Genomic DNA, 136946 nt, shown 5'->3' with positions numbered 1-136946 from the left:
TCGCATGCCCATTGGGGGCCAGGCCCCTGGGTGGTCAGGCTCAGAGAGGAGTGGAGTAACACCAGTGGCTGCTCCAGCTGTGGAACATTGGTGAGATTTGGTGGCAAAGGCAAGAACTCTGAGAGGGAGAAAGCAAACTTTTTTAGGTCGCCCAAATGGTCATGCTGCCTGCTCTTCTGGGAACCCCATTTCATCTTTGGACCGGGCATGAGCATACAGACAGTGATTCAGGAATAAAACTTGGGAGAAACACCAGAGATGATGAATGGTTAGTTAGTGCTAATGATAATACTCAATCACACATTGTTGTTCTTCAGCAACGCCCCCACTCGTACTCCTATGGCCAAGCAGTGTGTGGCTCACATAGCTCTGTACTCTGCTATCAAGAACGTTTGGTTAAGCATGGTTAAAAGCAGCCACCAAATAGGTAAATGCTTAATATAAGTTAGGAGATTGCACAGAGGTGGCTCACCTGTCACCTGGATGAGTACTGCTGGGAACAGAGGGACAATAGGGCTGACGAGTAGGACATCAGGCCCCAGTGTGGAGCCGGCAAGCTGTGTCCACACACCGCTGTGAATCAATAACGGGTGTGCTGCAGACACTGTGCCAAATTTCAAGGTGAACAAGGCTCAGAATCTATGGCCAGTTGCCTCTGTGGCCAGCGTGTTTGATCTGGCGGGACCAGGGCGGGAGCAGCAGGCATCCCGTGATAATAACTCATAGCTGTGCTATTGACAGTGCCTGAGAATGGGGACATCTGCGAATGACAGCACTTGGGAAGGTGGGTGAACTGCCATCCAATTACCTTTGTGAGAACCTAAATCTAGCCTGACTAATCACAAGGCATTGTGGGCCGGTGTTCTCTCCTCCAAACTCAGTGGGTACAGTCATTTCATGTGTAATGCTTCAGCCCTGAGGAAAAAGATAAAGATATCTATAAATATAAACCTTTGCTTGCCTACTCTTTGGTCAGCCTGAGATTAAGTTTATGTAAGAAATGAAGGATATGTGACTGAATCTTTCTCTTTATTGATAGGCCACTGTCACCTTCAATATTGGCCTAGTTGAAACACTCCACCCTGATACTTTACCATTGTATTTGGTCACCATTATATTTGTATGTCTCCCAGACTTAACTGTGAGGTTCCTTTTTTGGTCTTTCACTTGTGAACATTTTAATGAATTTCCCTCCATGTAGCTTCAAGCTACCAGGACACAGGCCCCACCAACACCCTTCATCTTCTCCTCAGCTCTTCTGCTGAAGAATTTGGCCTTCACAATGACAGGCTGCTTTGGGAGCCCTTCCTTCCCCAGAATTTTGTAGTAGCTTAATCGTACCACATCAATGATAGGAGCAGCTACAGTCTTGTTTTCTGTAGCACTTACCCATGGCTGCTTACTGACCAAGATCCACAGTTTGTCAACGTTGACAGTTGTACAAAAGCTCTGGTTCCTCCTTAAGTGGTAATGCCTCACAGCAACTTTCCCAAAGTAACCTGGGTAATATTTATCTAGTTGATCATGTGATGATCCAAGCCAACAGCATTACCTCAGCCACCCCAGGTGCTTCCTGTGTTTGCCTGTGCAGCCGTGGCCGTGGATTATGTGGCCCCAAAGTTCCCGGGTCTGCTTCAGCCTGGATGGCATGTCAGTGGCCAAGATACAAGAGCTGTGAGCTTCTTGAGGGCAAGGGTAGTATCTATCATCCCCAGAGCCATATAATTGATATGACAGTCAAGATTGTTTGTTGAATGAGTGAATTACTGTATTCTGGTCCAGGATTTTCTTTCTCTCTATTTTTTTTTAAATCACAGCTATTTTATTTATTTATTAATTATTATTGTTTTTTAATCCTCATCTGAATATATGTTTATTGACTTTAGAGAGAGAGGAAGGGAGGAAGGGAAGACAAGAGAGAGAAACATTAATTGGTTACCTACTTCGATTTGGGAGATCGAACCCAAAACCTAGGTATGTGCCCTGACTGGAATCGAACTTGCAGCATTATTGGTGTACAGGCATCAAGCCTGGCTGGAGTGACTCAGTGATTGAGTGTTGACCCAAGAACCACGGTTCAATTCCAGGTCAGGGCACATGCCCGAGTTGCGGGTTCAGTCCCTAGTAGGGGGTGTGCAGGAGGCAGGCAATAGATGTTTCTCTCTAATCAATGATGTTTCTATCTCTCTTTCCCCCTTCCTTCCTCTCTATAAAAACATATTTAAAATGAAATAAAAAGTCTAACTTATGTCAAGTTGGAGGGACTTATGAGACTAAATGTGTGAACACTGTCATGCACACAGTGCTATCCTGGGATGCCATATTGATGACAAGAGCCTGAAAATGCTAACCTTCGTCTATGCTGAAATCAATGCTATGCAGAGAGGCAGGGTCCCTGGAAGGCAAGAGGGGGAAGACCTGTAACCTAAGACATAGTTTTAGAAGAGCCCTCCTCCATCATCTGATGGTTGTTAGCAAAAGGTACCTGACCAGTGAAAACACTGAGGAGTTCTGTGCCTTGGGCCCTATGCTATTTTCATTGCATCTATCCCATAAGCGCTAAATATGTGTCCCCACCTACCTGAGGGAACAGAATTCCAAAAGATCAAAGTTCTGCCAAGGAGCTACCAATTTTCTAAAAACATATAAAATGAACACTGTATGTTCCCGAGTATGAAATCATAGTGCCTAGCAGGTCAGTCATAGCCTAGGCATTTAAAATATTTGTTAAAGAATTGGCCCTAGCCAGTGTGGCTCAGTTGATTGAAGCATTACCCAGTATACCAAAAGGTTCCGGGTTTGATCCCCTTTCATGGTAAGTACAGGAGGCAATAGATCAATATTTGTCTCTCATCTCTCTCTCTCTTTCTCTTCTCTCTTTCTCCATTCCCCTCTCTCTGAAATCAATAAGCATGTTCTTGGGTGAGGATTAAAAAATAACCTATATATATAAAAGGCTAATATGCTAAATCTCTGACCATCTGACCAGTTGGTATGATGTGCACTGACCACCAGGGGGCAAATGCTCAATGCAGGAGCTGCTGTGTTGCACACAGAGAAAAGGCACCACAGACCTGGTGCCCACAAAGCAACACTCAGCTTCCCCCAAGTGGGACACAGGCCCCGCCACCACCCTAGAGTGACACCCCACCAAATCGCAGCCAATGCTGCCAAGACCCCAAGACACAAAACGCTGCCCACAGCCCAGCCCAGCCCAGAAATGGTTGCTGTGTGAGCTGGGTGATGACGTCATGTAGCAATGCCCAGCTTCCTCTCCCTAACAACTAGCCTCCTTGGAGTTTCTTCAGCCCAGGAACACAACTTGCTTTATAGCCAGGTGCAAACATTTCACACTTTGACCAAATGTCTGTGAAGCATTTTCCCATGCCTCATCTCATTCGATCCCCACAGAAGTCCTGGAGTAGGTAGATAGGAGACTCCATGGAATCCTATTTTCTTTTCCTATTAGCCAGAAAAACAGATTTAGAAAGTTTAGAAACTTGAGCTGACTGAAAAGAAGTAAGAAATGGTGGACCTTGAAAATGACTTCATGTTTTCTTACTGCGCAGAATATAGTCAAATACTGCTGCAGTTAAATATTTTACCCTTTGTTCTCCCTGCATGATCTACAATAATAATCTGTTTCATGTTGATATTTACTGCTGTGTTGCTGACAATTACCTGAAAGAGAAGTTGGGGTGCTTCACTGGGCTAGAAAAAGTTTAGCTAAATCAGAAAGCAGGTCTAACTAAGCAAGTTTATTCTATAAATATAAAAGGCTAAGTTGACTCGCACATGCTCAATACATATAAAGCTCTCACTAGCGCCAATCACACGCATGTGTTTTGATTTGTCATTGTCGATCATGAATTTGCTTGATACTCCTATTATAGAGAAAGGGCAAATAGCGATATTAAAATATTTCTTCTAATTGATATATTTTCAATGTGCGAGAATTCATGCATTGGGTCACTAGTAATAAAATAAAATGTTTTTTGAAGAATTGCATAAATGTATGATACAAGTGGAAAACACTGAATCAGTTCACATGTATCCAACCCAATTGTATGCTAGATCACAAGGGCAATAGCAACTTTTCTGTTGTTAATTTTATTTATTTATTTATCTATTTACATTGTAGTAGTTCATATAATATCATGGTTTCTAATTCAAAAGACACAAAAGATGACATTTAAAAGTCTGTCTCCTGGTTGCACATATCTGTCAATATATTAAAAACAGTCAAAGTGTACACTTTAAATAGGTGAATTGTATGGTATGTAAATTATTTCTCTTTGAAGCTGCTCAAAAAGGAAAAAGCGTTCCTTCTATCTTCCCATGTAGATATAGAACTATGTATTTTCCCCTCACTTTTAATACAGAATCCTAGGGCAGAGTTCTAAAAGCATTATGGGCCATAGCCTAGAGAGGGTCTTGGTCCACGGCCAAGCCCATGTGCTCACAGGACAGAGGAGCAGGCAGTGAGTGAGGTTGGGGCTATGTTGGAGTCAGGAAGAGAAATGCCACAAATCAGAGACTGCAAGGAAACCTAGGGCTTATTTTTGACACACAGATCTCTGGTCTATTGTACCACAAAAGATGACAAGCATAGCCCCGTTTTCCCAGGACTTGCTCTGCTTTAAAACAGAAAGTCCCAAGTCACAGAAGTCTTTCAATTCCAGATTTGTTACGTCATCTTGGTGGGTTGACCCATTATTTTTCCTTTTTTTCTTAGGAGATAGTGAGTTTTATTTTATCTTGTCTAGATAGAGGTTTCATTTGCTCTCAAATGTTCCAGGGTAGAGAGAAACTAAGGGAAAGCAGGGGGTGTAGAGGTCAATTCAGTGTAACCTTCTCCCTCAGTTCTATCTTCACCATAATGGAGAGAGCCACATACTTGTCTGCAGAACTGAAACTTGAGGCTGGATTTTCTTTAGGTTTCTTTGGCTCAGGTACAGATCAAGAGTCTTGATTTTTTTATGTCATCTTTTCTATCTGACTCCTTCCAATGGTCTGCTTCCTCCATCTTCAGGACTATGACTGGAGTTTTTCCTTTGGCCTTAAGAGACATTCACCTCACCCACTCTATTTTTATTTTTCCTTGCTGGTCCTTCCTAGATGGTTGCGCTAAAAATACTTCCCCTGCCTGTAACACCCCCCCCCCCCACACACACACACACATCTTGTAGGGGATTGCTGCTCTGTCTGAACTCCAAGATGAAGCAGGATGGTGAGAACTCTACTTCACCCAAGCATTCTTCTTAAAAAAAAATTTTTTTGTGTGTTTTTCTTTTTAATTTTTTAAAAGGGGGAAGGAGAGAGATAGAAACATCAATGATGAGAGAGAATCATTGATCCACTGCCTACTGATTGCCCCCTACTGGGGATGAGCCTGCAACCCAGGCATGTGCCCTGACCAGGAATAGAACCATGACCTCCTGGTTAATAGATGGGTGCTCAACCACTGAGCATACCAGCCAGGCTTTATTTTTATTGTTGAGAGTATTAGAGATGTCCCCCATTTTCTCCCCTTTGCCCCCTCTACCCATTCCCACCCCATACCAGGCCTTCACCTCACTATTATCTGTGTTCATAAATTATATATATATATGCATATAAATTCTTTGGTTATTCTCTGCCCTCATGCCTTCCTCCTTCCCTCTGAGATCTGTCAGTCTGTGTCATGCTTCCATGTCTCTTGTTCTATTTTGTTCATTAGATTCCACATATAAGTGGGATCATGTGATATTTGTCTTTCTCTGACTGGCTTATTGCACTTAGCATAATACTCTCCAGGTCCATCCATGCTGTGGCAAAGGTTAAGAGTACCCTCTTTTTTTTCTTTACAGCTGAATATTATTCCATTATGCAAATATATCACAACTTTTTTATCCACTCATCTACTAATGGGCACTTGGGCTGTTTCCAGGTCCATTGCCCACTTTTTATTTTTATTTATTTTTTTTTAATTTTTTTTTAATTTTTTTTAAAATATATTTTATTGATTTTTTACAGAGAGGAAGGGAGAGAGATAGAGAGTTAGAAACATCGATGAGAGAGAAACATCGATCAGCCGCCTCCTGCACATATACTGGAGATGTGCCCGCAACCCAGGTACATGCCCTTGACCGGAATCGAACCTGGGACCTTTCAGTCTGCAGGCCGACGCTCTATCCACTGAGCCAAACCGGTTTTGGCCATTGCCCACTTTTTAATTGGATTGTTTGTCTTCCTCTAGTTGAATTGTATGAGTTTTTTATATATTTTGGAGATTAACCCCTTATCAGATGTATCATTGGCCAACATGTTCTCCCATAAGGTGGGTTCCCTTTGCATTTGAAGATGGTTTCTTTTTCTATGCAGAAGCATTTTAGTTTGATGTAGTTCCATTTCTTTATTTTTCCCTTTGTTTTTCTTGCCCTAGGAAATGTATTGGCAAAAATTCTAGTACCTAAGATATCTGAGATTTTATTGCCTATGTTTTCTTCTAGGAATTTTATGGTTTCACAACTTACATTTTTAAGTCTCTTATCCTTTTGAGTTTATTTTTGTGTGTGGTGTAAGTTGGTAGTCTAGTTGCATTTTTTTGCATGTACCTGTCCAATTTTCCCAACACCACTTATTAAAGAGACTATCTTTACTCTATTGTATACTCTTCCCTCCTTTGTTAAATATTAATTGAGCATAACGGCTTGGGTCGCTTCTAGGCTCTCTGTTTTATTGAGCTACATGTCTGTTCTTGTGCCAGTACTAGGCTGTTTTGATGACAATGGCCTTGTAGTATAGTTTGATATTCTGTATTGTGATCCCTCCAACTTCATTCTTCTTCTCGAGATTGCTGCAGCTATTCAGGGTATTTTTTGGGGGGATTCAATATACATTATTGGAATATTTGTTCTAGATCTGTGGAAATATGCCAGTGGTATTTTAATAGAAATTACATTGAATCTATAGATTGCTTCAGGCTCTATGGCTATTTTAATGTTATTTTTTCAATCCATGAACATGGCATATGTTTCCATTTGTTTGTATCTTTCTCTATTTCTTTCTTTTTTTAAAAAAAATGATAAATGAGAATCTATATTTCATTATTTTCCATAGACTTACTGCTGGTACATCAAGAAAATAATTAGTTTTGGTATATTTTGTATATGGTTATATTGTTGAACTCTCCTATTCATTCTTTTTAAAAAATTTTATCTTTGCCCAGCTGGTGTGGCTCAGTGGTTGAGCGTTGACCTATGAACCAGGAGGTCATGATTTAATTCCCAGTCAGGACACATGCCTGGGTTTTGGGCTGGATCTCTAGTTGGGATGTGCAGGAGGCAGCCGATCAATGATTTTCTCTCATCATTGATGTTTCTATCTCTCTCTCTTCTTCTCCACCAAGAAACCCCCCCACCCCAGCCCTCACCACACTATTTTTAAAAAAATACATTTTATTGATTCTTTACAGACAGGAAAGGAGAGGGATAGAGAGTTAGAAACATCGATGAGAGAGAAATATCGATTAGCTGCCTTCTGCACACCTCTTACTGGGGATGTGCCCGCAACCAAGGAACATGCCCTTGACCAGAATTGAACCTGGGACCTTTAAGTTTGCAGGCTGATGCTCTATCCACTGAGCCAAACCAGTCAGGGCCTCACCACACTATTGTCTGTGTTCATGGGTTATGCATATCTTATATAATAAAAAGCTAATATGCAAATTGACTGAACAGTGGAATGACTGGTCACTATGATGCGCACTGACCACCAGGGGCCAGATGCTCAACACAGGGGCTGCCCCTGTGGTCGGTGCACTCCCACAGGGGGAGCACCATTCAGCCAGAAGCCAGGCTCATGGCTGGCAGCGGCAGTGACGGGAGCCTCTCCCACCTCTGTGGCAGCACTAAAGATGTCCAACTGAAGGCTTAGGCCCGTTCCCTGGACACCCCCTGAGGGTTCCCAGACTGTGAGAGGGCGCAGGCCAGGCTGAGAGACTCTCACAAGTACACAAATTTCATGCACCGGGCCTCTAGTATGCATATAAGTTCCCTAGTTATTTCCTCACTTCCCAGCCTTCCCTCTGAGATTTGTCAGTCTATCAGAAAGAGAGTCTTTATTATGGAAAAGCAACGTTATAGAGGGAAGTTACACACTGATTTCTTTCTAATAAAATGATAAGGCAGCAGAAACCGGTTTGGCTCAGTGGATGGAGCGTCGGCCTGCGGACTGAAAGGTCCCAGGTTCGATTCCGGTCAAGGGCATGTACCTGGGTTGCGGGCATATCCCCAGTGGAAGATGTGCAGGAGGCAGCTGATCGATCTTTCTCTCTCATTGATGTTTCTGACTCTCTATCTCTCTCCCTTCCTCTCTGTAAAAAATCAATAAAATATATTTTAAAAAAATGATAAGGCAAATTTCTTAAATAATTTACAGAGGGCAGAAATTGCTACCAGAGCAATGCTACTCCTCCCTGACACCCACAGTGCCAGGAGCTGGGAACATAAATAGGTACTCATGGGCCTGGAGTCTCAGAGCCTGGAAATCTCTCCCACCCTTTCCTTTGGAGCAGGCACAGGAGCTGGTTCCCAATAGCCTGGGCACTGGCAACACAGGAGGTGACTCCTAGCCCACCCTGCTCCTGGGTGCACAGCTCAGAACTCTCAAATACCTTCTGAAGCCTGCACTTCACATTGCAAAAAAGGCAACCACAAGGCTCAAGTGTGGAGTGCATTTCAAACCCAAAAGGGGAGTAGGATGAATAATCTCCCTCCACTCCCAGGTGTCCCGGAGTCACTCTTGGGCTGTGGCGGGTGGTCTCTGCCAGGCTCAGATGTGGCCAGAGCAGGAGTAGAAGCCACAAGCAGCCCCCACTTGGGCCTTGTTAGTCAGGTCCTTGTTAGCAGTGGCCCAGGGGCACTGCCAACTCCTCAAGGATTTCCTTCCAGGAACTGGAGGGGAGGCACAGATCCCAGGTTTGGGGGCATGGCGGTCAAATATGGCTCACTTCCTGTGGGACAGAGCTCCCTTCGTGCCCCTCACTGCGCTCCAGACAGGGGGAGCGAGGACACCAGAGCCTTTCCCCAGAAGCCGAGAAGCTGAAAGGTGGTGGGTCAGTGCAGTCAGCAGCTCAGGTCCAAGCTGGTAGGAAGATGGCAGGCTTCCCACCCTGCTGGGCATCAGCCGTGTGGGTGTCTCCAAATACACACATGAAGGAGGAGGAGAGGAGGAAGAAGAGGATGCTGGGACAGGTGCTCAGGATGGAAGACGCTTGGGAGGAGAGCGTGACCTGAAGGGCACTGTCCTCAGCCTTGAAGGAGATAAACAGTCATGTTAGCACTCTCATCAGCTGCATGGCCCCCTTCCGTTCTTGGGACAGTTTCTGGAGACACTGGATTCCTGCCCCCACAGGCTCTAGGTCACTGTCAGATTCACTGGGGAGCAGAGGGGCTCTGTAGAGAAGTAGGGGCCCCGGAAGGCGGCCTCCCTCCTGGACCTCCACAAGGGGCCATGTGGAGTGGTGGTGACGCTCTCTCTCCCAGGGGCCCAGAGTTGAGCCGGCAGGGGCGGTTCCAGAAAGTCAGGTGCTCCTCTGGCTCAGGCTGCGAGCTGGGGGGCTACTGCCCCTCTATGTCTCTCTCTTCCTCCTCCTGGCTTTCACCTGGGTTTCCACCTGCCACTTGGTGCCACTTTGGCAGGACTCCTGGATTCTCTGGGACCCAAGGTGTTCTTATCTGAGCCAGCTGCAGCCTGGAGGCTCTGCTGCCCGGGCTCTGGGGTTTCTAGGTGTTTCCAGGAGGGGCCTAGGTTGAGGCTGACTGCTCTCAGGGGCAGCCTCCTTTGGAGCTGTCTCCAGATGAAGGCCAGGGCAATGTTGGAGGTCTCCAGATGGCCAACTGCAGGCTGCAGCACCTCCTTCTCCTCCAGCTGCTCCTGGTCTGGAGAGATCACCTGTGCATGGAGGTGCTCACCCCGGGCACCTCCTTGGTTCAGTTCATTCCTAGGTATCATTGTTTTGCTGCAATAGTAAATAGGATTTTTTTTTAAGTTTCTTTTTCTGAGAGTTCATTGTATAAAAATGTCATTGATTTTTGGATGCTAATTTTGTATCCTGCTACTTTACTGAATTCATTTATTAGTTCTAGCAGTTTTTTGGCAGAATCTTTAGGGTTTTCTATGTACAATATCATGTCATCTGTGAATAATGACAGTTTTACTTCTTCCTTTCCAATTTGGATGCCTTTTTTTCTTCTTCTTCTTGTCTGACTGCAGGGCCTAGGACTTCCAGTACTATGTTGAATAAGAATGGTGAAGCCCTAGCCAGTTTAGCTCAGTGAATAGAGTGTTGGCCTGCAGACTGAAGAGTCCCGGGTTAGATTTCAGTCAAGGACACATGCCCAGGTTGCAAGCTCGATCCTCAGTACAGGTTGTGCAGGAGGTAGCCAATCAATTATTCTCTCTCATCATTGATGTTTCTATCTCTCCCCCGCAACCCCCTTTCTCTCTGAAATAAATTTTTTAAAAAAGAGTGGTGAAAGCCGACATCCCTGTCTTGTTCCTGTTCTTAAGAGAAACATTGTTAGTTTTTTGTCCATTGAGTATCATGTTGGCTGCAGGTTTGTCATATATGCCCTTTATTATGTGGAGGTATATTCCCTCTATTCCCACTTTGCTGAGAGTTTTTGTTTTGTTGTGTTTTTTTTTTAATAAAAAATGAGTGCTAGGAGAAACCAAGATGGCGGCACAGGTAAACACCGGAAATTGCTGCCTCACACAACCAATTCAAAAATACAACTAAAAGACAAAATGGACATCATCCAGAACCACAGGAAGGCTGGCTGAGTGGAAATTCTACTAGAAGGAAAGAGAAAAGTACTAGAAGGAAAGAGAAAAGCACACTGAGACTCAGAGGAGGTGCGGAAGTAAAGTACAGAGGTATGGAGGCGCACGTGGAAAGGGCTGGCAACTGAGGACACAGTTGTCTTTTTCAATCAGGAGGGAGTCTCAAGCTCCTGACTGCTCTGAACTCCAGTTCGGGCGAGTCTTTGGGGACCCAGACTCATACGGGGAGAAACTGGACTGTCTGGCATCAGTTGGAACTTGAGGGCAGCTTTCTCTCAGAGGTGCTTGCAGTGATTACCGGGACACTGAGACCCAGGGCCTCTTAGGGTAGGGCTGAGGATCAGCCATAGCTGTCTGCTTCGCCCTGTTGATCCCCTGAGACCCTGCCCCACCCAAGCTGTGGGCAGAGGCTTTTGCATATGAAAGGCCTAGACCTTTGCAATCTGAAAATTACCTAACAAACTGCAGCTGGGTCAGAGAGACCCAGAACTTCCAAAAGAAGGCACAAGGCCCCATAGCAGCTTGCATTGCTTCACAGCTGGGCCTCATCTGGGCACCTCATCTTGGTTTCTTCTGAGTGCTAGATTTCTAAGTGTTCTCCTTTGGTGAGGGGGATAGCATTGTAGTATAGTTTGATATTCAGTATTGTGATCCCTCCAACTTTGTTCTTCTTCCCCAAGATTGCTGCAGCCATTCAGGGTGGAGGGACTAGCATTACCTTCAGAGGCTGTTCAGTTCAGGTTTTGGAGACTTAGAAGTTGGAGAGTGACAGTCTTCCTCCTAAGTGAGTGTTTCATTTTCCAGAGACTTTTCACTCTCTCTCCTTCCTGCATTTTTGCCAGATATGACTGAGGTCCAGTCTGTGGTGACTCACTTCCTGTTTTCTATCATCCAGTTGGTTCCTGAGTTCCTTCACTTTGCCAGCGTGGGTGTCTCTCTGAGGCTGATGTTCTAGTTTGACGCATCCAGCTCATACTGCACTGTCTCCTGTCCTTCCATAGCTGCTCCTCTGCTTCTTGTTCTCTAGTAGCTGTGTCAACAGGCTTTGTCCCTCCACAGAGAGAGGCTGACTGATGGATTGTGAGGTGCTAGCAGAAGAATCATCTTCCTTATGAATACTCTGAGGCCTTGGAGTCAGTTTGGGTCTTTGGGATGAACCTCTGTCACATCTATAATCATCTCTGTTTGTCATATCTCTGTTTGTCTTCATAGCGTTCCCCGCTCCTCTGTAGTCACCATCCCTACAGTGCCCCCTACCAAATGCTCCTCTGCCACTGTCTGTCCTAGAATCATAGCCTCTGTCATAGTCTCTGCTGCCTCAGTTGTCATAGTGATCTCAGCCCCCATGTCAACCCACATCCTTGTGTGGGCTGTCATGATACTCATCTCAATACCCATCATGATGTGGGTCTGGATCATAATGATCTCAACACTTGTCTCCAAAGATATCAAACTTCTTCTGGGTGGATGGTCATAAAAGCTGTCTGGGGCAGCATGGGCCCTCCAATCACTATCTGTTTCATCAGAATCCTGATTTCTATCTCAGCCAAAAGAACCATCATTTCTGTCTTTGATCAGCAATGTCCACTCAAAATTCTCCTGTTACCTGGAGAGATTACCTAGAGATGTTCCACATCATATGTCAAGAGGGAAAAGCAAATTAAACCAACAATAAGATACCACTGCACCCCTATTAGAACAGCTAAAATCCAAAAACACTGACAACACCAAATGCTGACAAGGATGTGGAGCAACAGAAAACTCTCATTCGTTGCTGGTGGAAATGTGAAATGGTACAGCCACTTTAGAAGACAGTTTGCTGGTTTCTTACAAAACTCCAACATATGCTTACCAAAAGGCTCAGCAATTATGCTCCTTGATATTATCTAAAGCAGTTTTGAATGCATATGCAAAAATCTGTTTGTGGATGTTTACAATAGCTTTATTTCTAATTGTCAAAACTTGGAAGCAACCAAGATGTCCTGCAGTAGGTAAATAAATAGACTGTGGTCCATTCAGACAATGGACTATTTTTCAGTGCTAAAAGGACATGAACTAGGGAGAGAAAGCTGAGCATTGCTGTATGACGTCATTACCCAGCTCACACAGCAACTGTTTCCAGACTGTGCTGGGCTGTGCTGTGGCCCCATATTGCGCCATGGCAGCATTGGCTGAGATTTGGTGGGGTGTCACTCCGGGGTGGTGGCGGGGCTTGTGTCCCACTTGGGGGAAGCTGAGCATTGCTTTGTTGGCGTCAGGTCTGCATTGCACTTTCTGTATAAATGACCAGTGTGTGTCTTGGCAGCTCCTGCATTGAGTATCTGCCCCCTGGTGGTCAGTGCGCGTCATAGTGACAGGTCCATTGGGTGGAGGTACACTTAACATATTAGCCTCTTATATATATAAACTACAGGCCCTGTGCAGGGAATGCATGCATGGGAAGGGTCCCTAGGTCTGGCCAGCGATTAGGGCTGATCAGGGCCTTCTGGCTGTCGGCTGGGGCCTTCATTCTGTGCCACCCCCTGGTGGTCAGCACACATCACAGTGAGTGATCGAACTCCCAGTCTCCCAGTCAAACTCCCTAGGGACACTTTACATATTAGCCTCTTATATATATACTAGAGGCCTGGTGCACAAAAATTTGTGCACTCGGGGGGGAGGGGGTGTCCCTCAGCCTGGCCTGTGCCCTCTTGCAGTCTGGGACCCCTCGGGAGATAACGACCTGCTGGCTTAGGCCTGCTCCTGGGTGGCAGAGGGCAGGCCCAATCCCTAGGTGCAGCCCCTGGTTGGGCTCAGAGCAGGGTTGATTGGGGAGTTGGGGCGCCGCCCCTGTCATGCACAGAGCAGGGTGGATGGGGAGGTTGTGATGTCACCCTCAGTCACACTCAGGGTAGGGTCGATTTGGGGGTTGGGGCACCACCCCCTGTCACACTGAAGGCAGGGTCGATGGGGAGGTTGCAGCGCCACCCCCTGTCACGCACAGAGCAGGGTTAATCGGGGTTGGAGCGCTGCCCCCTGTCACTCACAGAGCAGGGCCCATCAGGGGGGTTGTGGAGCTCCCCCTGTCACGCACAGAGCAGGGCCCATCAGGGGGTTGAGGAGCTCCTCCCTGTCACTCACAGAGTAGGGCCAATAGGAGAGTTGGGGCACCGCCCCCTGCCACACACAGAGCAGGGTGGATCAGGGGGTTGGGGCGCCGCACCCTGTCACACTCAGGGCAGGGCCGATGGGGAGGTTATGGCTCTACCCCGTCACACCCAGAGTAGGGCCCGTGGAGGGCGATTGGGGCACCACCCTCTGACACCCACAGAGCAGGGCCGATTAGGGGGTTGGGGCGCTGCCACTGTCACACTCAGGGCAGGGCCGATGGGGAGGTTATGGCTCTACCCTGTCACACACAGAGCAGGGCCTGTGGCAGGGGGGTGGGGGTGGGGGTTGGGGCACAGCACCCTGTCACACTCAGGGCAGGGCCGATGGGGAGGTTATGGCTCTACCCCGTCACACCCAGAGTAGGGCCCGTGGAGGGCGATTGGGGCACCACCCTCTGACACCCACAGAGCAGGGCCGATTAGGGGGTTGGGGCGCTGCCACTGTCACACTCAGGGCAGGGCCGATGGGGAGGTTATGGCTCTACCCTGTCACACACAGAGCAGGGCCTGTGGCAGGGGGGTGGGGGTGGGGGTTGGGGCACAGCACCCTGTCACACACAGAGCCGCAGGGCAATCAGGGGGTTGGGGAGCTCCCCCCTATTAGGCACAGGGCAGGGCTGATCAGGGGGTTGGGGCGCCTTCCCCTGTCACGAACAGAGCAGGGCAGATAGGGAGGTTGTGGCCCCACACCCTGTCACACACGGAGCCGCAGGGCGATCAGGGGGTTTGGGCGCTGCCCCCTGTCATGCTGATCCCGGTGCTGGGAGGCATATTACCCTTTTACTATATAGGATAGAGACCTGGTGCACGGGTGGGGCCCGGCTGGTTTGCCCTGAAGGGTGTACTGGATTAGGGTGGGGGTCCCCACTGGGGTGCCTGGCCAGCTGGGTGAGGGGATGATGGCTGTTTGCAGCTGGTCACACACCCTTCAGGGTGGGGGTCCCCACTGGGGTGCCTGGCCAGTCTGGGTGAGGGGCTGAAGGCTGTTTTCAGGCTGGCGGGTGACTGAAGCTCCCAACCGCTCCTATTTTTCTTTTCTCATTCTGGGCCAGCTTTAGCTCTGAGGCTTGGCTCCAGCTCTTAGGCCTCCGCTGCTGAAAGCAGGTATCTGGTTTGATTGGGTCCTATAATCGAAACACTGTTTCAACTCCAGCTCTGAGATCCCGGCTCACTGAAAGCAGGTTTCTGGAGTTTTGTTTAGCTTCTATATTTGTAACAATGTTTCTAACTGCAAGCTCAGAGGACAGCAAGGCATGTGGGGAATGTTGGAGTCCTCCGTCACTGAAGCAAGCAAGCCTCATGTTCCCTTCAAGCTGCCTGGCTGCCGGCCACCATCTTGGCTGGCAGTTAATTTGCATATCGCCCTGATTAGCCAATGGGAAGGGTAGCGGAGGTACAGCTAATTACCATGTTTCTCTTTTATTAGATAGGATAGAATATATATATCTATAGATATAGATATATAGATATATAAATAGATAGATGAGATGAAGACTGAGAATTGTTGTTTGAATGAGCAATGGAGGCCTCAGCAAGAGCAATCTGGTGGATTCTGGGCATGAAAGCCTGACTCACGTGTTGAGAAAAAACTGAAGGCAAGTTGTTTAGAACAACTTGTAAGTTTTGCTGTACTTGTAGGAGCAAGAAAATGTGGTGGGAGATGGAGGGGGGAGTGGGCTTTTTTAGGTTTTGTTTTTGGATGTTAAAAAATTACAGCATGTTTATGCCAGTATCTTTAAAAAATCTTCAGTTTTCTTTTTTTTATTGATCAAGGTATTACATATGTGTCCTTATCCCCTATTGCCCTCTTCACAGGATTTTGATGGGGCAATAGCTTCCCAGGTACTCTCCTCATCTTTGATGCCATTCTTTTGAATACACTGCTGACTAAACCACAACTCTCATCCTTTCACGCCTCTGCTCAAAAATCTTCAGGGTGTCCTTAACTGCTGCATGAGGTTCCAATTCCTTAGCTGAACAGTCAAATCTTCTCCAGTTTTGACTTTTGCAGTTTTCTCTTTCTTCTCCAAAGTCCGATGCCACAGCAGGGTCAGAAGGCTCAGGTTAAAGTTGCGATTCTGCTCCGTGACGTTGGACCGGAGGGGAGGGGCGTGTGGAGTAGACAGGATCACCTGTTAGATCGCAGGCATCTCTAAGAAGCCTTACATCTCAGCGCCCTAGGGACTGCACACAATATGGTGTTCTAAAACGGCTTCATCCCTTTCACTTCTAACCACACGAACTGTGCAGTCACTTATGTTTCCCGCCTCGCTTTTGACTTTCCAAACACACCAGGCTTTAGAAGAGCCACTGTGGCAGCTCCTTTAAGGGCTTCCGCCTCGAAGCACCCACCCCTCGCTTCCAACTCTTCCTGTCACTAGGGACTGACCTCTCCACAGTCAGAATTGGCCACGTATTAAGTGCCGCTTCCAGCCAATCAGGAAGAAGTTATCTCAGAGCTTTGAGGGGCATCCGCTTCCACCAATGAACTTCAAGTCTTCTCTGGCTAAGCGCTTCCGGAACAGGGCCGGGCCTCGGAGGGGACAGTACGATTTGATTGGCAGGCGTGATGTTGACAACCGGGGAAAGCCCACCTTCTGCAACAGGACCAGCTTGGATTCCCGGAGTGGCAGTGACCGCAGCCAATCGGAGAGTAGACGCGCGTAAAGTTTGCTCAATGGGTGATGTCCGAGGGAGACTGTCACTCAAGTAGCGGTAGCTGAGAGCGAGGTGAGACGTGGCGGGAGGACTGGGCTGGCTGTCAGGCCGTTGGGATCCGCAGCTCATCCCCGGCTGCTGGGTGGCTCAGGCCGGCAGGAAAGCGGGCGCCGGCGACTTCACCTCCATGCGCGCGCCCAGGGCCGGCCGCTGATGGAACGCGCTGCCCACTCGGGGCGGCTCGCGCTGGCGCCGCCGTCGCTGCTGCTGCTGCTGCTGCTGCTGCTGGGGCTTGCGGCGCCGACGGAAGCTGCGGGGCGCGCCCGCGACCTACCCGCGCCAGCGGCGGAGGCGGCGTTCGGCCTGGGGGCCGCCGCGGCTCCTACCTGGGCCCTGCGGGTGCCGGCGGCTGGGGCCTTGACGGCGGCTGAGGTGACGGTGGAGGACGCCGAGGCGTTGCCGGCGGCCGCGGGCGAGCAGGAGCCGCGGGAGCCCGAGCCCGACCAAGAGCCAGAGCTGCGGCCGCATGGCAGGTGAGGGGCGCCCACTCGGGGAAGCGGCTGGTTGGCGTGCGCGCGCCGCGAGGGTTCGGGGGCCGGGGTCCCCTCGGCTGCGGCCTCTCGCCGGCGGAGGACTGGCGGCGGCTGGGCGAGCGCGGGCCGCCTTCCCGTCGGTCCTGGCAGGTGTCTTAGGATGATCTCGGAAGAGCGCAGAGATGGGAAAGAAACGTTCCTTTCCCTCGATTGTTTTGGGCTTTTTTCTTACTCCAAGGAACTTTCAGCCCCCACCCCACCCCACCCCACCCTCTTTTCTTTCTTTCGTGAATCACCAGTTATCTGTGCTGGTGTGACAGCTGTTTTGGGAGAGGACTTTACGGAGAGATTTCTACATTCCTGTTTTTATTTTTTTTAAAATATATATTTTATTGATTTCAGAGAGGAAGGTAGTAGGAGAGAGAGTTAGAAACATCAATGATGAGAGAGAATCACTGCTCGGCTGTCTCCTGTATGCCCACACTGGGGATGGAGCCCACCACCGCGCATATGCCCGTACTGAGGGTCGAACCCGTGACCTCCTGGTTTATAGGGCCACGCTCACCACTGAGCTGTGCCAGCCGGGCTCTACATTCCCTTTTAAACAGAACCCTGCCGCGCCCCGGAGCAGGGGTAATGTCAGTGCTTCTCAGATTGAGATCTGGGGAAACCTGCGTCAGAATGCCTGGGGATGCTAGTAAACTCCACCCCAGAGCCACGGAGTCAGACTTTTTCTGGGTAAGAACCTCGAATCTGCAAATTTAACAAGCAAACCAGACAATTTTTGAACACACTAGACAAAGTTTAAGAGCTATGGGTAGGTTCTTGAATTTTGGCAGTTTTGATATGTAGAGAATTTACCATATAAACATTTAATATAGGCCTGTCTTGGTTGAGTTGGTTAACCTCCTTAAAAATGATACTTAAAGACACATGTTTTAAAGCACTTTTCCAAGTCTGGACACAAATGTGAGGCATTTTAATGGTAAAGTATTTTGCAGACAGCTGTCTGAACACACCTGGGGAGAAAGTGATGTCCCATTTAGCAAATGGGATGATAAAAGCAGTGTTAGGTAAATTAAACCAGGGAGGGCTACAATTGTAGGTCACAAAGTATTGTAGGTTTATAACATACTGATTACTAGATCATAACAAATAGGTTTAATTTTCAGTTAATTATTGGAACCTTGATCTACGTACCTGCAAACTATAAATAGGATAAGTAATAAAAGTCTCACCACTTGAATGTTTATATGTAGATTTTTTTTTTTTTAAATAGCAAATGTTTGACAATTTTCATAGGCTTTGCTAATTAATTAACTTTCCTGGAAGAGTTTTATCTTGAAACTTCTGAAGTGCCTGCTCAAAGTAAGTTCTATGAATTAATATGTTTCATTTTTCTTAGATTACAAATCCACTGCAGCAGGTACTTGTGGGCACTTACAAAGGCCTGCACAATGCTCTGGGGTTCCAGAGGATGGGCAGATCCAGCCCTCCTGGAGGAGTGTAGAGTCTCGCCGCTAGGATTATGTGAGATGACCCGTGACATAGAGCAGAAGCAGTGCAAATTAAGTGCCACCAGTGTCTGGAGGTTTTTGTGGTTTTCAGGAGGTTGGGTATAGGCAATGAGGTAGATGAGAAGATAAGCAAAAGCTGAGGCAGAATGAGGTGGTTCCTAAAAAGTGGTTAGAATTGTGATGGGCAGGATTTGAGGAAACAGCAAAGAGGCACAAAAGCTGGAAAATACATTTAGGGAAACTTTTTAAAAAATATATTTTTTATTGATTTCAGAGAGGAAGGGAAAGGGAGAGACAGAAACATCAGTGGATGAGAGAAAGTCATCGATCTGCTGCCTCCCGCATGCCCCCCACTGGGGATCTAGCCTGAAACCTGGGCATGTGCCCCTGACCTGAAATCGAACTGTGACCTCCTGGTTCATAGGTCATTGCTCAACTACCGAGCCACACCCCACATCGGCTGGGCTAGAGAATTTTTCATTCATATACATCTTTGTGTGAGACCTATGTGTAGGTGAGTGATTAGACAGACATATGGGAGTGCTGGGCAAGGTGGAGAAAAAATGAGACTAGAAAAATAGCTGGGGCCATATTGTATAGATCTAGCTTCACACTAGCAGTACAGTAGGAAGTGTGTTAGAAGTCCGGAATCAGACACCTTTCAGACCCACTGAGGAAGTATCTGTGTTTTAACAAGATTACAGTGCGCTTCGCATGCACATTACAGTTGGATAAGTGATGTGTGAAGTATCTCAAGTGCCAGTCCTGATTAAAGTTTGTGCTTAAGAAATATTTCTCCAGCAATACCATGTACTGAAAGCTTGAGGTGAGGATACCACAAGGACAGTGTTGTAACAGTTCAGAGGAGAGGTTCGCTGTTAAGTGGATGTAGAACAGATGTTTGAGGTAGAACCTTGGTTCCTAGCAAATGAATCAGTTCTACCTACCTTGGTACTCCCATGCAAAGACTGAGACTGGGTGGCCAGAAAGTGAGAGGATTTTAGGGGAGCAGGGAAGAAAAGAGAAGGGGTTTGGTGATGGACATGGTGACTTGTAGGTCCAGGCAGGACTCTAGAGACTCTAGAGCAGTGATTCCCAAAGTAGGCGCTGCAGCGATCCAGGGGGGCGGTGATGGCCACAGGTGCATTTGTTTTAACTTTTTTTGTATTACCTTTCTATTCTGAGTTCAATAAATAGTTTCATAATTTCAAACTTCAATGTTTCTAATTTACACCTTTCTTTACTATATTTTACGAAAAAGGTAGAAACATTAATACATACATCTTTCTGTTTAATTGCTATTAAAATTTAAAAAAAATTAATTTCCAGGGGGCGCTGAGTAATATTTTTTCTGGAAAGGGGGCGGTAGGCCAAATAAGTTTGGGAACCACTGCTCTAGAGTCTAGAGCAGCGGTTCTCAACCTGTGGGTCGCGACCCTTTCACAGGGGTCGCCTAAGACCATCGGAAAACATATATAATTACATATTGTTTTTGTGATTAACCACTATGCTTTAATTATGTTCAATTTGTAACAATGAAAATACATCCTGCACATCAAATATTTACATTACAATTCATAACAGTAGCAACAAAAATAATTTTATGGTTGGGGGTCGCCACAACATGAGGAACTGTATTAAAGGGTCGCGGCATTAGGGAGGTTGAGAACTACTGGTCTAGAGGGAGATATTTGGTAGGCAGGTGGAAATGAGTGACTGAAGTTGGAGAGCAGTCAGGATAAATAGTTGAAGCTATGAGAAAATGAAGCTCATGATAAATCCTCAGGAAATGCCTTATATTTTAAAGACATGAAAGCAAAGGAGACAGCTACCACTGGCTAGGTTGGTGGTATAGAGTAAGGACCGAGAAGAACGAGGGATTTGGTGATGAGTGCACTTAAAGAGTTTATGTAAAGCAAGAGTACTCAGCAAGAGGGAGGTTAAGGATTCCCCCTTTTCATTCCCAGCCCCTTTTTCCCTCACAGTTAAACCTGATAGGAGGCAAATTTTAGGAACAGGGACCTCTGATCTTAATTACACACACAGAGGAGAGAGCCTATTTGCATAGGTTGATAAAGAAGATTGGAGGAGGAGGTGAAGGTAGTTGGGGAGGATCTACTTGGCAAGCAGGAGATTCACTTTTCTCAGAAACAAGGTGAAAATAGAGGAATTTTGCCTGGCAGAATGTAAGTGACTTTTGGCAAACAATTCTCTAGGAAGACAGGCCCAGATTCAGGGGTCTACCTGGTAGCTCAAGATAACGTGGGAAGTTTGAGAGCAGGGCCCATCAGGGGGTTGGGGAGCTCCCCCCTGTCACGCACAGAGCAGGGCCCATCAGGGGGTTGAGGAGCTCCCGCCTGTCACTCACAGAATAGGGCCGATAGGGGAGTTGGGGTGCCGCACCCTGTCACACTTAGGGCAGGGCTGATGGGGAGGTTTGGCTCTACCTCCTCACACACAGAGTAGGGCCCGTGGGGGGCGGTTGGGGCGCCGCCCTCTATCACCCACAGAGCAGGGCCGATCAGGGGGTTGGGCACCGCCACTGTCACATTCAGGGCAGGGCGATGGGGTGGTTATGGCTCTACCCCGTCACACACAGAGCAGGGCCCGTGGGGGGGGTGGGGTTGGGGCGCTGCACCCTGTCACACACGGAGCCACAGGGTGATCAGGGGGTTGGGGAACTCCCCCTATCAGGCACAGCGCAGGGCTGATCAGGGGGTTTGGGCGCTGCCCCCTGTCACGCTGATCCCGGTGCCGGGAGGCCTCGAGGCTCCGCTGATCCTGGTGCTGGGAGGCATATTACCCTTTTACTATATAGGATAGAGGCCTGGTGCATGGGTGGGGCCCGGCTGGTTTGCCCTGAAGGGTGTACTGGATCAGGGTGGGGGTCCCCACTGGGGTGCTTGGCCAGCCTGGGTGAGGGGCTGAGGGCTGTTTTCAGACTGGTGGGTGACTGAAGCTTCCAACCGCTCCTTTTTTTCTTTTCTCATTCTGGGCCAGCTTTAGCTCTGAGGCTTGGCTCCAGCTCTTAGGCCTCCGCTGCTGAAAGCAGGTATCTGGTTTGATTGGGTCCTATAATCGAAACACTGTTTCAACTCCAGCTCTGAGATCCCAGCTCACTGAAAGCAGGTTTCTGGAGTTTTCTTTAGCTTCTATATTTGTAACAATGTTTCTAACTGCAAGCTCAGAGGCCAGCAGCGGCATGTGGGGAATGTTGGAGTCCTCCGTCACTGAAGCAAGCAAGCCTCATGTTCCCTTCAAGCTGCCTGGCTGCCGGCTGCCATCTTGGCTGGCAGTTAATTTGCATATTGCCCTGATTAGCCCATGGAAAGGGTAGCGGATGTACGGCTAATTACCATGTTTCTCTTTTATTAGATAGGATAAGATATATCATGCCAGTCCCTTCTGGCCTACAAAATTTCTTTTGAGAAATCAGCTGACAGTCATATGGGAGCTCCCTTGTAGGTAACTAATTGCTTTTCTCTTGCTGCTTTAAAGATTCTCTCTTTGTCTTTAATCTTTGGCATTTTAATTAACAAGAGGTGTGGGCCTCTTTGGAATCACCTTGTTTGGGACTCTCTGTGCTTCCCGGACTTGTAAGTCTATTTCTTTCACCAGGTAGGGGAAGTTTTCTGTCATTATTTCTTCAAATGTGTTTTCAATATCTCTCTCTCTTCTCTTTGTAGCCCCCCCATAATGCAAATGTTGGCACACTTGAATTTTTCCCAGAGGCTCCTTATACTGTCTCCATATTTTTGGATTCTTTTTTTCTTTTTGCTCCTCTGATTGGGTGTTTTTTGCTTTCTCATATTTCAGATTATTGATTTGATTCTCAAAATCCTCTACTGTTGAATTCCTGTGTATTATTCTTTATTTCAGTCAGTGTATGCTTAATTTCTGACTAGTCCATTTTTATGTTTTCTAGTTTTATTTCTATATTTCCTATCTTTTTAAAAAATATTTTTATTGATTTTTACAGAGTGGGGTTTGGGGAGAGAGAAAGAGAGAGAAACGTGGATATGAGTGCCTCCTGCATGCTCCTCACAGGATCGAGCCTACAACCTGCTCTTGTGCTGCAACTAGGAATCGAACCAGCAACCTTTCAATGCATGGGACAGTGACCAACCAACTGAACCATAATGGCCAGGGCTGTTTCCTGTCTTTTTTGTTTATTTGTTTTGTTTCTGTTAATCCTCACTGGAGAATATTTTTTCCATTTGCTTTTCAGAGAGTGCAGGGGAGTGAGGGACAGGGAAAGAGAGAAATATCAATGTGAGAGAGCCACATTGATTGGTTGCCTCCCACAGTGGGGGCTGGGAGTGAACCCCCAACCCAGCTAAGTGCTTTTGACTGGGAATCAAAATCATGACCCTTGGGTGTGATGGACAAAGCTCTAACCATTGAGAAACACCAGCCAGGGCTGTTTCTTATCTCTTTTTTTTTTTTAAATATATTTTATTGATTTTTTACAGAGAGGAAGGGAGAGGGATAGAGAGTTAGAAACATCGATGAGAGAGAAACATCGATCAGCTGCCTCCTGCGCATCTCCTGCTGGGGATGTGCCCGCAACCCAGGTACATGCCCTTGACCGGAATCGAACCTGGGACCTTTCAGTCCACAGGCCGACGCTCTATCCACTGAGCCAAACCGGTTTTGGCTGTTTCTTATCTCTTTATTGACATATTCACTGAGATCATTGAGGATCCTTGTAACCAGTGTTTTGAGCTTTGCATCTGGTCAATTGCTTGTCTCCATTTTGTGTAGTTCTTTTTCTGGAGTTCTGTTCTTTCATTAGGAACATGTTTCTTTGTTTTCTCATTTTGGCAGCCTCCTTACGTTGGTATTCACGTGTTAGGTGGAGCTTCCACATCTACCAGACTTGGTAGAGTGGCCTTACGTATTCGGTGTCTTGTAGGGCCCAGTGGCACAGCCTCTCCAGTCACCCAAACTGGGAGCTCCAGGTGCAACCCCCCCTTCTCCCACAACTGTGGGCTATGTATACCCTTGTGGTGTAATTGAGCCTTGATTGTTGTTGGCACATCAGTGAGAGGGATTTACCCTCAGGCGAAAAGGCTACAAGATGGACTCCTACCATCCAGGAGGTTCAGCTGTGCAGGGGCCAACCCCACAGAGCAGGCCTTCCTTCAGCAGGGCCCTGGTGTCTGCTAAGTCTGCTCTTTGAGTGTCATTTGTAGAGGTGGTTGAGTGGTGCTTTGATGTGGTCTGAAGCTGCCACTGGGTGCACTGACTCTAGGGCAGGGGTGGGCAAACTTTTTGACTCGAGGGCCACAATGGGTTCTTAAACTGGACCGGAGGGCCGGAACAAAAGCATGGATGGAGTGTTTGTGTGAACTAATATAAATTCAAAGTAAACATCATTACATAAAAGGGTACGGTCTTTTATTTCAATAGTTTTATTCATTTCAAACTGGCCGGATCCGGCCCGCGGGCCGTAGTTTGCCCACGGCTGCTCTAGGGCCTCCTGGGAGGTACAGGACAAGGTCAGCTGCCACCTGAGTTCTGCCTGGGGCCACCTGCCCTGCCATGAATTACAAGTGATCTGCAGATGTCTGCTACTTTTGCTGGCTCAGAGGTGCCCAGGAGAGGTCAAGCTGTGAATCAAGACCAGCTACTTCTAGTGTCAGGCCTGGGACCACTAGCGAGAGGTATGGGGCAGGCTGGGGCTAGGTGCTGCTTGTTTGAGAGATTTTAGGAAAGTCTGAAACATAAGCCAAGTCAGGCCATTTATATGGAAACTAGTGGCCCAGTGCATGAAATTCGTGCATGGGGGCGTGGGTGTTCCTCAGCCTGGCCTGCTCCCTCTCCAATCTGGGACCCCTGGAAGGATGTCCTACTGCCAGTTTACAGGGATCAGGCCTAAACCGGCAGTCGGACATCCCTCTCGCAATCTGGGACTGCTGGCTCCTAAACGCTCGCCTGCCTGCCTGATTGCCCCTAACCACTCTGCCTGCTGGCCTGCTTGCCCCCAAATACCACCCCCACCGGCCTGATCACCCCCAACTGCCCCCCCCTGCCAGTATGCTCACCCCCAACTGTCCCCCACTGCCAGCTTGCTCACCCCCAAATGCCCCCCCGCTAGCCTGATCACCCCCAACTGCCCCCCATGCCAGTGTGCTCGCCCCCAACTACCCCCCTTGCTGGCCTGCTTGCCCCCAACTTCCCCACCCCTGCTGGCCTGCTTTCCCCCACCTCCCCTCCCCACTGACCTGCTTGTCCCCAATGGCCCCCCTGCTGGCCTGCTCACTCCAAACTGCCCCCTCTACAGTCCTGATCGCCCACAACTGACCCCCACTGATGGCCTGCTCGCCCCCAACTGCCCCCCCCGTTGGCCTTGTCACCCCCAACGGCCCTCCCACCAGCCTGATCACCCACAACTGCCCTCCCCTCTTGACCTCTAACCGCCTGTACCTCAGCCCTGCCACCATGGCTTTGTCCAAAAGAATGTCTCCTGGAAGGTCTCCCAGTCTAATTAGCATATTACCCTTTTATTAGTATAGAGGCCTGGGGCATGGGTGGGGACCGGCTGGTTTGCTCTGAAGGGTGTCCCGGATCAGGGTGGGGGTTCCCTTGGGGTGTGGGGTGGCCTGGGTGAGGAGCTGAGGGCTGTTTTCAAGCTGGCCCCACCCCCTTCAGGGTGGGGGTCCCCGCTGGGGTGCCTGGCCAGCCTGGGTGAGGGGCTGATGGCTGTTTGCAGGCTGGCCATGCCCCCCAGCGGAACTCTTACACCATGGGGGTGTGGTCAGCCTGGGTAAGGGGCTGAGAGCCATTTTCAGGCTGGCCACAGCCCCTTCAGGGTGGCCATGCCCTCCCCCTTCCCCCCCCCCTTCCCCCCTGCAACCCAGGCCCTCAGCCCCTCCTTGAGCGGCTGCCAGGGGGGGCTGGAAGCTTGGCTTCCTCCATCACCAGGGACAACCCAAGCCTCCAGCTTTGTGGCTTCCGCCATCTTTGTTGGGTTAATTTGCATACTCGCCCTGATTGGCTGGTGGGCATAGTGGTGCCTGCGTATGCACTCCAGCCAGGCGGGAGCTTCCCTGGCATCTGTGCATGCAAGTGGCCATGGGGCAGCAACTTCCCCACCATCACCATGCAGCCCCTGGACCAGAAGCGAAAACCAAGAGTGCGGGGAGCACCAGGAATTCTGGGAATTGTAGTTCTGGTGGCAGACACGTTGTGGGATCGCCTAGACCAGTGGTTCTCAACCTGTGGGTCGCGACCCCTTTGGCGGTTGAACAACCCTTTCACAGGGTTGCCTAAGACCATCCTGCATATCAGATATTTACATTACAATTCATAACAGTAGCAACATTACAGTTATGAAGTAGCAACAAAAATAATTTTATGGTTGGGTCACAACATGAGGAACTGTATTTAAAGGGCCAGAAGGTTGAGAACCACTGTCCTAGACACTAGAGCAAAGTGAGCCTGGAACAAGTTACTCTTGCGGGTGGGGGATGGAGGGAAAGCAAAGGTGAGAGACATAAGTAAAGTCAGAGTGTCAAGGAAAAATTAAAAGGAGGATATCCTGCAACTTCTAGGAAATCTCCACCAATGGACTAAAGGGAAAAAAAAGACCTCTCTGTTCTGTGAGCACAAAACCAAACTGGGTTGGGGTCTCAGACAATTCGCTCATATGATTGCGAAGACAGACAGAAACTCCCGGATTGGAGAGGGCTTCCCTGAGGGCTCCCAGTTTGGAGAGGGTGCAGGTCAGGCTGAGGGACCCACCCCACCGTGCATGAATCTTTGTGCACCAGGCCCCTCGTTCATTTAGAAAGGAGAGTCTTGGCTACATCAAAAAAAGATTTAACCAAATCACTTAAAAAATTGTTTTTTCTTTTTGTTTTTCAAATCACATTTTTAACTTTGTGGATTTTTTCCCCTTCCCCCCAAAAGGAAATATGAACCTTTAAAATAAGCAGTTGTTAATGTAGAAATTATCAAATCAACATAATGTTCTTGTGTCACATGCCTGGCCATTGCATGGGAAATTTCTGCAGATAAAATTATTGTACTGAAGGAATTCAGCATGTACTTATCAGACTCTGATAAACTGAATTTAAATAGGCAGGTGTTCTGGGTAATTTAAGTCAAAGCAAACAGTTTTTAAAAAAATATATTTTATTGATTTTTTTACGGAGAGGAAGGGAGAGAGAGAGTTAGAAACATTGATGAGTGAGAATCATCTATCAGCTGCCTCCTGCACACCCCCTACAGGGGATGTGCCTGCAACCAAGGTACATGCCCTTGACCGGAATCGAACCTGAGACCCTTCAGTCCACAGGCCGTCGCTCTATCCATTGAGCCAAACCAGTTAGGGTGCAAACAGTTTTTTTTTTTTTAATTGGGTGTTCATTTTGGAATAAGGTCAGTTTTGCTTAGTTGAGGGCATTAATCTTAACAATAACAGGATAAATGGCATCTTCATGAGATGTCTGGAGGAAATAAAAGCTGCACATTATAGTGTGATAGTAGTTGCCACGTATATAAACTTACAGTTAACAGCATAATAGAATTATTGTTAGAAAACCTAAATTTACACTTTAAAATTCTGTTCAGAACCTCTTATTTGATGCGTGACCTTAGACAAGCTAAAACTTTTCATATTTTTCCCAGCTTTCTTCTTGTTTTTGTTTAATGAGAATACTAGTAATAGTATCTGCCTTATCAAGATTTGTTGATTCAACAAACATTAATTGCATTTTTATTTATTTATTTATTTTATTAGGGGCTAGGCCAGGGGTGGGCAAACTTTTTGACTTGAGGGCCACAATGGGTTCTTAAACTGGACCGGAGGGCTGGAACAAAAGCATGGATGGAGTGTTTGTGTGAACTAATATAAATTCAAAGTAAACATCATTACATAAAAGGGTACGGTCTTTTTTTTTTTAGTTTTATTCATTTCAAACAGGCCGGATCCAGCCCGCGGGCCGTAGTTTGCCCACGGCTGGGCTAGGCACTGTTAGGTGCTGAGGGTAAAAAACAAGGACCACTGGGCTTGTCCTGAACTCTCAGTCTGACAGAGAATGCATGTTAAACAACTAACTATAATGAATGGAAAATAGTGACATAGAGCAGTATGAGAGTGAAAAGAATGGAAGTGTCAAGTTAGTGAGTTCTTGACTGTGATGCTCAGGACACTCTAGGTAGCAGGGGGGATGAAAGTGAGGGCACAGAGCAGTGGTTCCCAAGCCGGGGCTTCTGGACCTCTATGGATCTGCCAAAGTAAAAACGGGGATCTGTGGGAGATCAGTATTTTTAAAATAACCTGATGGAAATTGGACATTCATTGAGGAGAAGACTAATTAAAAAGTCAAGTTTCCACAAATTTGGTAGTCACAAAATAGTCATGGGATGTAAAGTATAGCATAGAGAATATACTCAATAATCTATCCTATCTAATAAAGAGGGAATATGCTAATTGACCCTCATGCTATCGCAAAGATGGTGGTGCCCACAGCCAATAAGGAAGGAATATGCTAATTGACTGTCACACCCTCAAAGATGGCGGTGCCCATAGCCAATAAGGAGGTTATATGCTAATTGACTGCCCTGCCCTCAAAGATGGCAGTGCCCACAGACAATAAGGAGGGAATATGCTAACTGACTGCCATACCATCAAAGATGGCAGAGCCCACAGCCACAAGATGGCTAGCAGGGGAGGGCAGTTGTAGGCAATCAGGCCAGCAGGGCAGGGCAGTTAGGGGCGACCAGGCCTGCAGGGGAGGGCAGTTGAGGGGGACCAGGCCAGCAGGGGAGGGCAGTTAGGGGTGACCAGGCCAGCAGGGGAGGGCAGTTGGGGGTGACCAGGCCAGCAGGGGAGGGTAGTTAGGGGAGACTGGGCCGGCAGGGGAGGGCAGTTGGGGGGACCAGGCCGACAGGGGAGGGCAGTTAGGGGTGACCAGGCCAGCAGGGGAGGGCAGTTGGGGGTGATCGGGCAGGTAGGGCAGCACTTAGGCGTCAATCAGACTGGCAGGGGAGTGGTTAGGGGGTGATTAGGCTGGCAGGCAGAAGTGGTTAGGGGCAATCAGGCAGGCAAGCAGTTGGGAGCCAACACTCCTGGATTGTCAGAGGTGGCGTTTGGGCTAGCAGTCAGACATCCCCTAAGGGGTCCCAGATTGGAGAAGGTGTAGGCTGGGCTGAGGAACACTCCCCCTCCACCCCCCAGTGCATGAATTTCGTGCACCGGGCCTCTAGTATGTATGTATGTATGTGTGTGTGTGCGCGTGCGTGTGTGTTTGTGTGTGTATCCTATCTAATAAAAGAGAAACATGGTAATTAGCGTATGACTGCTACCCTTCCCATTGGCTAATCAGGGTGATATGCAAATTAACTGCCAGCCAAGATGGCGGTCGGCAGCCAGGCAGCTTGAAACTAACATGAGGCTTGCTTGCTTCAGTGATGGAGGAAACCAACGTTCCCCGCCTGCTTTGCAGGCCGCTGAGCCTGCAGTTTGAAACATTGTAATAAATATAGAAGCTAAACAAAACCCCAGAAACCTGCTTTCAGCAAGCTGGGATCTCAGAGCTGGAGTTATACATTGTTTCGATTATAGAACCCAAACAAACCAGATACTTGCTTTCAGCAGCAGAGAGAGGCCTCAGAGCTGGAGCCAGAGCTAAAGCTGGCCCAGAATAAAAAAAGAAAAAGAAAAAAAGGAGCAGTTGGGAGCTTCAGTCACCCGCGAGCCTGAAAACAGCCCTCAGCCCCTCACCCAGACTGGCCAGGCACCCCAATGGGGACCCCCACCCTGAAGGGTGTGTGACCGGCTGCAAACAGCCATCATCCCCTCATCCAGGCTGGCCAATCACCCCAGTGGGGACCCCCACCCTGAAGGGTGTGTGACCAGCTGCAAACAGCCATCATCCCCTCACCCAGACTGGCCAGGCACCCCAGTGGGGACCCCCACCCTGGTCCAGGACACCCTTCAGGGCAAACCAGCCAGCCCCACCCATGCACCAGGCCTCTATCCTATATAGTAAAAGGGTAATATGCCTCCCAGCACCAGGATCAGCGGAGCCGCGAGGCCTCCCAGCACCGGGATCAGTGGAGCCAAGAGGCCTCCCTGCACCGGGATCAGCGTGACAGGGGGCAGCGCCCAAACCCCCTGATCGCCCTGCTGCTCTGTGTGTGACAGGGGCCGGGGCCACAACCTCCCTATCCTCCCTGCTCTGTTCGTGACAGGGGAAGGAGCCCAAACCTCCTGATCAGCCCTGCTCTGTGCCTGATATGGGGGAGCTCCCCAACTCCCTGATCACCCTGCGGCTCTGTGTGTGACAGGGTGCGGCGCCCCAACCCCCTGATCGGCCCTGCTCTGTGTGTTACAGGGTGCGGCGCCCCAACCCCCTCACTCCTACGGGCCCTGCTCTGTGTGTGACTGGGTAGAGCCATAACCTCCCCATCGGCCCTGCCCTGAGTGTGACAGTGGTGGCGCTCCAACCCCCTGATCCGCCCTGCTCTGTGTGTGACAGTGTGTGGTGCCCCAACTCCCCTATTGGCCCTACTCTGTGAGTGACGGGGGAGCTCCTCAACCCCCTGATGGGCCCTGCTCTGTGCGTGACAGGGGGGAGCTCCCTAACCCCCTGATGGGTCCTGCTTTGTGCGTGACAGGGGGGAGCTCCTCAACCCCCTGATGGGCCCTGCTTTGTGCGTGACAGGGGGGAGCTCCCCAACCCCCTGATCGACCCTGCTCTGTGCGTGACAGGGGGCAGCGCGCCAACCCCCTGATTGGCCCTGCTCTGTGCGTGACAGGGGGTGGCGCCGCAACCTTCCCATCGATGCTCCCTTGAGTCTGGCAGGGGGCGGTGCCCCAACCCCCCAATCGGCCCTACCCTGAGCGTCACTGAGGGTGGCATTGCAACCTCCCAATCCGCCCTGCTCTGTGAATGACAGGGCGCGGCACCCCAACTCCCCAATATGCCCTGCTCTGAGCCTGACCACGGGCTGAACGTAGGGATTGGGCCTGCCCTCTGCCACCCGGGAGCAGGCCTAAGCCAGCAGGTTGTTATCTCCCGAGGGGTCCCAGACTGCCAGAGGGCACAGGCCAGGCTGAGGCACCCCCCCTTCCCCCCCGAGTGCACAAATTTTTGTGCACCGGGCCTCTGGAGTATATATAAAAGACTAGGTGTCCATCCATCTGACCAGTAGCTATGACATGCACTGACCACCAGGGGGCAGATGCTTAATGCAGGAGCAGCCATGATGCACAGTGGTCATTTAAAAATAAACAGCACCACAGACCTGGCGCTAACAAACCAACATTAGGCTTTCCCCAAGTGGAACACAGGCCCTGCCACCACCCCGGAGCAACACCCCACCAAATCACAGCCAATGCTGCCAAGAACCCATGGTGCAAAATGGGGCCCACAGTACAGCTGGAAAATGGTCCCTGTGGGTGCCAGGTAATGACGTCATGTAGCAATGCCTGGTTTTCTCTCCTTAGCAATTAGCCTCCTTAGAGTTTCTTCAGCCCAGGAACCCCACTTGCTTTATAGCCAGGTGCAAACATTTCACACTTTAACCAAATGTCTGTGAAGCGTTTTCACTTGCCTCATCTCATTTGATCCTCACAGAAGTCCTGGAGTATGTAGATAGGAGACTCGATGGAATCCTATTTTCTTTTCATTAGCAAGAAAACGGAGATTTAGAAAGCTTAGAAACTTGACCTGACTGAAAAGAAGTAAGAAATGGTGGACCTTGAAAATGACTTCAGGTTTTCTCACTGCGCAGAATATAGTCACACACTGCTGCAGTTAAATATTTTACCCTTTATTCTCCCTGCATGATCTACAATAATAATCTGCTTTGTGTTGATATTTACTGCTGTGTTGCTGACAATTACCTGAAAGAGAAGTTGGGGTGCTTCACTGGGCTGGAAAAAGTTTAGCTAAATCAGAAAGCAGGTCTAATTAAGCAAGTTTATTCTATAAATATAAAAGGCTAAGTTGACTTGTACATGCTCAATACATATAAAGCTCTCACTGGCACCAGTCACATGAGTGTGTTTCGATCTGTCATTGTCGATCATAAATTTGGTTGTCACTTCTATTAAAGAGAAAGGATGAATAATGACATTATAATATTTCTTTTAGTTAATTTCCTGTCAGTGTGCACAAATCCGTGCACTGGGACACTAGTATTGTAATAAGTATGTATGGTAGGTACTGAAAATATCGGGGGAGCACTTTGTGAAGTATATGACTGTCCACTACGCTGAACAGCTGAAACTAATACAAAATAATATTGAATGTGAACTGTAATTAAAAATAAAATTTTTAATTTAATTTTGTTTTTTTAATCCTCACCCGAGGATTTTTCCATTAATTTTTGTTTTGTTTTTTAGAGAGAGTGGGAGAGGGAAAGACAGAGAGAAACATATATCTGAGAGAAACAGAGTGGTTGCCTCCTGCATGAACCCTAACCAGCAGGGCCCAGGGCAGGGAGGAGCCTGTAACCAAGATATGTGCCCTTGACCATAATTGCACCTGAGACCCTTTGGTCTGCAGGCTGACGCTCTATCCACTGAGCCAAACCAGCTAGGGCTAAAAATAAAATTTAAAAAATATATATCACCAGGAAAAAAATTAAAAGTCAATGTTTCTTTGCTTTGAGCTGAATTATATCAAACTTAATATAGTAATTTTAGCTACTTCTTTCCAGAAATCTTGAATATTTTGTTTGGTACTTATATATTTCCCGTAAAGATGTGGGAATTCAATAGAAGTGGTGTTTATTGGGCAAATGAAATCATTTAAGACTTGAGACAAAATAAATTAACAAAGGAACTTTGTTGAAAAGGTTAGAAACATGTCTGTGTTGGGGTGAGGTGTGGGGAGGGGGCAGGCAGAGCTGTGGGCCATACCTAGGCATGTGGACTTTATTTAAAGGGCAGATGGAGCATCAGAAGTTTACATGGTTTCTTTTGTGGAAACAAAACTGTTGGAAGAGCAGAAGGGAACGAGAATATGTCAGAAAGGCTTTTAAAGGTATTCTAATGATTAATGAGACTCTGTTCCAGGGCAAGGGCAGTGGTAATGAACAAGAAGGGAAAGATTTAGAAGAAGCTAAAGTAGTAGAATCAAGAGTACATGATTGTTGTTTAAATGTAGAGTGTGAGGGAGCAGGTAGAGTTGATGTAAATGCCAAAGCAGGGTTGGGAGAGAGAGGAGCTGTAAATTCTGTGTGGGAGCTGTCATGTAATAGGTGAAGCTGTGGGCGTTGGAGAAACCTATAACTCCATGCCTGCTTGTTCATGATTGAGAGCAGGAATGCGAGTGAGGATGGGTGCAGGGGCTGGTGCTGTGGAATCCAGGGAAAGAGGAATGCCCAGAATGAGGAGCCGCACATTGTCACCTGCTGCCACAGGGACACATCTTACTGGGAGAATGGATCTGGCCATTGGGAGAGGAGGTCGCTGATGACCTTTCTGGAGAGGACCTAACAGTGCTTATTGTTCAGTCATCCAAACACTGCCTTAGGAAAATAAAGCAAGGTTAGGTGAGAGAGAGAGTTTACTGACAGAGTTGATCAATATGCCTTCTTCATTCAGGTAATAATAATATTAATTTCACTCTAAGAAAATAGTCCTTTCAGCTAAATCATGTTTGCCAAACAGGCCTTAATATGAGACTCACCTGGGGTACTTGTTAAGATCCTGTGGGTCTGGAACCTTTACTGGTTTGTACAGGCACTCCGCCTGACTTTTATGATCAGGGGTATTTGCCTTCCTCTAAGCTAGGTGAGCTACCCATACAGGCAGACCTGGGAGATTTTACAGGTTTAGTTCTAGACCACTGCAATAAAGTGAGTAACACAGTAAGCAAGTCATAATCAGGTGAATATGGTGTTCTGGAAACCGAGCTAAGAGTGTGTTTGATGGTGGGCAGGAGGAGTAGCTGATCAGAGGTCAAGTGAACTGAGACTTGACCACGGAGTTTTCAATGTGAAGGTGATAGGTGACTCCGGCAAAAACCTTTTCAGTGGAGTGGTAGAGACAAAAACTTGATTAGAAATAGTTGGATTTGGAGACAGAGTATATAACAACTCTTTCAAAAAATTTGCTCCAAAATGGGCAAGGAATGAATTGGAAGCTAGAGGGGGAGAGTGGTTGTTTGTGTGTAATCTGGGTTGGTTTTTATGTTGGAAGAAATCGTAGCAGATTGGACTACTGAGAGGAAAGGTCTGGTAGAGGAGAATAATTGATCTGGGGGCAAGAGGAGAGATTTGCAGGTGTGAGTCCTCATGTATGCATGAGGGAGAGATGTCTTGCCTAGGTGGAAATGGTGGCGGGGTGTGGGAGTGTGGACTGTTTCCCACAGTAACGGGAGGAGAATACTTGGGTCCAGGTACAGATAAATGGATAGATGTGATGGTGGGAAACAGTCTTATTGGATTATTTCTGTTTTTCTCTGAAAAATAGGTAGCATAGTCCCTGAAATGCATGAGCTTGCAAGAGCAGGTGTCAGAAATTTGAGGAAAAATGAGAAATTTAATAGTCAACCTAGGACAGTGGGCAAGTGGATAGACTAGGGAAATGTCATATGATTGTTGAGCATCAGTAATAGCCCCTTTGAGGTTTGGTGATCATGATTAAAGTGAGACCAGTCAGCATGGTTATGTGTTTCTTTAGCCACATCCAACTGCACAGATGCAAGAATGAAAAAAGGCAAAAAGTTAAATTTAATGAGGGTTGGAGTTCTGCCAGTCAAGTGTGACATGCAGGAGAGGAATAGCGGTTGAAGGTGTAAGAAAGGAAGTGCTTAAAATGAAGGACTGTGGAATTTCAACTGGGTAAGAAAGAAGTGAAAGCATAATGGTAGTGAAGGTAGGTAATAGGATCAATATGATTTGTAGGTTTGGTGCGGTCAGTGGTTTGTAGGAGTCAGGAAAGTAGGAGGTGAGCTGGAAAGGGGTTGTTGGCTCGGGATGTGATGCTTGAAATTTCATTGGGACAGGAAGTTGTGTTTGGCAATGATAAGGACAAGGGTCTGAACTTGGGAGTGACTGAGGCAAGGTAGACAGTTCATGAAACTGAAAGAATTTGTTAATAGTGACAGTAAACCAGGACCTAAAATCCTCATGGAATGGGGCTAGTGACCTGAGGGTCAGTAAACAATTGCTAGAGGGGTAATAGTTGGAATAGTCTGATCCTGAGGATTTTTAGAGAGGAGAGAAAGAAAGTAGTCTGGGGACGGTGGCAAGGTGCAAGGAATACACCTACCCTACCACTAGAAGCAGCGGTCAAGGGTGTGGAGAAAACAGTTATTGCTTCCAAAGCAGTGTTCTCAGGGAAAGCCAGATTTCATTAGAGCAAGAAGGAAAGTGAGCATTCAGGGAAGACTTCAGGATTGGGGAAGATAGAAGAGAACAGAGCAGAGAATGTTGAGTTTCATATGGGGATTACAGTGTGGGAATGAGGGGTTCCCTAGTAGTTTGAGACTTTTCATAAGTGATGTAAACAGATAAATGACACAGTGCAATTGTCTTGGAGGCTAAAGGCAGATAGTAGTGGCAGAACAGTAAGTGATATGAGGAGGTGGGCCTTGCTTCTCTCCTGCAAGTAGAAGCCTGGGAGGGGCTGGTTTTCTTTCAAGTGTGTGAAGTAGGGGCTCAATATCTTAGATATCTTTTAAACTTTTTCCCATTAATTTTTAAACTTACAGATCATTAGTGATTATCAGCACTTTAGATGGGCGAATTGCTGCCTTGGATCCAGAGAATCATGGTAAAAAGCAATGGGATTTGGACGTGGGATCTGGCTCCTTGGTTTCATCCAGCCTTAGCAAACCAGAGGTAAGAATTTTCATTTAACAGAAAAACTCAGTTGTAATGAGCAATTGCTGATATTAATACTATTTATTTGCTTTTAGAATTGGGGCTCAGGGCCCCATTGCTTAGGTGTGAGGCCTGTATGCCTCTTACTATGTCCCCTTGGGGCAATTACTTTTTTGTTCCTCAGTTCCCCTGTTGTAATGAGGTAGATGATATTGATCACCTACTTCTTAGGGTTGTTTTGGACATTAAATGAATTAATCATATAAATGAATAACTAAGGATACTATCTGCTATATCAGTATAGCTCATTATTTGAGCTGTAACATGCTCATTTGTTATTCTCACATAGTCCCTAAATAATAAAATAAATATAAGTAACTTAACTGTGCTTTAATAGTTAGAAATATGAGGGTGGAACAAAAGTAGGTTTACAGTTGTAAGTATGCAAAACAGTTTCTTCTTCTTTTTTTTTAAACATTGGTGTATATTGATTGGTTGCCTCTCACGTGTGCCCTCATCAGGAGTTTGAACCTGCAGTCCAGGTGGGTGCCCTTGACTGGGAATCAAACCCAAGACCCTTCAGGGCATGGGCTGATGCCCTAACCACTTAGACACATTGGCCAGGGCCAGAGTTTATTCTTCATTATTTTCTGTCTGAACAACTGTAAACCTACTTTTGCCTCACCCTATACATGCTGCAAAACCTCATAAGTGATTCTTTCTGTACATTTTCCCTCCAGTGTGCATCCTTATTGTAAGCATAATTCATCTGAAATTTTCTTGGAATGTAATTTTAGACAAATTTGGTTATTCCCAAAAAGAGGTTTGCTTCCAGAACTACTCTGCCACGTGACTCTAAGACTTGGGTAGGTGGCTTAGCCCCCCAGAGTGTTAGTGTCCTCATCATGAAAGTTAGTACATTGCCTGCCTTGGGGAGGTTAGGGGAATGCATAAATGAGGCAAGTATTTTCTCATGTTTAGTCTTGACTCTGATGGATTAGTCTCTCTTTTTTGGAGCTTTATTCTCCTGTTTAAATTATTTAAAACTAGAGGCCTGGTGCACAAAATTTGTGCATGGGAGGGGTGTCCCTTAGCCTGGCCTGCACCCTCTCCAATCTGGGATCCCTCTCACAATCCAGGACCGCTGGCTCCTAACTGCTCTCCTGCCTGCTTGCCCCTAACCGCTTCTGCCTGCCAGCCTGATCGCTCCCAACTGCCCTCCCCTGCTGGCCCGATTTCCCACAACTGCCCTCCCCTGCTGTGACCTGCCTTCTCCACGCGAGGTGGTGGAGACGCTGGGACCGGCCTCCTTCATGCCATGTGGAGCCACGGGACCCCTAGGCCTCACCACACAGAGCTGCTGCCTGGCCCCGCTTCTGCTGTGCACATGGCCATCTTGTGACGGCCATCTTATGGTGGCCATCTTGTGATGACATCGCTCGCAAGGGCACAAGGACCACCTAGGCCCGTGGTCAGCAAACTGCAGCTCACGAGCCACATGTGGCTCTCTGGCCTCTTGAGTGTGGCTCTTCCTAAGCCTTAGGAGTACCCTAATTAAGTTAATAACAATGTACCTACCTATATAGTTTAAGTTTAAAAAATTTGGCTCTCAAAAGAAATTTCAGTCGTTGTACTGTTGATATTTGGCTCTGTTGACTAATGAGTTTGCCGACCACTGGTCTAGGGCAATGTAATAACCATTTTGACAAGTGTGACGTGGTATCTCACTGTGGTTTTGATTTGCATTTTATGATGATTAGTGATGTTGAGCATCTTTTCATATATCTGTTGACCCTGTGTATGTCTTCTTTGTAGAAATGTTTCTTCATGTCTCCTGCCTACTTTTTGATCAAATTGTGTATTTTTTTATTGAATTGTATGAGTTTCTTATATATTTTGGATATCAACCCCTTATTGGATATATAAGATGTCCCAAAAAATGTATACACACACTTTGAATAATTAAATACATCTCATTGAAAAAATTGGTCTATCAGCTATTAAAGTATATATACATTTTTTGGGACACCCTGTAGTATTTGAAAATATATTCTCCCATTCACTAGGTTGTCTTTTTGTTATGTTGATCATTTTCTTTGCTCTGCAGAAAGCTTTTTAGTTTGATGAAGTCCCATTTGTCTATTCTTGCTTTTGTTTCCCCGATTTCAAGTAGGTTATTACCTATGTTTTATTCTAGGAGTTTTGTGATTTTAGGGCTTACATTTAAGTCTTTAATCTATTTTGAGTTTATTTTTGTGTATGGTGTAAGACAAGCATGTCAAACTCCCGGCCTGCGGCCTGCATGTGGCCCACAATAGATATATTTGTGGCCCAGCCAATATAACTTAATTTTTACAATATCCTGTTATACATAATTATTAATAACTAGAACTACAACATTCGCTAATGACTGATTACTATAATCATGTTGCATTCATTTCCCCAATGCACAGGCATACCATGTCTCTTCACTAATCCTAGCAGCGAATATTTTAGCAAAAAGCTCACTGGCTACCTTCCATGCAGAATAATCCCAAGATCTCTTTGTATTATCGAGACTTAAACTTTCTACCTCACAGAAAAGAAAAAAGAAAATCTAAAATTATTTAACCATTTGTGATAGCATGATGGGTTTACTACATTTTACTGCTGCCGTGAGTTTGTGGAAGCATTTCTTGAGACTGTGTTTACTGTGTAGACATGTTGATGACAACAGCATTGTTCCCAGCAGTGTAATATAACCTGATGTACTGTACAGGTTCAGTAGTGTGATCCTTACAGGGATTTTCCTGAGGTGGGTGTTGTGGGTCTCATTTTGTAGAAGAGGAACGTGGAGAAATTAATTGCTTGGAGTCGCAAACAGATTAGGTGATAAAACTGGGATTGAACGTAGGCTTGCCTGACTGCATCCCATTCTGCCTGCTCTGGAGCCTTTTCCCTTCCCTATCTTGTCTGTACCTCCTTGCATAATCTTAGGCTGTTCATCTCGTACAGCGGATCTCAAACTTTATGGTTTCCCTTTACATTCTTAGAAATCATCGAGGGGTCCAAAGAGCTTTTTATCCCCTAGATTATATCTGTCTGTACTTAAACCATCTTAAAAATTAAAACATAAATTTTAAAAAGACTCACTTATTAATTCATTAAAAAGACCGTGGGCCCATTGTATGACAGCATAAACAGCATATTTTTATGGAAAAAAACCCTATATTTTCCAATACAAAAAATTTATTGAAAAAAGTGGCGCATTGTTTTACATTTTTGCAAATCAGTTTAATTTTCGGTTTAGCAGAAGAAAATTGGATTTTTGTGTCTGCTTCTGCATTTACTGTGTTGCATTGTTGTTTTGGTTGAACTATATGAGGAAGAAAATCCAGACACATCCTATATATTAAAAGGCTAATATGCAAATTGTCCCATCGACCAGGAATTTGACTGGAAGTTCAACCAGGGGATGGGGATTGTGGCCAATCACCCACGGCCCCTCCCTCCAGCCGCCCCCACCTCCGAGAGGCTCCCCATCAGAGGCAGGGCCGGCCAGACCCTACCTGTGCACAAATTTCAGGCACTGGGCCTCTAGTAAATATACACTGAGTGGCCAGATTATTATGACCACCTGACGTTTGTAGGCAAATTAGCCATACACTGCATTGTATGGGATATGGAAGCCGAAGGCCTGTTTGAACACCTTTGCTGTCTGCAGTTACCAAGATAAAACATCTCCAATTTGCATAGGAACACCAGGATTGGACAGTTGAGCATTGGAAAAAAGTCTTGTGGTCCAATGAATCACATTTCCAGTTGTATCATGCAGATGGTAGAGTGGGAATTTGGCAGAAACAGCATGAAAGCATGCACCCCACATGCATGAGTATAACCCTTCAAGCTGGTGGGGCAGTGTTATGGTTTGGGTCATGTTTTCCTGGCATGATTTGGGCCCTTTAATTCATGTGGAACAACGTCTGAATATCACAACATACTTAAGTATCGTTGCTGATCAAGTTCATCCTATCATGTTGATGGTGTATCCCAATGGAGATGGCTTCTTCCAACAAGACAATGTGCCATGCCACGGTGCTCGTATTGTGCAGGAGTGGAGACTGTACCTTGCTTAGGTGGCCCCCACAATCACCAGATCTCAATCCAATTGAGCATTTGTGGGACGAAGTTAAAAGAGCCATCAGGCAGCTGGTTCCACAACCATCAATCTCACAGAACTGGACAGTGCTATTCATCAGGCATGATGTCAGATTCCTCGCATCACCTTTCAACATGTCGTCAAGTCAATGCCAAGCAGAATCACTGCAGTATTGAAGGCAAAAGGTGGCCCAATGAAGCACTGATGGGGTGGTCATAATAATCTGGCCACTCAGTTTATGTATATATCCCACATTCAAAGGCTGTTAAATCGCGTTGTTTACCCATATCTTCAGAAAAAAATTATTTCTGTCATGGTAAACAACTTGCCTCCCTATTTATAATGGTCTGGCCCTCTAAGAACTTCAGTGTGAAATTATAGCTAATTTGCCTACAAACATCAGGTGGTCATAATAATCTGACCACTCAGTGTGTGTGTGTGTGTGTGTGTGTGTGTGTGTATACACTAGAGGCCTGGTGCATGAATTCGTGCACGGGGGGTGGGTCCCCTAAGCCCAGCCTGCACCCTCTCCAATATGGGACCCTTTGGGGGATGTCTGACTGCTGGTTTAGGCCCTATCCCATGGATCGGGCCTAAATCAGCAGTCGGACATCCCTTTTACAATCCTGGACTGCTGGCTCCTAATCGCTCACCTGCCTGCCTGCCTGGTCACCCCTAACTGCCCCCCGCCCCCCACCGGCCTTATCGCCCCTCACTGCCTCTGCATTCCGGCCTGGTTGCCCCTAACTGCCCCCCTGCTGCTGGCCTCGTTGCTCCAAACTGCCCCTCCCCCACTGGCCTGGTTGCCCCACGCAGCCTGCTGTTCAGTCGTTTGGTCGTCCCTCACTAACCCCCCTGCTGGCCTGGTCGTAGGAAGCCATCTTGTGAAGGTGTGAGGGTTAATTTGCATATTGCCTCTTCATGATATAGGAGGATGTAGGAGTTGGAAAAAGAAGGAGTATTTTTTGTACCCTTTTCAGATGATTTTGGTCATTTTTTTGATACTATATAAAAATAAGTGAAAGTTTCTTAAAGGTTAGTTGCACTATGGAATCTCAAACTGTATTGTACATTTTGTACTCTGTTGCATTAACATCCTTTGGTCTGTCTTGCTTTTTCCTCTTGCATGGTTTTCTACCATCTCATAGAATATTTTAAAAAGCAGATTTATTACTCTCACCCCTGATCTCATCAAAAAAATCTTTTAAGTACTGGGAAGCTGTCAAGCTCACATTGGTGGATACAGGTTTTTTAAAAATTCTAGTTTTGCCAAAACCGGTTTGGCTCAGTGGATAGAGCGTCGGCCTGCGGACTGAAAGGTCCCAGGTTCGATTCCGGTCAAGGGCATGTACCTGGGTTGCGCGCATATCCCCAGTAGGAGATGTGCAGGAGGCAGCTGATCGATGTTTCTCTCTCATCGATGTTTCTAACTCTCTATCTCTCTCCCTTCCTCTCTGTAAAAAATCAATAAAATATATTTAAAAAAAAAAATTCTAGTTTTTGTTAAAACTTGAATTTTATCATAAATGGTTTTGAAGTGAGACATTCACTTTATTTTTGAGAAAATGTCTGGGAAAAGTCAGTCTTATAACCATAGCTTTTCTCTCCAATGTCCAAGTGAAAATGGAGCTCCATGCTTTCCTCATATCTGCTTGAGTGTGTGGCCCACACTTTCTCATTAGTCAGCGGAAGGGTGAAATGTGTGTTCAGGTCACAATTTAATGAAATTGCTAACTGTTATTTCTTTGTAAGAACATTGTGAGCTAAACTGTCTTTTGTCTTCGTTTTTTGCTGTGTGTGCATGGAACACCAGGACTACTAGTTGGTGCTGGATCGAGTCGGGGCGCCAACAGTTTACTAGGTGTACCGGGTAATAATAGCGGATTTTGTAATCAAAGAAAACATGATAATTTCAAGAGAAACATCAAAAGTGCTTTATTCAAAGTAATGTCCATCACTAGCTACACATTTCCCGCATCTTTCAGGTAACTTGTGGATACTGTCCCAATAGAAAGAACTTTCCTTGTTTTGAGGCAAACCATTCAGAGACCCAATTTTCCACTTCTTCGTATGTTTTGAAGTGCTGCTCAAAGTGTGTGTGCCATCCATCAGAACAAGTGGTAATCTGAAGGAGCACAGTCTGGTGAATACAGCGGGTGGGTTAATACTTCCCAGACAAGATCTTGTAGCATGTCTTTAACTGGTTTTGAAGTGTGTGATGGTGCGTCATCATGAAGCAAAATTACTTTGCTGTGTCTTTTGGCATATTCTGGTCGTTTCATGATCAAAGTGTGGTTCAAATTGATTATTTGTTGTCGGTAGCGGTCAGTATTAACGGTTTCACCTGGTTTTAGAAGCTCATAATATACCACACTTTCCTGATCCCACCAAACACAGAGCATTGTCTTCTTTCCGAAGAGATTTGGCCTTGCAGTCAATGTTGACCTGGATCAATCCATGATTTTGTGCATATGGGATTCTCAAAATAAATCCACTTTTCATCGCCAGTCACAATTTGATGCAAAAAAGACTTCCATGCTTTTGAAGCAACATTTTACTGATGACTTTGTGGTTTTCTATTTGTCTTTCGTTCAGTTGATGTGGCACCCATTTTCCTTCCTTTAAAATCTTTCCCATTGCTTGTAAACGATCAGAAGTTGTTTGCTGAGCAACATTTAATCTTCTGCAAGTTGTTTTTGAGTTTGACACGCATCTTCATCCAATAATGCTTGTGATTGTTGGTCTTCAAACTTTTTCGGTTGACCTGGATGTCTTTGTCTTTCATTTTAAAGCGTTTAACCAGCATTCACAAGTATCTGGAGATGGAGCATGTTCACCATAAGCTTCCCGAAGTATTCAGCAGAACTTTTCTTCAAAATAAAGTAATAAATTAAAACTTCCCGCAAATGCTCTTTTTCTGGCACGAAATTCGACATTTTTAAGTGTAAAAATATCTATGATGTTAACACCTTCAGCAGATTTGACATATGAAGTTTTGAAGCTTGTCAATACAACAAAATAGCATACATATCAAATCGCATATATATCAATATATGTGTAACTCCATCTATTGAAAAAAATCCGCATTATTAACCAATACATCTAGTAGTCACCATTGCTTTCACTCTATACAGATGTCACCACAGTGAAAAGGCAAATGACAGCGTATTAAAACTATTTTACCTGTAAAAAAAATAAAATAAAATAAACCCCTATTTTACCTCTGCATCTCTTAAAGTGTCCACAGACCACACTATAATAATTGCCAACTAGTATATAATCTACACTAATAATAGACAAATATGTAAATTGACCATACCTTCACGACACCCCAAGCCAATCAGGAGTGAGTATGCAAATTAACCCGACAAAGATGACGGGGCTGTGGGCAGTGCGCATGCATGCAGGCACCAAGTGGCCTGGGGGCGGGGTGATGACGCAGGCGTTCCACACCACCCCAGCCTTTCCAGGCCTCTGGGCAACGTGGGAAGGCGGAAAGGTGACTCTGGGCTGGAGCAAAGGCAGAAAGGTGTCTCCGGCCAGAGAGACGGTGGTGCCGGCAGCCAGGGGAAGGAAGGCCCATTCTTGCACGAATCTTTGTGCATCGGGCCTCTTGTAGAAATGATAAAAAGATTTGTAATATTATGAACATGTTAACAGGAGAGGAATGTATTGTGAACTTGAGTTATCTGTTATTCAGCAATGTGTGTGCTGCTCAGCATCTAGAAGTTGTGTTCAGAAGTTCGACAAAATACCACAAAGAGAGGATCAAAAGCTACTTTGGATGTATAGAGTAATAACTTTCTAAATGCATCTGATAAAATATTTTAGGAAGGTCTCTAAATTTTTGTGAGAAATGGTTAAGGGGTTGACTTTGTCTTTCTGAAGCCCAGCATTTGGTAGGAAAGGGTGGTGTAAGAAGGAGGGCTAATTGCAGCAGGCAGAAGGAACTGGTGCGGGGATATAAAGGGGCTACCCAGGTGACAGTAAGTAGACCCTTGGCTTCATGTGGAGACTCTTGTATTAGAATGTCAGTTCCTCAAGAGTGGTATGAAGATAAAACTGATCAAACTCAAAGATGTATTCTCTGTGCAGTTACTAACTTAATGAGAAGCTGAAGGGTGAAGAATTTTATAGCCTGCAGCATGATTTCCAGCCCTCAGTGATAGAGGAATTGGTTATGGATTGCTTGCACTTTTGCAGAATTAACAGTCAAAGCAGTGCAGGAACTTTTTAGGTAGGAGTGACTAGAACTCAGGAGCTTGAGTTCCAGTGCGATTCTTCCTCTAACTGGCTTATGACCTGTCTAAATTATTCTTTAATTTCCTCATCTGTAAAATTATGGGATTGGGCTAATTCTCTAAAGATTGTTCTAACTTCAGAAATCAGCTGTCATCAAATACAGGAACACCCAAATAAATTATCTAGAGGGATTTTAGAACTTCCCTTTTTAGTACATTTAGGATTCTTTAAAAAGTAAAGTACAAATTCATTAGAAATTACCCTTAGGTGCACATCTTACTGCCTCATGGCCTACTCTGTTGTTGTCCATAACCTTTTCTGATCCAAAGGGCATGTGAAAATAGTATATCATGTTACTTTAGTGGTTATTTTGCTTATGTTAATAAAGAGTTCCCAGAGATTGACAGAGATTGACAATTCTATTAAAAACAAGTATTTTACATTATATTTAGAATGAATTGTGTACTGTAGGAAGTTTGAGATGCCTTAGGACACAGCTCTGAGTTTCCATTTTTTCCTCTTAAGTAGGTATTTGCAAACTTCCTCAAAAGAATACTGGTATAAACTAAGCTAAACTGTGTGTGTGTGTGTGTGTGTGTGTGTGTGTGTGTGTGTGTGTATTAGAATAAATGCTGAACCTAAGGCAGTGATTTTTAACCAGTGTGCCGCAAAAATTTTTTAAGCATGAATACCTGACTATTTAGTCAGAAACATTGACCTTTTTTCTCTTAGGTTGTCAAATAGGAAAATGACAACAGCCAATAGAACAATAGCCATCTGGTGTGAATAAATCAAAATTATATCTATTTTTCTGTCAGATTGGCAAAAATATATATATTTTTGGTGTGCTGCAGATTTTAGTAATTAGTTTGTGTGCCTTAAGAGGAAAAGGTTGAAAATTGCTGACCTAGGGTGTATTCTTATTAGCATTTACAGATGTTCCCTAGTTTCTAGGCCTAGTACAGTGGGCCTTAACTTACGAGTGTCCCGACTAACGAGTTTTTTGAGATACCAGCTGTCTCTCAGCTGACTTTTTGCATTGAGTTGACAGAGTAATTTGAGTTAATGAGCTCCTTAACGAGCTCAGTCTCAGAACGAATTAAACTCGTAAGTCAAGGCCCCACTGTACTTTAGATAGTAGCTAAGAATTTTGTTTTTAATTTTCAGAAGGACCACCTGAGATGAAACCTGATTATCTTTCCTCTGGTAATTTATATGTAGATTCAACCTTCAAAAAACATTTAGATTTGGCTGTGGTCTTAAATTTTATTTTGTTTTGTAACATATCAGCATAGTTTTTCTTTAGGTCTCTGGGTGGCATTTGGACCACACTTTACCAAATCTGAGTAGGTACAATCTCCTTGAACTGTTTACTTCTCTATATCTTGGAACACATTCATAAATACAAAGACCTTTCTTATATTTACTTAGAATGCATATTATAATTATGTGTATATAACAAGTTTTTCCTTAGATGACTATCTTTATCTTTTCCTTTATGTAGAGATATATTTGTTTTTTGTTTCAGTTTTCTGTTAAATTGCCTGTCTCCCCTCCCCCCCTCTTAAAAAGAACAAACAACTCTAAGTCTATAGTTAGAGTTTGGGGGTTTGTTTTATTTTAGACTTGTTCCTCCCCAAGGGACTCTGTGTTTCTGTTTCAGACAGGTGCAGAAACAGATAACCATGAAGCTGGAGCTCTCCAGCCTCCCCACCCACTCAGACTGCATTCATTAAGGGTCTTCCTGGGTGGGGGAGCCTTTGGAAAGAACACACTTTTTATGGTTACTGATTCATGGTTCACAAAAGAGTCCATTTAGTAAACCCTTTTGAGTATTGCTTTATTAAAATAAGTTTTTAAAGATTCTCAAATTTATGCCCTGGCCAGTGTGGCTCAGTTGGTAGGGCATCGCCTCATGCACTGAAAGATTACTGGTTTGATTCCCAGTTAGCACACAGGCCTGGTTTCAGGCTCAATCTCTGGGAGGGGCGTGCAGGAGACAGCCGATTGATCTTCTGCTCTCATATTAATGTTTCTCTCTCTCCCTCTCCCTTTATCTCTCTGTAAAAATCAATAAAAAAATCTTTAAAAAGAATGATTCTCAAACTTATACTGAAAGATGCCAGGTCATTTTACAGTTTTTATTTGTACATTAACTAGCATATATTCAGCCTGGCTATGTTATGTATGTGGTGGTTTATTGTGAAAAGTCAATGTCAATCATGTAGCAAGCCCATATTTAAATAATTGCTTCAGTTAATTTCTTTTTTTTTTATTATAGGAATGAAGCATTGCTTTGATTCAGTTTTGTTTTATTAATCCCTTAGTGTGGCTGAAAGCAATGCTGTGAACCAAACCAATTTATTCAAGCTATAACCAAGTGAAAAATTGATTTGATCTAATTTTTTAAGAAATTGACTTCTCATGTACATTGCTTTTGTACTTCATAAATGTATATTAGTATAAGTAAAGGCAGAGATAGTTTCTAAAATCTGAATGTGAAAAGTATGCTTAAGAAATTAGTCTGGTAATTTTCCTTGGGGATTTTGTTTTGTAGGTTAAGTATAGGTTAAGGAAAGAAAGAATGAAACAATTACTTACTTGGTATTTCACTGCTAATGGGCATTAATTAACAATTTTTGAAGATAATAAATACTAAATCACTTAGTAGTTTGTTTTTTTCTTCTCCATTTACTTCTATTTGAAATTTACATTTCCTTTTAGGCATATCACATAGGGTGACTTCTTGCAGCTAATATTCAGATCTGCTAAAAGCTCTCATAAACCCGAATATTAGATCATCTTCCTTAGTCTTTGAGGTATGATTTCCCAGGAACACTGTTCTTTTAGCAGATAAACCTCCCTTACTCTCCCCATCATGGTAATTTAAATGTTTTCAGGGAAATAAAAAAAGTATTTTGTCAACACAATAATGTTGGGACTTTTTTAAAATCACAGATAGTTAATTCTGGCATCTAGTAGTCTGGTCAGTTGCTCATTTTGATTTATTAAGAGTTACCATTTTATGTTGTATTCATTGTACATCATTTTTGAAGAATTGAAATATACAAAAATATGCCTGTTAATTTTCTTTCATATTGCTTACTTTTATGATAAAGTACTTTATGATCCAGCAGGATATCTATATTATAATCAAAGGAGAATATTAGAGCTGATAGAGATTTCTGGTAAATCAAAGACTGGTAAAAATTTGATAGATTTGATTTTTTAAAATTGATTTGAGACAAAGAGAGAGAGAAACATTGATTAGAATCATCGATTTGTTGTCCCATGTATTTATGCATTCACTGGTTGATTCTTGTATGTGCCCTGACTGGCAGTTGAACCCTCAATCTTGGTGTATCGGGACGATGCTCACCAAATGAGCTACCCAGCCAGGGCCTGATATATTGAATTCTTACATTGAATTCATCTTTGTTTAGTTTTGAGTTTTTGTTTTTAAATGGATGTTGTGGATTCAGGGTTGGGAAAGAAATAATCGACATGGCATAGTTAAGCTTTCTACACCTTGAATTTACTTTTGGAGCAGCTATTTGAATTCTACAAGCTTCTTTTGAAATGTTTGAAATTTGGTGTTAAGGAACCATAGTTATTTTCTGAAGTTTTCTTATAGGAAATAAAAGAAGCCTCGTGATGAATTTATATATTTTTGTTTTAATACTTTTGCTTAATAAGTATACATATACTGTATATGTATATCCCACGTTCAAAGACTGTTAAATCGCGTTGTTTACCCATATCTTCAGAAAAAAATCACTTCTACTGTCATGGTAAACAACCTGCTTCCCTATTTATAATGGTCTGGCCCTCTAGCAACTTCAGCACAAAATTATAGCTAATTTGCCTACAAACATCAGGTGGTCATAATAATCTGGCCACTCAGTGTATATATCATGTATATATATATATGTGTATATATATATATATATATGGTATACACACACATACACACATATATGAAGTACAGTAGAGGTTCAAAATAACAGCCCTGGCCCTAACTGGTTTGGCTCAGTGGATAAAGCGTTGGCCTGCAGACCGAAAGGTCCCAGGTTCGATTCCGGTCAAGGGCATGTACCTTGGTTGCGGGCACATCCCCAGTGGGGGGTGTGCAGGAGGCAGCTGATCGATGTTTCTCATCGATGTTTCTAGCTCTCTATCCCTCTCCCTTCTTCTCTGTAAAAAAAAACAAACAATAAAATATGTTAAAAAAAGATAACAGCCCTGGATTATTAAATGACATAACAACTATTGTTTGATTAGCACGTTATAGTTTGCTGAGTGATAGCAAACCATTCTTATTTAATCCTTAACATATCCTTATAAAATGTTCTTATTAACTCCCATTTTTTCAGAAAATTAGTCTCAAAATGGTTCAGAAATTTTTCTGATGGAGTAAAGGTGAGATAATGCTGGTGGGTGTTTCTCGGCATCTAGAAGGGTTCAGGAATCTGGAGAAGGTGCTGTGTGTAAATTAATCAAGAATCCAGAGACAAAACATAATTTTGGAAGGCATTTTGGGGAGCCAGAGAAGACTTAGCTAAAGGAACTAAGTTCTTCTGTCTCCTGGACCTCTTGCTTTTTATTAACACAATTTGTCCTAAGGCAATGGTTGGCAAACCGCGGCTCGCGAGCCACATGCGGCTCTTTGGCCCCTTGAGTGTGGCTCTTCCACAAAATACCACGTGCGGGTGCGCACGTACAGAGAACGTTGTGGAGTGAAAGAAGATGTAGTGTCGAGGATTGAGAAAGGTATGTTGAGATGGTTTGGACATAAAGAGAGCATGAACGAAAGGAGATAGACGAAACAAGTATACAAGACGAGTGTGGATGGGAGAGTTGGAAGGTGTCGACCTCACCGAACGTACCTCAATCAGATTGAGGACGTTTTTAGCAAAGGCAGCTTAAGAGTACCCTAATTAAGTTAATAACAATGTACCTACCTATATAGTTTAAGTTTAAAAAATTTGGCTCAGAAGAAATTTCAATCGTTGTACTGTTGATATTTGGCTCTGTTGACTAATGAGTTTGCCGACCACTGTCCTAAGGCAAGGTAGATAGATATACACATCAAAGACCAGGGTTTAGTATACAGAATCCATTGTCAGATTGGAGGAACTGCCTATGGCTGTTCAGGTGTTTGGCCAGTAGGAGGCAATAACATGTAGATTGAAATGCCCTCAGCTGTCTGGCAGCAAACAATCATTTATACATCCTTTTCAGGTTTGGGGAAATCCCTTAGCCATTTCCAACAGGCAATAACATATATGATTCAGCCCTTGCTGAGTCCCCAAGTTCCATCAACCTTTTGATGAAACTCTTGCATTTATGACATGCTGGAATTAACTTCTGGCAGTGAGATTCATTGGACTTATTGATCTTTGGACTTACTTCTTATTTTCTTTACAATATTTTATTTTTTTGAAATATCTCAATACTTACCAATGTATTTGTGTTTCCTGTATTAATAATTATAATTCTTAATGTACTTTATCAAGAATAATTTCTCAGATACATCACATAGATAGCATGTTGGTGTGTGAATACTTTATAAATACTTATAAATACAAATACTTCCACAATTAGAAATAACTGGCTTATAATGCAAATGCCTCACTGAAACTACCCTTTGATTCATCCATCTGTCTCATTGAAAGTTTCACAGTAAAAGAGAATATCAAAAACCCTGTCTGTTGTTTGTGTGTGTGTGTGTGTGTGTGTGTGTGTGTGTGTCTTTTTTTTTAAATTTCAGAGAGGAAGAAAAAGGAGAGAGAGATAGAAATATCAATGATGAGAGAGAATCATTGATCGGCTACCTCCTGCAGGCCTCCCACTGGCCCACTGGGGATCAAGCCTGAAACCTGGGCACGTGACCCTAATTGAACCCTGGACCCTTCAGTCCTCAGTCGACACTCAATCCATTGAGCCAAACCAGCTAGGGCTGTTTTGACTGTGGAGGTGTTGGGGGAGCAGGAAAAGGAGTGTGGGAAAAGCAGCAGGCCAACATATCACCAAAGTGGCAGAAACATTAATCAGTAATTTGGGGACCAAAAGACATAACCTTTTAAAAAAGTTGTAGAGACTGATTTTGAGGATTAAGTACAGTAAATTAATGTGAAGAATTTTGTAAAACGGTCAAGTGTTAGTTTTATTCCAAGGTTACATAGTGGCTGACAGAGTCAAGGAGGGGATCCAGGAGTGGGGTGGGAGGGAGAGGTCTGTGGGGTGATCATCTCGCTGTGGACATGTCTCCATTTCATATGTTGGATGCCTGCTGTTGCCTCACCACCTCGATTTGCAAAACCTTTTAACTCTTACTGCTTCTTGGCTTATACTTGGGATTTGGCTTTTATAACCATCAGCAGAGTGCATTCCTTTACCCTCCTTCTTGGTTAGGGAAGACACTGGATACAACTTGTTGGATTTCAGAATGTTTAATGTTTGAGTCACTATTTGAGAAAATGCAAATCCAGCTTCCAAAGTGGAATGAGGAAAAGTTCTTTATAGAAAAATTCTAGCTAATAAATGTAGAAAGGATGATAGAATTAAAAATCATTACTTTATCCCCTTTATTGAACTAGTAATCATCAATTGATACTAAAATGGTGAAAAGTTGATGGGACACTTTAAAAGAGGGAGCAGACTGACTCCCCTGAACCCATTGATTAACAGTAACAAATATGACCTAACACAGGGGTTGGCAAACTTTTCTGTAAAGGGCTAGATAGTAAACATCTTGGGCTTTGTGGGCCACATGATCTCTGTAGGTGTAGAATAGTCATAGACATAAATGGGTGACTGTGTGCCAATGAAACTATTTACCAAAACACACAGTTGATTTTGGTCCATGAGCTATAGTTTGCTGACCTCTAATAATAGTAGGAAGTTTACAGCACCATGTATGAAGTAGTCTTGTCAAAAAAATTGAACCTGCATCAGATCAAAGCTCCAGGGCGGATCTCACTTTTCAGCAAATACTGGGATAAAGGAACCAGTTAAATTACATGCAAAATCTAGACTGTGGGACATTCTAGAGGAGGACTAAATATCTTTTCTCAAGTAAATCAGTGCACAAAAAAGGGAGTGGAAAGTGCTCTTAAGAGGAAAAAATTAATGTTAATTCTATTATATGTAATGTTGGTATGATAGTTATTTCTCGGAGTGGAAAGTGCTCTTAAGAGGAAAAAATTAATGTTAATTCTATTATATGTAATGTTGGTATGATAGTTATTTCTCAGCAATGAAGTATGTATAGGAGAAATAACATGATGTCTGTAACTTTAAATAAAATAACCTAGTAAACAAGTATATGGAGTGGCTAGGTGGAGAATAATTGAAATAATTAGCAAAATGTTGATAATTGTTGAAACTGGGTGATAGATACATAGGGGTTTATTATATTGTTATTTGTATTAAAATATTATGCCTTATCTGGTGTGGCTCAGCTGGTAGGAGTGTAGTTCCATACACCAAAAGGTCATGGGTTTGATTCCCGGTACCAGTCCTGGTGCTTGCCAGAGGCAGTCGATTTATGTTTCTTGGAGTCTCTCTCTCTCCCTCCCTTTCCCTCTCCCTAAAAATCAATGAAAATATGTCCTTGGGTAAGGAAAATAAATGAATAAAATATGTATTTTATATTTTATATGTTTAAAATTTTTTATATAAGTTAACATGAAGTTGCATATACCCTGAAAAATGTATGTGTGGATGGTATGTGGGCGGGAGGTGGTGGGTTGCATGGTTAAAGGAATTTTTGTTTTTATTGCTGGTTATATTCATTTTAGTACTAGTACTTTCTCTATTTTCTCAGTTGAAGTTCCTTCTGCCACTTGAAAATAAGCGTTATTTTCACATTCTGATTTCAAATAGTAGTCCCTGGTTACATGTGCCACTGATATTCATTGTGCCATGTAGATCTTGTTCAGAAACAAATTTAGTTTCTTTACCAAGTTGATTTGTGATTGCATGAAGATCTTGTCAGACCTTTTGGTACTAGTTTGCTAGCCAATGTGACAAACCTCTTTAAAATTATGAACAGAAAAAACAAATGGGAAAAACACACAGAAAACAAGAATTTATGTTTATAAAATCGTTGACTGGGGAAGCAAGTTGCACAATTAGTTTGAGATGCAGAGCAGCAAATCAGAGCAAATAGCTGCTTACAGGGACCAGTCTGTGGAATGTGAAAATGCATCAGGGTAACCTACATTTTGTTCCACCAAGGGATTTGCAGCTGACTATCTGGGTGACTCATTCCTATGCTGGGAGAGTGAGGTAATGCTCTTGTGAGGGGTGATGTCATCTCTCCACCTGAACTGAATTCATGTACTGCTTCCTGTGGCTCTCAAGGAAAAGCACCATCTGCTTTCACATATGTAGCCTGCAAAATTCACACAGATTGGTGCAAAGGTTAGCATACGTGTGTATAACTTATAAGTGGCCAATTAGTGAAGAGCGGTGCTTTAAGGGTGAACTTTTAAAATCATAACCCAGATATACATGATGAATCAGCATTGAATCATAATGCTTTTTTGTTGTTGGTTTGGGTTTTCTACTTTTCTCATTGATTTAACTTTTCAAATAAGCCAGTTTTTCACAATATGGTTTATCATATAAAATATCTTGGTGTTGCTTGGCTGGCGTGGCTCTGTGGTTGAGTGTCAACCTATGAACCAGGAGGTCACGGTTGGATTCCCAGTTAGGGCACATGCCCGGGTTGTGGGCTCAATCCTCAGTGTGGGGTGTGCAGGAGGCAGCCAATAAATAATTCTCTCTCATCACTGATGTTTCTATCTCTTTCTCCCTCTCCCTTCCTCTCTGAAATAAAAAAATATATATTTTAAAATCTTGGTTCTTTAAACCATATTTTTAATTGTAGATAAGTTTTCTTTTATATTAGGAGGTATATAGATCATCCTTAAAGCAATGATGAATTTTAGTCCATATTATTAGCTTGACTAGTAGCCTGGTGCACGAAATTCATGCACATTAAAAGGGAATTAATTAGCGGAAATATTTTAATATTGCTATTTGCCCTTTCTCTATAATAGAAGTGTGAGAGATGAGAGGAAATTAGTAGAATGTATATGAAAATAATATATAAATTTATTAATAAACACTAACAAAAGGATATAACAACAGAGGCATGATATAAAATCAACGAAAACATGATATGAAAACAACAAAAACATGATATAAAAACAATAAAAACATGATATAAAAACAACAGTGATGCAAAAAATGACTGATAAAGTGATTAAACTTATTCTAATACTAGTAGCCCGGTGCACAAAATTAGTGCACATTAAAAGGGAATTAATTAGCGGAGATATTTTAATATTGCTATTTGCCCTTTCTCTATAATAGAAGTGTGAGAGATGAAAGAAAATTAGTAAAATGATATGAAAATAATATAAATTTATTAATAAACAGTAACAAAAGGATAAAACAACAAAAACATATAAAAACAACAGTGATGCAAACAATGACTGATAAAGTAATTAAACTTATTCTAATAACTCCCTATACACCACATTAAGAGTGAAAACACTTTCAGAGTGTTTGACTAATTTCCCTTGTGATGAAGTATTTAGAACTTTAACATCACATGCTCTTCGAACTCAAGAGAAAGCAACATACAGTGTCCCTTCTAACGAGTTTTTCGAGATACGAGCCGTTTCTCGGCCGATCTTTTGCTTTGAGTTGCGAGCTAAAATTCGGGTTATGAGCCAGCTTCAGATACCCCACCGCTAGTTGGCGCAATGAGCGTCACAGTGAATGCCACAACATCAGCCCAGCATCACGGGTCTCACTCGTTCACTGTTAATTTGACATACGAGTAATTTGAGTTATGAGCTCCGTCACGGAACGAATTAAACTCGTAAGTCAAGGCCCCACTGTATAACTGACCATGTGCGAAAACGGGTTCAGGTAGGAATATGCCTAATCTGTGGTTCTCAACCTCTGGCCCTTTAAATACAGTTTCTCATGTTGTGACCCCCACCCATAAAATTATTTTCGTTGCTACTTCATAACTGTAATGTTGCTACTGTTATGAATCATAATCTAAATTTCTGATATGCAGGATGGTCTTAGGCGACCCCTGTGAAAGGGTCGTTCGACCCCCAGAGGGGTCACGACCCACAGGTTGAGAACCACTGGCTAGAGTTTGTCCTTGTGATTTATTAATAGTCATCACAAAAGCTGTCATCATGGGAAACCGTCATCTAATCAATTTAAATGGGAGCCCAGTGTCAGATGGGGACAAGTTAATTCTTGGAATCAGAACAACCTCTCCCTCTGCAGATCCTGTTAGTACTTCAGCTTTGATAATGTTAGGTCGTAATCTTTTGATAATAAATCTGGTACCATTACAAAGACCCCATTTATTATTGAAATTTCTCAATAGCATGATGATTGCACCCACTTTCAATTTTAATTTATGACACGGCATTCCCAAGGAGTAATACTATTAAGAAATTCGATGGGAAAATTTTCCTTTTCAGCATCATCTGTGGAATCAATGGAATCATCACTCAAATATATGTGAAAATCTCCATCGAGTAAATCCAAAATTTCATTTACTTTTTTAATGTGCTCATTTTTTGGACAAAGAATTGCATGTTTAGATATATTTTTAATATTATCTATAGATACAGTATTTCCAAAGGTAGCTTCAATAATAGATCCATTACAAATCATTTCACAGGGGATTTCAGTAATATCCATTCCTAAATGAAAACTGCTATCAAGTTTGCCATCTCCAAGTTTTACTAACCATCCACTATAAGCAGAATCCTCTGATCTCATATTTGTTGTAAGACACAACTTTCTGAAACATCCCCAAACGTTGCAGTACTTTAAACTCGTTTGTACTATGGCCGATCACATAGCATGCGGTACAATCCTGAGACATTGTCGAAAATCTCCTCCAAGAAGGAGAACTTTCCCACCAAATACAACATTCAAATTCATAATTTCTCTTAGTAATCTGTCTATGGCGTTTATAGCATGACTGGATGCCATGGTGCATTCATCAATAATGAGAAGTTGGGCCTTTTTAATAGTTTTAGCAACTTCACTGTTTATATGTAGTCTAGAAATTGAAGTTTCATTTAGTGGAATGGGTAATTCATATTGGGAATGAAAGGTGCTTCCACCGAGAAGTAAATTTCAGCAATTCCTGTAGACCCTGTGGGTAAAACAGTACCACCACGACCTCTAATATAATGTATTAAAACTTTATAAAGCTATATGCCTCCACGCTCTGAGGGCTGGTTCCTGCCTCAAACCTCGCCTTTACCGGAAACAGTTCGGTAAGGGCACAGCTCTTGGCAACGTGACCCAGGACTCAGTTTGGCCAGGCTCCGAGGGCGGGTTCCTGCCTGAAACCTCACCGCCCTCGTAGAAAACAGCTTGGGGAGGGTGCAGCCATTTCCAAGACGACACCTGCAGGATTGACTTCCTTCTGGTTGATTGAGCGTCAGTCGTGACGTTACACCCAGGGTTTTTATATAAATAGAAGATAGTTTTGTTTTATTTTGGAATTAGGAGCCATTGTGTTCCCTAAGGACCTGCTACTGCCTTAGGGGAAAAGAAGTTAATGGAAAAGGAAATAAGTCCAAACAAATGTTACCTTTGTACTATAGACCTATTCACTCCTCTTTTTTTTAGAGATACACATCTACTTTTCCTGTTTGTACTTGACTAGTACTACTGTCCACAGGGCTGGACAACCTGAAATGCCTATTCTTTTAACTTTATCATAATTTGAATTTACTATTCTGGTAAATACAATATAGAATACCTAACATAATATGGAAGGTAGAGACAATAAATACTTGATTTTCTAACATATGTAACTCAAAATGGGAGGTCATATTTGCTAAATACTACAGATTGTTATCATAGTGTTAACATAAGAAACATTCAAACCTGTGAAGAATTTTTGTGAGTTTTTTTGAGCCAAATTGTCGACAAATGCTATGAAGCAGAATCTCAACACATTGAGATAATGCTCTGGAGAAGTGCAGTTTTTCACTTACTTTATACATTAAAAACAAAAGAGGAGATGTAAGTGGGTTACTTGAAATCCATTGGTGATTGGTTAGGGATGTGGGAGAAGGCAAAGTGGGGAAACCTCTGGGATTGGGTAAAAAGTAAAGTGATAGTACATCTTTTACTTAGGTGGGCACAGGATAGTTAACAGTCAACAATTAACTCAATAAGAATGAGGGGATTTGCAGTCTCTGCAGAGGTGTATCTATGCTTTGAGAGTCCAGAAAAAGAAAAATTACTCTGATATTCCAACAATAAATTATCGTAGATGCAAAATGAGAATAGACAGATTCAGTTAAGGTAAAGATTGACCTTTGTCAGGGAAGATACCGGCCAAGGACATGACTACCCACCATAAATTGTTTTTTAGTTAACTTCAGACCATCCTTTGTGGTTACTTTAGGTCTCTGAGTTTGCAAGGCTGCCAGACAGGCCCTGAGCTTGTCAGGTTAGCATGTGGCCCCTTTTTGTCCACAATAGAGTATGTATACTTTGATCTATATCTGTATTTTTTTTTTTTTAGAAATTTTTCTTTATTGTTGAAAGTATTACAGATGTTTCTTTTTTCCCCCCCTCACATTGACCCCCTCAACCCCTCTTCCTCACAGGCCTTCACTGCACTATTGTCTGTGTTCATAGGTTATGCATATCCTATACAATAAAAGACTAATATGTAAATTGTTCCCTTGACCCAGAGTTTGACCAGAGGGCAGGGCCGGCCAGCCAACCACTCGAAGGCCCTCCCCCTGGCCAGCTCAGCTTGATCTGCCCAATTGGGGCAAGCCAGCTGGACTCCACCCATGCACAAATTCATGCACCGGGCCTCTAGTATGCATAGAAATTCTTTGGTTAATCTCTGCCCATCCCTTCCTTCCCCCATATCTGTTCGTAGTGGCAACTTCAAGTTGAACAGTCGACAACAGACACAAAGAAAAGTTGCAATATTTTGAAAATAAAATCTGTTATCTTGTTATCAAGAAATATGAAAAAGTAAATATAAATAGGTAAATAAGTAATAACTGTAGATCTTTAGCCAGTGTTATGATGAACTTTGATTCAATGGCATAGCCTTCTGGCTTTAATTACAGAGCTCCTTGCAAGGCTCCTGAGTGTCTTTGTTGTTAACCTTTTATTTGGAAATAATTTCAAACTACAAAAATTGCTCAAATAAAAATGGTCTCTCCCCAACCCTTATACACCCAAATTTACGTACTGAAACCTCCTGCTTGCTTTATCATCTGAGTACTTCTTTCTCTCCTTCCCTTCCCCTCACCCCTCATACATACTTTTTTCTTGAAACATTTAAAAATATATTAGATCTCCATCATGGTCCTTTACCATTAAATACTTTCTAATAGAGACATTCTCTTACATAATCACAGTATAGTTATCAACTTCATAAATTTATATTGATATTTTAATCTACCATTCATATTCTTATTTAATCAGTTGACCTAATAATGTCTTTTGTAGCATCTTCCATCTCAGTACATCTTGTCATCCAGACTTTGTCTTTTATGATGTTGACATTTTTGAAGAATACAGTCTCTCTGCCCTTTTATTTAAGAACTAGAGGCCCAGTACACAAAATTTGTGCACTCGGGTGGGGGGGGGGTCCCTCAGCACGGCCTGTGCCCTCTCACAGTCTGGGAGCCCTTGGAGAATGTCCAACTGATGACTTAGGCCTGCTTCCCATAGGAGTGCCGTGGAGGTGGGAGAGGCTCCCATTACCACCACTGCGCTTGCCAGCCAAGAGCCCAGCTTCTAGCTGAGTGGCGCTCCCCCTGTGGGCGCTTCCCAGGCTTCTAGCTGAGTAGCACTCCTCCTGCATTGAGCGTCTGCCCCCTGGTAGTCAGTGCACATCATAGAGACTGGTCATTCCACCGCTGGGCCGAAACCGGCTCTCCGACATCCCCCGAGGGGTCCCAGATTGCGAGAGGGTGCAGGCCAGGCCGAGGGACCCTACCATTGCACGATCAGGGCCGGGGAGGGACGCAGGAGGTTGGCCAGCCAGGGAGGGATCGTGAGAGGGCTCCAGGGTGTGTCTGGCCTGTATCGTTCAGTCCTGATGGCCCGGACTCCAGCAAGCTAACCTATCAGTCAGAGCGTCTGCCCCCTGGTGGTCAGTGCCCGTCATAGCAAGCAGTTGAGTGGCCTTAGCATATCATTAGCATATTATGCTTTGATGGGTTGAATGGCCAACTGGATGACTGGACACTTAGCATATTAGGCTTTTATTATATAGGACTAGAGGCCCGGTGCACAAATTTTGTGCACTAAGGGGGGTGGGAGGGGTCCCTCAGCCTGGCCTGTGCCCTCTCGCAGTCTGGGACCCCTCAGGAGATAACGACCTGCTGGCTTAGGCCTGCTCCCGGGTGGCAGAGGGCAGGCCCAGTCCCTACGTGCAGCCCCTGGTCGGGCTCAGAGCAGGGCCGATTGGGGAGTTGGGGCGCCGCCCCCTGTCATGCACAGAGCAGGGCAGATTGGGAGGTTGCGATGCCACCCTCAGTCACGCTCAGGGTAGGGCCGATTGTGGGGTTGGGGCACCGCCCCCTGTCACACTCAAGGCAGGGTCGATGGGGAGGTTGCGGCGCCACCCCCTGTCACGCACAGAGCAGGGCCAATCAGGGGGTTGGGGCGCTGCCCCCTGTCACGCACAGAGCAGGGTCGATCAGGGGGTTGGGGAGCTCCCCCCTGTCACGCACAGAGCAGAGCCCATCAGGGGGTTGGGGAGCTCCCCCCTGTCACTCACAGAGTAGGGCCGATAGGGGAGTTGGGGCACCGCCCCCTGTCACACACAGAGCAGGGCAGATCAGGGGGCTGGGGCGCCGCCCTCTATCACCCACAGAGCAGGGCCGATCAGGGGTTTGGGGCGCCGCCACTGTCACACTCAGGGCAGGGCTGATGGGGAGGTTACGGCTCTACCCCATCACACACAGAGCAGGGCCCGTGGAGGGTGGGGGGGTTGGGGCGCCGCACCGTCACACACAGAGCAGGGCCGATCAGGGGGTTGGGGAGCTGCACCCTGTCACACACAGAGCCGCAGGGTGATCAGGGGGTTGGGGAGCTCCCCTGTATCAGGCACAGAGCAGGGCTGATCAGGAGGTTTGGGCGCCTTCCCCTGTCACGAACAGAGCAGGGCAGATAGGGAGGTTGTGGCCCCGCCCCCTGTCACACATAGAGACATAGGGCGATCAGGGAGTTGGGGAGCTCCCCCTTGTCACGCTGATCCCGGTGCTGGGAGGCCTCTCGGCTCCGCTGATCCCAGTGCTGGGAGGCATATTACCCTTTTACTATATAGGATAGAGGCCTGGTGCACGGGTGGGCCTGGATGGTTTGCCCTGAAGGGTGTCCTGGATCAGGCTGGGGGTCCCCACTGGGGTGCCTGGCCAGCCTAGGTGAGGGGATGATGACTGTTTGCAGCCGGTCACACACCCTTCAGGGTGGGGGTCCCCACTGGGGTGCCTGGCCAGTCTAGGTGAGGGGCTGAGGGCTGTTTTCAGGCTGGCGGGTGACAGAAGCTCCCAACCGCTCCTTTTTTTCTTTTCTTTTTTTTTTATTCTGGGCCAGCTTTAGCTCTGAGGCTCCAGCTCTTAGGCCTCCACTCCTGAAAGCAGGTATCTGTTTTGTTTCGATTCTATAATCGAAACAATGTATAAAAATCCAGCTCTGAGATCCCGGCTCCCTGAAAGCAGGTTTCTGGGGTTTTGTTTAGCTTCTATATTTGTTACAATGTTTCTTAAACTGCAGGTTCAGAGGACGGCAAGGCAGGCGGGAAACGTTGGAGTCCTCCGTCACTGAAGAAAGCAAGCCTCATGTTAGTTTCAAGCTGCCTGGCTGCCAGCCGCCATCTTGGCTGGCAGTTAATTTGCATATCTTGCTGATTAGCCAATGGGAAGGGTAGTGGTCCTACGCCAATTACCATGTTTCTCTTTTATTAGATAGGATAGGATTGAAATTTCCTCCTTCTGTGCTTGTCTGGTGTTTCTTGTGCTCAGATGCAGCTTGTGTATACTTGGTGAGGATTCTGCATAGGTGATGTGTCCTCCCCTTAGAACAGTGGTTGGCAAACTGCGGCTCACGAGCCAAATGTGGCTCTTTGGCCTTTTGAGTGTGGTTCTTCCACAAAATAACACATGTGGGTGCGCACATACAGTGCGATTGAAACTTCATGGCCCATGTGCAGAAGCCAGTATTTTGTGTAAGAGCCACATTCAAGGGGCCAAAGATCTGCATGTGGCTCGCGAGCTGCAGTTTGCCGACGACTGCCTTAGGGCATCAGGGATGTTATTAATTTTGGTCACTAGTCAAGGTATTGTCTGAACTCTTCCCTATATAATTACTGTTTATGAAATTCTTGTAAATAATAAGCAGTGTGTGGGGAATACTTTAAGACCATTCAGATATCCTGCTTCTCATCAAAATTTTCACCTAGATTTAATTCCATTGCTGATTTTTGACCTGATTCAATCTTTACTATGATGATACAAAATGCTAATTTTTTCCAGCTGCAGCCCTCCTTTCATATTTACCAGTAGAAACTTGGCATTTTATTGCAATAAGAGTCTTCCCTTTCCCCCATATATTATTTATTTTATCTATTATCAGTATGGGCTTGTGAATTCCTCTTTTTCCCTAATGATTTATAATTTAGTAGTTAATTATTTTGGTATTTAAACTCTTCCAAATGTTGCTGGTGGCATGCTCCCATCCTTTTTTTTTTTTTTTTTTTTAGTTAAATTACATTTGTTCTTTCTAGAATAATCCGATGTTAAAGGCTGATCTTTTATCTACCCAGTCCTGGTATCAATCACTTGTGTGAGAAGCCTTGGTTCCTTTGGTGGGGATTGGAATTAGATAACAAAATCTGGGCACTAGATTTGAGTGCATTATTTTTACAGCCACTTTATAAACAAATGTAAGAACATAAGCATACCTGGTAAATATTTCTTGGAAGTACAATAAGCACTTTTTGAGGATGTAATGGTGTCTCAGTTTGTATAGTACAGCAATAAGTTAAATACAGTTCGCTTTCCTTATGATGGGCACTTTCACCTTAAGTCCTTCGTGGTAAAGGGTGTGCCCCAGGAATAAGCATGGTTAACTTTCAGGTTTAGGTTTTGCTCAAATATTGCATTCTCAGCAGGGTCTACCCTTAACTCCTCACTGACTGGCTCTTCCCCCTCCCACATGCACATTTTCCAGTCCCCTTTATCTTATTCTATTTTTTCCTTGTGGCATTTATCACCTAAATTACCTTATAATTATTCATTACTTTGTCTGCCGACACTAGAGTTTGAGCTCCAGAATGGCAGAGATTGTTTTTATTTTATTATTATTTATTTTGCTCATTGGTGTCTTCTGTCATAAGCAACAGAATAGTATCTGGCACATAGTAGGCCCTCAGTAAACATTGTTAAAGAGGAAGAACAACTGAGAACATAAACTCAGTAAGTTACCAGTTGGTTTCCAGGCTTCTAGCACACAGCTGACTTGAGAAAGTAAGTACAAAAAAGGATGGGCTACTGCGTGAATCAACTTGTGTTCTTGGATCTGAGCCTATGACTGCAATTGGCCTGGATAAAATAGGCCTGGAAAGTACTGCATATGCTGTCCCCTCGCTAGAAAATCTACATTAGCATGTCAATCACTATAAGAACCCCTGTAGTAACCTCTTCTTGAACTCACTTGATCACAGAACTCTCTTGGGTAACTCACATATCATAAGGACACTCCTGGCAAACAGTTGGAGAAAAAGCATACTGGAGAACTGCATGGAGGCCCCTGGAGAGGTGGCAGTTCTTTTTAGTTGCTTCTGTTTGTTGGTGAGCCGTGCTGCTTGAGAAGGAAGCTAGAGTCCCTCTCGCTCGTAGTTACTCCTCTTATAGTGAAGGTCTTTTTCAAATGTAACTTTTATTTTAGGTTTTCGGGAATAAGATGATCATTCCTTCCCTGGATGGAGACCTCTTCCAGTGGGACCGAGACCGTGAGAGCATGGAAACAGTTCCTTTTACAGTTGAATCACTTCTTGAATCTTCTTACAAATTTGGAGATGATGTTGTTTTGGTTGGAGGGAAGTCTCTCACTACCTATGGACTCAGTGCATGTACTGGAAAGGTGAGTGAAAATACTGAATTTACTTGGGGAGAAATCAGAATAAATTGTAATAGAAGTAGTTTCTTAAACTATACTATTACTATTTGAGGTTTATTAAAATTTCCCCCAAGGTTATCATTTGGTGTAATAAAAGAACTATATATAAAGTGGAACGGGGAAATATTATTAAGAGAAACTAGCTTTATCCAAGATAACAGAATGCAGAGCAGAGCCAGGACAGCAGAAGCAAGACAACAGGTTCTTCTATGTGGTGGTGCACTTATTGCACATTATTTTGAAATCCTCACAGTATTCCTAAGGGTTACATATTTTTGTTTCCATTTGGATGGATGAAGAACCCTCCAAAGATTAATAACAATCATAATAAGAATAATGTACCACTTATTTCTTTATCTAGTTTGATCCTATAATAAGAGGATCCAAGAAGAAAATTGTACTTATGTTAAAGTTGAGAAAACTGAGACTTTAAAAGGGTCAGAAACTTTCAAGGTCAGATTTGACTTGATCTGTCTGGTGACAGTCATGCTGATAAGCCCTAGACTTTGTCCGTTATTAGCTCTTAAGATGTAATCATAATCTCCTTCTAAAATTGCATCTTGCGCCCTAGCTGGTTTGACTCAGTGATAGAGCATCAGCCTGCAGACTGAAGTGTCCCAGGTTCGATTCCCATCAAGGGCACATGCCCGGTTGCGGGCTTGATCCCCAGTAGGGGGCATGCAGGAGGCAGCCGATCAGTGATTCTCTCTCATCAGTGATGTTTCTATCTCTCTGTTCCTCTCCCTTCCTATCTGAAATAAAAAATATATATATTAAAAAAATAAAAAATAAATAAAATTGTGTCTTGCAATTAAAATCCATTATTAGGAATGACCAATTAAAAGCATCTTTTTTAGAAAGGTAAAATCTTTTTTTAATCCCTAACACCTTGGTATGTGACTGTCTTATATATAGACTTAAGATTAAAACAAGGAAAAATCGAAAAATTATCTTTTGACCCTTGAGTTTTCCACACTTGAGCGATTCCCTGTGTAAGTGTTAGGTCCGTAGTACTTGCTGCAGATGCTTTCTACTTCACCTCCTGATACTGCAGTGCATTGAGAAGGCCTTGAGTCCTCTGTGTATTTCAGTGTTCCCTGTAAACACTGCCATGAACCAGATCCTCAGGTCTCTGATTTGATGTGCTTTCGCAAAATTCTGGTATTCTGGTAGGTATGATTTTTTCTGTTAGGATTTTAGTTTGGTTCATACTAAGATTTTTCCTTTTTCTTTTAATGAAGATTTGAAGGAAGTACTTTGAAATACTGCAGCTATTAGAAGAGGTTCAAATTTTTAAAAACCAACTACTTCTGTAATATGGAAACTCTGAGGTGGATATTTTCTAATTCATCTGAAATTGTATTGATGTTGTTAAGATATCAAAACTGGTTACTCATTTCTTTTTTTTTAATTTCTTTTTTATTATTTATTTATTTATTTATTTATTTATTTATTTATTTTACCCATTTCTTTTTGTATATTCCATGGAATGCTCCAAGTAAGACTAAAATTATCTAAGTCCTTAAAATCATTCCCTGGAATATTCATTGCTGCTTTTATGATTCTAAATAACTAATTTTAGGAGTTGGTAATCTACGATGCTTCTTAATATTTGGGTGCTTCTTCCATACTTTTCTTTTTAAAAAAACATAAATTAGAGATTCCTTTAATGGCTCTGGCCTCCTGTAACTTGTATTATTTTTTTAAAAAATATATTTTATTGAGTTTTTACAGAGAGGAAGGGAGAGAGATAGAGTTAGAAACATCGATGAGAGAGAAACATCGATCAGCTGCCTCTTGCACATCCCCTACTGGGGATGTGCCCGCAACCCAGGTACATGCCCTTGACCGGAATTGAACCTGGGACCCTTCAGTCCGCAGGCCGATGCTCTATCCACTGAGCCAAACCGGTTTCGGCTGTAACTTGTATTTTTTAAAACTAATTTAAAAAATATTTTTATTGATTTCAGAGAGGAAGGGAGAGGGAGAGAGAGATAGAAACAGCAGTGATGAGAGAGAATCATTGATCGGCTGCTTCCTGCATGCCCTCACTGGGGATTGAACCCACAACCTGGGCATTTGCCCTTTACTGGATTCAAACCCAAGACACTCCAGTCCACAGGCCGACACTGTATCCACTGAGCCAAACCAGCTAGGGCTAAACTAATTTTATATGTTTTTTCAGGTGAGGTACATCTGTTCAGCATTGGGTTGTCGCCGATGGGATAATGATGAAATGGAACAAGAAGACATCCTGCTTCTGCAGCGTACCCAGAAAACTGTTAGAGCCGTCGGGCCTCGCAGTGGCAATGAGAAGTGAGTATTCAGATCCTATAGCTGCTAGTGTTATTTAGAACCACACCGAGACTAAACCTACTTGAAGATTTTTTTGAACTCTTTGGGTTCCCTAGAAGCATACTATTCTTTTAAGAAAAATGTGAGCCCTAAATTAAAAATGGCCTCATGATTATTAACAAATTCTGTACTGGGCTTCTCTCCATATGCTTAAGGATATGGTAACTAGAAGGAGTCTCATACGATGATGATATATGAGTTTAGTTTTAGGTTAATGATAATTTTCAGAGCAAGCTTACTGATCAACATTTTTTCAATGCAAAAGTCTCAAGAGAAAGTTAATGTGCTTTATTTCAGCCCTGACCATTTTCACTCTGAGTTCTTTCTGTTATGTAGTAGTTTCATAGTTTTTCCAATTACCCTGATTTTAAAATAATATTTTAGTCTATTTTCTTCTTAAAGTATGAAGATATAATTTATTTGGTAAAAAAAAAAAATTTTTTTCAAATAATGAATTCCTTATATAATTTTTACTTTTAAATATGTGATTAAAAATAAGATGGTTGGATAAGTTATGCTATTCTTAAATTACATATATGTGTGATTTTTAAAAACCTAATATTTATTTTTTAATATTTTTTTATTGATTTCAGAGAGGAAGGGAGAGATAGAAACATCAGTGATAAGAGAGAATCATTGATTGACTGCCTCCTGCACACCCCCCACTGGGGATTGAGCCCACAACCTGGGCATGTGCCCTTGACTGGAATTAAACCTGGGACCCTTTGATCCGCAGGCCAACACTATATCCACTGAGCCAAACCAACTAGGGCTAATCCAGACTTTCAAATTTATATATGATGCAGTACAATTCATTTTCCTTTCCTGAAAGTTGTTTTCTCTAACTCATTTAAGAGTGCATTTTTAAACATTTTATTTTCTTATATTCACTGGACTGTGAGAAACGTTTTATATCTGCTGGCAACCTAACCTTTTGTATTCTTGATAGGATTTTGCTTTATTATTATTTTTTTTAAGTGCTCGAGTGCTTGCCGGTTGCTCAGCTACCATAGGAACAGATGTTCAAATTAATTAGAATTTTGAGTCAATATAAAGGAAGAGCCTGGGGGTCTAAGACCTATGTTCCTTAAGTATATATTTTTTAGTAGATGTAATTTTAAGGCCATTTTATATGTAAGTGACAAGATATTTTACTGTTAATAGTTAAATGATTTTTCTGTAAATTAAATATAGAGGGAATATTATTATTATCACTTTATGGATAAGGACATTGAAACTCAGGAAAGGGTAAGTGACTTGCCAGCTCTCAGTCAATAGAGATTGGAGGTAAGGTGTGTGACCTTCAGGTATACTTGGTCACATTGCCTTTCAGGACATGTTTTCACATAAATTTAAAATTGATGTATTCATCTTGCCTTTTACATTGGCTTATTGGGAGATACTAATTTCTCTACACTTGAATGAAATGTGTCCAGACTTGAATTAAGAACTAAGTTCGACTGCATGCTGCTATCCTATTTTAAGATGACTTTGATGTGTTTTAAGAAAATCATCCTGATTTGGAATTGTGAACATTTGTTAATTTTTGAGAGAAAATCTGTCCCATAGCTGATGTCAGCTCACAACTTTCCAAACCCTGACAAAGTTATGCCCTCTTGTGGCATAAATTAGCAGCGCTTCTTTCCTGAAGATTGTGTTGAGTTCTTTTTCTCATCACCAAATCTTAATGTTTGCTATTTCCCTGTAGAAAAGTTATTTATTTGGCTCCCTCTTTTCAAGTGTAAATTTCTAAAACATGCATTTGTAAATTTAAGGTGGAATTTCAGTGTTGGCCACTTTGAACTTCGGTATATTCCAGACATGGAAACTAGAGCCGGATTTATTGAAAGCACTGTAAAACCCAGTCAGAACAAAGAGTCTGAAATTATCTCAGATGTGGAAGAACAGGAAGCTGCCATAGTGGACACAGTGATAAAAGTCTCTGTTGCGGATTGGAAGGTTATGGCCTTTAGCAAGAAGGGAGGACATCTAGAATGGGAATATCAGGTAACTAAAATCACTGAGAATTTATGAACTGTTTCTTCCTTTTTCAGTTTGACCAAACATATTGGGTAATGGGAAACGATGCCAATTTGGATTTTATCTTGTTCTCTGTGCATTAAGAAATTTGTGGTTTTATACCTGTTAGAATGGCTATTATGAAAAAGACAAAAGAAAGTTATTGGTGAATGGTGTATAACAGTGTATCTATGTGCACTGTTGGTGAGAATGTAAATTGGTGCAGCCACTGTGGAAAACAGTATGTAACTTCCTCAAAAATAGACCTGCCATATGATCCAGCAATCCCACTTCTGGGTATATTACCAAAGGAAGTGAAAGCAATATCTCAAGGAAATATTTGCACTCTCATGTTCACTATAGCATTATTCACAGTAGCCCAGATATAGAATCAGTCTAAGTGTCCATTATTGGATGGATGGATAAAGGAAATGTGGTGTGTATTTTTACAGTGGAATATTATCCAGCCTTAATAAAGGGAATCCTGTCATTTGCAACATTAACACGTTAAGTGCCCAGCCTGTTTTGTCTTCCAGATGGAAAGTATAGTGCAGTGGTTCCCAAACTTATTTGGCCTACCACCCCCTTTCCAGAAAAAATATTACTCAGCGCCCCCTGGAAATTAATTTTTTTTAAATTTAATAGCAATTAAACAGAAAGATGTATGTATTAATGTTTCTACCTTTTTCGTAAAATATAGTAAAGAAAGGTGTAAATTAGAAACATTGAAGTTTGAAATTATGAAACTATTTATTGAACTCAGAATAGAAAGGTAATACAAAAAAAGTTAAAACAAATGCACCTGTGGCCATCACCGCCCCCCTGGATTGCTGCAGCGCCCACCAGGGGGCGGTAGCGCCCACTTTGGGAATCACTGGTATAGTGTCAGTCAGCGGTGACTGACTGGGCACTTAATGTGTTAATGAATCTGGAGGGCATTATGCCAAGTGAAATGAGCCAGACACAAAAAGTTAAGTACTGCATCATTTCACCTATATGTGGGATCTAAAAAAGTTGAAATTATAGAAGCAGAGAGTAGATTGTGATTGCCGTGGCCTAGGGGAAGGAGAAATGGGGAGATGTTGGTCAAGGGTACAGAGTTTCAGTTATGTAGGATGACTACATAACTGGAGATGTAATGTATAGCATGGTGATGAGTGTAGTTGGTAATTCTGTATTGTATACTTGAAATTTGCAAGAGTATAGATTTTTTAAGAAAAAACTTTCTAGCTTTATTGAGTATAATTGACAAGTAAAAACTATCTATTTGGTTTGTACATTGTGCTGATTTGATATACATACACATTGTGAAATTATTACCACACATACAAAATAACTGTGAGGTGATAGGTGTGTTAATTAGCTTAATTGTGCTAATGATTTCACAAGTATACATATATCAAAATATCACATTTTGCTCTATATATACATTTTTGTCAATTATGCCTCAATAAATCTAGAAAAATAAGAAATTTAAAACAAATTTGTGATTGTAAGGAGTATTTTAGAAGTTGGAATACATAAAGAATGCTTCAAATTATTTTAAACTTTTTTTCCACTTTTGTTTAGTTTTGTACTCCCATTGCGTCTGCCTGGTTGGTGAAGGATGGCAAAGTCATTCCCATCAGTCTTTTTGATGATACAAGTTATGCATCTAATGATGGTGTTTTAGAAGATGAAGAAGACATTGTAGAAGCTGCCCGAGGAGCCACAGAAAACAGTGTTTACTTGGGTGAGTGTCTCTCATCTAGTGATAATACAAATTGATATCTAGATTTGATTCCTACACTGTGCTGATAGTAATTTTAATTCCTAAGTACAGTCTCTGCCTTAGGTTACCCTGAGATTTATACTTTGGTTTCCATTCATGCTATTTTGTTTCACTTAACCCAGCGGTTCTCAACCTGTGGATCACGACCCCTTTGGGGGTCGAATGACCCTTTCACAGGGGTCGCCTAAATGCATCCTGCATGTCAGATATTTACATTACGATTTATAACAGTAGCAAAATTACAGTTATGAAGTAGCAACGAAAATAATTTTCAGTTATATATATGCATATATATGCAACATTTCTAAGCCTTCCTATATAGGTCTCAGAGAGGAAAAAAAAGCTATAGCAATTAAAAGTTTCAGAACTGATTAAGTCAGTGGTTCTCAATCTTCCTAATGCATGACCCTTTAATACAGTTCCTCATGTTGTGGTGACCCCCAACCATAAAATTATTTTCGTTGCTACTTCATAACTGGCTTCTGGCTGAGCAGGGCTCCCACTATGGGAGCACACTGATCACCAGGGGGCAGCTCCTGAGTTGAGCGTCTGCCCCCTAGTGGTCAGTGCAACATGGTGATCAGTGTGCTCCCATAGTGGGAGCCCTGCTCAGCCAGAAGCCAGTTATGAAGTAGCAACGAAAATAATTTTATGGTTGGGGGTCACCACAACATGAGGAACTGTATTAAAGGGTCGCGCATTAGGAAGGTTGAGAACCACTGACTTAACCAGTTCTGAAGCTTTTAATTGATATAGCTTTTTTTTCCTCTCTGAGACCTATATAGGAAGGCTTAGAAATGTTGCATATATGTATACGTATGTATGTGTGTATGTGTGTGTGTGTATGTGTATATATATATATATATGTGTATATATATATATATATATATATATATATATGTAAGTTCTACATAATAAAAAGCTAATATTCAAATCGACCGGGCGGCAGAACGACTGGTCACTATGACGAGCACTGACCACTAGGGGGCAGATGCTCAAGTAAGGAGCTGCCCCCTGGTGATCAGTGTGCTCCCATAGTGGGAGCCCTGCTCAGCCAGAAGCCAGGCTCATGATGGCGAGCACAGTGGTGGTGAAGGGAGCCTCTCCTGCCTCTCTGGCAGTGCTAAGGTTGTCCGACTGCAGGGAATGGGCCTAAGCCATCAGCAGTCAGACATCCCACGAGGGCTCCCGGACTGCGAGAGGGCACAGACCAGGCTGAGGGATCCCCCCGAGTGCATGAATTTCATGCACTGGGCCTCTAATATATATATACTAGAGGCCCGGTGCACAAAAATTTGTGCACTCAAGGGGGAGGGGGGTCCTTCAGCCCGGCCTGTGCCCTCTCGCAGTCTGGGACCCCTCGGGAGATAACGACCTGCTGGCTTAGGCCTGCTCCAAGGTGGCAGAGGGCAGGCCTAATCCCTAGGTGCAGCCCCTGGTTGGGCTCAGAGGAGGGCCAATTGGGGAGTTGGGGGCGCCACCCCTATCATGCACAGAGCAGGGCGGATTGGGAGGTTGCGATGCCACCCTCAGTCACGCTCAGGGTAGGGCCGATTGGGGGGTTGGGGCACCGCCCCCTGTCATACTCAAGGCAGGGTCGATGGGGAGGTTGAGGCGCCACCCCCTGTCACGCACAGAGCAGGGCTGATCAGGGGGTTGGGGAGCTCCCCCCTGTCACGCACAGAGCAGGGTAGATCCGGGGGTTGGGGAGCTCCCCCCTGTCATGCACAGAGCAGGGCCCATATGGGGTTTGGGGAGCTCCCCCCTGTCACGCACAAAGCAGGGCCCATCAGGGGGTTGGGGAGCTCCCCCCTGTCACTCACAGAGCAGGGCCCATCAGGGGGTTGAGGAGCTCCCCCCTGTCACAGAGTAGGGCCGATAGGGGAATTGGGGCACCGCCCCCTGTCACACACAGAAGGGCCGATCAGGGGGTAGGGGCGCTGCCACTGTCACACTTAGGACAGGGCCAATGGGGAGGTTATGGCTCTACTCCATCACACACAGAGCAGGGCCCGTGGGGGTGGGGGGGGGTTGGGGCGCCGCCCTCTATCACCCACACAGCAGGGCCGATCAGGGGGTTGGGGTGCCGCCACTCTCACACTCAGGGCAGGGCTGATGGGGAGGTTATGGCTCTATCCTGTCACACACAGATCAGGGCCCATGGGGGCGGGGTTGGGGTGCCACACCCCAACACACACAGAACAGGGCCCGTGGGGTGGGGGTTTGGGGCGCCGCACCATGTCACACAGAGAACCGTAGGGCAATCAGGGGGTTGGGGAGCTCCCCCCTATCAGGCACAGAGCAGGGCCGATCAGGGGTTTGGGGTACTTTCCCCTGTCAGGAACAGAGCAGGGCAGATAGGGAGGTTGTGGCCCCGCCCCCTGTCACACACAGAGACGCAGGGCGATCAGGGGGTTGGGGAGCTCCCCCCTGTCACGCTGATCCCGGTGCCTGGAGGCCTCGCGGATCCGCTGAGGCCTGGTGCATGGTGGGGGCTGGCTGGTTTGCCCTGAAGGGTGTCCTGGATCAGGGTGGGGGTCCCACTGGGGTGCCAGGCCAGCCTGGGTGAGGGGATGATGGCTGTTTGCAGCTGGTCACACACCCTTCAGGGTGGGGGTCCCCACTGGGGTGCCTGGCCAGCCTGGATGAGGGGATGATGGCTGTTTGCAGCTGGTCACACACCCTTTAGGGTGGGGGTCCCCACTGGGGTGCCTGGCCAGTCTGGGTGAGGGGCTGAGGGCTGTTTTCAGGCTGGGACTGAAGCTCCCAACTGCTCCTTTTTTTTCTTTCTTTTTTTTTATTCTGGGCCAGCTTTAGCTCTGGCTCCAGCTCTGAGGCCTCTGCTGCTGAAAGAAGGTATCTGGTTTGTTTAGGTTCTATAACTGAAACAATATATAACTCCAGCTCTGAGATCCCAGCTCGCTTAAAGCTGGTTTCTGGGGTTTGGTTTAGCTTCTATATTTGTTGCAATGTTTCTTAAACTGCAGGTTCAGAGGACAGCAAGGCAGGCGGGGAACGTTGGAGTCCTCCGTCACTGAAGCAAGCAAGCCTCATGTTAGTTTCAAGCTGCCTGGCTGCCGGCCGCCATCTTGGCTGGCAGTTAATTTGCATATCTCTCTGATTAGCCAATGGGAAGGGTAGTGGTCGTACGCCAATTACCATGTTTCTCTTTTATTAGATAGGACTTGAGGCCCGGTGCACAAAAATTTGTGCACTCGGGGGGTAGGGGGGTCCCTCAGCATGGCCTGTGCCCTCTCGCAGTCTGGGACCCCTCAGGAGATAACGACCTGCTGGCTTAGGCCTGCTCCTGGATGGCAGAGGGCAGGCCCAGTCCCTAGGTGCAGCCCCTGGTTGGGCTCAGAGGAGGGCCGATTGGGGAGTTGGGGGCGCCACCTCTATCATGCACAGAGCAGGGCGGATTGGGAGGTTGCGATGCCACCCTCAGTCACGCTTAGGGTAGGGCCGATTGTGGGGTTGGGCCACCGCCCCCTGTCACACTCAAGGCACGGTCGATGGGGAGGTTGCGGCGCCACCCCCTGTCACGCACAGATCAGGGCCAATCAGGGGGTTGGGGCGCTGCCCCCTGTCATGCACAGAGCAGGGCCAATTAGGGGGTTGGGGAGCTCCCCCCTGCCATGCACAGGGCAGGGTCAATCAGGAGGTTGGGAAGTTCCCCCCTGTCACGCACAGAGCAGGGCCCATCAGGGGGTTGAGGAGCTCCCCCCAGTCACTCACAGAGTAGGGCCAATAGGGGAGTTGGGGCACCGCCCCCTGTTACACACAGAGCAGGGCGGATCAGAGGGTTGGGGTGCCGCCCTCTATCACGCACAGAGCAGGGCCGATCAGGGGTTTGGGGCGCCGCCACTGTCACACTCAGGGCAGGGCCGATGGGGAGGTTATGGCTCTACCCCATCACACACAGAGCAGGGCCTGTGAGGGGGGCGGTGTTGGGGCGCCACTCTCTATTACCCGCAGAGCAGGGCTGATCACGGGTTTGGGGCGCCGCCACTCTCACACTCAGGGCTGGGCTGATGGGGAGGTTATGGCTCTACCCTGTCACACACAGAGCAGGGCCCGTGGGGTGGGAGGGTTGGGGCGCCGCACCCTGTCACACACAGAGCCGCAGGGCGATCAGGGGGTTGGGGAGCTCCCCACTATCAGGCACAGAGCAGGGCCGATCAGGGGGTTGGTTCGCCTTCCCCTGTCAGGAACAGAGCAGGGCAGATAGGGAGGTTGTGCCCCGCCCCCTGTCACACACAGAGCCGCAGGGTGATCAGGGGGTTTGGGCGCTGCCCCCTGTCACGCTGATCCTGGTGCTGGGAGGCATATTACCCTTTTACTATATAGAATAGATACCTGGTGCATGGGTGGGGGCTGGCTGGTTTGCCCTGAAGGGTGTCCTGGATCAGGGTGGGGGTCCCCACTGGGATGCCTGGTCAGCCTGGATATGGGGATGATGGCTGTTTGCAGCTGGTCACACACCCTTCAGGGTGGGCGTCCCCACTGGTGTGCCTGGCCAGCCTGGGTGAGGGGCTGACAGCTGTTTTCAGGCTGGCGGGTGACTGAAGCTCCCAACCGCTCCTTTTTTTCTTTCTTTTTTTTAAATTTTGGGCCAGCTTTAGCTCTGAGGCTCCAGCTCTTAGGCCTCCGCTCCTTAAAGCAGGTATCTGGTTTGTTTCGGTTCTATAATCGAAACTCTGTATCAACTCCAGCTCTGAGATCCCAGCTTCTGAAAGCTGGTTTCGGGGGTTTTGTTTAGCTTCAATATGTTACAATGTCTGAAACTGCAGGCTCATAGGCCGGCAAGGCAGGCGGGGAACATTGCAGTCCTCCGTCACTGAAGCAAGCAAGCCTCATGTTCAGTTTAAGCTGCCTGGCTGCCGGCCGCCATCTTGGCTGGCAGTAATTTGCATATCATCCTGATTAGCCAATGGGAAGGGTAGCGGTCGTACGCTAATTACCATGCTTCTCTTTTATTAGATAGGACGGCATGATTTCAAATTACTGATATGTACTTAAAGTCTAAAACTTTCCACATTTGTATTTGTAGTTGCAATTTGTTCCTCCCTTAAAGATTGTGTTTATTGATTTTTTAGAAAAGACATGGATGAATTTTTAAAAATATATATTTTTAATGATTTCAGAGAGGAAAGGAGAGGGAGAGAGAGATAGAAACATCAATAATGAGAGAGAATCATTGATCGGCTGCCTCCTGCATGTACCCCACTGGGGATTGAGCCTGTAACCCAGGCATGTGCCCTTGACTGGAATTGAACCTGACCCTTCACTTCAGTCCGCAGGCCAACACCCTATCCACTGAGCCAAACCAGCTAGGGGTATTTTTTTTCTTTGCATTTATAGAACTTATCTGAAAAATAAAAATAAAATTTTGGAGTGCTTCTGGACAGTTGAAGGCCTTCAGTATAATAACTTTTGAAAAACCCTGAATCTAATTTTTGAACTAGTGTTGGTGGTCAGATACAAATTTCTTTAAGCTCTGTCAGTGTGTTATCCACCACTCATTCTCAATGAAATGCAAGAATTTGAAAGATTAACATGTCACACATGTTTTATGATAATGTTTAACTGAATTGTTAGCAATGTCTCTGGAATTATAAGTGTTTAGGTTTCCTTAAGGAGAATGTTACTTCATCTAAGTTACTAATCTCATAAGAGTACATAGACCTCTTTGAATTTTCCTACTGAGTTTTCCAGTAATGACTGAAAGTTGTTATTCAGTGAGAAACATTGTATGGACCTTATGTGTAACTTTCCTCCCATATTTTTATTGAATAGCCTTTGGGTCCTTTGAGTGCATCAAGCATAATTCTCTGAGAAGAGTTGTATAATACATGAAAGATAACTGGAATTAATCTAATATTATTAAATCAAAATGAGCCTTTTTGAAAAAGAATTATTGGTGTTTGATTCCAAACATAATTAACAATATTCTGGTTGATTCAGGAATGTACAGAGGCCAGCTGTATCTGCAGTCATCTGTCAGAATTTCAGAAAAGTTTCCTACAAATCCCAAGGCCTTGGAATCTGTTAATAATAAAAATGAAATTATTCCTTTGCCAACAATCAAATGGAAACCCTTAATACGTAAGTGAATTGTAAACTTTTTAAAAGTTTATTAACATGTTCACAGGGCTGATCATGATGTCTTTGCCCTAGATTTGACTGTCACAGAGATGACAACATTATATTCTCTGATAAACTAGAAAGATATTTCAGATGTTAATGCATTTTTTAAATTCTCACCTGAGCACATGTTTACAGAGAGGAAGGGGGTGGTGGGAGAGGGAAACATTGATCAGTTGCCTTTCCTATGCACCCCAACTGGGGATCAAACCTGAAACCCAGGTATGTACCCTGACCAGGAATCGAATTGGCAACCTTTCATTGTACAGTATGACACTCAACCAATTGAGCCACTCTGGCTGGGCAGATGTTAATTATTATTTATTTTATTTTATTATTTTTTAATGTATATTTTTATTGATTTCCGAGAGGTAGAGAGAGAGAGAAACATCAGTGATAAGAGAGAATTATTGATAAGCTGCCTCCTACACTCCCCTATTGGGGATCGAGCCTGCAACCTGGCATGTGTCCTGATGGGAATTGAACTGTGACCTCCTGGTTCATAGGTCAATGCTCAACCCCTGAGCCATGCTGGCTGGGCAATGAATTTTAATTAGCATTTAGAACACGATTTCATGAAGCAGCAGTTGCTTCGCTAGAATGCAGTGTTAATAAAATAATTTCTCTGTACAATTTAGAAAAACTTTTAACCATTCACCAACCATGCTTGTGTGTCAGCTCTTAACCTACCTATATCAAGAATATTTATGAAAAAATTATCTGGTCATATCATATTTTTTGAAACATTTAATGAATTAAAATCAAATACTAGGCTACCTACTTTCTTCAGTTATCTTTTTGTCCCTTATGTATATTTTTTATCACATGCTTTTAATTACTTGTTTATAAGATTCGTCTTCTCTACAAGACTGCTTTTTAAGGGAAAGAACCTTGAGCCATTTGTTTGACTTCCATGTTTGAATTAAACTGTGGTTAAATAGCTGTTTTTTTAATGAATGAGATACATGCATTTTCATGAAAGTCATAGCGGTTAAGCTTTTACATTTTCTTTTAGATTCTCCTTCGAGAACTCCTATCTTGGTAGGGTCTGATGAATTTGACAAATGTCTTAGTAATGATAAGTTTTCTCATGAAGAATACAGTAATGGCGCACTTTCAATTTTGCAGTATCCATATGGTAAGTGTGATTACGCTTGGATTGAAAATGCTGTTTTGTTTCTAATTTATTTTATGTATTAATTTGAAATTAATTAATAGAATTCAAATGAAAGGTAGTCATTTGAGGAGTAGAAAATAAAATACTGTGAAAGGCAATATTGTGAATGTTGGCCAAGGTGTAAACTCCAAAGTCAGTTGCCAGGGTTCAAATTAGTTTTGCCACATACTGAGATGGGCACCTAACTTTACTGTCTTGGTTCCTTCATCTGTAAAACAAGGATGGCGACCCTCCTGTCTGTTTCTTGGGGTGTGGTGAGATCTAAGTGAGATAATGCACATACAGTGTTAACACTGTACCTGGCAAATAAGTATTCAGTAAGCATTAGTTCTTCTTACTAGTTATTATTCAATTATCAGCCTGTATAATGTAGTCAATATAAAATCAGTCAGTATAATGAAGAAAACAGGTGTTTGCATAGAGCTATGTGAAAATGCTGTAAAATGAAGTTTTAATTTTGTTTGCAGACCAGATTATTGCAAAAGTCAAGAATAGGTGAACCTTGGCATGAAATACATTCCTATGTATTTAAAATTAGGATATATTTATATACGAAAGTCTTTTGAACAGTTAAATATAAAAAAGTCCTCAATCTGCATTAGACAAAACATAGATTCCTCATCAGTAACCTTAGATGCTAGGACTGGGAAATGATTGTAGAACTTAAATTGATAAAAGCGAAACAGAACAGAGGGCTCTGAACTAGAAACAGCAGCCTTTATCTGATTTGATCAAAATTCCGGGTTAGAGAAAACTGTGTAATCTGCCCACAAAATTCAATATTGGAGACAACTCAGCGTGGAATGAACCAAGGAGTATAATAGAGATGTTTTCCTTCCAGCCTGTGAGGAATGATTCATGTTAAAATCTGACATTTGATTGACACTAAATGAAAGTAAAGTTTAAAATCCTTCAAGGAAGTTAAGTACTGTCTAATTCTTTTCTTGCATTTAAAGGATTTAATTATTAATGAGGTAATCAGTGGGATGCCCCTTACATTTGTTCTAGTTTTATTATTCAGTATAAAGAAAATTTATGATGCTTATGGAATAAAGGAAAATATATTTGCATAATAAAAAAGAAAAAATCAGATAAATGAGGCTATCAAATGTGTTAAAGAAGAAATGAGACTTTTACAAAAGGAATTAATGTTATAAGTCATAGGAAAATTGATAATTTTTAGTAAATAAAGATGAATCTACTTTGGTTTATCTTTTTAAAAATTAAAACAACCTTTTAATGTTTGTTTTTGCAGATAATGGTTATTATCTACCATACTACCAGAAGGACAGGAGCAGACGGAGCATAGGGGGCACCCAGATCACAGTCCGAGTTCTGAAGAGCCCAGACTACAGCAAGAATGTCCGCAGAAAGGACCCTGTTCTCCTCCTACACTGGTGGAAAGAAATAGCCGGGACTATTCTGTTCTGTATCATAGCAACAACTTTTATTGTGCGCAGACTTTTCCATCCTCATCCTCACAGAGTAAGACATATTTTAGAATCTAATTTATTTCAGCGTTGGGAGTTTCAAAACCTAAATGTGTGTATTTGGGGTGTACATTTACTTAAGTTTTACTATAAAGTCATTGTTTCCCACATGCTGTTTCCACTTCCTTATCTTTCGTTTATTCCTCAACCATTGCAGTCTGGCTCCCATCTATTTCATTGCCTTTCCATTTCACAAGGTAGATGTGGTATTTTGTGTTCTTATAATGCTTTTCTTTTTCTCAATATTATTTATTTATTTTTCAATGTTACTTTATAGCTTAAGGTAATTAGCTAACTTTAATTCAGATTTGTACTAATAGTGATGTCTCCCATCCCCCCACCTTATCAGCAAAGGAAGGAATCTGAAACTCAGTGTCAAACTGAAAGTAAATATGATTCTGTAAGTGGAGAAGCTAATGACAGCTGGAATGACATAAAAAATTCTGGATATATATCACGGTAAGAGTCTTGTCATAAAATATGTATGTATGCTGTAGCTTCTGGTGGCAACTATTTGGATCTAAGAAATGACCTACAAAGTAAGATCTTGTTTAACTATTTTTTTAATGTGTGAATAGGTAAATAAAATGTAGACTTAACCCTTAAGTCACTTAAACTTATTCAAACGAGCATCGACCTATGAACTAGGAGGTCACGGTTCAATTCCGGTTGGGGCATATGCCAATAGAGGGCATGCAGGAGACAGCTGATCAATGATTCTGTCTCATCATTGATGTTTCTATCTCTCTCCCCTTCTCCCTTCCTCTCAAATCAATAAAAACATATATTTAAAAACAAAAACAAAGTGGTATGTGCCCTAAAATGAATAGAAATAGAGTGTTACAGAAGTTTAACTGCTAGTTTTTTTAAAAAATATTTTTTTATTGATTTCAGAGAGGAGGGGAGAGGGAGTGAGAGATAGAAACATCAATGATGAGAGAGAATCATTGATCGGCTGCCTCCTGCAGACCCCACACTGGGGGTCGAGCCCGCAAGCCAGGCACGTGTCCTGACAGGGAATCGAACCATGACCTCCTGGTTCATAGGTTGATGCTCAACCATTGAACCATGCTAGCTGGGCTTAACTGCTAGCTTCTTAAAGTAAAATTTACTAAGTGACCAACGAAGGGTAAGGGTTTTAAGACCCTTGCTAATGAAGATGCTGACTATTGTGTCAGTGGCCAGCAGTACCAGTAGGCAGTGCGAGAAGGGGTGGAGAACGAGGGATCCAACAACTCCCGATGGGTAATCTGCTATGGAGCCATTCATTGTTTATTCAGCATTTACTCTGAACACTGTGCAGGGCAGTATTTCAGGCTTTGAGAGAAATAGAAAGATTGAGCCTATCCTGGAGAAACTTAAAAATCTATGGGGGAGATAATACTGGGTAAAAAAAACAAACATATGAGAAAAAGTCATGAGTTACGTGACTAACTCTGGTTGTGATGATTCAAGAGGGCATCATACATGAGGCCACATTTAATATATATATATATAATTTATTTTATTTTTTTTCAGATAGGGAGGGAGAGGGAGAGAGAGAGATAGAAACATCAATGATGAGAGAGAATCATTGGTCAGCTGTGAGGCCACATTTTAATTGAACTTTAAATCATAAGTAAGAGTTAGGTGGATAGAGACAGGAGGAGGAGTGAGGTATGGTGTATAAATATATTTGTAAGGCTGTTGGGAAGAGAATTAGAGTAATGTATTCTAAAGTTGAATGACTTAATTTTCCTTTAATGTTACTCATTTTGAAGAGTAGAGCTGATTTTTTTTTAAATATAGGAGCTGTGTAATAATACCTAATGTATGTTGAATGTAAACTATATTATTAAGAGTACGTATTCTGGATTCAGTCCTGAATTCCAGTCTCAACTTTTCGTTTATCAGTTGGGACCTTAGGCAAGCTGGTACATATATTTATAGAGTCAATAAGCATATATAAGATGTTTTTCTTTTCAGAAGATATATCCATTTTCATATGGGTGTTTTCTCCAACATAGGAAAATAATTCAATTGGCCCTCCAGGAGTATGACATGAACTTCATGGGCTTTTGCAGTTGGGGAGATGGATTTGTACTGAAGTACCTTGACTAGCTATTTTTAGGGGGTACATATTTTTACTCTTCATTCTCTGTGAAGGTAATTGGTCCATGGAGGGTTGGAATCTATTACCCTCTACTCCTGAACTCCATATTCTAACCAGCTGAGCCAACTACTAAATTAACTTGAGTGTGCTAATCATAAAGTAGTAAATTTAGCGTTATAAGAGATATAAAATATTATCTAATTCAACTCTTCCTCCATGTGGCTGGAAGGTTAACTTTATTCACTAATTAATTCATGCATTATTCAGTAGATATTTATTTGCTAGACCTTCTATTTGCCAGGTAAGCTCATGCTCTGAAAATACAAAGAGAAATGAGAAGGTGCTCCTGCGTACAAGGCCCCCACAATCCAGTGGCAGTGGGAGAGTGAACTGCATACAAATAACTGCAAAATGTTGGGATTAAGTTTAAATAGTTCAAAGTACTGTATGCAAAGTGCTGCAAGAACATTAAGACTGGGGTGTGTAGGAAGGGCTTACAGAGATTAGCAGAATGAAGGAAGAATAGTTTCATAAGTACAAAGAATTAGGCCATCCCAGTGGAATAAATAGCACAAGCAAAAGCTCTGATGTTGTGAGAGGGCATGGTGCAAAGTTGGTTAGAATATACAGTGCAGGTAAGTGAGGTCAGGCACCAAAGTGGGAAATAGGCTACAGTGTGGAGGTCCATCTGTAAATAACTGATGGTGAGTTAGCTTCTGTCTGAATACTTTTAGATATGAGCATACTGACTCATGAGGCAACCCAGCCCATTACAGATAGTTTTGGTTCCTAGAGCAATTTCTGGCTCGAAAAGTACTTAATTATAATAGGATTGATTAGATTTGTTCCATAAAACTATCAGGCACTGACATAAGATTAAAATACATTTTTTAATTGCATACAGAATACCACAGGAAGTAAAAGGTTAGAGAAGTAAGGATAGAATATTTTGGTAGATGATAAAAAATATTGGATAAGACAGAATGGTACTACAGTTGCTTTAAGAACAAGGGATTAACAAGTGATTCCCAATGAAGCAGAAGCTTTTATATTTTTATAAATTTTCTAAGGAAAAAATTAGAATGTGTTTGCTTAATTTATACAAACAGAAGAACAAAGAATGCAATTAGTAGAATTTACACTTTTTATTAATATGTTCTATCAGATTTTCTGAATTTATACATTTTAAATATCATAAAATAAGATTGAACTGATTATTACCATACTATAAAATGTAAAACTACTTAATTAATTTTTTTAGATACCTAACAGATTTTGAACCAATTCAGTGCATGGGTCGTGGTGGGTTTGGAGTTGTCTTTGAAGCTAGAAACAAAGTAGATGACTGCAATTATGCTATCAAGAGAATTCGTCTCCCCAACAGGTAATGTATGGTACTTTTAGTCAACTTGGAGTTAGAACTGTATAACTTAATCTATAGGCAGTATGTCCTTCTTACTATACTCCAGAGAAACTATAGAAAACAGTTTCTAAACTACTGAATCTTATGTTCTAGTGCTACCAGGTAACCAGTTGTCTAAAAGATGTGATCTACTTTGGTTGCTTTGAATCTACTTTTTAAAATATGCCCTTTTTTTCTTTTTCTTTTTAACAACTCAGAATTTTCCTGTAGTAATTTTAATAACTATAGATTTTAAAACTTAGCATCATTTAAAAACATCTATATTTATTGTGGAAAATAAGGAAAAGTATTAAAATAAACATTTTCTATTTTTTTTTCTACTCAGTAATAACCACTACTAACATTTTAGAGTATTCCTTTTGATTTTTTTTCTGGTCAGTCCAGTATAGTTTCATCTCTTGCATTGTGTCCTCAACATTTTCCATGTTAATAAGAGTACTAGTATTTTATTAAAATGTTAAAATACGTTGAAAGTATTTTATAGCTGGATAATAGTCCAGTTAATACATGTGCCATATTATGTTTAACCATTTGTTATTGTTCAACATTTAAGTTTCCAATTTGTGCAATTAAAAATAACTTTTCAGTGTTCATCTTTTATATAAATACTAGAGGCCCAGTGCACGAATTTGTGCACCAGTGGGGTCCCTCAGCCTGGCCTGTGAGATCGGGCCAAAACTGGCTCTCTGACACCCTCCAGGGGTCCCGGATTGCAAGAGGGCACAGGCCAGGCTGAGGGAACCCACCAGTGCACGATGGGGGCTGGGGAGGGACGCAGGAGGTTGGCCAGCTGGAGAGGGAATATGGGAGGGCTCCAGGGCATCAGCTGGACCCCAGCAGCAAGCTAACCTACCAGTCGGAGTGTCTGCCCCCTGGTGGTCAGTGCACGTCATAGTGAGCGATTGAGCAGCCTTGGCATATCATCATCTACACTAATAAAAGAGAAGCATGGTAATTGGTGTACGACCGCTATGCTTTTCATTGGCTAATCAGCGAGATATGCAAATTAACTGTCAGCCAAGATGGCGGCCAGCAGCCAGGCAGCTTGAAACTAACATGAGGCTTGCTTGCTTCATTGACGGAGGATCGTTGGAGGAAACCAACGTTCCCCGCCTGCGCCTGCAGGCCTCTGAGCGGGAAGTTTAAGAAACATTGTAACAAATACTGCCGGACTTCAGCCAGCAGATTCACAACATTGTAAGCAAAGGCCAGAAACCTACTTTCAGCCACGGAGACCTAAGAGCTGGAGCCAAGCCTCAAGGTAAAGCTGGCCCAGAATAAAAAGAAAAAAAGGAGCGGTTGGGAACTTCAGTCACTCCCAGCCTGAAAACAGCCCTCAGCCCCCTCACCCAGACTGGCCAGGCACCCCAGTGGGGACCTCCACCCTGATCCAGGACACCCTTCAGGGCAAACCAGCTGGCCCCACCCATGCGCCAGGCCTCTACCCTATATAGTAAAAGGGTAATATGCCTCCCGGCACCAGGATCAGCGTGACAGGGGGCAGCGCCCAAACCCCCTGATCACCCTGCGGCTCTGTGTGTGACAGGGGGCGGGGCCCCAACCCCCTGAGCAGCCCTGCTCTGTGCCTGATAGGGGGGAGCTCCCCAACCCCCTCCCCCCCACGGGCCCTGCTCTGTGTGTGATGGGGTAGAGCCATAACCTCCCCATCGGCCCTGTCCTGAGTGTGAGAGTAGCGGCACCTCAACCCCCTGATCGGCCCTGCTCTGTGGGTGATAGAGGGCGGTGCCCCAACCCCCTGATGGGCCCTGCTCTGTGTGTGACGGGGGCAGCGCCCCAACCCCCTGATTGGCCCTGCTCTGTGCGTGACAGGGAGTGGCGCCGCAACCTCCCCATCGACCCTGCCTTGAGTGTGACGGGATGGTGCCCCAACCCCCCAATTGGCCCTACCCTGAGTGTGACTGAGGGTGGTATCACAACCTCCCAATCTGCCCTGCTCTGTGCATGATGGGGCGGCACCCCAACTCCCCAATCGGCCCTGCTCTGAGCCCGACCAGGGGCTGCACCTAGGAATTGGGCCTGCCCTCTGCCACCCGGGAGCAGGCCTAAGCCAGCAGGTTGTTATCTCCCGAGGGGTCCCAGACTGCGAGAGGGCACAGGCCGGGCTGAGGGACCTCCCCCTCCCCCCCGAGTGCACAAATTTTTGTGCATCGGGCCTCTAGTATATAATAAAGAGGTAATATGCAAATTGTCCATCACTCCAACACACAAGGTGGCTGCCCCCATGTCGTCAAAGATGGCCACAACAAGATGGCCAGCAGGGGAGGGCAGTTGTGGGCGATCAGGCCAGCAGGGGAGGGCAGTTGGGGGTAATCTGGCCTGCAGGGGAGGGCAGTTAGGGGTTACTGGGCCGGCAGAGAAGGGCAGTTGGGGCGGACCCAGGCCTGCAAGGGAAGGCAATTGGGGGCGATCAGGCCAGCAGGGGAGGGCAGTTGGGGGCAATCAGGCTAGCAGGGGAGGGCAGTTAGGGGCAATCAGGCAGGCAGGCAGGCAGGCAAGCAAGCTGTTGGGAGCCAGCAGTCCCGGATTGTGAGAGGGATCCCAGATTGGAGAGGGTGCAGGCTGGACTGAGGGACACCCCACACCCCCGTGTACGAATTTTGTGCACCGGGCCTCTAGTCATCATTATCATATTATGCTTTGGTTGGTTGAATGGATGACTGGACACTTAGCATACTAGGCTTTTATTATATAGGATTTGGTCATATCTTTTCCTTGGGACAGATTCCTAGAAGTAAAATTTCTGACTCAGAACAGCGTGATATTTAAGATGATGAGCTTTCAGTAATATCTTCCTTTCCACATATTATAGAAGGTCCTATGGACTCTTTTTCCTTTTTTAAAAAATTCTTATTTAATTTTATTGGGGTGACATTGGATAATAGAATTATATAGGTTTCAGGTGTGCATTTCTATAATACATTATCTATATATTGTCTTGTGTTTTCACTACCTCAGGTCAAGTCTCCTTCCTTCACCATTTACCCCTTTATTGTCTTCTACCTCCCCTACCCCCCCTTTCCCTTTGATAATCACCATACTGTTGTCTCTATCTGTGAGTTGTTGTTGTTCTTGTTTGTTTGCTTAGTCCCTTCACTTTTTTCACCCAGCCCCCAAACCCCCTTCCCCTCTAACAGTTGTCAGTCTGTTCTCTATCTATGAGTCTGTTTCTGTTTTGTTTGTTAGCTTATTTTATTCTTTAGATTCCACATATGAGTGAAATCATATGGTGCTTATCTTTCTCTGACTGGCTTATTGTACTTAGCATGGATTCTTGATTAAATGTGCACTAATTACTGAGCTGTCCTAACTGGTAATTGGATGTTTATCCAACAGATAGGGACACGGGAATGGGATGGTTTGATACTGTGGAACTAATGCCTTCCTTTGGTGTATAATTGTTGAGTAGTTTAAATATTTACATGTGCAAGGCACCACATAGGAAAGGCTTCTGTGTTCAAGAACCTGTAACCACTTGAGGATTTTGTATATGTACTCAGATAATTACAATGCACGGAAGATTGTGACCCATAACTTGGCTAAGTAAGTATCTTCTCATGGAAAAAGCAGAAATGTAGCTGAATGGCAGTCAAGGAAGACAAACTTCATTGGGGTAGTGACATCTGCGCTGAATATTCAAGAGTATTCTTTCTGCCCTAGTTTGTTTTGCTCAGTGGATAGAGCATTGGCCTGCGGACTGAAGGGTCCTGGGTTCAATTCTGCTGGGGTCCAGCCCCAGCGGGTCCAGGGGTCCCCAAAGGTGTGGACGGAGTCGGCGAAGAAGGAAGGACCCGGAAGCTGCGTTCAGTTGATCAGCATACAGAGGTTCTCCCACCAAATTCTGTAGCCAGGTTCAGGTCTGGATCTCCAGAGAGGTTCTGCTCTGGATCTCCAGCAAAGTTCTGGTTAGGATCTCCAGCCAGGATCTCCAGGTTCTCCAGGTTCTCCAGCCAGGTTCTGTAGCCATGTTCCCTCGCTAGGTTCTCCAGCCAGGTTCTGTCCAGGTTCTCCAGCCAGGTTCAGTCACCAGGTTCTAGTCAGGTTCTCTTGCCAATTTCTGTAGTCAGGTTCAGTCCAGGATCTTTTGCCATGTTCTCTCGCTAGGTTCTGTCTCTAGGTTCTGAGGCCAGTTTCTGTCCAGGATCTTTTGCCATGTTCTCTCCAGCGAAGTTCTTCTGTCTCTAGAGAACGTTCTGTGTAGGTTCTGTGCCTAGGTTCTGTCTCTCTCTGTGTTCTTTTGTCTGTGTTCTAAGTTCTGTGTTCTTACATCTGTATTTATACCAGTTGATTCCAATCCTATCAATCTCTATTTCAAAGGTTAGGGCGTTTCTTATCTCCATTCCAGGGAGTAAAGATTATGTAGCTTAAGCATGATTGTTCGTAGTTAAAGTGATTAATTACCCACCTGGCACTTAGTTAAGAGGTTTTATTCCCTCCCTAACTTCAGGGGAAAATCCCTACCTGGGGAAACAACCTTTCTCAGAGACCTTGGTTAAAACACATAGTGCCTAGAAGGTGAGCAAACATATTAAGAACAGTATGCCATATATGCCAGGTCCCTTGAAACAGCAAGCATGGACCGGCTCCCGGCACAATTCCAGTCAAGAGCACATGCTTGGGTATCAGGCTCCATCCCGAGTAGGGGGCATGCAGAAGGTAGACGATTAATGATTCTCTCTCATCATTGATGTTTCTATCTCTCTCTCCCTCTTCCTTCTTCTCTAAAATAAATAAAAAAATATATATTTTTTAAAAAAAGAGTAGCCTGTCCCTCAGTAGCCAGATGCGTAGGGGAGGGATGGCCAAGTACATGAAGAGGCCTGAGCAAAGGCTGCAGACAGGCACTCAGGTGGTAAAGGACCAGGGAGTGTTCTGGCAAGGGTGGAGCAAAAGGTGAGAAGTGGGGGTGGAAGAGAGGATAGAAAAGATGGTTTGCAGCACCTTAAATGTCAAGCAAAGGAGTTTAGATTTTATTTCATAGACAGTTGTGCCTTTGAACAGAAGAATGACGTGCTCAAAGTGGAGGTGACTGGAGAGGGTGTATAGATGGTTGATGTGAGGAAAAGGTCATAGATGAGAATGTTAGTTGAAAGATTTATTTTTGTATAAGTTTAGTCTTAAGATACAGAACATTAGTGGGGACAGATGAGAAAGCAATGAGTGTAAAGAATTGAAAAGGAGGAGCTAATCGAATTTCATAACTAGCTGAATGTGAGGACCTAGAAGTTGAATTCAGAAGCATACCAGGATTCTCAGAGAGGGGACAGCAACCACAAAGCACAGGAGAAAAGTGGGAGTAGCTGACCATCTCCTGGGGCAGGAAGAGAATATAACTTGTACTTAGGTTGTTTCAGGTGAGAGCGGGATCCTTAGAAATAATGAGATTACATCCATCTGAAAGCTGTCCCAGTAAACTTCAAATCCAGATGCTTCTAACTACGTTAAACTTCATTGCCTGTGATAGTCATTGGTTGAGGCTTGCTTTAAACAAACTTACTGGGAGAAGCTATTCGGATTGTAAAATGTTCCCTGTTGGGTGGTCGTTCTCCATCCTCCTGAGCTCTGTTTTCTGAACACTTGACTTTGTTCCTATTCACCCTCTTATTCATTAAAAAACATTAAGCAATAATCTTTAAAGGTCTGTAGTCATCTCATTTTTAGTGAGCCAGGACAGCTTTTTTTATTTTTAAATGAAGCAATAGATGTGCTTGTAGCAAAAAAACAAAACAAAACACTAACATGTCCTCTTTATTTTTTTTAAGGGAATTGGCTCGGGAGAAGGTAATGCGAGAAGTTAAAGCCTTAGCCAAGCTGGAACACCCAGGCATTGTCAGGTATTTCAATGCTTGGTTGGAAGCACCACCAGAGAAATGGCAAGAAAAAATGGATGAAATTTGGCTGAAAGATGAAAGGTAACATTGTTAGACATAGACTCAAAAACTAGTATATCCTTTCAGGTTAGTTTTTTGTTTATGCAAACAAGATATTTCTATAACTTACAGATGATTTTCTAAAAAATAACAGCAGATTACTGTTCTCTTCATGTTTTGGAACGTTCTCTTGTCACTTGTTAGGTGAAAGTTCATTTAGTATTTAAACATGAATTTTTTTTCCTTTTTTGTCCAGAACATGAATTCTTTTATTAAATTTATTAGGCTGACATTGGTTGATAACATTATATAAGTTTCAAGTGTACAATTCTATAATACAGAATCTGTAAGTTGCATTTTGTGCTCCCCACCCAAAGTCAATTCTTCCTCTGTTCACTATATACTTGACCTCCCTTTGCTCTCTTCATCCTCCCTCTTCCCCTCTGATATCACCCTTCTGTTGTCTGTGTTTATGAGTTTACTGGTTTGTTTTGTTTGTTTATAGATTTGTTTTATAACTCCAGATATGCATGAAATAATATGACCTTTTCCCATCTGATTTATTTTGCTTAGTGTGATATTTTCAAGATTCATCTATGTTGTAGCAAATGGCAGTATTCCATCCTTTCTTATGGCTGAGTAGTATTCATTGTATATATGTACCGCATCGTCTTTATCCAATCATCCATTGAAGGGCACTTAGATGTTTTCATGTTTTGGACACCGTGAATAATGGTACAATGAACATAAGGGTACATATACCTTTATAAATAAATGTTTTCAAATTTTTCAGGTAGCTACACAGAAGAGGAATTACTGAGTATGGTAGATCTATTTTTAAATTTTGAAAAAATTGTTTAATTATAGTTTACATTCAATATTCTGTATTAGTTTTAGATATACAGAATGATAGTTTGATAATCATGTCTAGTCTTAATTTTTTGAATATCTATTTCCTGTAATAGATACATTCCCACCAGCCATGTATGAAGGTTTCTTTTTTCTCCACATCCTCTCCAACATTTTTTATTTCTTGTCTTACTGATAATAACCATCCAAACAGCTATGAGATGGTAATTCATTTTGGATTTGATTTGAATTTCCCTTATAGCTAGTGAAGTTGAGCATCTTTTCATATGTGTGTTGGCCATTTGTATGTCTTCTTGGGGAAAGTGTTCAGGTCCTCTGCCCATTTTTAATTGGATTATTTCCTTGTTAAGTTGTATTATTTTTTTTGTGGATTTTTTTTCAGTTTTTATTGTTGAAGGTATTACATATGTCCCCTTTTTTCTGCTATTGACCCCTTCTAGCCCACACCTGCTCTGCTGCCCCAGCCCTGGCCTTCACCACCCTATTATCTGTGTCCATGGGTTATGCATATGCACATACAAGTTCTTTGATTGATTTCTTCCCACCCACCCCTACCTTCCCTCTGAGACTTGACGTTCTGTTCCATGCTCTAATGTCTCTGGATCTATTTTGTTCGTCAGTTTATTTTGTTCATTAGATTTCACATATGAGTGAGATCATGTGATACTTGTCTTTCTCTGACTGGCTTATTGTCCTTGGCACAGTGGTTCTCAACCTATGGGTCGCGACCCTTTTGGTGGTCGAACGACCCTTTCACAGGGGTCGCCTAAGACCATCCTGCATATCAGATATTTACATTACGATTCATAACAGTAGCAACATTACAGTTATGAAGTAGCAACGAAAATAATTGTATGGTTGGGTCACAACATGAGGAACTGTATTTAAAGGGCCAGAAGGTTGAGAACCACTGGCTTAGCATACTACTCTCCAGGTCCTTTCCATGCTGTCTCAAAGGGTAAGAGATTCTTCTCTTTTACTGCTGCATAATATTCCATGGTATAAATGAACCACAGCTTTTTTATCCACTCATCTACTGATGGGCACTTGGGTAGTTTCCAGATCTTAGCTGTTGTAAATTGTGCTGCTATCAACGCAGGGGTGCATACATTCTTTCCGATTGGTGTTTCGGGTTTCTTAGGATATATTCCTAGAAGTGGGATCACTGGATCAGGTGGCAGTTCCATATTTAATTTTTTGAGGAAACTCCATACTGTTTTCCATAATGGCTGTACCAGTCTGCATTCCCACCAGCAGTGTACTAAGGTTCCCTTTCTCCACATCCTCACCAGCACTTGTCATTTGTTGATTTGTTGATGGTAGCCTTTCTGACAGTTGTGAGGTGATACCTCATTGTTGTTTTCATTTACATCTCTGATGATCAGTGACTTTGAGCATTTTTTCATATGTCTCTTGTCCATCTGTATGTCCACTTTGGAGAAGTGTCTATTTAGGTCCTTTGCCCATTTTCTAATAGGATTGTTTGTCTTCCTTTTGTGAAGTTGTATAAGTTCCTTGTATATTCCTTGCACATATTTTTGCATGTACCTGTGCAATTAAACCTTTATCAGATGTATCATGGCCAAATATGTTCTCCCATACAGTGGGCTCCCTTTTCATTTTGTGGATGGTTTCTTTTGCTGTGCAGAGCTTTTTATTTTGATGTAGTCCCATTTGTTTATTTTTTTCTTAGTTTCCTTTGTCCTAGGATGTATCTGTAAACATATTGCTACGAAAGAGGTCTGAGATTTTGTGGCCTATGGTTTTTTCTAGAATTTTTATGGTTTCCTGGCTTACATTTAAGTATTTTATTCATTTTGAGTTTGTTCTTGGGTATGGTGTAGGTCGGTGATCTAGTTTCATATTTTTTCATGTACCTGTGCAATTTTCCCAACACCATTTATTGAAGAGACTGTCTTGACTCCATTGTATGCTCTTGCCTCCTTTGTCAAATATTAATTGAGCATAACGGTGTGGATGGATTTCCGGGATCTCTGTTTTTGTTTCATTGATCTATATGTCTGTTCTTGTGCCAGTACCAGGCTCTTTTGATTACAGTGGCTTTGTAATAAAACTTGACATCTGTTATTGTGATCCCTCCAACTTCTTTCTCAAGATTGCTGTGGCTATTCAGGACCTTTTTTGGTTCCATATAAATTTTTGAAGTATTTGTTCTAGATCTGGGAAACATGCTGTTGGTGTTTTATTAGGGATTGCATTGAATCTGTAGATTGCCTTGGGTAGTATGAACATTTTAACAATGTTAATTCTACCAATCCAGGAACATGATATATTCTTCTACTTATTTATATCTTCCTCTATCTCTTTTTCCAATGTCCTGTAGTTTTCCGAGTACAAGTCTTTTACCTCCTTGATTAAATTTCTTCCTAGGTATCTTAATGGTAATTTGGATTGTTTATTTAGTTTCTCTTTCTGAGAATTCATTATTGGTGTATAAAAAGCCATCGATTTTTGGGTGTTAATTGTGTATCCTGCTACATTGCCAAATTCATTTATTAAATCTAGTAGTTTTTTGGTGGAGTTGATATACACTATCCTGTCATCTGCAAATAATGACAGTTTTACTTCCTAAATGGGGCTTTGGTGCTCACTGAGTCTGCCCCCTGAATGTGTCCCTTATGGATCTGAGGAGTTGTAATCTGGATGGTCCCACTCAGACTACTGGGTACAATGGCTCTTGGATCTCTAAGGAGGTGCTAATGTAGCCTTTTCCTGAGGCTACCCAGCAGGAGCTATGGAGAGATCTGCAGATTCCTCTTCTTTGTTTGGGGTTTGGAGGTGCCCAGATGAGGCCCAGCTGTGAAGCACTGCAAGCTGCTGTGGGGCTTGGGCCTTCTTTTGGAAGTTCTGGGTCTCTCTGACCCAGCTGCAGTTTGTTAGGTAATTTTCATATTGCAAAGGGCCAGGCCTTTCATATGCAAAAGCCTCTGTGCACAGCTTGGGTGGGGCGAGGTCTCAGGGGATCAACAGGGCAGAGCAAGCAGCTATGGCTGATCCTCAGCCCTACCCTAAGAGGCCCTGCATCTCAGTGTCCCGGAAATCACTGCAAGCACCTCTGAGAGAAAGCCGCCCTCGAGTTCTGACCGATGCCAGACAGTCTAGTTTCTCCCCATATGAGTCTGGGTCCCCAGAGACTCACCCAGAACTGGAGTTCAGAGCAGTGGGGAGCTTGAGACTCCCTCCCGATTGAAAAAGACAATCGTCCTCAGTTGCCAGCCCTTTCCATGTGCGCCTCTGTACCTCTGCACTTTACTTCCGCACCTCCTCTGAGTCTCATTGTGCTTTTCTCTTTCCTTCTAGTTGTATAATTTCCACTCAGACAGCCTTCCTGTGGTTCTGGATGATGTCTGTTTTGTCTTTTAGTTGTATTTTTGAAGTGGTTGTGCAAGGCAGCAATTTCTGATGTTTACCTATGCTGCCATCTTGGTTTCTCCACCTATTCTCAATCTCTTAATGGGCTTCGAAAATTTCACCGGGTGTGGCAAGGTGTTTTTCATTAGGGTGTGGCAATTGCTTCTCTCCCAGGCAAAAGCTGCCTAGATGGTAAAGGGCTGCTGGAGGAAGATGTCCTCTGCAGTAGGAGGGAATGACTTAGCATAAGAAACCAGAGTGTCTGCCTTTGGAGCTCTAACCTTAGAGCTCCCAACCCTGGCTTTTGCTCACATAGGTCCATTGTACTCTGCCCTCCCTCTGCTGGATTCCACGATGAGTGGCTGCACAAGACATTTTGTGTGTTGGCCCTTTATGAGGGTTACTGCATTTCCTGCTCTCTTTCCCTGGCATACAGCAACCCTGCTGCTTTTCACAGCCAGTTCTGTGGGCACTTCTCAGTTCTGGTGCTCTGGGCTTGGGAACCCAACGTGAGGTTTAGACCCCAGAGTTCTCAATGGGGACCCCCACACCCCCACAGCTGAGAGAACCCTCTGGAATTTCTGCTACTGACCAGCCCTCTCATGCTTCTGCACTTATGCAATTTCCACTTTCCGTCCTTGGTTGTGAAGATTCTCTCCAACTAGTCTACAGTTAATTATTCAGGATGGTTTTTCTGTATTTTAGTTTAATTCCAAATTGGTTCTGGGATTGTGTAAGTGTAGCTTCCACTTACTCTGCAGCCATTTTGGAATCTCTCTAGTTGTATGAGTTTTTAAATATGTTTTGGATATTATCCCCTTATCGGAGGTGTTATTTACAAGTATCTTCTCTAATTCAGTTGGATGTCTTTTTGTTTTGTTTATGGTTTTTTGTTTTTTTTTTTTTAGTGTCCTGCAGTCCTAATTTATTTGTTTTTTATTTTTCTTCTTTTGCCATTGGGCTCTCTGAGACCAAGATCTTTAAATTTAGTATGTGTGTTTTCTTCTATGTATTTTATTGTTTCAGGTCTTATTTTTAAGTCTTTAACCCATTTGGAGTTAATATTTATGAATGGTGTTAAGTAGCAGTCTAGTTTCATTCTTTTGCATGTAGCTTTATAATTTTCCCAACCATTTATTGAAGAGACTCTCTTATTTGCATTGTATTTTTTTGGCTCCTTTGTTGAAAATTAATTGCTGATATACATGTGGATTTACTTCTGGGCTCTCAATTCCGTTGGCTTGTGTATCTCTTTTCTGCCAATACCATCCTGTTTTGATTATTGTAGCTTTGTAGTATAATTTGAAGTCAGAGAGTGTGATACCTCCAGATTTGTTTTTCCCCTTCATAATTGCTTTTGCCATTTGGTATCTTTTGTGGTTCCATACAAATATGATGATTCTTTTGTTCAATATATTTTTTAAAATGCTGTTAGGGTTTTAATGGTGATTCCATTAAATATGCATATTTCTTTAGGTAATATTGCCATTTTAACTATGTTGATTCATCCATGGACTATCTTTCCATTTCTTTGTCTTCTTTAATTTTTTTACACAATGTTTTGTACTTTTCAGTGTATAGTTTCTTTATATCTTTTGTTAAGTTTATTCCTAGGTATTTTACTATTTTTATTTGTGATTTGAAATAAAATTGTTTTGTTAATTTCTTTTTTAAATATTTTATTATTAGTATATAGGAATACAACAGATTTTTGTATTTTGATTTATGTATTCTGCTACTTCATTGTATTTGTTTATTGTTTCTAATACTTTTGTGGTGGAGTCTTTAGGATTTTCTGTTTTCTGAATCGTCATGTATAAAAGTTGGCAGTTTTATTTCTTCATTCCCAATTTAGATGCCTTTTATTTATTTCTCTTGTCTGATTTCTCTGGCCAGGACCTTTAGTCCTTTGTTGAATACATAGTGGCAAGGCTGGGCATCCTTGTCTTGTTCCTGATCATAAAAAAAAAGTATTTAGTTTTTCACCACTGAGTATGTTATTAGGTGAGGGTTTGTCACACATGGCCTTTATTATGTTGAGGTACTTTCCTTCTACACCCATTGTATTGGGGGTTTTAATCATATATGCTTTTTATATATTTATTGATATGAGGATTTTTATTCTTTAGTATATGTTTTGCAATAAATATTAATGTTTCAAGAAAAATGAATTTAAATATAATATTACATGCAATAAACATTAATATTTTAAGAAAAAAGATTTTAAATATGATATTATCAAAACTGTACTAACATAGTATAATACCACAAAAGTTGTAGGAAATACTAAAAATCTGCAAATAAAAGGATTACTTCTATTATATTCTAAAATATTTTTTTTTCTCTGGCTCTATTTTTGTTCATCAGTTTACATTGTTCATTATATTTCACAAATGAGTGAGATCATGTGATACTTATCTTTCTCTGACTGGCTTATTTTGCTTAGCATAATGCTCTCCAGGTCCATCCATGCTGGTGCAAATGGTAAGAGTTCCTTCTTTTTTACAGCAGCGTAGTATTCCATTGTGTAGATGTACCACAGCTTTTTAATCCACTCATCTGCTGATGGGCACTTAGACTGTTTCCAAATCTTAGCTATTGTAAATTGTGCTGCTATGAACGTAGGGGTGCATATATCCTTTCTGATTGATGTTTCTGATTTCTTCAGATATATTCCTAGAAGTGGGATTACTGGGGCAAATGGGAGTTCCATTTTTAATTTTTAAAAAATATATTTTATTTATTTTTTACAGAGAGGAAGGGCGAGGGATAGAGAGTTAGAAACATCAATGAGCGAGAAACATCGATCAGCTGCCTTCTGCACGCCCCCTACTGGGAATGTGCCCACAACCAAGGTACATGCCCTTGACCGGGATTGAACCCGGGACCCTTCAGTCCACAGGCCGACGCTCTATCCACTGAGCCAAACCAGTTAGGGCATCCATTTTTAATTTTTTGGGGAAACGCCATACTGTTTTCCACAGTGGCTGCACCAGTCCGCATTCTCACCAGCAGTTCACGAGTGTTCCCTTTTCTCCGTATCCTCTCCATCACTTGTCATTTGTTGATTTGTTGATGATAGCCATTCTGACAGGTGTGAGATGGTACCTCATTGTTGTTTTGATTTGCATCTCTCAGATGATTTGTCTTTGAGCTTGTTTGCATATGTCTCTTGGCCTTCTGTATGTCCACTTTTGAAAAGTGTCTATTTAGGTCCTTTGCCCATTTTTTGATTGGATTGTTTATCTTCCTTTTTTAAGTTTTATGAGTTCCCTTTAATTTTGGAGATTAAACCCTTAATCAGAGATAACATTAACAAACATGTTCTCCCATGCAATGATCTTTCTTATTGTCTTGTGGATGTTTTCTTTTGCTATGTAGAAGCTTTTTATTTTGATGTAGTCCCATTTGTTTATTTTCTTCTTAATTTCCATTGTCCTAGGAGCTGTACTGGCAAAGATATTGCTACAACATATGTCTGCTATTTTGCTGCTATAGATTCCTCTAAGATTTTTATGGTTTCCCGTTTTACATTTAAGTCCTTTATCCATTTTGAGTTTATTTTTGTGTATGTGTAAGTTGTGGTCTAGTTTCATTTTTCTTTACATGTATCTGTCCAATTTTCCCAACACCATTTATTGAAGAGACTGTCTTGACTCCGTTGTATGCTCTTGCCTCCTTTGTTAAATATTAATTGAGCACAATGGCTTAGGTTGATTTCTAGGTTCTCTGTTCTGTTCCATTGATCTATATGTCTGTTCTTGTGCCAGTACCAGGCAGTTTTGAGAACAGTGGCTTTGTAATATAGTTTGATATCTGGTGTTGCGATCCCTCCAACTTTGTTCTTTCTCAGGATTGCTGTAGTTATTCGGGTTATTTATTTATTTTTTATTTCATATGAATTTTTGTAGTTTTTTCTAGGTCTGTGAAATATGCCATTGGTATTTTAATAGGGATTACATTGAATCTATGAATCTATAAATTGCTTTGGGTAGTATGCACATTTTAATGATGTTGATTCTACCAATCCATGAACATGGTATATTCTTCCAATTGTTTATGTCTTCCTCTATCTCTTTTTTCAGTGTCCTGTAGTTTTCTGAGTACAGGTCTTTTACCTCCTAGGTTAAGTTTATTCCTAGTTATCTTCATTTTTTTGGTGCATAAATGAAATTTTTTTGTTTGTTTCTCTTTCTGTGAGTTCATTATTGATATATAAAAAAGCCATAGATTTCTGGGTGTTAGTTTTGTATCCTGCTACATTGCTGAATTCATTTATTAATTCTACTAGTTTTTTGATGGAGTCTTTAGGGTTTTTTTCTATGTATATACAATATCATGCCATCTGTGAATAATGACAGTTTTACTTCTTCTTTTCCAATTTGGATGCCTTTTATTTCTTCTTCTTGTCTGATCACTATGGCTAACACTTCCAGTACTATGTTGAACAGGAGTGGTGAAAGTGGGCATCCCCTATCTTGTTCCTGTTCTTAGGGGAAATGGTTTTAGTTTTTGCCCATTGAGTATGATGTTGGTTGTAGGTTTGTCATATATGGCCTTTATCATGTTGCGATATGCTCCCTCTATTCCCACTTTGCTGAGAGTTTTTATAAAAAATGGGTGCTGGGCCCTAACAGCTTTGGCTCAGTGGATAGAGTGTCGGCCTGCGGACTGAAGGGTCCCAGGTTCGATTCTGGTCAAGGGCATGGACCTTAGTTGTGGGCATATCCCCAGTAGGAGGTGTGCAGGAGGCAGCTGATCTATGTTTCTCTCTCATTGATGTTTCTGACTCTCTATCCCTTTCCCTTCCTCTCTGTAAAAAATCAATAAAATATATTTTTTAAAAAAGGGTGTTGGATTTTGTCCAATGCTTTCTCTGCGTCTGTTGATTTGATCATGTGATTTTTGTCTTTCAGTTTGTTTATGTAATCTGTCACGTTTATTGATTTGCGAATATTTTACCAGCATTGCATCCCTGGAAGAAATCCCACTTGATCATGGTGTATGATCTTTTTAAAATATTGCTGGATGGAATTTGCTATTTTGTTGAGGATTTTAACATCTGTGTTCATAAGGGATATTGGCCTGTAATTCTCTTTCTTTGTAGTGTCTTTATCTGGTTTTGAAATTAGGATAATGCTGGCCTCATAAATAGAGCTTGGAAGTATACCTTCCTCTTGGATTTTCTTAAATAGTTTGAGGAATATAGGTGTTAATTCTTCTTTGAATGTTTGGTAAAACTCCCCTGTGAAGCCATCTGGACCTGGGCTTTTGTTTCATGGGAGTTTTTTGATTATTGCTTCTAGTTCATCAGTTGTTATTGGTCTATTTAGGTTTTTTATTCCTCCTGGTTCAGTTTTGGGAGATTATATTTTTCTAGGAATTTGTCTATTTCATCCACATTGTTCAGCTTGTTGACATATAGTTGTTCATTGTATTTTCTTACAATCCTTTGTATTTCTGTGGTGTCAGTAATTCTCCACTTTTGTTTCTGATTTTATTTAGTTGTGTCCTCTCTCTTTGTTTCTTGATGAATCTGGCTAATGGTTGATCAATTTTGTTTATCCTTTCAAAGAACCAGCTGTTGGTTTCATTGATTTTTTTAATTGTATTTTTAGTCTCTCTGTTATTTATTTCTGCTCTAAGCTTTATTATTTCCTTCCTTATACTTACTCTGGGCTTTTCTTTTTGTTCTCTTTCTAGTTCTTTAAGTTGTAGGGTTAGTTTATTGCTGATTTTTCTTATTTTTCAAGGAATGCCTGTAGTTCTATGAATTTCCCTCTCAGGACTGCTTTTGCTTTATCCCAGACATTTTGGGTTATTGTGTGTTCATTTTCATTTGTTTCCAGAAAGTTTTTGATTTCTTTCTTAATCTCATTGGTAATTCATTCATTGTTTAATAACATGCTATTTAGCCTCCATGTGTTTGAATGTTTTTGGGTGTTTTTACTGTAGTTGTTTTCTAATTTCATTCCACTATGATCTGAGAAGATGCTTGATGTGATTTCAGTCTTCTTTAACTTGTAGAGACTTGTTTTGTGTCCTAACATGTGGTCTATCTTTGTGAATGATCCATATGTACTTGAGAAGGTATATTCTGCTGTGTTGGGGTGATATTTTTTATAAATGTCAGTTAAATCCACCTGATCCAGTGTGTCCTTTAGAGTCTCTGTTACCTTATTAACTTTTTGTCTGGAAGATCTATCCAGTGATGTCAGAGGGGTGTTAAAGTCCCCTACTATGACTGTATTGTTGTTGCTCTCTTAATGTCCTCTAGAAGTTTTTTTTTTTTTACATATTTAGGTGCTTGGTTGCATATATGTTTACCAGGGCTATATCCTCTTGTTTGATGATCCCTTTAGTATTATGGAGTGACCTTTGTTGTCTCCTGTGATGGCCTTCATTTTGAAGTCTATTTTGTCAGATATAGGTATTGCTACTCCAGCTTTTTTTTCTTTTCCATTTCTATGGAAAAATTTTTCCCATCCCTTCACTCTCATTCTCTGTGTGTCTTTTGAGGTGGGTCTCTTGTAGACAGCATTTAGTTGTGTCATGTTTTTGTATCCATTCAGCTACAACACCTTTTGTTTGGAGCATTTAATCCACTTACATTAAGGGTTATTATTGATAGGTACTTATTTATTTGCCATTTTAATTTTGTATGGCTAGGTTTCTCTTTCTGTTTCTTCTTCTCATTACAGCAGTCCCTTTAGCATTACTTGTAATGCTGGCTTGGTGGTGATGTACTCCTTTATCTTTTTTTTGTCTGGGAAGCTTTTTATTTGACCACCTATTTTGAATGATAGCCTTGCTGGATATAGTAATCTTGGTCTCAGATCCTTGCTTTCCATTACTTGAGTACTTCATGCCATTCCCTTCTTGCCTATAGAATTTCTGATGAGAACTCAGGTGCCAGCCTTATGGGAACTCCTCTGTAGGTAACAGTTTTCTTTTCTCTTGCTGCCTTTAAGATTCTCTCTGTCTTTAATTTTTGGCATTTTAATTTTGATATGTCTGGGTGTGGGCCTGTATGCTTTCTTGCTTGGGGTTCTTTGTGTCTCCTGAACTTGTGTGACTTTTTCCTTTACCAGGTTAGGGAAGGTTTCTGCCATTATTTCTTCAAACACATTCTGTATTCCTTTCTCCCTTTCTGCGTCTTCTGGCACACCTGCTATTGTAATATTGTTAAGTTTCATGTTGTCCCACATTTCCCTTAAGCTGTCCTCCTGTTTTTTAATTGTTTTTCTTTCTGTTTAGTTCTCTGATTGATATTTTCAAATCTCTCTTCTAATTCACTGATTTGATCCTCAGCTTTCCCTAGTCTGCTGTGTATTTCTTCCAGTGTGTTCTTCATTTGTGTTATGTCATTATCTCTGACTTTTTTTTTCCATAGCTACTATATCTCTTTTCATGCTGTTGAGCATCTTTACCATCATTGCTCTGAACTCTTTCAGATAAATTTCTTATCTCTACTTATCTCTTCTTCTGGTGAATTCTCTAGTTCTTTCAATTGGGGGTTGTTTCTTTGTCTTCTCATTTTGGCTGTCTGTTTGGGTTTGTGACTGTGTATTCGGTAGATCTTCTACATCTCTCATCTCTAGTGCATGGTAGTGTTAAAGGCTGAGTATTGTAATTAGATCAGGCAAAGACTCAAAGCCTCCAAGAGACCGCCTTTGCCTACAGACTGTTAGGATTCTGATTTGAATTGCCCCTAGGCAATCCTCCTTAGGTGTGGGGCAGTTGCTTCTGCCTGGAGGCTAATTGTTATTTTTAATCTATTAAGTGGCCTCAGGGCAAGGGTTTTCCAATAGGGTGTGTCAACTGTCTTCCCCCCAGGCAAGGCAAATGTCTATGTGGGAAAGATGTCCTTTGCTGTGTGAGGGAATGACTCAGGCCAGGAAACTTGTTGTGTATGTCTTCTGAGCTCTACCCCTCAAGTTCTCAGTCCTGGGTTCTGCTCTCACAGCTCCAATCCACTTCACCCTCCCTCTGCCAGAGCACAAGGTGGGTGGCTCCTCAGGGAATTTTTTGTGTTGGCCCTTTAATAGGGTACCTGAATTTTTAGCTGTTACTTCTGGCAGACAGCACCCCTCTGCTTTTCACAGCCAGATGTTATATGGGTACCCTCTTCAGTTTTGGTGCTCTTTGCTGCAGGGCCCAGCTTGGAGATTAGATCCCACAGTTCTCAGTGGCACCCCCCTCCCCCCCAACAGCTGAGATATCTCTCCGGGACTTCAGTTGCTGTCTGTGGGCGCCCAGCCAGCCCTTTCATGCCTCTACCCCTCCTACCAATCTCTATGGGGTCTCCACTTCTGGTCCTCAGGTATCAGATTCTCTCCTGTGAGTTTTTTGTTGATTATCCAGAAAGTTTTTTGTATTTTAATTGTAATTCCAGTTTGTTCCTGGGAGCATGTCCGTGCAGCATCCACTTACTTTGCCACCATTTTTAATACTCTCCTTTAGTTTGTTAATGTGGTGTATTAACATTGATTGATTTTCATTTAATCCTTTTGCCCTGGAATGAAACCCACTTGATAGTGATGTATGATCCTTTTAATGTATTATATTGTACCTGTAGCCCGGTGCACGAAATTCATGCACATTAAAAGGGAATTAATTAGTGGAAATATTTTAATATTTCTATTTGCCCTTTCTCTATATAGAAGTGTGTGAAATGAAAGGAAATTAGTAAAATGTACATGAAAATAATATATAAATTTATTAATAAGTAAATAGTAACAAAAGGATATGACAACAACAGAGGCATAATATAAAAACGACAAAAACATGATATAAAAACAACAAAAACATGATATAAAAACAATAGTGAGGCAAACAATGACTGATAAAGTGATTAAACTTATTCTAATATCTCCCTGTACACCACATTAAGATGAAAACACTTTCAGAGTGCTTGACTAATTTCCCTTGTGATGAAGTATTTAGAACTTTAATGTCACATGTCCTTCGAACTCGAGAAAGCAACATATAACTGATCATGTGCAAAAACGGGTTCAGGTAGGAATATGCCTACTCGGTCTAGAGTGTGTCCTTGTGATTTGCTAATAGTCATCGCAAATGCTGGCATCACAGGAAACTGTCATCGAATCAATTTAAATGGGAGCCCAGTGTCAGATGGGGACAAATCAATTCTTGGAATCAGAACAACCTCTCCCTCTGCAGATCCTGTTAGTACTTCAGCTTTGATAATGTTAGGTCGTAATCTTTTGATAATAAATCTGGTACCATTACAAAGACCCCATTTATATTGAGGTTTCTCAATAGCATCATGATTGCACCCACTTTCAATTTTAATTTATGACACCACATTCCTGAAGGAGTAATACTATTTAAGAAATTTGATGGGAAAATTTTCCTTTTCAGCATCATCTGTGGAATCAATGGAATCATCACTCAAATATGTGTGAAAATCTCCATCGAGTATATCCAAAATTTCTTCATTTACTTTTTTAATGTGCTCATTTTTTGGACAAAGAATTGCATGTTTAGATACATTTTTAATATTATCTATAGATACAGTATTTCCAAAGGTAGCTTCAATTACAAATCATTTCACAGGGGATTTCAATAATATTCATTCCTAAATGAAAACTGCTATCAAGTTTGCCATCTCCAAGTTTTACTAACCATCCACTATAAGCAGAATCCTCTGATCTCATATTTGTTGTAAGACACAACTTTCTGAAACATTGCAGTACTTTAAACTCGTTTGTACTATGGCTGATTGCATAGCATGCGGTACAATACTGAAACATTGTCAAAAATCCCCTCCAAGAAGGAGAACTTTCCCACCAAATACAACATTCAAATTCATAATTTCTCTTAGTAATCTGTCTATGGCGTTTATAGCATGACTGGATGCCATGGTGCATTCATCAATAATGAGAAGTTGGGCCTTTTTAATAGTTTTAGCAACTTCACTGTTTATATCAAGTCTAGAAATTGAAGTTTCATTTAATGGAATCAGTAATTTATATGGGGAATGAAAGGTGCTTCCACTGAGAAGTAAATTTGCAGCAAATCCTGTGAACGCTGTGGGTAAAACTACCACCACAACCTCTAATATAATATATTAACGCTTTATAAAGATATGCCTCCACACTCCAAGGGCCGGTTCCTGCCTCAAACCTCGCCCTTACCGGAAACAGCTTGGGAAGGGCGCAGCTGTTGCTAAGAGGACCCAGGACTCAGTGGGTCCACGCTCCAAGGGCCGGTTCCTGCCTCAAACCTCGCCCTTGCCAGAAACAGCTCCAGGAAACAGCTCCGGGAGGGCACAGCCAATGCCAAGACAACACCTTCAGGACTGACTTCCTTCCTGTTGGATGAGCTTTGGTCGGTCGTGATGTTATACCCAGGGTTTTTATATAAATACATTTGCTAGTGTTTTGTTTAGGATTTTTGCATCTGTATTTATCAGAGATATTGGTCTATAATTTGTGTGTGTGGTATCCTTGCCAGATTTTGGAATCAGAGTAATATTTTTAGCTTCATAAAAGGAGGTAGGAATTTTTGCCTCTTTTCCAATTTTTTGGAAGTGTATGAGGAGGATATGTAATAAATCTTTGAAGGTTTGGTGGAATTCACTAGTGAAGCCATCTAGTCATAGACTTTTATTTTCGGACAGTTTTTGATGACTGTTTTAATTCAGTCTGTTTAGAATTTCCAGTTCTTCATGATTCAGTCTAGGAAGTTTATATAGTCCCAAGAACTTGTCCATTTATTCTAGGTTATTGAATTTGATGATGTACAGCCTTTCGTGGTATGCTTGTATAGTCTTTTGTACTTCTGTAGTGTCGTAACTTCTCTTTCATTTATGATTTTGTTTGAGACTTTTCTCTTTTGTCAGTGATTTTTGCATCTATAGTTAGAGGTTTGTCAATTTTATTAATTCTTTTAAAGAATCAGTTCTTGCATTATTTTTCTATTGTCTTTTGTTTTCTGTTTAATTCTGCTCTAATTTTTATTTCCTTACTTCTACTGGCTTTCAGCTTTGTTATTTTTCTATTCCTTTAAGGTGAAATGTTAGGTTGTTTATTTGAGATTTTTCTTGTTTCTTGTGGTAGGCCTGTAATGCTATAAACTTTTATTTTATTACTGCTTTTGCTCCATCCCCCAAATTTTGATATTTCCTATTGTCTTTCTCATTTGACTCTGTGTATCTTTTGAGCTCTCCTTTTATTTCTTCTTTTACCCAGTAGTTGTTTAGTATCATGTTGTTTAATGTCCACATGTTTGTGGTTTTCTCAGCTTCCTTTTAGCAGTTGATTTCCAGTTTCAAATTGTTATTGTCAGAGAATATGCTTGGTATAATTTCAGTCATCTTAAATTTGTTGAAATTAGTTTTGTGCCCCAACATAATATGGTCGGTCTATCCTTGAGAATGTTCTCTGTGCACTAGAGAAGAATGTATAACCTGGTGTTCTAGGATGAAAAGCTCTGTAAATATTGATTATGTTCATTTGGTTTAATGTGTTATTTAAAGCTGTTTTGATATTCTGTTTGGATGATCTAGCCATTGTTCTCAGTGGGGTTTTAGTTCCCCTATTATAATTGTATTATTGTCAGTTTCTCCCTTTAGTTCTGTTAGTAGTTGCATTATATATTTTGGTGCCTCCAGGTTGAATGCATACTTATTAATAAACATTGTGTCTTCTTGGTGTATTGTCTCCTTCATCTTTATAAAATGTCCATCTTTATCTCTTGTTACCTTTTTTATCTTGAAATCTATTTTGTCTGATATAATTATAGCTACACCTGCTTTCTTCTGGATGCCATTTGCTTGAGTATCAGCTTGCACCCCTTCTCTTTGAATCTATGTTTGTCTTTGAAGTTAAAATGTGTCTCCTAAAAACAGCAAGCATATATAGTTGGGTGTTTTTATAAAACAAAACAAAACAAACCATCCCACTACTCTGTGCCTTTTAGTTGGTGAGTTCAGTCCATTTACATTTAGGGTGATTATGGATGTATGAAGCTATCCTATCTCCATTTTATCTTTTGTTTTCTGGTAGTTCTGTGTCTCCATTTTTTTTTTTTAATCCTTGTGTTCCTGTTATTCTATGATTTTGTCCCCTATTTCCTCTCTTTTTACGTTATGTGTGTCAGTTTTGGATTTTTTAAAATATATTTTTTATTGATTTCGGAGAGGAAGGGAGAGGGAAAGAGAAATATCAATGATGAGAATCATTGATCGGCTGCTTCCCGCACACCCCCCTACTGGGGATCGAGTCCACAACCAAAGCATGTCCCCTTGACCGGAATCAACCTGGGACCCTTCAGTCTGTGGGCTAATGCTCTTTCCACTGAGCCAAACCAGCTAGAGCTCAGTTCTAGATTTTTACTGAGTTCTTCAGATTAAAAATTTCCGATTGGTTCTTTTTTTTATAGTTTCAGTCTCTTTGGTGAGGGACTCTTTTAATCTGTTGACTTTATTTCTGTGCTCTTTGAATTACTCCTCTGAGTTTTCTTGTATCTCGTTGAGATTTTTCAGACCTGCAATCTTGAATTCTCTGTCACTTAAATCATAGACTTCCAAGTCTTTAAGTTTATTTTCTGGAGCTTTTTCATTTTCTTTCTGAACTTCATTGTTACCTTGGTTATTTGTTGTGATTGATAGATTATTTTTCTGCCTTGGAATTTATGGAAATGAAATCTTTTTTTTTTTTTTTTAAGTATTTTACTCTTCACTGTTTAGCAGCAGGTTGATAAGTAGATGTCTTTCTTTTGTTTTCCAGAAGGTGGTGCTGAAGCACAAGTTTTAATTTTTTCTTACTGTCTTTAAGGTTATCTATAGGGTAGTGTGGCCTTGGCTGTGAAAAAGCCCATATTTCTGAGGAGGTGGGCGATGCCCTTATGAAGCGGTTGCCCTGGTCTCCAGGCACCACCCCTGTGGTGGGATATGTGATGGGTCTCTATAAGTCTCTTGGCCTTGTTTCCATTGCCTTCTCTCTGTAGCAAGAAGTTGCACGTGGAGCCGATCTGAGTGGACAATGCTACTACCAGGGCCTACAGGATTTGTGGGGGAGCATCTGGAGGGGGAAATAGGTTCAGGTATCTATGGCTTTTTTCTTTTTGATGGGTTTAGCTGCAATGAGTATAAGACCACTTAGATTGGAAAGTTTTTCCTGACCTTTGGTGATCTGCCGAGTGAGGATTTTACTGCTGGCAGGCCAGAGGAGGACCAGTGGGCAGGTTCCTGAATCTGGAATCCTCTGTCTGATGATGATGGGTTTGGAGTGCTGCCACCTGTTGCACTGTTTCTCTGCCCCGACCCTGGGCTCATCCTCATGTGTGCTGGCCTAGCCTCCATTGCTGTCTCTGCCTTTTCAGTGTGCCCTGTGGGAGCCCCTCCCACCATCACCCTTCACTGGTAGTATGTCAGCTGGGGCCCTGCAAGTGCCTGATTGGGTCTGCAACTCTTATCTTTATCCTTCTCCATCCTGTCTCCCCTGTTCACCTGATACGCTCACCATGGTCAGATGTCTCAATGCATGGATCTTTCAGGTGTGTTTATGTGTTGAGCAGAGAAACGGTCATTTGTTGATTATAGCTGTCCATTCTGTTGTAACATCATAGGACTCTATGAATTATAATTCACTAGGAGTTTACCACTGTAAATCCTTTCTCAATGAGGTATTATATGCTTTCGTGTACATATTTTATTTATTTTCTTTTTTTTAATATGTTTTTATTGATTTCAGAGAGGAAAGGGAAGGAAGAGAGAGAGAGAGATAGAAACATCAATGATAAGAGAAAAACATCTATCAGCTGCCTCCTGCATGCCCCCTACTGGAGAGCAAGCCCACAACCCAGACATATGCCCTGAATCTAATTGTGACCTCCTAATTCATGGGTTAATGCTCAACCACTGAGCCGCACCAGCGAGGCTGTCTACATATTTAAAACTTTTTATTCCATTTTTAGTACTTAACAATTTGCGACTCCTTTTTAAAGTAGCATTTAATTGTTTGCAGTTAAAAATACATAAACTTGTGCAACCTGAAGATAATTCTTATGTAAAATGTGCTGTGGAAGAGGGAAGGGCCTTTTAAAAACTACTAAATGAGAACAAAGAGGAAGCAAATTGCAAATAGACTGTTTACCAATCAGGTGGAATAAAATTCCTGCCTTAAAGTAGGACACAACACTTGCTACAGTGACACGTGGTATAGCCAGACCATGGAAGGATCCCGTGAAGTGACCTCTTGTCTCCAGGCCTGTGAGCTTCGGCCCTGATGGGACCGGGGCTTCAGAGTCACGGCCACCAAGGGTTCCTGCCCTTGGTTTTCCTTCACTGCTGTGTGTTGTACATAAAGGCTGTGACCGTTCCTGTGTGACAATCCCAGATAATGGTTCCAAATATAAATTAATGTCTTAAATTAAGCTTTTTAGAAGGAATGGATGTGATGTGATGTTCTTTGTCTCGTAGCATGTTTTCATTTTAATCTGTACATGGCTTGTGTTTTGGTAACTGGCTTTATTATAGTTGAAGCTTTTAAAACAAAGGGTGTATTTCACATAATTTAATCAACACTTGTTTACTCTCATCCTTTTGTATTTCTCCCACTTTTAGCACAGACTGGCCACTCAGCTCTCCCAGTCCAATGGATGCACCATCGGTTAAAATACGCAGAATGGATCCTTTCTCTACAAAGGAACATATTGAAATCATAGCTCCTTTGCCACAAAGAAGCAGGTCTTTTTCAGTAGGGATTTCCTGTGGTCAGACAAGTTCATCTGAGAGCAACTTCTCTCCACTGGAATTTTCAGGACTAGGCCTTGGAGACACCAGTGCGTCAGTGGGTGCAGTGCACAACCTCCAGGACAGCTGCCTCACAGACTGTGATGTGGAAGATGGCACAATGGAAGGCAGTGAAGAGGGGCACTCCTTTGAACTTTGTCCCTCTGAAGCTTCTTCTTATGTGAAGTCCAGGGAGAGAACCTCCTCTTCCATAGTATTTGAAGATTCAGGCTGTGATAATGCATCCAGTAAAGAAGAGCCCAAAGCTAACCAACTGCACATTGGCAACCATTATGCTAATAAACTAACTGCTGCCAAGCATTCCAGTAGCAAATCTTCGGAACCTAGTTTGTCTATTTCTCTTTCAAGACCAACCACTTTAAGTCTAGATCTCACTAAAAACACTGCAGAAAAGCTGCAGCCCAGTTCCCCAAAGGTGTATCTTTACATTCAGATGCAGCTGTGCAGAAAAGAGAACCTAAAGGACTGGATGAACAGCCGGTGCAGCATGGAGGAAAGAGGGTGGGACACGTGCCTGCACATCTTCCTGCAGATCGCAGAGGCGGTGGAGTTCCTGCACAGTAAGGGGCTCATGCACAGGGACCTCAAGGTTGGTACTATGGAACCTCACCCACGGGTTTCAAGCTGACGTTTTATGCAGTACTTGCAGTTATTTGTCACTTTTTAATGGAAGTACCCTAAGAGTGGAGGAGAGTGAAGGCATTGGGAGCAGAGATCTGGAAATGTAAAAATAAGAAATCCCATGATTTAAAAAACTCAGGCAGGCCTGTGGTTGAGCATCGACGTATGAACCAGGAGGTCGTGGTTTGATTCCTGGTCAGGGCACATACCCAGGTTGTAAGCTTGATCTCTTATCTCTCTCTCTCCCTCTCCCTTCCTCTTTGAAATCAATAAAATTATATTTAAAAAATAAAAAAGATCTCAGGCAAATCATGAATTCTTTATAATATGTTTATGTTTGTTTTACAGTAAAAAGCATTCCCAATCTTCTGAAGAAAAAATATCTTATGTAAAATTCAATACCATTTTCTATGGCTTTGAGTAACCCTGGCACAGATTACCGTAGGGTCCTGAAGTAGCACACTGAAAGGGCTCAAGTGGAAGGAGAGCCAGAGGTCCCTTCATTAGCCAGCTCTGAATTAGGGCCAGTTGCCATTCTTTTTGCCCCTGTTCCTGAACTGTTCAGGTTTTGGGGAAGGAGGTGAGAAGCTGGATGATAAAAGGTGGCGAATGGTTAGCCACATGATGTTTGCAGCTCTAACACCTTTGATTCTATTTCAGTAATGAATATTGTAGCCATGCAGTATGCTGCATTACCAAAGATTCCTACTAGAACATGCAGTGTCTTCAGTGTCTTCAGTGTATGCTTCTGAAATATCTCTATGGAACTTTTTAGTAACTAATTTCTGCCATATTCCATATGCTCATAGTGATCATCATAGTAAACATAGATGTGTAGTGAATACATAAATATTTTTCTGATGGAAATTGCTTAAATTCTTGAGATTTGGACTCATTTTAGGTGTTTTCAGTTTTGTTTTATGTAACCACAAACTTGTTTCAGGCACCAAAGTAGCTATTTGGATGAGTAATTTTCTTTTTAAAGTCAGCAGTGGGTTTTTAAATCTTTGAATATATTTTTAAGAGTTTGGAATAATAGGAACTCAAATTAGAAATAATTCCTATTTTCTAAAGTAATTGTTGTTGAATTATACTTAATCAGAACACTCTGGATGTGGCCAGAACTAATTGCCAGGAATCATTCTGCATGAGTGAGAAGTTCAGAGATGGTTGGTTTTGGTCGGAGGGGAGAAGACAACTTCCATGAGGTTAGATGCCCCTAACTTGAGTGAGTTTTGGCCATTGGAATATGGGTACAGTTTTATCATTTGGTAGGAACTGGTTATCTAATGTGCACATTCTTCTTATACTGAACACTTACTGTACAACCAAAATGTTACGTTGAAAGCCATGTAATTGTGTTCTTACTAATTTTGAATATTCTGCTGATTTTACAGTGTTTATGAGGTACTAGAGGCCCAGTGCACGAAATCTGTGCACTTGGTCGTGGGGAGCCCTCAGCTCAGCCTGTGCCCTCTTGCAGTCTGGGAGCCCTCAAGGGATCTCCGACTGATGGCTTAGACCCGCTCGTGGGCCCAAGCTGGCAGTCGGACATCCTTAGTGCTGTGGAGGCGAGAGAGGCTCCCACCACCGTCACTGCGCTTGCCAGCCATGAACCCGGTTTCTGGCTGAGCAGTGCGTGCTCCCCTTGTGGGAGTGCACTGACCACCAGCGGGCAGCTCCTGCGTTGAGCGTCTGTCCCCTGGTGGTCAGTGCGTGTCATAGTGAGCAGTTGTTCTGCCTTTCGGTCGATTTTCATATTAGCCTTTTAATTTATAGGATTGGTGAATATTTGTTTAATGCTACAATGTTGTCTAAAGGTTTTTCTTGTATTTCTTTGTGCACTAAAAAAATTTCAAGAAAATTAATTTTCTCTAGTTTTTCTAGATATCAAAAAAGTATTCTTTTGTAAAGGTGAATTTCTCTTAAAGATTTCTAATGAACCAGAAAGAAATTCTCCCAATAATTTTATTCTTAGTCAAAAAGCTCTGTGTCCCGTCCATTCTGACCTAAGTCTTTGAGCTCACTGTGAAACCTCTTAAGCCCTCTCCCCTTTTTATATTTTGGTCACATTTTTGTCATCAGCGCTCGCTGCCCCCTGCTTCTTTCAACTGACTTCTAATCTTCCCTTTACTCAAGTTGCACTGGGTTTTTCTCAGTTGCTTAAATACACAGTGTTCTCACAGAACCTGGTGTTTCTCCTTCATAATCCTCATCACAGTTGTATTATTTATCCCCTGGTTTCCAAAGGGGCAGAAGCCATGTCTTTTTCACCTATTAAATCCTTAACACAATGCCTGATGAATTCTATATGCTCATATAACTTTTTTTTTTTATTATTCTCTTGTTTGCAATAAAAAGCACTTATAACAATTTAATCAGAAATGAAATGTATTGGCTCATGTAACTGAACTGTCCAAGATTCAAGTAAAGTTTCAGTGATGTGGCCAGAATAAGGTCTCCCCTCTCCTTGCCCTGTTTCTTGTTTCCACTTTCAGGCAGGCTTTCCCTTCACACTCTCAGGACAGCTGCCACTATTAGCGGACTGCACATTTTAAATCTTTTGGAGTGATGAGATAGGGCGTGGGAAGAAAGTATCCCTCTTCCCTACCATTGACCAGAAGTCCTGAGTTTCCTCCTAACTGAAAAGCCAAGGACATATACCCATTCCTAAACCAGTATCCCGGTCAGGGGATAGGATTATGCTGATGGTTTATGCATCCTCAGGATGTGCAGCCATGGGTTGCTGCACAGTTGGGAAGGGTTCCTGAAGTCCAGTCAGGATGCTTCTGGTGAAGTGCAGAGGGATAGATGCTGGAGAGCCTAAAAATTAAAAAAAAAAAGGAAGTCTATTACGGTGTTCAGTAATAACACCAGAGGATGGGAGGACAGGAGCAGTAAAATTTAAGGCAGCTCTCTCACAAGGTCATTTGTGGGCGAGCAGGAGGTTATTACCATAGATTTTGGTTATGTGCAATAACATCATTGCTTCAAAGTCACAACTGTCTAATAGCATTTTAGAGTTTGGGAATAAAGTATTACTTGTCTGGAAGGATTTGAAGCCTGAGGAAATACAATTTCCTGAGCTAAGTTGCTATCTTTCTCTCATTTTAAAGCTCTAAATGGTGATCCTGTTAGCAGGGGTGAGAGTAGGCTCTGAAGGAAGATGATAGAGTTCATGTAGCGGACTTGAGTTTAAGGACCATGAGAAACTTGGTTAGCTCTCTCTCTTCAACAGTTGCATGTGAGAGTTTATAACTCAGACCAGCAGCCTTGGAATACATGAGAGCATGTGGATATTAGAAGAGGCAGCATTGGTTGCAATTAAGAGCTCTTATTCTCTGTGATAGCCTGCTTTTTCCCTCTTGGACATAAACCCAAAATCAGTCTGTTTTATTCATTTATCAAACAGTAGTGATTAGCTACCATAAGGCACGTGCTATACTAAATGCTGGACCTGTGGTATTGAAGCAGACATCCTCGTCTCATGGAACCAGACTGCCTGAGTTTGAATCCCTGCTCCACCACTTACTACCTGGATAACATTGGGCAGTTTACCTAACTTCTCTGGGCCTCAGTTTGCATGTCTGTAAAATGAAAGACTAATAGAACTAATAGGGCTGTGAGTATTGCATGAGTTAATAGTAGTAACCAGCTTAGACTGGCTCCTGACATATTTTAAGTGCTATATATGCATTTGATAGTATTGTTACTATTATTGTAGCCATAACTTCAGTTATAAATGTAGAGAAGCTTGCCTGGGGGAGAATATATAGAATAATAAGACTGAGCATTAAATACCTTGGGCCCTAGGTAATGTGAGTCTCTAAGTGTTTAAGTAGATGGTGTTTGCTCATTCATGCGCTAAATGGCTAAATGTAAATGCTGATCCCTATGCTAGCTTTTCTTTTTTGTTTTAATTAAATCTTTATTGTTCAGATTATTACATTAGTTACTCTTTTTTCCCACCATAACTCCCCTCTACCCAGTTCCCACCCCACCCTCCGCCCTCACTCCCCACCCACTGTCCTCATCCATAGGTGCACGATTATTGTCCAGTCTCTTCCCTCACCCTCACACCCCTTCCCCCCCCCCCCCCCCGCCCAAGAATAGTCAGTCCATTCCCTTGCTATGTCCCTGATTCTATTACAATCACCAGTTCATACTGTTCATCAGATTATTTATTCACTTGATTTTTAGATTCACTTGTTGGATAGATGCGTATTTGTTCATAATTTGTATCTTTACCTTTTTCTTCTTCCTCTTCTTAAAGGATACCTTTCAGCATTTCATATAATACTGGTTTGGTGGTGATGAACTCCTTTAGCTTTTTCTTATCTGTGAAGCTCTTTATTTGGCCTTCACTTCTGAATGATAGCTTTGCTGGATAAAGTAGTCTTGGTTGTAGGTTCTTGGTATTCATCACTTTGAATATTTCTTGCCACTCCCTTCTGGCCTGCAAAGTTTCTGTTGAGAAATCAGCTGACAGTCGTATGGGTACTCCCTTGTAGGTAACTGATTTTCTTTCTCTTGCTGCTTTTAAGATTCTCTCTTTGTCTTTTGCTCTTGGCATTTTAATTATGATGTGTCTTGGTGTGGTCCTCTTTGGATTCCTTCTGTTTGGGGTTCTCTGTGCTTCCTGGACTTGGAAGTCTATTTCTTTCACCAGGTAGGGGAAGTTTTCTGTCCTTATTTCTTCAAATAGGTTTTCAATATCTTGCTCTCTCTCTTCTTCTGGCACCCCTATAATTCGGATGTTGGTATGCTTGAAGCTGTCCCAGAGGCTCCTTACACTGTCTTTGTATTTTTGGATTCTTTTTTCATTTTGCTTTTCTGGTTGGGTGTTTTTTGCTTCTTCGTATTTCAAATCTTTGACTTGATTCTTGCGACCCTCTGGTCTGCTGTTGGGAGTCTGTATAATAGTCTTTATTTCAGTCAGTGTATGCTTAATTTCTAGTTGGTTCTTTATCACAACATCGAGGGTTTCACCAGTCTTCTTGAGGATCTCACTACATTTATCGGCAGTCTCACCAGTCTTCTTGAGGATCTCACTACATTTATCGGCAATCTCACCAGTCTTTTTGAGGGCCTTGTTAAATTTATCAGCGGCTTCTAGAAAGTTCTTTTTTTTTTTAAACATTTTATTGATTTTTTACAGAGAGAAAGGGAGAGGGATAGAGAGTTAGAAACATGGATCAGCTGCCTCCTGCACACCTCCCACTGGAGATGTGCCCGCAACCAAGGCACATGCCCTTGACCGGAATCGAACCTGGGACCTTTCAGTCCACAGGCCGACGCTCTATCCACTGAGCCAAACCAGTTAGGGCTAGACAGTTCTTTAAAGACCTTAAAAGTGTGGTTTTGAACTCTATATCCAACAATTTGCTTTCCTCCAATTCTGTCGTTTGTGTCCTGTTTCTTTGTCTCGGCATTTTTTATGCTTTGCTGTGTCGATAGAGTGCCTTTCTGTGCTGTGTCCCAGTTACCTGAGGTAGACACTCTTGGTGCACCCCCTTGTGGGCTTCGTGCACAGTCTTGTTGTAATTAAGCCTTGATTGTTGTAGTTATCACTGTGAGGAATTGACCTCCAGGCCAATTGGCTGTGAGAATCAGCTGTGTCTGCAGTGGGAGAACTTCTGTGCTGGAGACACCCCTCTGGGGCTAGACTTGCTTCGATGAGGTTTTGGTGCTCACTGAGTCTGCCCCCTGAGTGTGTCTTTTATGGTTCCACGGAGCTGCAAATTGCATGGTCCCACTCTGACCTGTGGGCTTCCTGGCTCCTGGATTTCTAGGGAGGTGCTAATCTAGCCTTTGCCTGAGGCTATCCAGCAAAAGTCTCCCTGCAGGGCTTGGGCGGGGCGGGTCCCACAGGATCAACAGGGCGGGGTTAGCAATCATGGCTGCTCTCCATCTTGCCCTCAGAGGCTCTGCTTCTCAATGTCCCAGTAATCCCTGCAAGCCCCACAGAGAGAAAGCTGCCCTAGGGTTCTGAGTGATGCCAGACAGTCCCGCTTCTCCTGTTTGAGTCTGGGTCCCTAGAGACTCGCCCGGAACTGGAGCTCAGAGCCTGAGACTCCCTCCCAATTGAAAACGACAACCACGCCCTCAGCCGCCAGCCCGCTCCGCAAGCACTCCGCACCTTAGTATTTTACTTCAGCACTGTGCCTCCTCTGAGTCTTGGTATGCTTTTCTTTTTCCTCCTAGTTGTAGAACTTCCACTCAGCCAGCCTTCCTGTGGTTCCGGATGATGTCTGTTCCGTCTTTTAGTTGTATTTTTGAAGTGGTTGTTCGAGGCAGCAAACTCCGGTGTTTACCTATGCCGCCATCTTGGTTTCCTATCTAATTCCCTATGCTAGCTTTTCTTTACTCACAGCACTTGTCCAGCATGGAAGGATCAGTGGTATTTTCATATCAACTCATTTTAAAGGGAAACATACCTGAGAATATCTAGTTTCTTGTACTTATTTTCTGTTGTCATTTTAATAAATTCCCTTCACTTTCCTTTTCTGTATACATCCATTGTGCTTTTGTCTGTTTTATTTTTTTCCAGCCTTCCAACATATTCTTTACAATGGACGATGTGGTCAAGGTTGGAGACTTTGGATTAGTGACAGCAATGGACCAGGACGAGGACGAGCCGATGGTTCTGACCCCAATGCCAGCATATGCCCGGCACACGGGACAAGTGGGGACCAAACTGTATATGAGCCCAGAACAGGTGAGTGTTTTTGTTTTTCTTCTTAATTAAAAACAGATTTTTAGTTAGTATGACAGCAAGCTAGATATGTCCCATGAATCTCCATCTATGTTCTACTTAAAATACCCAATAAAATGAAATCTGAAAAGTATGAAAACTGGTAGTAGAGTTCCACACGCAGTACAGCTAGGGGACAGTTTCTACAACTTGCATTGGGGATGGATTAAAAACAAACACAATGCGTAAAACATGCTCACCCTTTAAACCATAACCTAACAGCAACCAGAAATTTATAGAGACTTTGAACCCTTCCCATACTTAACTCCAGTTCACCTTGTGTAAATGGTGTAGGAACTGTTTTCAAATGAATTAGAGCCAGAGGTACTGTACTGAGCTGTCCTCTATAGTAATTCACAGGCAACTGCCAGAATGTACTGTGGCAGGAGATAAAGGCTAGGATATCTTGTCTGTGGATGCTGAGTCTCCCACAGAACAGGACAGGACAGAGCCTGGAAGAGTGGTGGGAGCAGACTGTCCTGAGGGGCTTCAGAATAGCATGCCCAGTCACCACCAAGATAATGATATTCACAAGCTTATTTATGTTTAAATCAGCCATTCTCAAATTTTGTGGTCTCAGTGTTGTGGGTGGGAAACAGGGATTTCGAGAAAAGCATTTTAAGGACCCATACAGGGGAGATTGTGGTGTGGCAGGATGGTTTTTTATTCTGATGCAAAATCAAAAGAGTTCCCCTCCTGGCTTCCCCATGTCCTACCTGCCTCCATCCTGCCATGGTAAAAGTCCCACTGTCAGGGCCAGCCTGACAGGTTGAGCCGGGCTGAGGCAGGGAGGTGGGAATTGAGAAAAGAAAGAAAGACAGGAAAGCGGGATCAGGAGGACAACAGCTCTCGAGGAACTGAAGCAAGTTTATTAGCCACACAATCCTATTTATACATAAGACACTGAATAGGAGGTCTGTCAAGAGGAATGTATTCTTTGTTCCTCTTAATCACTAAGGGAGAGACACAGCAGAAGGACAAGTTCTCAGTACAGCATATCTCAGTAAATAGTTACAGACTTCTTGGTAAGCCATGAAAGGCTGTTCTCATTCTACAAAGGTTGCTCTTATTCTACTGATAATCGCCATCCAAACAAGTCTGGGAAAACTGTGTGGGTAAGGGTCCCAGCCTTGCTAGCCCCTGCAGGTGCAAGGACCTTGCCAGCTTACATCTGGCCCCCAACATCCCACCATGTCTTCAGCAGGGCCAACACAAAAGCCAGTGCCCAGAGTTTCTGCTTCATAGTCTTTTGGAGCCCAAGCAATCTGCAGCAGGCCTCAGGTGGCCACTAGAAACGCATAGTTGCGTGCTCTCTGACAGGAGAGATGCAAACAAATGGGGTGAATGTGGGTCACAGAGAGAGAGAGAGCGAGTGAGAGCGAGAACAGGATGGTGCGCTTTGTTCTCTTGGGATTTTAACCAGGAACTTTTTCAACTTTCTAAGATTTCCAGGCTTCTGATGGGTCCAATGATCCCTTTCCCAGGTTACATTGACAGGCACCTAGGAACAAGCAACTCCCCCTGCACCTTTTTGACTTCATTGCATATGTGCTTATCTCCCTCTGTTCCCCCACCATATACAATCCAGTACCGGAGGAGAGAAGGGAGGGATGTTAATCTCCTTGGAAGGACAATGCTACAATTCCTTGGGTGTGAAGCTGTAGCTTCCTATTGAAGCAAACAGGCTCATGCTTCCCAGTTGACCATGCTTACCAATGTCTGACTTTGCTTGCTCTCTTCCTATTAATAACTAGCTAATGATGGTAGCATCAGTACCTGTTTATACATGTAAATATGATCGAAAACCCAAGAGTTTTTCTTAATGGGATTTTGTTTATCAGTATTTGCCATATTAGAGATTAAAACTGAAAAATGTATAAAATTTATTAATTTAATAATATTAAACCTATCTTATCCCAAAAATATTTTTATGATATTTCCCAAAACAAAAAAGCATTGTTGAGAAGAGTGGCATTTGTTTACATTTTAACAGATCTCTTTAATATCTGACTTAAAAGAGCTAGATTCTCCTATCTGCCTTGCATTCAATTTGTTGCAATATGTTATTTTGTGTGAAGTGAAGGAAGAAAATCTGACCTCATACAGATATGTAGTTGGAAAGGGAGGGATGTTTTAATAGCATTTTCAGGGAATTGTGGTTATTCCTGTTAGATAGTACATCAGAATTCAATAAGTGATAGTTTCTTAAAAGTCATTTGCCCTATGGAATCTAAAACTATATTATTGAACTTTTTTACTCTGTGCCCTGACTGGGAATTGAACCCATGAACCTTCGGTGCACGGGATGGTGCTCCAACCAACTGAGACACACTAGTCAGGGCTCATTTTGCCCTTTGAATGGATCTTTTACCCATGCAGGGAAGCTAGATGAAAAATATACTAGGCTTTATTTATAGTTGGTATCTGAACATCCTAATATATAAAGAGCCAGGGTCCGTCACGACGGAACAGATGACCAAACAGGAGGCTGCCTGGAGCGACTAGGCCTGTGGGAGTGGGGTTGGGGGGGCAGTGAGGGATGACCAAATGACTGGGCCCTGGGATCTCTGGGCCCCGGCCAGGGTGCGGTGGAATACTGGGTCTGCTGCGATTGAACGCGGTAGGAGGTGGGAGGAGGGAGATGGGCGTCAGTCTGGGTCCCACACGCCAGGAAACTTTCTCAGACTTGCTTGGTGCTGGGACTGGATGCATCCGAGCTCACAGCAGGCTCCGCGGAGGTTCCTGGTGGCTGAGGGTGGAGAGCTGGAGTGCGGGTATGTGGGTGTGTGCATGAGCGTGGACCCGAGCGACAGACACACACTCACACGCCTGCACCCACACAGGGCCCTCCTCCGTGCCACCCACGCCTCCCTGGACTTTACCCTCCAGCCTGGATCTTTCTGGTCCCATGCCCGGTGGCCTGTCCCTGCCTAACGTTTCTCAGTAGCACAGAGTGCGGGATTCGGGAGTTAGAACTGGGAGCACAACGTGGTCTCCCCACCATCCACGGGCCCCGCCCTCCCAGGGAAGGGGACAGGAAGGGCACCGGGGGCTCTTACCACTCAGGGCTGGTGGAAACGCAGCCAGAGGGAACATGGCCGAGCTGCCCCGCCCGCCCGAGGGCTGGCCCCGCCCCATGTGCCCTGCCCCAGCTCTGGAGCACAGGGGGCGTCCAGGCGCGCCCCTTCCCCGGCTGGGAGGGTCCCCGCTAAGCTTCCACCTCCTTGGGAAACTTTGCTTTTCCAGCTCTGTCCCTGCGGGAGAGCTGTAGGGACGCCGGATCCCTTCGGAAGTGCTCTGAAAAGCACGCTGACAGCTATGCCGGGAAGGGGTCGCTCAGGTTCAGCAAGAGTTTGCGATTTGCCTTAGGCGCGTTGAACAGTTTTCTCTTACCCCATCTGTGGGAGTGTAATCTGATTTAAAACCAATGGACTAAACAAACAGAAGCACTTTCTAGAAAGTCAATTTGGAAATGTGGATCAAAATTCAAGTGAATTAGCTTTGGGCCAGGAGTTCCATGTCTGAATGTGTCCTAAGTAAACAGTCAAATAAGCAGTTAGGTTTCCTGTAGTTGTTGATGCCAGGGGAAACCGGAAACAACCTGCCCCACCATATAGGATTAGTGAAATAAACCATAGTAATGTCAATTAGTCAGGGATAACACTGTGGCCATTAAAAATTATGTCTGTACATCCAATTCGTTGACATGAAAAGAAGGCCATAGCTAAATATTAAGTGGAGGGCAAGGGAAGAATGCATGTATATTTATATGTATGTATATTTTATTTGTCAGGGAAATAATAGTTTTTAAAAACAGTGATTCTTCCTGAGCTCTGCAGTTGTGAGTGTTAGCAAATTGTGTTTCAGGTGTGACAGGTGTCCTTTGGTGTCTCATACTCACAGACATCCTTGCCTGTGGGACAGCCTGAACCTTTGCTGCACCTGCCTCTCTCTGCTGTGGCAACGGCCCAAACAGACATTCCCTTTTATAGGGCTGGTTTCCTTTTCTCCTTTGCCCAAACCACACCTTTCCAACAAAAGAATATTAACCAAGCAATCCTAACAACAAGTTTTGTTGCTGACTGCAACTTATGCCCTTTTACGCAAATGTTGCTTTCAAGCCTACCAGGTTGTATTTCAAAACTTTTATTTTTCTGCAACTTGACCATTTTTTATTTGCTTAAAATATTCTGGAGTATTTTAAATACATATTGAAAAGTAGAGAATAATATAACAAATACTTATCTATACTAATATGCTAATTAGCCCAGACATCTTCCGGACATCCTTCAGGAAAAAGCCATGGTGGCAGGGGCCAAGGCAGAGGCGGTTAGGGGCGAGCAGACTGGCAGGGGAGAGTAGTTAGGAGCAACTAAGTTGGCAGGGGAGGGCAGTTAGGAGCGACCAGGCCAGCTGGGGAGGGAAGTTAGGGGCGACCAGGCTGACAGGGGAGGACAGTTAGGGGTGACCAGGCAGGCAGATAGGTGAGCGGTTAGGAGCCAGCTGTCACGGATTACAAGAGGGATGTCCGACTGCCAGTCCGACTGCCAGTTTAGGCCTGATCGCAGCAGTTGGACATCCCTTGAGGGGTCCCAGAATGGAGAAGGTACAGGCTGGGTTGAGGGACCGCCCAACCCGTGCATGGATTTCGTGCACCGGGCCACTAGTTTATTAATAAATGAATTAAAATAAGATATACTTCTTTTATTGGGGTACCCTCTTCCCCACTGGGTGCTGAGGGTGGGGTTCTTATGATATCTCAAGAAAAAGACTTCTGAGACTCACACGGAAGGATGGTACTTTTTGTTTGTGTGGAATTACTAGTATTTTTCTGTGTTTCTAAAGTCCCATTTTCCTTAATCCAATTTAAAAGAACTGTACCTGGGGTTTCAGTAGAACTAGAAGCAAAGCCAGTGTCCAGAGTTTCTGTTCCATGTTGCAGCCAGGTCCGGTTCAGCATCAGGCTAGTCCATTAGTCCATTGAGCGTGTGTGTGTGTGGGAGTGGGGGCGGGGGGGCAGTCACATGGCCATGGGCCTTGTAGACAAATTCAGGGGAGCAGAAGTTGGGCTCAGAATTCAGGGGAGAGAGCCCCACAAACCAGGAGTTAAGCACAACATACCAATAGCACAAGAGAGCAAGAGAGCAAATTCCTTTTGAGGATTAAATATCCCAAATCTCATGCCCTTGCAGTGGCCATGCCCATTTTGGCCAATGACCTGTTCCCAGGTGTGACTGACAGACAAATATCTTCCTGTGGGCGTCCCAGCTTTACTGGGCATGCCTATAATGGCTGGCCTCCCCCTTTACTCCTTTCCTATCTATCTCTATATATAAAACCCTAATATACAAATAGACCAAAGAGCGGAACAACAGAACAACCAAACAACCTGTCACTATGACGTGTGCTGACTACCAGGGGGTGCGCATGGAACATGGCAGGCATTGGCAGCAGGCAGCAGAGTTCAGAACATGGCGGGCATTGGCCGTGGCGGGATGGTGGAGCAGGTGAACGGGGGCTACAGACCAAGGCGTGGCACTGGTCGCTGTCGTTGGGGCAAGCCTTTGGTGGTTACTGAAAATTCTTTGCTCCTGCGCACCATGGTCCTGCCGGGTGCTTGCATCTGCTGCTGGAATCGGCCCCGCTCACAAATGTTGCAGCTACTGCTCACTCCTGCTGCTGGGGCTCAGCACCAGGCCCAATTGCTCGGTGCCATCAGCGGGTGCGAGCGGAGGCTGCTGGTCCCGATCACCCCTCAGGGCTTTTCCACCTTCCCCTGCTCCTGGGGGGCAATCAGGGCCAGCAGCCATCTCTTAAACCTGCTGCTGGCAACAGCCCCACTTGCACCCACTTCCGATGCCGGCCCCACTCACACCCACTGCCGGCACCCAGCCCCAGTCCCGATTGTTTTCCCTCCCCATCTCCTCCCCCAGGCACATTACCTTTACCTTCCTCACTCCTAAGCTCCAAGGGCCCTTTCTTTGCTTCTGTAACTTGTTTCCTGAGCCCATTTCTTCTATCTCTGTGACTTTTTAAATAAACTTACTCTTATAATTTAAAAAAATACATGATACATATGGCAGAGATTGTAATTCATAAGAGGTTTATTATGCATAGTTGATTACTTGCAAGCAAAAGTATCCAAATGGCTTGAGTAGAATAAATCTATCGGCCTGAGTAATTGAATCACCATATCATTTAGTCAAGTGATGTGGCCAGACCCTGGCAACAGGAGAAATGAAAACTGTATGAAATATCAAAATACTGGAAATACATCTTCATTTCCATGTGAATAAAGGCAGGAAGGAAGAACCATAAAGTATCAACAGTCACTGCTTCTGTATAGGAGCTTTGAAAAATATTTTGGAGTTTTCTGATTTTTCTACATAGGTATGTATCAGAATTGACATTAAAATATTTGTAATAGCATTTTTAAAAATTCATCATTATTCAAGAGGCTAGAAATATATCTTCACACTTTAAGTATTATGAAAACAAAATAGGAATGACTAAATAAAAGGCATTCTACCTGGATTCAGGCGAGTATGAAGGGCTTACTATCCCCCAACCCTGTGTGAAATAGATGACTGTCCCTCCACTGGCTGTCAGGGTCTATCACATTATACTGTTTATTCTATATATATATATATATATATATATATATATATATATATATATATATATATATATATACACATACATACACACACACACACACACACATATATATTTATATATATATATACTAGAGGCCCGGTGCAAAAGAATTTGTGCACTCGGGGGGGAGGGGGGTCCCTCAGCCCGGCCTGTGCCCTCTCACAGTCTGAGACCCCTCGGGAGATAACGACCTGCTGGCAGAGGGCAGGCCCAATCCCTAGGTGCAGCCCCTGGTCAGGCTCAGAGCAGGGCCGATTGGGGAGTTGGGGCGCTGCCCCCTGTCATGCACAGAGCAGGGCTAATTGGGAGGTTGCAATGCCACCCTCAGTCACGCTCAGGGTAGGGCCGATTGGGGGGTTGGGGCACCGCTCCCTCTCACACTCAAGGCAGGGTCGATGGGGAGGTTGCGGCGCCACCCCCTGTCATGCACAGAGCAGGGCCCATCAAGGGGGTTGGGGCTCCGTACCCTGTCACGCACAGAGCAGGGCCAATCAGGGGGTTGGGGCGCTGCCCCCTGTCACGCACAGAGCAGGGCCCATCAGGGGGTTGGGGTGCCGCCACTGTCACACTCAGGGCAGGGCCGATGGGGAGGTTATGGCTCTACCCCGTCACACACAGAGCAGGGCCCATGGCGGGGGGTTGAGGCACTGCACCCTGTCACACACAGAGCAGGGCCAATCAGGGGGATGGGGCACCGCACCCTGTCACACAGAGCCGCAGGGCGATCAGGGGGTTTGAGAGCTCCCCCCTATCAGGCACAGAGCAGGGCTGACCAGGGGGTTGGGGCGCCTTCTCCTGTCACAAACAGAGCAGGGTGGATAGGGAGATTGTGGCCCCGTCCCCTGTCACACACAGAGCCGCAGGGCTGTCAGGGGGTTTGGGCCCTGCCCCTTGTCACACTGATCCCAGTGCCAGAGGCCTTTCAGCTCCACTGATCTTGGTGCTGGGAGGCCTCACGGCTCCGCTGATCCCGGTGCTGGGAGGCATATTACCCTTTTACTATATAGGATAGAGGCCTGGTGCATGGGTGGGGGCTGGCTGGTTGCCCTGAAGGGTGTCCTGGATCAGGGTGGGGGTCCTCCCTGGGGTGCCTGGCCAGCCTGGGTGAGGGGATGATGGCTGTTTGCAGCTGGTCACACACCCTTCAGGGTGGGGGTCCCCACTGGGGTGCCTGGCCAGTCTGGGTGAGGGGCTGAGGGCTGTTTTCAGGCTGGCGGGTGACTGAAGCTCCCAACTGCTCCTTTTTTTCTTTTCTTTTTTTTATTCCGGGCCAGCTTTAGCTCTGGCTCCAGCTCTGAGGCCTCTGCTGCTGAAAGCAGGCATCTGGTTTGTTTGGGTTCTATAATCGAAACACTGTATCAACTCCAGCTCTGAGATCCTGGCGGGCTAAAAGCAGGTTTCTGGGGTTTTGTTTAGCTTCTGTTTTTGTAACAATGTTTCAAACTGCAAGGTCAGAGGCCGGCAAGGCAGGCAGGGAGCGTTGGTTTCCTCCGTCACTGAAGCAAGCAAGCCTCATGTTAGTTTCAAGCTGCCTGGCTGCCGGCCGCCATCTTGGCTGACAGTTAATTTGCATATCTCGCTGATTAGCCAATGGGAACTGTAGCGGATGTACGCTTATTACCATGTTTCTCTTTTATTAGATAGGATATATTTTATTGATTTTAGAGAGGAAGGGAGAGGGAGAGAGAAACATCAATGATGAGAGAGAATCATTGATCGGCTGCCTCCTGCACGCCCCACACTGGGGATCGAGCCTTCAACCCAGGCACGTGCCCTTGACCAGAACTGAACCTGGGACCCATCAGTAGATGCTCTATCCACTGAGCCAAACAAGCTATGGCCACTGTTTATTCTTTTCATAGCACTCTTAACTGTCAAAGTGTTTTTCTTCCCCTCTAAAATAATAATCAGAGAAGGGACCTAACTTATCTCTTCTTTTTCTTTATCCCCAATACCTAAAATAGTGCCTAGAATTCCACATAAATGTTTGGTGGATGAGTGAATGTGAATGTCAGTGAAATAAAACACCACATAAGTAGTCATGGCCATCCCTCTTTGACACTGCTGGACTGACTGTATGTACTTTGGCTGTGGCTGACGTGTGTGTGTGTGTGTGTGTGTGTGTGTGTGAGATGTGTGTATACATATGTGTAAGTGTGTGTTTGTTGGAAGTAATGTTGCCATCGGAGAAAGGAAGAAAGTGATACCATATTTATTATTATAGAAGGTACTAGAAAATCAAGGGTAGCTATAGACATTTTGTCATGGCAGTGTATGGTAGTTAAAATCAGGGAGTTGAAAATGGACATCTTAATTCTCTTAATAAACCTCTTATTATTCGTCAGTATTCTTTTTGTTGTTGTTGTTAATCCTCATCCGAGAATATTTTTTCTATTGATTTCTATAGAGAGTGGAAAGGTGGGAGGGAGAGTAAGAGAAACACCAATATGAGAGGGACACATCAATTGGTTGCCACTGTCTGCACCCCAACTGGGATCGGGGATCGAACATGAAACCCAGGTGCATGTCTTTGACCATAAATCAAACCCACAACCCTTCAGTGCTCGGGCCAATGCTCTAACCACTGAACCACGGCAGCCAGGGCTATTCTTCAGTATTTTTAAGTATAGAAGCTGTCACTTTAGAGGTCCAGTGCATGAAATTCATGTATGGGTATGGTCGGTCCCTAGGCCTGTACAAAGATTGAAATGCGAGCGTCTGACACAGAAGGGCAAGTCCCAGCTGACATCTGGGCCCTGGGCAGCATCTGGGCATCCATGCCCCTGCGCGCCCCCCTCTTCCTGAGTCATGGTGCCCAAGTCTCCATGCAGAGATGTGGTGAGCACGTCTGGATGCTGCAGACCGGGGTGCAGCGTGGGCCTCTGGGCCGCCCAGCGGCGCCGCATGGATCCCAGGCAGTCAGCGTGCTCTCTCCCAGCTGGCCTCATAGACCAGCTCCTGTGCAAACCCACAGGGAACCTGACCGACGGCTGCGGCTCAGCTCACCCAGAAGAAGCTGTGCAGGTGCAGGGTGCCCGGCACCTGAGCACATGGGCTTCCCCGGTGCATGAGCCCTGGCATCCCGGGGGAGGGTAGCAGGGGGAGTGAGAGCGAGCTCGGCAGACACCCTGCATTCTCACCACACCTCCATCCCCGTCACTCCCAGGTAGCAGGCAAGAGGGCACAGCACATCGCTGCCTGTCGCCCCCCTGGTGGTCAGCGCACATCATAGCGAGTGGTCGAACTCCTGGTCTCTCAATCGAACAACCACCTGAGGGGACAGTTTGCATACTAGGCTTTTATTCCATAGGATTGCTTTGAAAAGTCTCTCAAAATACTTTGTATGCATTGTCTTACCCAAGCCTCTGAGGCTGTACATTGTTTTAAAATATTTTTTATCAAAGTTCTTAATTTTCTTATTGTTCTAGGTTCTTTCTAATGAGCAAAGACCATGGTTACTTTGTTCTTGTTGTAATTAGCAGGAAACGCAGGTCATGTTGTAGTAGTATTCAGTGTTAAACAATTAGTTAAACTCTGAAAGAATGTCTTTTATTCTGCTCCCCTTCAGAACTGCACTTAATTTCTTAATTTTTAGACGTTCTGTAAAGGTCACTTTGTGTGTATTCATGAGCCGTATTTGTTTTTTAAATGTATTTAATGCATTTTCCCCTTCATATGTTTTTTTTAAAATATGTTTTTTATTGATTTCAGAGAGAGAACAAGATAGGGAGAGAGAGGTAGAAGAAAGAATCGTCAATTGGCTGCCTCCTCTGCACACCCCCCTCCTGGGGATTGAGCCCACCATCCAGCTTTGTGCCCTGGACTGGGAATCGAACGGTGACCTCCTGACTCAGGGACCAATGCTCAGTCACTGAGCCACACTAGGCTTTCCCTCACTGCATGTTAATCTATCCTCTGTGTAGGGAATATGGGAAATACAGGAAGGTATAAAGAAAAACTAAAAATTACTAATGAACATTCTGAAACATTCGCCATTTCCTTTTTTGTAATACACAAGATGTATGTGTGTACATATCTATACTAATAAAAGGGTAATATGCTAATTAGACCAGGAGACCTTCCAGATGTCCTTCCAGACAAAGCCATGGTGGCAGGGCCAAGGCAGAGGTGGTTAGGAGAGAGCAGACCTACAGGGGAGGGCAGTTGGGGGTGAGCAGCAGGCTGGCAGGGGGGTGGGGCAGTTGGCAATCAGGTCAGCAGGGGGGCGGCATTTGGGGGTCATCAGGCCAGCAGGGCGGAGCAGTTGGGGGCGATCAGGCCAGCAGGGGGTGGGCAGTTAGCGGTGATCAGACCAGAAGAGGGGACAGTTGGGGACGGTCAGCAGGCAGAGTGGTTAGGGGCAATCAGGCAGGCAGGCAGGTGAGTGATTAGGGGCCAGCTGTCCTGGATTGCGAGAGGGATGTCCGACTGCCAGTTTAGGCCCGATCCCTGTGGGGCCTAAACCGGCAGTCGGACATCCCTCGAGGGGTCCCAGATTGGAGAGGGTGCAGGCCGGGCTGAGGGACACTCCCCACCCCCACCCCCTGCAGGAATTTCATGCACTGGGCCACTAGTGTCTTAAAACATTTTTATCTAATTTTAGAAAAAAAAATTGGGATTCTCATCTGCAAATATTTGAATATAATATTAAAATGTGAGCATTTCCCACATTATTGAGTGTTCTTGGAAAACCTTTTGGCCACATGGTATTCTCTATGTTAAACAATTTATTCAATATTTGTTTTGAACATTTTAGTTACTTGTAAATTTTGCTTTTGGGAATATTACTCAGGTAAGACCCCTTGTGCACGGACCTCTCTTAGATAACTGTCCTTGTGCACAGATCTCTGTCTACATTTCCATCTTTCCTAAGGTTGGTGGAATTAATTATGGCCATCAAGTGGGAGTAAACACTTACTGCCAGTTGCTTTTCATGAAGGTGTGTTAGTTTATATTCAACAAATATTGTATGAGGATGTCTTTTTCTCTGTACTCTGTAAGCTCTGTTGTTGAACCCCAGGGATAAGAGGTAAGGGGTGAGCGGAAGGTGATGCAGGTGGTGTGGACTTGGAGACTTCCCATCTGATGCTCTGTGTTCTGTAAGCACAGAGGCAGGTGGCCTGTGAGAGTGCCCAGGGAGACAGGCAGCAAGTGCTGTTGAGAGAGGGGTCTGTGAGGGTTTATCATCCAGGCTGCTCCCTGTGACTCCCCATAAGGAAATGCTGATGTGGGTCCCAGAGTGACACCTTCTTTAGTTTGCCAAATGTCAAGTTAGGGGCCCAAAGTAAATTTCACAAATAAAAGAGCTCAACTCAGTCGCAAGGTCACCTTAATTTGAATGAGGCTTAGTTTAAGAGTGCTTCAGTTGTAATTCATGACTTCATTTTAACAAATAAGTATTTATTGAGGGCCTTCTCTGTACTTAACCCAGTTCTGGGAGGTGGGAATACAAAAGAGGCAGGTCCCTTCCCTGCAGGACTTCATCTCTAGTTGTGAATAGGAAATATGCACATGAAACATACAACTAGGAATGCAGAGTGGCCCATAATTAAGTGTCCTAATGAAGGCTAACCATAGTTGATTAGTGGTTTGGAGTAATGAAGATTTTCTCATAAAAATGGGTGAGGACTAAGATGGTTAGGAATAAGAGATCTGCTTTAGATAGTGTTCACTTTGAAAAACCTCACCTCAGGGTAGTGGAGTAGCTTTTACTGCTCCCACAAACCTTTCCAGCATCCAGAGGCTCCAGGGTCCTGCCAGGCCTGTTTTACTGATGCATATCTTGAGTTGTCCTGGCTTCCCTTCTGTGATGCTGACTAGGTTAATTACTCTGCTGTAGTGAGTTGAAGAAAAGAGGCTTGTGAGATTAACTCTTTGCTAACATTTTTGTACCTACAAGTACATTTAAACCAAGAAGTGACTAAGTCAACTTGGGGATTCACCAATACCATATTATCGATTGTATTATCTCTGTTAATATTTTTCTAACATTTCTTGTTTATGTGGGATTTTTCAGATTCATGGAAACAACTACTCTCATAAAGTGGACATCTTTTCCTTAGGCCTCATTCTGTTTGAGTTGTTGTACCCCTTCGGCACTCAGATGGAGAGAGTCAGGGTAAGTTCTCCCACCTCAAAAATGGTGGAAAAATAAAATAGTCATAAATTTACAAAAGAATTTAAATGGGGAATAAGTTACCCTTTTTTTTTGGGGGGGGGGGGGGAGGGGGAGTAAATTATTCTTAACACCAGCAGATTGGTTAACTACAAGTGAAGTAGGTAATGTGAACTATAAGGGAGGATTTTTAGACAGTTTGCTTCCATTTAAAGCTCAATCTTAAAAAATTATTTAGTTGAATTTTTAGTTCCTTGTTGTTACTAAAATTGATCCTAACTTAGCAGTATCTAGTACTGAGTGACTAAGTGCAGAGTGAGGGGAACCATGGGGTGAGAGTGGTGGGAGGCAGTGGTGGCGCCACGGCAGTGGGTTGTCACAGGGGACTATTCTGGAGGACAAATTGCCACTTAACTCATACACTTAAAAGCTGGCAAACTAAGCATACTCACTTGTGTTTTTTTCCCTTTCAAACCACGGCCATGGCTTTTAAGGAAGACAGTACTGAAAGTGTTTACAAGTACCCCTGTTCCAGTCTTCCCCATCATTAAATGGTCACCCTCAGCTTTTGTAGCTGCTGTCCCTGACGTTAACTTAAACTTAAGCTGTTATCACCATTTCTTCATCAGTTTTAGACCTTACTTATTGATTCCTGGCCATGGTAGAAGAGGATGTAGGTCTCGCAGATAGCCAAAGGACTCATATCTTCTAACCATTAGGACCTGCCAGAATGAGTCAATTTCAGAACATCCTGAAAGCCTCCAGAAAGGGATATTAAACAGGCCCAACCTATGTAAAGGATCAGGAATCATATGGCATCAAAGGACCCCAGTAAGAATGTAAAAATAGTTTACAAAATGGAAGAAGATGTTTGTGAATCATATATCTGATAAGGTTCTAGTTTCCAGAATATATAAAAAACTATTACAATTCGACAACAAAAAGACAATTCAATTTAAAAATGAGCAAAGGACTTAGACATTTCTCCAAAGAAGGTTTACAAACGTCCAATAAGCACATTATTACGTATTAGGGTCATACATTTCAAAGCTACAATGAAGTACTAATCCATTCCATATTGGATGGATATAATAATAATAAAAAATATAACAAGTGTTGGCAAGGATGTGGATAAATTAGAGCCTTCATACATTGCTGATGGGAATTTAAAATTGTACTGCTGCTGTGGAAAACAGTTTGATAGTTACTCAAATAGTTAAACATAGAGTTACATATGACTCAGCAGTTTCACTCCTAGGTATACACCCAAGAGAAATGAAAACATATTCACACAAAAAATGTGTAGAAAGATGTTCATAGTAGCATTTTTATAATAGCCAGAAAGTAGAAACAACCCAGCCAGCTAATGAATGGCAAAACAAAATGTGAAATGTGGTATGCCCATACAATGGAATATTATTCAGCCATAAAAGGAATAAAGTACTGATCTATGCTATAACACAAATGAACCTTGAAAACATTGTGCTAACTGAAAGAAGCCAGACACAAAAGATCAATATTGTATGAATTTTTTGACATTTATATGAAATATACAGAATCTATAAAGACAGAGTAGATTAATTGTTCCCAGGGGTTGGGGGTAGAAAGGGTAGAGAGTGACTGCTTAATGGGTATGGGGTTTCTTTTGGGGGTATGGAAAGGAAATGTTCTGGAATTAGGGGTGATGGTTGTACATGTGAATAGAATAAAAAGCACTGAGTTATATACTTTTAAATGAAAAGGTGAGTTTTATTTCAGTTTAAAAATGTAAGTAAAAAACATGTAACTGTGTAAAAACATTTTGGTTAAATGAAGTCAGTATTTCTCTTGGCCATGCAATTATTATTCTGGCTAGATCATGTGTACTCTTTTTCTTTCTGATGCAATTCTTTTTTCCAGAATTGCCTTTTCTCAGTTACTTAGTTTCCTATGAACCTTGGTTGCAATTTTAACAAATGTTCAAAATCTGTCAAATATCAAACAGTATTTTCTCTACTTCAGTATAGCTTATTTATTTACCTATCTATCACTCGGGAAAGTGGGTGAGTAGGCAGGAAGGCAGATAGATGATAGATAGATGATAGATAGATAGATAGATAGATAGATAGATAGATAGATATTTTTTCCTGTAGTCTTCTCCTCAAAGCCTTTGTCCTTCACTCTGTTCTGATCGCCCCTAGATCTTCTATAAGTCTTCAGCCAAGGACATACTTTCCTACCCTTCTAGCCTGGACCCCTTGTTTCCTGGATTCCAAGATTTTTCCATTTTTCTTGCATTACTCCCTTATTTTGCTAGAGCACACTCTGCAATAAATGCCTCAGAAGGAATATATGAGAGATACATTTTTAGAGTCACCAAGTATGTGAAAATGTATTTTTTTTCATCTTCACACATAATTGATAAATTGGCCAGGTTCCAATTCTAGATTGGAAATAATTTCCCTTCAGAACCTTGAGGGCATTGACTGGCTCATGTAGCTTCACAGCGCTGCTGTCCAGTAGCTGATACCTGAATTGTTTATATGGGATGTTTGACCTGTTTTATTTTTCTTTATGGAAGCTTTTAGGGCTTTACCTTTATCAGTGCTGTTATGAAATTTAGTCCTCACTGACCTTTTTTTCTCCCCCTCACTTACTGTGCTTGATACTTGATAGGTCCTTTCAGTTAAGATATAAATCCTTCAGTTCTAATAAATTTTTTAAAAAATAAGTTCTTCAATTTTTCTGTTTCCTTTTCCTGAAATGCCTGACTTTATCTTAAATACCTATTATTTTTTTCTTCTATTTTCATCTTTCTGTTTTTTAATATTGATCTTTGCAAGAGTTCCTTAACTTGCCCGGCCGGTGTGTCTCAGCGGTTGAGTGGTCACTGGTTCGATTCCCAGTCAGAGAATCAGTGTTAGGAATTGTTTCTCATCATTGATGTTTCTATTTCTGTCTCTCCCTTACTCTCTGAAATCAGTAAAAATACATTTTTTTTAAAATATATATTTTATTGATTTTTTACAGAGAGGAAGGGAGAGGGATAGAGTTAGAAACATCGATGAGAGAGAAACATCAATCAGCCGCCTCCTGCACACCTCCTACTGGGGATGTGCCTGCAACCAAGGCACATGCCCTTGACTGGAATTGAACCCGGGACCTTTCAGTCCTCAGGTCGAAGCTCTATCCACTGAGCCAAACCAGTTAGGGCAAAATACATTTTTTAAAAAAGAATTCCTTAACTTGTTATTTCAACTTTTCTAATTTTTTATTTTGACCATCCAGTTTTTATTGTTCAAGATTGTTCCTTTTTAATAGCACTTTACTCTTTTTACCTGAATTTTGTATCTTATCATACACCTCAGTTGTGTGTGTATGTATGTGTTTTAAGTTTTCTTCACCCTGTATTGTCTCTTTCTTCTGGGTTTTTAATTTTTTTTTAATTAATAGAGAGCCACAGGAAGTTGCAAAGATATTACAGAAAGATTGAATGTGCTCCTCACCCAATTTCTCCTAATGGTTACATCTCACATAAATTGTAGCACAATATCAAAACCAGGAATTTCACCTGGGTACAGTGTGTGTGTGTAGATCCATGTTATTTTACCTCAGGGGTAGATTTGTGTAACTGCCACTGCAATGTAGACACAGAACTGTTCCATCACAGAAACTCCCTCCTGCTCCCCTCATAGTCACGCTTCCCTCCTTGCTAAAATCACTAACTCTGGTTTTTAATGATTTTTTTATCATGTTGATAATCCTCACCTGTTCATTCATATTTAAGACTAGGGCTCTCAAGTGGAGACTGGAAGGACGTCACTGTAAGGGCTACAATTCAGTTCTTATCTTTGATGTAGTAGAGAACTCCAATTCAATGTCTGTAGGCTTTCTAGAACCATTTTCTCCGGAGAAGTGTCTCTCGTTCTCCTGAGGAGAAAGTGTGGGTGATGGGGATGTGTGCAGCTCTGCACCTCATCCTGCTGTTCTGTGCCCACCACAACGCATGCCTCCTTTCTGCTGAGTACTCCAAGTCTGGACTTTCTTGGTTCAGTTTCTCCAGAGTATAAGCCTCATATGTTTACATGCGATGTGTCACTCTGTGTACATACTTTCAGGTCATCCACTCCCTGTTTATTGGCGTTATCCCTGTAGGCAGCCTGGCTTACCTTCCTCTCTTCTGCTGAGGTAGTTGCTATGCTTCCATCCACTTTCTCTCTTCCACACATTTGACTTTTCTCCCAGTGCACTCATCCTTATAGACTTAGTATACATTTTACATTCTGTTACACTTGTTTTAGTGCAAATGTTTACTGAACATGTGGTAGGAAATATGCCGTGTTGAGCCAGAATCTCTCCAGAGTTCTCTAAGTGCATATGAAACAGACCATTTTATGATTTGAACAAGGTCCTTTTTAAATAAATTTTATTGAAGCACAATTTACACACAGTAAAGTATAACCACTTTAAGTGTACAGTTTGATGAGTTTTGACGAGTTTATGTTCCCATGTAACCACTACTACATTCAAAACATGGTCCATTTCTATTACCCCAGGTTTCCTTTGCTCTTTCCCAATCAGTCCCTACCACCATCCCAGGCAGCTGCTCATCTACTTCTATATGAAGTTTTTTTCTAAAACTTCATATAAATGGAATCTTTCAAAACATACTCTTTTGTGTCTCCCTTTTTTGACTCACCAACAAGTTTTTGAGACTCATGCATGTTACTCAGTGTATCAGTAGTTCATTCATTTTTATTAGTGAAATTCCATTGTATGTATACCATAGTTCATGTATCCATTTACCTATTGAGAACATTTATGAATAAAGATGCTGTGAATATTTGTGAACAAATCTTGTGTAGACATGTTTTCATCTGTCATGGGTGCTGACCTAGGTAGGATTGATAAGCTGTGTGGGAAGTGGTTTACATTCAGAAGCAAGTGCCAGTTTACATTCCCTCACAGGCATGGGAGAGTTCTGGTTCTTTAACATCCTTGCCAACACATATGTTTCAGTTCTGGAATTAGATAGTGGTCTTTTTTCAATTCTAAGTTTTAAATAAAAAACTTTGTTTTAAAATATTATATAATTAAAAGTTGATTCAGTGAGTTCAGACTCCAGCGTTTACCTGCGCTCAGTGTGGTGTGGTCCACCTGTTAGCACATGGAACCCTTTTCTGTGGGCCTGCGGCACAGGCTCGTCTGGTTAAGTTTCTGTTTTCTTTAGTGGGAAGTAACAAATGACAACCTAGTTCCACTTTTCTTTTTTTTAAGTACACTCCAGCTTCTTTCTCTCTCTCTCTGTCTTTTTTTAATTTTAATTTTTTTATTTTTATTGAATTTATTGCAGTAACATTGTTTAATAAAATTTTACAGGTTTCACATGTACAATTCTACAATACATCATCTGTATATTGTATTGTGTATTCATCCCAATTTATGTCTTCTTGCACCACCATTTATCCCCCCTTTTTTCCCTCTCCTACCTCCACGCACCCCTTTTTCAGCTTATTTCTTAAGAAATATAAAGACTTATTTGCTTTATTTCATTTATAAAAACTGGTTTTGTCTAAAGGGGACATATGTAATACTCTCAACAATAAAATATTATTTAAAAAAAAACAAAACAAAACAAATTTTTTAAAAAAAGTTAAGATGAAAAAGCAAAAAATAAAGTATCAGGTACTGATTTAACCTCATTTAATTCTCACAGTTGTATAGTGCGGACCGTATTGTCTTTGCTTTGTAAACAAGGAAACTGGAACATGAAGAGTAATAATTTATCTGAAAACTTCCCAGAGAATTTTAAAAAGCTTAGTTTTATACTCAGTATTTAGCATAATGGTTTGGTTTCCATCACTCAAAAAAATAAAAAGGAAAAGAATATGCTTTTTTTAAAAACCAAGTGCAGCGATGTTAGGAGCTGATAAGAAAGGTTACCCACTGAAGGACACTGAATTCCTGAGAGCTGAGTTACTTTGGTACTCGTCAGCCTGTGCTCAGCCACAGGCCAGGTGTTGGCATCATGTGCATAGTTCAAGTATAATTACACCTGAGTGATTCTCTGGTTTTGGTGATTGGATGGTGTGTGCACGTGGGCCCAGGAAATACCGATGTGTAGGTTACCATCAGGAAAAGCTACTGATGAGTTCTCCACCTGTTAACATTCACCCTCTCTCCTTGGTCAATCCTCTAAAGCAGTGGTTCTCAACCTTGGAACCACTGCTCTAAAATATCAAAAATACTTCATGTTTAAATAGATCTATATATCAAAATAGATTTAAAGATAAGTAACACCTTTTCTCTTACTTTTCTTTCTTTTTAGGTCTTAACTGATGTAAGAAATCTCAGATTTCCACCACTGTTTACTCAGAAATATCCTCGTGAGGTTTGTATAATTCTCATCTTTTATTTTCTTTAGAATCATATTTAGAACTTACAGGGTCCTTAGCGGTCAGTTCATCAGTTGCCCCATTTTACTGATGAAGCTACAGGTGTAGGGAGGACAGGAACCTGAGCCAGAGTACCATCTTATTAAAACAAGACTGGAGCTCCTCAGGGCCATGGGCCGTGCTCCCAAGCTGCTGGCGTTCTGCCTGTGGATTGTAGCCACCTTTCCCTTCTACAGGGCTCACCTCCAGGTGGACCTCGCAGGACAGTTGTTATTGTTACCATGCCATTAATGGCTTTATCTTTGTGAATTTGGGAGCCATCTTAAAAACTGGCTTTTTTGGGGTGGGGGGCATTAGGTCCTACTGATTGTGTGTTGGAGTCAGATGGCTCAGAGTGCCACAGTAGAATGTCAGGAGAGGGGGTGGGACATAAGCTAGTCTTGTATGGTGAAAGTTATGTGTGATGAACCCTTGGCGGTTTCTTTTTTCAGCTTTTGTTTATTTTTATTTCATAAAATGTTTTGTCCACATACCCTTTAAAATTTACACATTGATTACTCTTGAATTTTCTTAAATAATTAAGTTGAAGTAAGTTAGACTTAATCATCGATTGAAGTTTAAATTTATCTTTCAGTATTATAAGTATAATAAAGGATTGCATTAAAATGAATTTTATAATAATAGATACTGGTACACTAACCTAAATGAAATATATTTTTATTAAAAATCATTTCATTATATATTTTGCAGATTTAATGACTCAATTAAATGAGAATATGTTACATTAAAGGGGTTCAAAAAATTCTTAAAGGTGTCAAGTGTTGATCTCTGGCGTAGTTATATTTGAATTGAAATTTTTATTGAGATGATTGTACATTCATGTGCAGTTGTAAGTGAATTTGTTTCTAAAGTTAGATTATGTGTGTGTTTCAAGGATATGATTTAGGACTCTTTATTACATCTTATAACAAGCAATTACCTACAGTGGCCCATATTTATTTGGAGCAGGAGTTGGCCAAGTCCAGCCTGCTGCCTGTATCTATACTAATAATAGAGGAACATGCAAATTGCCCAGGATGCCGTCATGTAATGACCAGTCAGGACGGGGGTGGGGCTGCGGTGGAGAACTCTCAGCACGCCTGCGCCAGGGGTCCGAAGGGTGTGGAGAGGAAGGGAGAGCAGATAGGCAGTTAGGGGGATCAGGCCAGGAGGGGAGAGCAGTGGGGACCAGCCTGGCAGGGGAGAGCAATTAGGAGGATCAGGCCAGGAGGGGAGAGCAGTTAGGGGCATCAGGCAGGCAGGCAGGCAGGTGAGTGGTTAGGAGCCAGTGGTTCCGGATTGCGAGAGGGAACCTGGATTGGAGAGGGTGCAGGCCGGGCTGAGGGACCCGCCCCTCCCCTGTACACAAAAGTTCATGCACCAGGCCTCTAGTAAATATATAAAAGCCTAATATGCAAAGTGTCCCCTCAGGAGTTCGACTGACCGGGAGTTCGATCGCTTGCTATGATGTGCGCTGACCACCAGGGGGGCGGCGTGGAATGAAGGCAGGCCCCGGCTGACAGCTGACAGCCGCTAGGGACCCTACTTATGCACGAATTTTGTGCACTGGGCCTTTAGTTTTTGTAATAAAGTTTTGGGATCCAGCCATGCCCATTTGTTTGCAATCTGTCTGTGGCTGCTTTTGTATTGCAGTGGCAGAGCTGAGTAGTTGCAGCAGAAGCTGGCTTGCAAACTTAATATGTTTACAGAAAAATTTTGCTGACTCTTGAACTAGGGGACTGTTTAGTGTTCTAAATCTGACCCATTTATCACAAAACAATTTTTATATTTCAGCATATGATGGTTCAAGAGATGCTCTCTCCTTCCCCCATGGAGCGGCCTGAAGCTGCACACATCATTGAAAACACTGTATTTGAGGACTTGGAGCTTCCAGGAAAAACTGTGCTCAGGCAGAGGTCCCGCTCCGTGAGTTCATCAGGAACAAAACCGTCAAGACACTCCAGCGACTCCCGTAGCCCTTTGCCAAACAGTTCGCCTTAGGTTGTGGCTGTGCCCTAACAGATGACACAGAATAGTCTCTGCTTAGGAATGTGACTTTCCAAAATTGTAGACTTGAGAACTTTGTTCTTTGCTCAGTTTTATTTTGGACTACTTTTTATAAGTCAAATTTAAACTGAATTTTGGGGCACAACCTAATTTGAGCCAACTCTTGATTTTTGCTGTCCTCGAGGAGAGAACCATCACTAAATCACGTGTGGTCCTTTTTCTTGGTGGGTCTCTTGAAACTGGCTGGCCACGCTCTGTAGCCCTCACCTGTTGCCTGGCGAGGTCAAGCAATCCCTAAAATTAATAGAGAGATATTTTTATAGCACAGAATCATGAAAATCCCTACATACTGTAGCTACATTGTTCTAGAAATACGCTTTCTAGAGATACTGCTGATTTTTAAACTGATTTCCAAAAAGCTGACTCCATTTTTGTCTCAGTGGGTAAATCAGAAATCTGCACTATTTGGGAGGACAAATAGCACAAACTGCACAATGGTTTACGTCCATAGCTAGTTCTGTAGTGGCCTCGGTAGCATCATAGCTGTTTCTCAGATGGTCCAGGGAGGGTGTAAGAGCTTGTGCTTTACCTCCAAAAAAGGGAATGAAGCTTTTATGTAAATTGGTCAAAAGTTCTGGTTTGGGGATGAAAAAAGGCCGTAGTAAGAAATGGATCACATTTTACAGTTAACTTCTTTACTTATGGACTTTAAACCGAATGAAATCTTAAGTGTCTTATATGTAATTCTATAGGCAGGTTGTTTTCCAAAACTGATTATAGATAACAGTTTAATCATCTAACTTGTTTTTATTTTCACTGTAAATATGTTTATTTTTTATTTATAAAAATTCTGAACTCAATCCGTTTGGGTTGGTGGTATATAGAACACACTTAAGTGTGTTAACTATTGTGACTTCTTTCAAGTCTAAATGATTTAATAAAACTTTTATTAATTACTTATGGTTGACTCTGATTTGGGGGAATTAGCCCCAAATGGTAGTTTTTCAGATTTATAAAATATGATTCTGCATCTGAGGAGGGTCATAAGCCTACCCTCAAACTCACTCCTAACCTGTTCCAAACCCGTGTCTTCTCTGTTCTTTTTTTTTTATTATTATTTTTTTATTTTATTGCTTAAAGTATTACAAAGGGTATTACATATGTGTCCATTTCCCCCCCCCCCCGCCCTAGACAGTCCCCTAGCCTCCCCTACCCCCCAGTGTCTTATGTCCATTGGTTATGCTTATATGCATGCATACAGGTCCTTCGGTTGATCTCTTACCCCCCTATTCTCTGTTCTTTTCCAAAGATTTGACCAGGGCCATGTCCTTTTCAGAACCCAAGGGCTGAGTCCAGAGATGTGTGCTCAGCCCCACTCGGCTGGACTGGGAACTGAAGAGGACGCTGCCCCGGAGGGAGACCTCAAGGCCAGGGCGTGGCCTTGCTGGCTTTGCTGATGCCACTGTGTGTCTGATGTGTGCCACGTGAAGGTCCGTGGCATGCTGGGTGATTAGTACAACCTAGCCAGACAACCCTTAAGGTCAAGGTGCATGCTTACTTTCATTTCTCAGACAGGTAATGTCGGTCTCACAAAGCTATGAACAGTTTTCAAGCTGGAAATCATGTCACAGACCTTCACTCCTCAGTGCAGCCTGACCATGGTCTTTGTCCCCAGGCCCCGTGTGGCCGCCGGCCAGCCGTCCCACCTCTCTTCTCTCGGTCAGCCTGCTCCTGTTGCTGCTCCCCTACCTTCTTTCTTCTTCACCCCCTCCAGTTACTGCTGCAGACCCTGCAACCCTCACAGGTACCCTGAGGGCTGACCTTGGTAGGTGTTAGGATAGCTGTTCTACCTGTGGGGAGGCCCAGGTCCAGAAAGGTGCTGGGTTTGCCCCAGATCACAAAGCCAGCAAAATCAGAACTGGGACCAAACCCCTGTTATTCTGACTCCCAGTCAGAGTTTTGCCTACTCCCTGTCCCAAGCTGTCTAAGGATTTGCAAGATTTTTGCACAGTATAGTCAGTCCTGCCTTCATTTTCATTCTGCCTGTGCCTTCACTGGCCTCAGGAGGAAAGCAGGCACAGGAAGTTCAGGACTGGACCAGCAGAACCTAGTGAGTCTTTGATGGCAGACAGAACAGTGTGTTCTCACCCAGAGCCCTTCTGCTGACTCCAGACCTACTCTCCTCTCAAGTCATTGTTTTTCTGGCATCTTTCTGAGCCCTTCCCTTCACACTTGCCTCTCCTTCGAGCACTTTGTGCCTAATAACACTTACCATGGTCAAGACCACAGTAATTGATGTAAGTCGGCTTCTTAAATAGCTGAGGTCCCAGGGGTAGGGGCATACCTTGTGATGCCAGCAATGCCTAGCATAAATCCCGGTCCTGGATTACATATTTGTGGAATTGAATTTGGAGAACATAACTCTGACATAGCTCGGGAAATAGCTAAATGAGGAATGTGCCGGTCACTGCAATAAATATTTGGCAAAGGTATAAGGAGAAAAGGTGTTTAAAAATTCCAATGCTAAAAACAGACAAAGGCTCAAATCTTGAACATTTTCTAAAGGAAGGAGATCTTATGCTTTAATTTTTTGTATGTGTTTTGTTTTTGTTAATCTTCACCTGAGGATATTTTTCCATTGATTTTTAAAGAGGAGGGGAGGGGGGAGAGAGAGAGAGAGAGAGAGACAGAGACAGAGACAGAGACAGAGACAGACATCTATGTGAGATTGCTTAAGGAGACTTCCCCCTCCTGGACTCTGCCCGGCTGAGAAGTAGCTGCCACTAGGTGGCTCATTTTCACCTTTTCCCACAAGAAGTAAACATTGAGGGCTGAAATAAAAACCTTACTCCCCCCTGTCAGGTATCCCCTCCTCCAGACACAAGGACAGCATGACAGTCATGTCTAGAGGTG

At 43.0% G+C, this 136946-nt stretch overlaps 1 protein-coding gene and 1 pseudogene across 2 annotated transcripts; one reads left to right on the top strand and one right to left on the bottom strand.

The window, feature by feature from the left end:
• Positions 1-9290: 9290 nt before the first annotated feature.
• LOC308515460 (protein PIMREG-like) lies at positions 9291-12977 on the bottom strand (annotated as a pseudogene). Its single transcript has 2 exons — positions 12924-12977; positions 9291-9968 (listed from the first exon to the last, which is right to left on the bottom strand). The product of its transcript is annotated as a protein PIMREG-like (transcript).
• A 3708-nt stretch (positions 12978-16685) lies between these two features.
• EIF2AK3 (eukaryotic translation initiation factor 2 alpha kinase 3) lies at positions 16686-134991 on the top strand. Its single transcript, XM_081087355.1, has 17 exons — positions 16686-17167; positions 35364-35493; positions 61853-62047; positions 64269-64399; positions 66214-66445; positions 68027-68189; positions 74193-74333; positions 75388-75510; positions 76805-77034; positions 77389-77498; positions 80393-80515; positions 86335-86484; positions 105278-106055; positions 112638-112805; positions 125515-125616; positions 131921-131983; positions 133821-134991. The coding sequence occupies exons 1-17, from the start codon at positions 16848-16850 to the stop codon at positions 134025-134027; spliced, it is 3366 nt and encodes a 1121-aa protein (XP_080943481.1). The 5' UTR covers positions 16686-16847; the 3' UTR covers positions 134028-134991.
• Positions 134992-136946: the final 1955 nt, after the last annotated feature.

This window comes from Myotis nattereri (assembly GCF_964212035.1).
Source record: "Myotis nattereri genome assembly, chromosome: 3".
NCBI classification, from domain to species: Eukaryota; Metazoa; Chordata; class Mammalia; order Chiroptera; family Vespertilionidae; genus Myotis; species Myotis nattereri.
Note: the sequence above shows the minus strand (reverse complement) of the source record. Positions and strands in the feature narration are given on the sequence as shown.

Excerpts from the sequence above, each read along its gene's own strand:
- EIF2AK3 (XM_081087355.1), top strand. The coding sequence starts at position 16,848 with ATGGAACGCGCTGCCCACTCGGGGCGGCTCGCGCTGGCGCCGCCGTCG. Across the intron at positions 77,035-77,388 it reads TCCATCCTCATCCTCACAGA|CAAAGGAAGGAATCTGAAAC; the intron begins GTAAGACATATT and ends CCACCTTATCAG. Across the intron at positions 86,485-105,277 it reads ATTTGGCTGAAAGATGAAAG|CACAGACTGGCCACTCAGCT; the intron begins GTAACATTGTTA and ends TCCCACTTTTAG.